The sequence below is a fragment of the Staurois parvus genome, unplaced genomic scaffold (genome assembly GCF_062004578.1).
Source record: "Staurois parvus isolate SC_StPar_1 unplaced genomic scaffold, SC_StPar_1.0 ptg002898l, whole genome shotgun sequence".
In the NCBI taxonomy this organism is placed as follows: Eukaryota; Metazoa; Chordata; class Amphibia; order Anura; family Ranidae; genus Staurois; species Staurois parvus.
In genome coordinates this window covers 1-121,168 of record NW_028320694.1, presented here as the reverse complement: position 1 = coordinate 121,168, position 121,168 = coordinate 1, and the positions used below count along the sequence as shown (strand labels likewise).

At 48.6% G+C, this 121,168-nt stretch overlaps 1 protein-coding gene across 1 annotated transcript; it reads right to left on the bottom strand.

Annotated features, from left to right (window-relative positions):
* Positions 1–24,887: 24,887 nt before the first annotated feature.
* On the bottom strand, positions 24,888–116,818 carry ADGRB1 (adhesion G protein-coupled receptor B1; the record flags this gene model as incomplete). Its single annotated transcript, XM_089666904.1, has 16 exons — positions 24,888–24,966; positions 25,019–25,062; positions 29,292–29,394; positions 42,656–42,734; positions 48,302–48,445; positions 58,841–58,949; positions 66,221–66,289; positions 68,336–68,530; positions 72,892–72,998; positions 77,607–77,708; positions 81,703–81,867; positions 83,070–83,234; positions 84,734–84,898; positions 101,830–101,994; positions 111,477–111,581; positions 116,656–116,818. Coding segments are annotated over 16 exons (1,959 nt in total), but the record flags the coding sequence as incomplete, so codon positions are not given.
* Between the last annotated feature and the right edge of the window lie 4,350 nt (positions 116,819–121,168).

Below are 121,168 nucleotides of genomic sequence, written 5' to 3'. Positions count from 1 at the left end.
ACCAATTTTTAAAAAAATTTAAGAAAGTTTTGGCATTCGATACACTTTACCGAAGACGGCGTTTCCCATTATGTCTATGGAAGGATACAATGTATCAATGGAAGGATACAATGTATCAATGGAAGGATACAATGTATCAATGGAAGTGGGAGGACCACGGCTTGAGGAATTATTATTATTATACAGGATTTATATGGCGGCAGAAGGTGTGCTCAGCGCTGTACATTATAGTGGGGGCAGTACATGAGACAATACAGTAACAATACAATACATGAGGGGGGCGAGGGCCCTGATCCTGGGAGCTTACAATCTAGGAGGGAGGGGGTAGTGGTACAGGAGGAAGTGGCTGTGGGGGATGGAGTGGTAGGAGGAGTGGAGGAGATCGGCTGTTAGGTGAGGGTGGGGTAGGCTTCCCTGAAGAGATGGGTTTTCAGGGTGCGCCTGAAGGTGAGGAGGGTAAGTGACAGTCTGATGGGTTGGGGTAGTGAATTCCAGAGGATGGGGGAAGCTCTGGAGAAGTCCTGCAATCGGGCATGGGAGGTGGAGACCAGGGAGCTGGAGAGTAGGAGGTCTTGTGAGGAGCGGAGGGCACGGGTAGGGTAGTATTTGGGTATCAGGTTGGTTATGTAGTTCGGGGCGGCGTTGTGAATGGCTTTGTAGGTCAGAGTTAGCAGTTTGAATTTGGTACGCTGGGCAATCGGGAGCCAGTGGAGGGATTGGCAGAGAGGGGTGGAGGACACTGAGTGGAGGCCAGTGGAGGGATTGGCAGAGAGGGGTGGAGGACACTGAATGGAGGCCAATGGAGGGACTGGCAGAGAGGGGTGGAGGACACTGAATGGAGGCCAATGGAGGGACTGGCAGAGAGGGGTGGAGGACACTGAATGGAGGCCAATGGAGGGACTGGCAGAGAGGGGTGGAGGACACTGAATGGAGGCCAGTGGAGGGACTGGCAGAGAGGGGTGGAGGACACTGAATGGAGGCCAGTGGAGGGATTGGCAGAGAGGGGTGGAGGACACTGAATGGAGGCCAGTGGAGGGATTGGCAGAGAGGGGTGGAGGGATTGGCAGAGAGGGGTGGAGGACACTGATTGGAGGCCAGTGGAGGGATTGGCAGAGAGGAGTGGAGGACACTGAATGGAGGCCAGTGGAGGGACTGGCAGAGAGGGGTGGAGGACACTGAATGGAGGCCAGTGGAGGGATTGGCAGAGAGGGGTGGAGGGATTGGCAGAGAGGAGTGGAGGACACTGATTGGAGGCCAGTGGAGGGATTGGCAGAGAGGGGTGGAGGACACTGAGTGGAGGCCAGTGGAAGGATTGGCAGAGAGGGGTGGAGGACACTGAATGGAGGCCAGTGGAGGGATTGGCAGAGAGGGGTGGAGGACACTGAATGGAGGCCAGTGGAGGGACTGGCAGAGAGGGGTGGAGGACACTGAATGGAGGCCAGTGGAGGGATTGGCAGAGAGGGGTGGAGGACACTGAATGGAGGCCAGTGGAGGGATTGGCAGAGAGGGGTGGAGGACACTGAATGGAGGCCAATGGAGGGACTGGCAGAGAGGGGTGGAGGACACTGAATGGAGGCCAGTGGAGGGACTGGCAGAGAGGGGTGGAGGACACTGAATGGAGGCCAGTGGAGGGATTGGCAGAGAGGGGTGGAGGGATTGGCAGAGAGGAGTGGAGGACACTGATTGGAGGCCAGTGGAGGGATTGGCAGAGAGGGGTGGAGGACACTGAGTGGAGGCCAGTGGAAGGATTGGCAGAGAGGGGTGGAGGACACTGAATGGAGGCCAGTGGAGGGATTGGCAGAGAGGGGTGGAGGACACTGAATGGAGGCCAGTGGAGGGATTGGCAGAGAGGGGTGGAGGACACTGAATGGAGGCCAATGGAGGGACTGGCAGAGAGGGGTGGAGGACACTGAATGGAGGCCAGTGGAGGGACTGGCAGAGAGGGGTGGAGGACACTGAATGGAGGCCAGTGGAGGGATTGGCAGAGAGGGGTGGAGGGATTGGCAGAGAGGGGTGGAGGACACTGATTGGAGGCCAGTGGAGGGATTGGCAGAGAGGGGTGGAGGACACTGAATGGAGGCCAGTGGAGGGATTGGCAGAGAGGGGTGGAGGACACTGAATGGAGGCCAGTGGAGGGATTGGCAGAGAGGGGAAGGCAGATGTGGAGCGGTTGGTGAGGTGGATGAGTCTGGCCGCTGAGTTCAGGATGGACTGGAGTGGGGAGAGCGTTCGTTTGGGTAGGCCGGTGAGGAGGGAGTTGCAGTAGTCCAGGCGTGAGATGATGAGGGAGTGAACGAGTAGTTTGGTGGTGTCTGGGGTGAACGTGCGTATGTGAGATGTTGAGGTATAAAGGAGAATTTTACCAATTTTCTAAAAAACAAAAAAAATGATTTGGCATTGGATAGACTTTACCGCAGACGGCGTTTCCCATCTATGGGAGGATACAATGTATCAATAGTGACAATAATATCTCCCGACATGTGACTTTGGTTCCGGCTCGCCGTTGATGATCCTCGAGTCCCAGAGAGCGTGAAGTCGCATGGAAGTAGCATGGAAGTCGCATGGAAGTAGCATGGAAGTCGCATGGAAGTAGCATGGAAGTCGCATGGAAGTCGCACTACATGAACACAACGGTCATACTTCTCTATTACCAAACAAACGCAAAACTCATCGAAACGCGTTAAAAACCGCAAATCAGGCTGAGAATGCACTGACCGCCGTCTGCGTGATCCCGGTCACCAATGATGAATTTGCGCAGGTTTTGCCGCAGATGGCGATTCCTATCGCATATCAGTAATGCCGAATATCACCATGGGGTGACTTGGCAGGACTGTGACGGCGACTGCGGTTGATTTTTATCGCGCGAAGGTGAAGGTTTGGCGCAGAATTTTCCGTGTTCATCAGACGAGGTGAAGGACGGCGGCACGTGGGGGGAGAACACGACAGGACGGCGGGGGAAGCAATTTGCGCGCCGAGCGGAAGCCGCTCCATCCTATTAATAATCGCAAATCAATAGCGACGTTTCGTATAATTCCCGCCAATAGAGCGAGCGCACTTTGTGCCGCGGGGACCGAGCGCCGCAGATTGCACTTCAACAAGCTGATGGAATGAAAGGTCTGAGCGCACGCGGCCCGGCGCTGGGACCTCGCCTCCCCCGCCGGTTGTGCGCAGAGACAGGAGATGAGCGCCGCTGAGCCGCGTCCTCCGGGGGGGAGGGGAGAGGCAGATGGCGGCCCTCTTGTAGAAGATCGTTCACAACCAGCGAATGATACGCATGAAGACGCACGCTCTGCTCCCCCATTGGACCGTCTAGTGGCTCATTATTGGCAGCGCGGTGACGTCGCAGTCCCTGGGCCCTCGCTCACATTTCTGCGCTGCGGGAATTTCGCTCCAAATCACGCACTTTCCCAAACGCACAGAAAAGCGTCGGCGTGCCGCGGCACCATTCGTTCCTGATATGGCGTTCCTGTAGATCTGCGAACGCGCACCAACATGCGTGGAGCAGTGCGGCTCAGTTCTCAGATTGAAGGGCAGCGCGCTGAAACGGCGGGAATGGCACCTCGGGCCGCATCCGAAACCTGCGAGTTTCCAAAACGTGCGACAGAACAAAGTGTGGGAAACGCACGGCAATCGCAGGTCACACTCGCGGGGACATTAACCGTTATGGGGCGCAGACGCGTGATTTGCCGTTTGTTGTGCGCCGAAACACGATATGAGGACAAAATGGGCACTGAAAAAAATGGCAGACGCTCTGCGACTGAGAAGGTGGTGGAGCTACTTTGGGGCGCTTTTCACACGTAAGGCGGCTCATTCCAGCACATAGAGCGACACGCGTGTTGTGGGGGCCCCGGGGCTCCTCATCGGTCACACCGCTGCGATTTGTACGCAATTTCAGTGCCATTTCTGAAGACTTTATTGCGACTTGTGAAGATTTTCAGCGATTTCTTGCGATTTTCAGTGCGATTTCCATTGAATTCCATGGATGTGAAATCGCAGAAAAGAACTTCAGAAATCACGCCGCGGAAAATCGCATGTCAGGGCCGTGACATTCACAGTCATTTCAATTCCCAAATCGCAGCGTTAGGACCCGCCCCTTTCCCTGCAGCCCAGACTCTCACATGTGCATTAGAAGCTGCAGCCAGTCAGATAGAGCTCCGCCTCCTTTTCTGGCTGGAGGATGTCCAGCATCATCCAGCACCTTCCTCCCCAGCCTGACAGTCCCTGGCCCCGCCCCTTTCATTCATTGGATATAAACTCCGCTGCAGCCTCTCACCTTGTCACTTACTACAAAGTTACAATGTACAGTCTGATCGCTGGGGGAGGAGACTGAGGAAATGACTCCTCCTCCTTCTACAAAGTTACAATGTACAGTCTGATCACTGGGGGAGGGGAGACTGAGGAAATGACTCCTCCTTCTACAAAGTAACAATGTACAGTCTGATCACTGGGGGAGGGGAGACTGAGGAAATGACTCCTCCTCCTTCTACAAAGTAACAATGTACAGTCTGATCACTGGGGGAGGGGAGACTGAGGAAATGACTCCTCCTCCTTCTACAAAGTTACAATGTACAGTCTGATTGCTGGGGGAGGAGACTGAGGAAATGACTCCTCCTCCTTCTACAAAGTTACAATGTACAGTCTGATCACTGGGGGAGGGGAGACTGAGGAAATGACTCCTCCTCCTTCTACAAAGTTACAATGTACAGTCTGATTGCTGGGGGAGGAGACTGAGGAAATGACTCCTCCTCCTTCTACAAAGTTACAATGTACAGTCTGATCACTGGGGGAGGGGAGACTGAGGAAATGACTCCTCCTTCTACAATGTTACAATGTACAGTCTGATCACTGGGGGAGGGGAGACTGAGGAAATGACTCCTCCTCCTTCTACAATGTTACAATGTACAGTCTGATCACTGGGGGAATTTGGGATCCTTATAGGTAAAATAAGATGAATATGGCGGCAGATAACGCGTTGCGTCGGGGAGATCAGATCTGGTGATATAGGGATGCGATGCGTGGAGCGGCCCCGGGGGGGGAGGGGAGTCGCTGTGATGGTCCTTGGTGGAGGAGACCGGTGAGTGGAGGAGAAATGTCATCCAGCAGGAAGGTGGCGGCGCAGACATGTTATGGCGTCACGGATCAGCGCTTCGCACTTACCACTTCTGTGACTAACATAATGAGCCCCCCCCCCGCTGCCCTCCCCCTCCTCTGCCCCCCCCTCCTCATCCCCCCCCCGCCCTCCCCCTCCTCTGCCCCCCCTCCTCTACCCCCCCCCCCGCTGCCCTCCCCCTCCTCTGCCCCCCCCTCTTCATCCTTCCCCCCCCCCCCCTCCCGCAGACATACCGCAAATCATAACCTTTTCAAGGAACATAAAGCAGGGACAGCGCCCCCTCCCCCCCCCCCCGGCCGCCATTTACAGGGAGCGCTCCAGTAAGCAGGTTAATTGGAGTCGGAGAGCGCGAGATCTGCGCCGAGCGCGTCTTGTACCGCGAGGATCGATCAGGGAATCGGCCAATGAGCCAATAAAACGGCTGGATGAGGCGGACTGTACAGGTGCCGCGCCGCCAGGAGACGCCAGACATTGTCGGCCGAAGAGTTCCTTTAACCCTCACACTGCCTGAGCCGATTCTGCGCAATTTTAAAAAGATCTTTTTAGGCCCGAGGACCAGATCACACTCCATGCGTTTCCTACGCACATCTAGACGATGAGGACCAGATCACACTCCATGCGTTTCCTACGCACATCTAGACGATGAGGACCGCTTCACACTCCATGCGTTTCCTACGCACATCTAGACGATGAGGAGTGGATCACACTCCATGCGTTTCCTACGCACATCTAGACGATGAGGACCAGATCACACTCCATGCGTTTCCTACGCACATCTAGACGATGAGGACCAGATCACACTCCATGCGTTTCCTACGCACATCTAGACGATGAGGACCAGATCACACTCCATGCGTTTCCTACGCACATCTAGACGATGAGGACCAGATCACACTCCATGCGTTTCCTACGCACATCTAGACGATGAGGACCAGATCACACTCCATGCGTTTCCTACGCACATCTAGACGATGAGGACCAGATCACACTCCATGCGTTTCCTACGCACATCTAGACAATGAGGAGCGGATCACACTCCATGCGTTTCCTACGCACATCTAGACGATGAGGAGCGGATCACACTCCATGCGTTTCCTACGCACATCTAGACGATGAGGAGCGGATCACACTCCATGCGTTTCCTACGCACATCTAGTCGATGAGGACCAGATCACACTCCATGCGTTTCCTACGCACAATCTAGTCGATGAGGACAGCTTCACACTCCATGCGTTTCCTACGCACATCTAGACGATGAGGACCGCTTCACACTCCATGCGTTTCCTACGCACATCTAGACGATGAGGACCGGATCACACTCCATGCGTTTCCTACGCACATCTAGACGATGAGGACCAGATCACACTCCATGCGTTTCCTACGCACATCTATACGATGAGGACCAGATCCCACTCCATGCGTTTCCTACGCACATCTAGACGATGAGGAGTGGATCACACTCCATGCATTTCCTACGCACATCTAGACGATGAGAACCGCTTCACACTCCATGCGTTTCCTACGCACATCTAGACGATGAGGACCGGATCACACTCCATGCGTTTCCTACGCACATCTAGTCGATGAGGACCGCTTCACACTCCATGCGTTTCCTACGCACATCTAGATGATGAGGACAGCTTCACACTCCATGCGTTTCCTACGCACATCTAGACGATGAGGACCGGATCACACTCCATGCGTTTCCTACACACATCTAGACGATGAGGACCAGATCACACTCCATGCGTTTCCTACGCACATCTAGACGATGAGAACCAGATCACACTCCATGCGTTTCCTACACACATCTAGACGATGAGGACCGCTTCACACTCCATGCGTTTCCTACGCACATCTAGACGATGAGGAGTGGATCACACTCCATGCGTTTCCTACGCACATCTAGACGATGAGGAGTGGATCACACTCCATGCGTTTCCTACGCACATCTAGACGATGAGGAGCGGATCACACTCCATGCGTTTCCTACGCACATCTAGACGAGGACCGCTTCACACTCCATGCGTTTCCTACGCACATCTAGACGATGAGGAGCGGATCACACTCCATGCGTTTCCTACGCACATCTAGACGATGAGGACAGCTTCACACTCCATGCGTTTCCTACGCAAATCTAGACGATGAGGACTGGATCACACTCCATGCGTTTCCTACGCACATCTAGACGATGAGGACCGGATCACACTCCATGCGTTTCCTACGCACATCTAGACGATGAGGACTGGATCACACTCCATGCGTTTCCTACGCACATCTAGACGAGGACCGCTTCACACTCCATGCGTTTCCTACGCACATCTAGACGATGAGGAGCAGATCACACTCCATGCGTTTCCTACGCACATCTAGACGATGAGGACCAGATCACACTCCATGCGTTTCCTACGCACATCTAGACGATGAGGAGCGGATCACACTCCATGCGTTTCCTACGCACATCTAGACGATGAGGACCGCTTCACACTCCATGCAGTTCAGCTGCTTTTTTTCTGCATCCAAAACGCACAGAAAGTCGGTTACCTGGTTGTCAGTGTCAGAGATCACATCAGCGCTTGCTGTTCCGGTGCGTTCCGGAGGCAGAAAAAAAAGTAGAACATGCGGCATTTTTCCTGCACACAAGTATACTGGAACGCGGTAAAACGCATCAAAAACGCACGGGAACGCACATGTCCCTATTTACATTGAAGAAATATTATGTTCTGTTCTTTTCTATTCCTTTATTTCAAATTTTTTTTTAATTCTATTTGTCGAAATTCGTTTAACTATTTTGGATTTATTTAAACTCATTGCTATTGTACTCCAGAAATTCGGATACATCGGAATCTTCGAATAACGAACAATTCATCCGAATTTCGATTTGGAACGACACAAACCGCACATGCCCGGTCTCACTTGCTCCGCCCCCTCATTAAAGCTATTGGATGACAGATCACGCTTCGTTAGCTCCTTCCCCGGCCAATACCATCTGGGGAAAGGAACACCGGAACCCGGAAGTGAAGTTTTTCATGTCGCTTCAGGAAGGGGAGAGCAGCGATCAGACATTCACCGATCTCCCTCCCCCCTGGCCTGCCGGTCCCGGGTCCACCGACGGGCACAACCCCAACAATGAACTTCTCCCATATGGTCCCTTTACATCTGTCAAATACATCATTTTGTTGCATCTGTTTGATCCCGCCAGAAATCTTGTGAGGCGATCTGCCCGTGATGCACTCTTAATGGTTACATTGTTTCCAGCATATCACAGAGGACTACAGAACTCCTCCCCCTATGTTATGGAGAAGAAAAGACGGGGAGCACTGGGGGTGGTGGGGGGAGGTTTGTGCATGAGGATACAGAATGGTATGACCCCCACGGAGGTAGTGGCTTAAAAACGCTGCACCCCCCTGGGCACAGGGCTCCTGACGGGGCAAAATGCTCAATGGTCCATCAAGGTTGAAGCCAGGAGGACCCCACTCCTTAAAGGACCTGCTAAAGGTGTTCCGCCATGTCCTTGGTGGAGGGTTGTCCCGAAGAAAGCCCCTTCTGAGTACAGAATGGTCTGACCTTCAAAGAGGAGGGATTCAACCCCTACACCACCCTGGACGCAGGGCTCCTGATGGGGCTTAATGGTCTATCAAGGCTGAAGCCAGAGGGACCCCACTCCTTAAAGGACCTGCCAAAGGTGTTCCGCCATGTCCTTGGTGGAGGGTTGTCCCGAAGAAAGCCCCTTCTGAGTACAGAATGGTCTGACCTTCAAAGAGGAGGGATGCAACCCCTACACCACCCTGGACGCAGGGCTCCTGATGGGGCTTAATGGTCTATCAAGGCTGAAGCCAGAGGGACCCCGCTCCTTAAAGGACCTGCCAAAGGCGATCCTCTGTGTCCTTGGTGGAGGGCTCTCCCAAAGAAAGCCCCTTCTGAGTACAGAATGGTCTGACCTTCAAAGAGGAAGATCCTCAATCCCGGAACCCCCATGGCTCCTGACAGGGGCAAAGCACTCTATGGTCTACCTAGGCTGAAGCCAGAGGGACCCCACTCCTTAGGGACATGCCAAAGCCGGTTCTCCAAGTACTTGGTGAAGGACTCTCCCAAAGAAAGCCCCTTCTGAGTACAGAATGGTCTGACCTTCAAAGAGGAGGGATTCAACCCCTACACCACCCTGGACGCAGGGCTCCTGATGGGGCTCAATGGTCTATCAAGGCTGAAGCAAGGGGGACCTGCTCCTTAGGTACATGCCAAAGCCGGTTCTCCAAGTACTTGGTGAAGGACTCTCCTGAAGAAAGACCCTCTCAGCTGGGGAAAGGAAAAAGATTAGAAGGCCACAGTTCCTCCCCCTGAGGTCAGGACAGGCCCCAATAACCTGCACACTCTAGCTTACCTAGCTGAAACCAAGTGGACTCAAATCCTTAGGGACCGGCCAAAGCCAGTCCTCCATATACTTGGTGGAAAGAGAGAGAAAGACCCTCATGGTTGAGGAGATGAAAAAGATTCAAAGGACCCAGATCCTCCCCCCTGATGTCAGGACAGGCCCCCAAAATCTGCACAATCTACTTTACCTAGCCAAAACCAGAGAGACTCCGATCCTTAGGGACCAACCAAGGCCAGTCCTTCAAGTACTAACTGAGGACTCTTCCAAACAGAGATCTCTAGTTGGGGGAGAGGAAAAAAGACCTGTGCAAGCCACAGAGCCTCCTCACAACGTCAAGGCAGGACCTGATAAACCTCATAAGGTCTTCTGGAACTTCTTTATTTTCCTAGATACAGATCACCTCCTTGAACCTTTCATGGCTTAGCTGAGCTCCCCAGTGGGAGGGATAAAAGTCAGAGCTCGGCACTTCTGCTGGAGCCCTAGTCCATTAGGTCTGGAGTATGGAGACTTCTGCCTGACATCTATTCAAATGGTTGTTCTAAAGGTTCTAGTATGGCTGTCTTGGTCAGTATTGTTCTCAGTGGACAGCAGGAGCAAAGCAAAAAGAAAAAGGTAAGATTTGCAAACTTGCTTGAAGAGTAGAAGAGAACCGACAACTGTTTCCCTTTCCTGAAAGACTACATTCTCCACCTTCATTGGGTTTTGTGTCATTTCCGTATTTTGGAAGGTTTTCCTAGATCCTGATCACCTCCTTGTGACTTTTAGGGCCCGGGTAAGTTCTCCAATGGGAGGGAACGTATTCTGAGAATTGCACCTCTGCTGGAGAAGCAGTCTATGGAGCCTGGAATGCAGAGACCACAATTTTTCTCCACCCTTTCTCAGGCTAATGTCCATTCAAGCTCTTGAATGGCCCACCAGGCCATAATTATCCTGCACCCTTGTCTCAGCCCCCACCTTGTCTCAGAAGTTGGCAACAGAAAGGAGGACAGAACTCCTCCTCCAGATCCTGCTCTTTCTGCTTCCAAGCTCTGCCCCCCCCCAGCTTCTTCCCGGCAGCAGAACAAAGTATTGGGAGGTACACTGTGATGTAAGGGATGGTGGAGGACTCTTGACTTCTGATGGCGAGGAGACTCTTGAAATACATTATATTGGCAAAAGTATTGGGCCGCCGGCCTTTCCCCACACATGACCTTTAATGGCCCCCCCGTCTTAATCCGTAGGGTTCAATATTGAGTTGCATGCCTAGGGGCTTGATTGTATACACCTGTGTCCATGGAGGGGATTGGAACATGAATCATATGATATGGAGGGGATTGGAACCTGAATCACATGATATGGAGGGGATTGGAACACCTGAATCAGATGATTGGGAAGGGATTGGAACACCTGAATCACATGATTGGGAGGGGATTGGAACACCTGAATCACATGATATGGAAGGGATTGGAACACCTGAATCACATGATTGGGAGGGGATTGGAGCACCTGAATCACATGATATGGAGGGGATTGGAACACCTGAATCACATGATTGGGAAGGGATTGGAGCACCAGAATCACATGATATGGAGGGGATTGGAACACCAGAATCACATGATATGGAGGGGATTGGAACACCTGAATCACATGATATGGAGGGGATTGGAACACCTGAATCACATGATATGGAGGGGATTGGAACACCTGAATCACATGATATGGAGGGGATTGGAACACCTGAATAACATGATATGGAGGGGATTGGAACACCTGAATCACATGATTGGGAGGGGATTGGAACACCTGAATCACATGATATGGAGGGGATTGGAACACCTGAATCACATGATATGGAGGGGATTGGAACACCTGAATCACATGATATGGAGGGGATTGGAACACCTGAATCACATGATATGGAGGGGATTGGAACACCTGAATCACATGATATGGAGGGGATTGGAACACCTGAATCACATGATATGGAGGGGATTGGAACACCTGAATCACATGATATGGAGGGGATTGGAACACCTGAATCACATGATATGGAGGGGATTGGAACAACTGAATCACATGATATGGAAGGGATTGGAGCACCTGAATCACATGATTGGGAGGGGATTGGAGCACCTGAATCACATGATATGGAGGGGATTGGAACACCTGAATCACATGATTGGGAGGGAATTGGAACACCTGAATCACATGATATGGAGGGGATTGGAACACCTGAATCACATGATTGGGAAGGGATTGGAGCACCTGAATCACATGATTGGGAAGGGATTGGAGCACCAGAATCACATGATATGGAGGGGATTGGAACACCTGAATCACATGATATGGAGGGGATTGGAACACCTGAATCACATGATATGGAGGGGATTGGAACACCTGAATCACATGATATGGAGGGGATTGGAACACCTGAATCACATGATATGGAGGGGATTGGAACACCTGTAGCCATGGAGGTGAGGAGAATAGAAAACGGAGAGAAATGTTCTCGGTCCTAGCTGAGCCTTCTGCATCTGTATTTGGGCCTCGGGGGAGGGGGGGGAGGTGGTCTCAGTGGGAAGGAGGGAATTATGGGATCCACACCAGTATATGAAGCCTGCAGTACACGGACCTTTCCTCACCCCCCCCCCCCACTCTCCTTTCCTATACCCTCCCGGTAATGAGTGGTGGCACCGGGGAGGACACGTGGCACCGCCTGCCTGTAATGAGAAATGAGTAAACTTAATTCACTGATGAATTATTAAGCCGACTGAAATATTTATGGCAGTTTAGAAGAACAAATTTCCGGCTCTCGGGAAGTTGCTGTTTGATGAGATTCTTATCAGTATCACGGCTACAACCACGAGTGACACCAGCAGATAAAACAAGCCGGTAACACGTGTCTGCGTGTAGGACAGCTTGTACACGCCGCCGCCGGCCTGGGCCAATCGGGACTCTCCGCGCTGAGATGGAGTCAGACGCACAGCAGAGCTTTGTTACCCACAGCACTGGGGGCAGAGGAACGTATCAACACTGTGCCACGCTTTGTGGTATCAGCACTGTGCCATGTACTGTAATATCAGCACTCTGCCACACACCATGATATCAGTATTGTACCACGCTTTGTAATATCAGCACTGTACCACGCACCATGGTATCAGCACTGTGCCATATACTGTAATATCAGCACTCTGCCACGCACCATGATATCAGCACTCTGCCACGCACCATGATATCAGCACGCTGCCACGCACCATGGTATCAGCACGCTGCCACGCACCATGGTATCAGCACTGTGCCATGCTTTGTAGTATCAGCACTGTGCCATGCTTTGTAGTATCAGCACTGTGCCATGTACTGTAATATCAGCACTCTGCCACACACCATGATATCAGCATTGTACCACGCACCATGGTATCAGCATTGTACCACGCATCATGATATCAGCATTGTACCACGCACCATGGTATCAGCATTGTACCACGCACCATGGTATCAGCATTGTACCACGCATCATGATATCAGCATTGTACCACGCTCCATGATATCAGCATTGTACCACGCTCCATTATATCAGCATTGTACCACGCTCCACGATATCAGCATTGTACCACGCTTTGTAATATCAGCACTGTACCACGCACCATGATATCAGCATTGTACCACGCACCATGATATCAGCATTGTACCACGCACCATGGTATCAGCATTGTACCACGCACCATGGTATCAGCACTATACCACGCACCATGGTATCAGCATTGTACCACGCACCATGATATCAGCATTGTACCACGCACCATGGTATCAGCATTGTACCACGCACCATGATATCAGCATTATACCACGCACCATGGTATCAGCATTGTACCACGCACCATGATATCAGCACTGTACCACGCACCATGATATCAGCATTGTACCACGCACCATGGTATCAGCATTGTACCACGCACCATGATATCAGCATTGTACCACGCACCATGATATCAGCATTGTACCACGCACCATGATATCAGCATTGTACCACGCACCATGATATCAGCATTGTACCACGCACCATGATATCAGTATTGTACCACGCACCACGATATCAGCATTGTACCACGCACCACGATATCAGCATTGTACCACGCACCATGATATCAGCACTGTACCACGCACCATGATATCAGCACTGTACAACGCACCATGATATCAGCATTGTACCACGCACCATGATATCAGCACTGTACCACGCACCATGATATCAGCATTGTACCACGCACCATGATATCAGCATTGTACCACGCACCATGATATCAGCATTGTACCACGCACCATGATATCAGCATTGTACCACGCACCATGATATCAGCATTGTACCACGCACCATGATATCAGCACTGTACCACGCATCATGATATCAGCACTCTGCCACGCTCTGTGGTATCAGCACCTGTTATGCGACACTGCATTGGAAATGTAGATTTGTGGTCCATTTTTTCAGTTCATCTCGGTGTCTCTGCAGTCCATTCGAAATAAGTGTGCCACCTTATCACAACGCACATATTATTGCCACGCGTGTCCTCATTTATAGTCTGCGACTCCAAACTAGACAGTACAGAAAGACTCGGGGCCCCTGGATCTGAGGGGCCCGCAGGCAGTGGCACCCTGCGATGTAGCAGAATCCGAGGCGACGGGAAGGGGCAGAGACTGAGGCGCTGCACTGCGGGGGATCCATACGGCACGTTCGCTCTATACTGGATGAAGCAGATCGATGGTCCGTTAACCTTTTACTAATGATCATTTCACAGGACCAGGTGCTTTCACTGTGCGCATGACTTCAGTGGCTCAGCCCACTCATAAATCACCTCATTGCGGGGCTGGATTGTGGAGAATGTTGTAGTCCGCCATGTCCGCCACAAATGGGGGCCTACGAGTATATTATCGAGATCTATCACCGGGAACGGGGGAGGGGAGGGACTGTCAGGGAGCGGGGGAGGGGAGGGACTGTCAGGGAACGGGGGAGGGGAGGGACTGTCAGGGAACGGGGGAGGGGAGGGACTGTCAGGGAGCGGGGGAGGGGAGGGACTGTCAGGGAGCGGGGGAGGGGAGGGACTGTCAGGGAACGGGGGAGGGGAGGGACTGTCAGGGAACGGGGGAGGGACTGTCAGGGAACGGGGGAGGGGAGGGACTGTCAGGGAACGGGGGAGGGGAGGGACTGTCAGGGAACGGGGGAGGGACTGTCAGCACCAAATGCCGGATTCTTCTAGGTGAGAAAATAAAAAGGAAGAAAAGTCATTTCTGAGAATTTGTGTCGTTTTCTCCTTCAATTGAATAAAGAAACCGCCGGAGATGAGATTCTGGTGAGACCTTTGAGAGCCGGAGAGAGTCAGCTATACGAGGAACCAACACAGGACAATTATATCTACACTATATGGCCAAAAGTATTACCCCCCCCCCAAATCATGTGATTCTGGTGTTCCAATCCCCTCCCAATCATGTGATTCAGGTGTTCCAATCCCCTCCATATCATGTGATTCAGGTGCTCCAATCCCCTCCCAATCATGTGATTCAGGTGTTCCAATCCCCTCCATATCATGTGATTCTGGTGTTCCAATCCCCTCCCAATCATGTGATTCAGGTGTTCCAATCCCCTCCCAATCATGTGATTCAGGTGTTCCAATCCCCTCCATATCATGTGATTCAGGTGCTCCAATCCCCTCCCAATCATGTGATTCAGGTGTTCCAATCCCCTCCCAATCATGTGATTCAGATGTTCCAATCCCTTCCATATCATGTGTTTCAGGTGTTCCAATCCCCTCCATATCATGTGATTCAGGTATTCCAATCCCCTCCCAATCATGTGATTCAGGTGTTCCAATCCCCTCCATGTCATGTGATTCAGGTGTTCCAATCCCCTCCATATCATGTGATTCAGGTGCTCCAATCCCCTCCCAATCATGTGATTCAGTTGCTCCAATCCCCTCCATATCATGTGATTCAGGTGTTCCAATCCCCTCCCAATCATGTGATTCAGGTGCTCCAATCCCCTCCCAATCATGTGATTCAGATGTTCCAATCCCTTCCATATCATGTGATTCAGGTGTTCCAATCCCCTCCATATCATGTGATTCAGGTGTTCCAATCCCCTCCCAATCATGTGATTCAGGTGTTCCAATCCCCTCCATGTCATGTGATTCAGGTGTTCCAATCCCCTCCATATCATGTGATTCAGGTGCTCCAATCCCCTCCCAATCATGTGATTCAGTTGCTCCAATCCCCTCCATATCATGTGATTCAGGTGTTCCAATCCCCTCCCAATCATGTGATTCAGGTGTTCCAATCCCCTCCATGTCATGTGATTCAGGTGTTCCAATCCCCTCCCAATCATTTGATTCAGGTGTTCCAATCCCCTCCATATCATGTGATTCAGGTGTTCCAATCCCCTCCATATCATGTGATTCAGGTGTTCCAATCCCCTCCATGTCATGTGATTCAGGTGTTCCAATCCCCTCCATGTCATGTGATTCAGGTGTTCCAATCCCCTCCCAATCATGTGATTCAGGTGTCCCCGCCCCCTCCGTATCATGTGATTCAGGTGCTCCAATCCCCTCCATATCATGTGATTCAGGTGTCCCAATCCCCTCCCAATCATGTGATTCAGGTGTCCCAATCCCCTCCATATCATGTGATTCAGGTGTTCCAATCCCCTCCATGAACACAGGTGTATACAATGAAGCCCCCAGGGCGTGGTCAGCGCATGGTGAAGCGCACAGCGCCCAGAAGTCGCCAACTGTCTGCAGAGTCAATAGCTAAAGACCTCCAAACTTGGTGTGGCCTTCAGATGAGCCCAACAACAGTGCGTAGAGAGCTCCATGGAATGGGTTTCCATGGCCGAGCAGCTGCATCCAAGCCTTCCATCACCAAGTGCAATGCAAAGCGTCAGATGGCGTGGTGTAAAGCACGCCGCCACTGGACTCTATAGCAGGGGAGACGTGTTCTCTGGAGTGACCAATCACACTTCTCTGTCTGGCAATCCGATGGACGTGTCTGGGTTTGGCGGTGGCCAGGAGAACGGTACTTGCCTGACTGCATTGTGCCAAGTGTAAAGTTTGGTGGAGGGGGGATTATGGTGTGGGGGTGTTTTTCAGGGGATGGACTTGGCTCCCTAGTTCCAGTGAAGGGAACTCTTAAGGCGACATTTTGGACAATTTCATGCTCCCAACTTTGTGAGAGGAGTTTGGGGATGGCCACTTCCTGTTCCAACATGACTGCCCCCCAGTGCACAAAGCAAGGTCCATAAAGACATGGAGGAGCCAGTTTGGGGTGGAGGAACTTGACTGTCCTGCACAGAGTCCTGACCTCAACCCCATAGAACACCTTTGGGATGAATTAGAGCGGAGACTGCGAGCCAGGCCTCCTCCCCCGACATCAGTGCCTGACCTGACAAATGTGCTTCTGGAAGAATGGTCCAACCTTCCCATAGACACCCTCCTAAACCTTGTGGGGGGCCTTCCCAGAAGAGTTGAAGCTGTTATAGCTGCAAAGGGCGGGGCCAACTCAATATTGAACCCTACGGACTAAGACTGGGGGGCCATTAAAGGTCATGTGTGTAGAAAGGGCGGAGCCAACTCAATATTGAACCCTACGGACTAAGACTGGGGGGCCATTAAAGGTCATGTGTGTGGAAAGGGCGGAGCCAACTCAATATTGAACCCTACGGACTAAGACTGGGGGGTCATTAACCGCTTGCCGCCCTGCCACTGTGTATATACGTGTGCAGGGCGGCAGTGGAGCGCAAAACCACGTTTTAAAACGGGTTCCGCGCTCGTGACACTTTCGCCGGCAGGGGGCGCGCGCGCGCGCTCCCGCCGACCCGCGGGTGACACTATTTGATCCAGGAGGGATCAATCATTAGATTTCAGCCAGTGATTTCTGTGATCGGTCCCTGTCCTATCCTGTCCTGTGTTGACATACACACAGGACAGGATATGATGTCATTCTTCTCTGCCTGGACACATTCCGTTCCAGAGAAGAAGACATCCAAAAAGTGAGTACAAAGCACTACAGTTAGAACACTCTGGGACACATTTAACCCCCTGATCGCCCCCCCCCCCAGTTAACCCTTCACTGCACTGATTTTACTGATCAGTGTCGCTGGCGACTTCCGATAGAGTTAGCGCCCCTCCCAGATAGCGCCAGATTGCCCGCCAGTACACCAGTAATCCCGTTTAACCCCTTGATCGCCCCCCTCCCCCCCCCCCCCAGTTAACCCCTTCACTGCCCTTTCACCAGTGTCATTGATTACAGTGAACAGATTTTTACTGATCACTGTATCAGTGTCGCTGGCGACTTCCGATAGTGTTAGCGCCCCTCCCAGATAGCGCCAGTTTGCCCGCTAATGCACGGGATTTTTTTTTACCAAAAACATGGAGCAGAATACATTTTGGCTTAAATTTATGACTAACTTTGAGTTTATTATATATTTTTTATAGCTGAAAGTAGAAAATATTGTTTTTTTCAAAATTTTTGTGGTTTTTTTGTTTATAGCGCAAAAAATAAAAAGCGCACAGGTGAACAAATACCACCGAAAGAAAGCTCTATTTGTGTGAAAAAAAGGACGTAAATTTTGTTTGGGTGCAGCATTGCATGACCGCGCAATTATCATTTGAATTAGTGCAGCGCCAAACAGCAAAAAAAGGCGTGGTCATTAAGGGGGGTAAATCCTCTGGGGCTCAAGTGGTTAAAGGTCATGTGTGTGGAAAGGGCGGGGCCAACTCAATATTGAACCCTACGGACTAAGACTGGAGGGCCATTAAAGGTCATGTGTGTGGAAAGGGCGGAGCCAACTCAATATTGAACCCTACGGATTAAGACTGGGGGGCCATTAAAGGTCAGGTGTGTGGGAAGGGCGGGGCCAACTCAATATTGAACCCTACGGACTAAGACTGGGGGCCATTAAAGGTCATGTGCGTAGAAAGGGCGGGGCCAACTCAATATTTAACCCTACGGACTAAGACTGGGGGGCCATTAAAGGTCAGGTGTGTGGGAAGGGCGGGGCCAACTCAATATTGAACCCTACGGACTAAGACTGGGGGGCCATTAAAGGTCATGTGTGTGGGAAGGCCGGCGGACCAATACTTGGGGTAATATAGTGTATATATGGGGGGGGGCGGGGACAATACTTGGGGCAATATAGTGTATATATGGGGGGGGCGGGGACAATACTTGGGGCAATATAGTGTATATATGGGGGGGGGCGGGGACAATACTTGGGGCAATATAGTGTATATATGGGGGGGGCGGGGACAATACTTGGGGCAATATAGTGTATATATGGGGGGGGCGGGGACAATACTTGGGGCAATATAGTGTATATATGGGGGGGGGCGGGGACAATACTTGGGGCAATATAGTGTATATATGGGGGGGGGCGGGGACAATACTTGGGGCAATATAGTGTATATATGGGGGGGGCGGGGACAATACTTGGGGCAATATAGTGTATATATGGGGGGGGCGGGGACAATACTTGGGGCAATATAGTGTATATATGGGGGGGCGGGGACAATACTTGGGGCAATATAGTGTATATATGGGGGGGCGGGGACAATACTTGGGGCAATATAGTGTATATACGGGGGGGGGGGGGCGGGGACAATACTTGGGGCAATATAGTGTATATACGGGGGGGGGGCGGGGACAATACTTGGGGCAATATAGTGTATATATGGGGGGGGGCGGGGACAATACTTGGGGCAATATAGTGTATATATGGGGGGGGCGGGGACAATACTTGGGGCAATATAGTGTATATATGGGGGGGGCGGGGACAATACTTGGGGTAATGTCATGCGTCTATCTCTGATCACAGACAGGAGTTTCCCTGAGAACTGAGACTGGATGAATAAAAGGGGCGGAGTCCCGCGAACGCACAGCAGCGCCAAGTGCTGATCACAAGGCCATGTTGAACGCTGAATTATAAATCTTCCACCAAAAATGTGTTCTTCCCTCACAAAGGTGCCTCTCCTGCGTTATCCAGAAAATCCTGAGCCCCGGTCAGGGCAGACTGACAACTCATGGGGCCCCCGGGCAATACAGGATCATGGGGCCCCCAGCTCTGCTAACCCCCCCCCCCAGTAGTAACCACCAGCCAGGGGCGGACTGACAACTCATGGGGCCCCTGGGCAATAGAGGATCATGGGGCCCCCAGCTCTGCTAACCCCCCCCCAGTAGTAACCACCAGCCAGGGGCGGACTGACAACTCATGGGGCCCCCGGGCAATAGGGGATCATGGGGCCCCTGTGTCCTTGCCCAAACTGAAAAAAGCCTATGAAAAAGGTACCAGGGGTATCTCATGGGGCCCCCTACTGACCCCGGGCCCTCGGGCAGCACTCAAGTTTCCAAATGGTCAGTCCGCCTCTGGCCCCGGTTCACACTGCGGCGACATCTGTGACCACGGAAAGCCGCACGACAAGACGCATTGGCGTCAAAGGGCGCCATCTTCATTTATACATTTTATATATTTCAGGTCTTTATAGAGATCCACCAATTTACGCCGCGATTTATATATATATTGTTCCCGCGATACTTTTCCTGCGTCTTCGGTGCGACGCGACGGCAATGCAAAAATCACAAAAGTCGCATGGCGGTTGTATCTCCGTCTGACCGCTGGGGGCGGCTCCGGCTGCCACTTCAGAGGGTTTATATTTGTTTTTCAAAACATCAAAGTCGCATGAATGCTGCACTGAAGTTCCGTCACGTCGCGGTGCACACTGGAAGTCGCATGACTTTGGGGGTGGGGTGGGGGAGGGGAAGGGGGAGGGGTCACACAGGTGAACCGAGCCGAACACTGATATCATCCAATAATATTTCATTATCATAATGAAGGGCCGGTTCACACTCCATGCGGTTCAGTTGCTTTTTTTCTGAAAGTCGGTGAAATGGTTGCCAGTGTCATAGTTCCCATCAGGGCTTGCAGTTCCGGTGCGTTCCGGATGCACGGAACTATTGGAACGCGGTAAAACACATCCAACACACACCGGAACGCACTGAAAACGCATCAAAAACACACTGAATCGAACATGTTCCTATTTAAATGAAATAAAAAGAGAGGGAAAAAGAAGGAACTGGAGTGCATAAAAAAAACGGAACCGGAACGTATCACAAGGACATCAAAATCGCACCGAAACGTGTCAAATATACATCAAAAACGCACCGCAACGTGTCATAAATACATAAAAATCGCACTAAAATGTATCAAAAATACATCAAAACTACACCGGAATGCGTAAAAAAAACAATCAAAACCGCAACGTGTCAAAAATACATCAAAATTGTAGCGAAACGTGTCAAAAATACATCAAAATTGTAGCGAAACGTGTCAAAAATACATCAAAATTGCACTGAAATGCGTCATAAATACATCAAAATCGCACCAAAATGTGTCAAAAGTACATAAAAGTCGCACTAAAATGTATCAACAATACATTAAAATCGCACAGAAACATATAAAAAATATAGCAAAATCGCACCGAAATGTGTCAAAAATACATCAAAATCGCACTGAAATGTGTCAAAAATACATCAAAATCGCACCGAAATGTGTCAAAAATACATCAAAATCGCACTGAAATGTGTCAAAAATACATCAAAATCGCACCGAAATGTGTCAAAAATACATCAAAATCGCACTGAAATGTGTCAAAAATACATAAAAATCGCACCAAATGTGTAAAAAATACATTAAAAAAAGCACCGAAACGCGTAAAAAACACATTAAAATTACACCGAAACGCGTCAAAAGTACATAAAAAACAAACTGAAATGTGTAAAAAAAATACATCAAAACCGCACCGAAACATATCAAAAACGCACATGTGGAAAAGCATCCAAAACGTGTCTGTACTGTCCCCGGTCACACTGGATGCGATTGGCTGACACGTGACTCTCATGCCAAGTCGCAGCCTATTGTCTACAATTAGATCGGTCACATCGGTCACGTCTGGCAGATCGCACCTGAAATCAGCCTGTCACCGTCACTGTAAGTCGCACGATTTCAAAGTCGGGTGTGATGTGACCGGGGGGAGGGGGGGTTGTAAGGCAAGATTCACACCTATGCAGTTTGTGTTTTTGAACGTGTTTTTGACGCATTTTGCGTTTTCTTTTACTTGTTGCTGGCAGATAAAAATGCAAAAAGCATAAAAAAATGCATCAAAAACACACTGCGTGCTTTTCTGCAGCGTCTCCAAGTCTATGGAACCAAAAAAAAAAAAGTTCCCGACCCTTTCCAAAAAATGCAGCGGGGTGAAAACGCAGAGATGTGAACGTGTCCCGTAGGAAATCGTGTTACATGGACTGCTGTGCGTTTATGCAAAATGCAGCGGAAAACGCATGGGTGTGAACCTAGACTAAGGCTACGGTGCAGTACATCGCATGTGATTCACACAGGAACCGCACTGCATTCCCTGCACATCATATGACTTGTGTGCGGTGTGATCGGATCGGCCATTTTGTATCTAATCGCAGCACACCCGCACCAAGAAGGAGCAGGACCCTTTTTTGGTCTACACCAGAATCAGATCGCTTGGGTACTGACACCTATGGGATCTGATTCTGCACATCGCACCACATTTTGCGGACCAATTTCGGGGTGTTGTTAACATACACACCCGCAGCGGTTCGCATGAACGGGGCGCGATTCTGATTCGGTGCGGAATTCAAACAGAAAACGCTGCAAATTCTGCACCTCATCAGTGTGAACCCGGGCTCACGTCATGACGCAGACATCATTGTGAACACAGGCTCACGTCATGACGCAGACATCATTGTGAACACAGGCTCACGTCATGACGCAGACATCATTGTGAACACAGGCTCACGTCATGACGCAGACATCATTGTGATCCCGGGCTGACGTCATGACGCAGACATCATTGTGATCCCGGGCTGAATGACATTTCTTTATTAATAATAACATTTGATATGAATTTGGATACGAAGTATATACAATGTATCGCTGGTATATATAGGAAGAACAATTCTACAATATTTCAACACCAGCAACAACAGAGCGCAAGAATCCGCAGTCTGGCCTGCATGGAGGAGTTCCAGAGAACCTGGGCTCACGTCATGACGCAGACATCAGTGTGATCCCAGGCTCACGTCATGACGGAGACATCATTGTGAACCAGGGCTCACGTCATGACGTAGACATCAGTGTGAACCCGGGCTCAATTCAAGGCGCAGACATCAGTGTAAACACGGGCTCACGTCATGACGCAGACATCAGTGTAAACACGGGCTCACGTCATGACGCAGACATCAGTGTGATCCCAGGCTCACGTCATGACGCAGACATCAGTGTAATCCCGGGCTCATGTCATGACGCAGACATCAGTGTGAACCCGGGCTCAAGTCAAGACGCAGACATCAGTGTAAACACGGGCTCACGTCATGACGCAGACATCAGTGTAAACACGGGCTCACGTCATGACGCAGACATCAGTGTAAACACGGGCTCACGTCATGACGCAGACATCAGTGTAAACACGGGCTCACGTCATGACGCAGACATCAGTGTGATCCCAGGCTCACGTCATGACGCAGACATCAGTGTAAACACGGGCTCACGTCATGACGCAGACATCAGTGTAATCCCGGGCACACGTCATGATGCAGACATCAGTGTAAACACGGGCTCACGTCATGACGCAGGGCTGTATTAATAATAACATTTGATAAGAATATGGATACGAAGTATATACAATGTATCGCTGGTATATACAGGAAGAACGATTCTACAATATTTCAACGCCAGAAACGACAGACCGCAAGAAGCCACAGCAGCCAATCCGCAGTCCAGCCTGCACAGAGGAGCTCCAGAGAACCCAGGCTCACGTCATGACGCAGACATCAGTGTGATCCCAGGCTCACGTCATGACGCAGACATCAGTGTGATCCCGGGCTCACGTCATGACGCAGACATCAGTGTGATCCCGGGTTCACGTCATGATGCAGACATCAGTGTGATCCCAGGCTCACGTCATGACGCAGACATCAGTGTGATCCCAGGCTCACGTCATGACGCAGACATCAGTGTGATCCCGGGCTCACGTCATGACGCAGACATCAGTGTGATCCCGGGCTCACGTCATGACGCAGACATCAGTGTGATCCCGGGTTCACGTCATGACGCAGACATCAGTGTGATCCCGGGCTCACGTCATGACGCAGACATCAGTGTGATCCCGGGTTCACGTCATGACGCAGACATCAGTGTGATCCCGGGCTCACGTCATGACGCAGACATCAGTGTGATCCCGGGCTCACGTCATGACGCAGACATCAGTGTGAACCCGGGCTCACGTCATGACGCAGACATCAGTGTGAACCCGGGCACACGTCATGACGCAGACATCAGTGTGAACCCGGGCACACGTCATGACGCAGACATCAGTGTGAACCCGGGCACACGTCATGACGCAGACATCAGTGTGAACCCGGGCACACGTCATGACGCAGACATCAGTGTGATCCCGGGTTCACGTCATGACGCAGACATCAGTGTGATCCCGGGATCACGTCATGACGCAGACATCAGTGTGATCCCAGGCTTACATCATGACGCAGACATCAGTGTGATCCCGGGCTCACGTCATGACGCAGACATCAGTGTGATCCCAGGCTTACATCATTACGCAGACATCAGTGTGATCCCGGGCTCACGTCATGACGCAGACATCAGTGTGATCCCGGGATCACGTCATGACGTAGACATCAGTGTGATCCCGGGATCACGTCATGACGCAGACATCAGTGTGATCCCGGGCTCACGTCATGACGCAGACATCAGTGTGATCCCGGGCTCACGTCATGACGCAGACATCAGTGTGATCCCGGGCTCACGTCATGACGTAGACATCAGTGTGATCCCGGGATCACGTCATGACGCAGACATCAGTGTGATCCCGGGCTCACGTCATGACGCAGACATCAGTGTGATCCCGGGTTCACGTCATGATGCAGACATCAGTGTGATCCCAGGCTCACGTCATGACGCAGACATCAGTGTGATCCCAAGCTCACGTCATGACGCAGACATCAGTGTGATCCCGGGCTCACGTCATGACGCAGACATCAGTGTGATCCCGGGCTCACGTCATGACGCAGACATCAGTGTGATCCCGGGCTCACGTCATGACGCAGACATCAGTGTGATCCCGGGCTCACGTCATGACGCAGACATCAGTGTGATCCCGGGCTCACGTCATGACGCAGACATCAGTGTGATCCCGGGCTCACGTCATGACGTCATTTCTGTATTAATAATAACATTTGATATGAATTCGGACACAAAGTACATACAATGTATCGCTGGTATATACAGGAAGAACGATTCTACAATATTTCAACGCCAACGACTGAGCGCAAGAATCCGCATCAGCCAATCCGCCTGCGTGGAGGAGCTCCAGAGAGCGATCGGATTGGCTGCTGCGGGCGACTGCGCGCCGCGTCACACCTGGAAAAGAGAAGGGGGCGGATCACAGAGTTCATGCAGGAATCTGACTTACGTGTCGGTCTCGTCCCAGGAGATGCACGTGTGGTTGGTGGTCGCCTGCGGAGAGGGGAGAAAAATGCAGCGTTAAGCGTCGCATGGAAAAGTGGGCGTCGGTCTCCCGGGCCGGCTCACAGCGGTGGGCGGGGCCGGGAGAGGCATTCTGCGCAAACATTAAACGACAATTCGATGAGCTGAACGCGGATTGTGCGCCCGGGGCAAGGTGATCGTCCGCCAGCGCTGGACACGGCTAATGATGGGTATTGATTCCACCACGCCAATGACACGCCGCCAATACCGCGACCTTGGGGGGCTGCGGAGCTGCAGCGACTGTTCATACACGCCATGGTACATGATGTAGACGTGTCATGCCGTTCTAAGGCCTGAAACATGTCACACCAGAACATGGCTGGAATCTGTCGGCCAATCGCCGCCATTCTCATCTACACTGACATGCGGTCACACCGATCCCACGCTGGAATGCTGCGACTTCCTGTGCAGTCACATGACTTCATTCCAACTCGAGGAGCGACTGGATGTCTGGGCAAGTCACACCTGAAGTCACGCGTGTACTGCTATAGAAATCGATGCGGGTCCAGCCGAGTCAGGATGGCACAGATATCAACCCTTTAATCACAGACAATACGGTGCGACTTGGCATGCGATTTCCAACTCGCATGTCATGGCACTATCACACGTCAAGTCGCATGTCATGGCAACATCACATGGCAAGTCACATGTCATGGCAGTATCGCATGGCAAGTCACATGTCATGGTAATATCGCATGGCAAGGCAACATCACACGGCAAGTCGCATGTCATGGCAATATTGCATGGCAAGTGGCATGTCATGGCAACATCGCACGGCAAGTCGCATGTCATGGCAATATCGCATGGCAAGTCGCATGTCATGGCAACATTACACGGCAAGTCGCATGTCATGGCAATATCGCATGGCAAGTCACATGTAATGGCAACATCACACGGCAAGTCGCATGTCATGGCAATATCACACGGCAAGTCGCATGTCATGGCAATATCACACGGCAAGTCGCATGTCATGGCAATATCGCATGGCAAGTCGCATGTCATGGCAGTATCGCATGGCAAGTCGCATGTCATGGCAATATCACACGGCAAGTCGCATGTCATGGCAATATCGCATGGCAAGTCGCATGTCATGGCAGTATCGCACGGCAAGTCGCATAACAAGTGGCCGGAGTCATGAAGGATGAAGACCCTCTGTGAGGATTCCCTGCACTCCGAGGATCACACATTTCCCTGATTGTCACGTCTAATATCGAACGATCACTTTGAGCCCAAATCACACTGATGCCGTGCGGAATTCGGGCACACGTGTGTCCTTCATAGTCTGCATACTGGGCACACGTGTATCCTTCATAGTCTCCATACTGGGCACACGTGTATCCTTCATAGTCTCCATACTGGGCACACGTGTATCCTTCATAGTCTCCATACTGGGCACACGTGTGTCCTTCATAGTCTCCATACTGGGCACACGTGTATCCTTCATAGTCTCCATACTGGGCACACGTGTGTCCTTCATAGTCTCCATACTGGGCACACGTGTATCCTTCATAGTCTCCATACTGGGCACACGTGTATCCTTCATAGTCTCCATACTGGGCACACGTGTGTCCTTCATAGTCTCCATACTGGGCACACGTGTATCCTTCATAGTCTCCATACTGGGCACACGTGTGTCCTTCATAGTCTCCATACTGGGCACACGTGTATCCTTCATAGTCTCCATACTGGGCACACGTGTGTCCTTCATAGTTTCCATACTGGGCACATGTGTGTCCTTCATAGTCTCCAAACTGGGCACACGTGTGTCCTTCATAGTCTCCATACTGGGCACACGTGTGTCATTCATAGTCTCCATACTGGGCACACGTGTATCCTTCATAGTTTCCATACTGGGCACACGTGTGTCCTTCATAGTCTCCATACTGGGCACACGTGTGTCCTTCATAGTCTCCATACTGGGCACACGTGTGTCCTTCATAGTTTCCATACTGGGCACACATGTGTCCTTCATAGTCTCCATACTGGGCACATGTGTGTCCTTCATAGTCTCCAAACTGGGCACACGTGTGTCATTCATAGTCTCCATACTGGGCACACGTGTATCCTTCATAGTCTCCATACTGGGCACACGTGTGTCCTTCATAGTCTCCATACTGGGCACACGTGTGTAGTTTATAGGTGCAATCGAAGGTCCCTCACATACATACATACACATATGAGAGCCAATACACCTCCCAGTGTGTTTTTGGACCCCGAGTACCGAGAGAAATCCCGCACAGTCACAGGGAGAACATGCAGGCGGTGCCGTGGTTGGGACTTGAATCAGCGACCCCAGCGCTGCCTGGATCCTGTTCATGTATGCTGAGTGATGGGTCCGTGTGACCCTTCCATGTACGTATCCCCTCCCCCAGAGATCACACGACTCCCCCAGAGATCACACGACAACCACGGAGATCGCGCGACAACCACGGAGATCGCGCGACAACCACGGAGATCGCGCGACAACCACGGAGATCGCGCGACAACCACGGAGATCGCGCGACAACCACGGAGATCGCGCGACAACCACGGAGATCGCACGACAACCCCGGAGATCGCACGACAACCCCGGAGATCGCACAACAACCCCGGAGATCGCACAACAACCCCGGAGATCACATGACTCCCCCGGAGATCACACGACTCCCCCGGAGATCACACGACAACCCCGGAGATCACACGACAACCCCGGAGATCACACGACAACCCCGGAGATCACACGACAACCCCGGAGATCACACGACTCCCCCGGAGATCACACGACAACCCCGGAGATCACACGACTCCCCCGGAGATCGCACGACAACCCCGGAGATCACACGACAACCCCGGAGATCACACGACAACCCCGGAGATCACACGACAACCCCGGAGATCACACGACTCCCCCGGAGATCACACGACTCCCCCGGAGATCACACGACTCTCCCGGAGATCACACGACTCCCCCGGAGATCACACGACTCCCCCGGAGATCACACGACAACCCCGAAGATCACAAGACAACCCCGGAGATCACAGGACTCCCCCGGAGATCACAGGACTCCCCCGGAGATCACAAGACAACCCCGGAGATCACACGACAACCCCGGAGATCTCACGACAACGCCACCATCTGATCTCCTCCCCAGAAGAAGTACCATCTCTATTCCGGCATCTTCCAGGGACATCATCACTGCCTGGGATGGGATGTCGGCTCAGAGATCACACAATCATGTCAGTCCCGGTGTCTGTGCAGATCCCGGCCGTGTTCACAAATGCCACATTGTGACTTGCTACAAAGTTACACTGTACAGTCTGATCACTGGGGGAGGGGAGACTGAGGAAATGCCTCCTCCTCCTTCTACAAAGTTACAATGTACAACCTGATCACTGGGGGAGGGGAGACTGAGGAAATGCCTCCTCCTCCTCCTTCTACAAAGTTACAATGTACAGTCTGATCACTGGGGGAGGGGAGACTGAGGAAATGCCTCCTCCTCCTTCTACAAAGTTACAATGTACAATCTGATCACTGGGGGAGGGGAGACTGAGGAAACGCCCCCTCCTCCCTCTACAAAGTTACAATGTACAGTCTGATCACTGGGGGAGGGGAGACTGAGGGAACGCCTCCTCCTCCTTCTACAAAGTTACAATGTTCAGTCTGATCACTGGGGGAGGGGAGACTGAGGGAATGCCTCCTCCTGCCTGCAGCAGACTGATGACATCATCCCAGCCTAGGCAAAGTCTCTGAATGGAGCTCCAGGACGGCTTTATAATGACAACATGAGGCGCATTATTTCACTGCATATTGTGAGATTGGGGAATCCCTCCTGCAGAGACAGTTTCGGGGTGACATCCCCAATATCTGCGAAACCCAACATTGATCTCCCGGCAGTGCTGTGCAGCGATCTCCGCCCTCCCATTGGCTGCTCAACCTTTTAATGAAGAAATACATTTATTCCTCATTCCAGGTGGTCAGCCGTGATCCCCGAAATCAAACACCCGAACCCCCCTGATCCCCCCCGAACCCTCCGATCCCCCCCGAACCCCTCGATCCCCCTGAACCCCCCAAACCCCTCGATCCCCCTGAACCCCCGAACGCCTCAATCCCTCCGAACCCCCCAAACCTTCCAATCCCTCCGAACCTCCCGAACATTTCATGACGAAGTTCCCCGGGATGGAAATTCATCAGAAGCAACAAATCAAAGTCGTCTACTTACATTGTACAGGTGGGAGAACTCGATGTCCAGAGGGACGGAGGTGCTGCGGGGGGAGGGCTTCACCGTCACCGAAATCACCCGAGAATTCAGGACCGTCACATTCCTAGAAACCGGAAATATTATAAATGTATCAAACTAAGAAAATAACAAGAAAAAGACTTCCAACCAGATTCCTCCAGAGATCTCCAGGAGTCCCGTAATCTGACCCCCAATGTATCATTATTATACAGGATTTATATTATTATTATTATTATTATTATACAGGATTTATGGCGCCAACAGTGTGCTCAGCACTTTACAATATAACGGGAGACAATACAGATCAATACAAGAGGGATAAGAGGGCCCTGATCCTGGGAGTTTACAATCTAGGAGGGAGGGCCCTGATCCTGGGAGTTTACAATCTAGGAGGGAGGGCTGATCCTGGGAGCTTACAATCTAAGAGGGAGGGGCTGATCCTGGGAGCTTACAATCTAGGAGGGAGAGGCTGATCCTGGGAGCTTACAATCTAGGAGGGAGGAGCTGATCCTGGGAGCTTACAATCTAGGAGGGAGAGGCTGATCCTGGGAGCTTACAATCTAGGAGGGAGGAGCTGATCCTGGGAGCTTACAATCTAGGAGGGAGAGGCTGATCCTGGGAGCTTACAATCTAGGAGGGAGGACCTGATCCTGGGAGTTTACAATCTAGGAGGGAGGGGCTGATCCTGGGAGTTTACAATCTAGGAGGGAGGGGCTGATCCTGGGAGCTTACAATCTAAGAGGGAGGCCCTGATCCTGGGAGTTTACAATCTAAGAGGGAGGCCCTGATCCTGGGAGCTTACAATCTAAGAGGGAGGGGCTGATCCTAGGAGTTTACAATCTAGGAGGGAGGGCCTGATCCTGGGAGCTTACAATCTAAGAGGGAGGCCCTGATCCTGGGAGCTTACAATCTAAGAGGGAGGGGCTGATCCTGGGAGTTTACAATCTAGGAGGGAGAGGCTGATCCTGGGAGCTTACAATCTAGGAGGGAGAGGCTGATCCTGGAAGCTTACAATCTAAGAGGGAGGCCCTGATCTTGGGAGCTTACAATCTAGGAGGGAGGGGCTGATCCTGGGAGTTTACAATCTAGGAGGGAGGGGCTGATCCTGGGAGCTTACAATCTAAGAGGGAGGCCCTGATCCTGGGAGCTTACAATCTAAGAGGGAGGGGCTGATCCTGGGAGTTTACAATCTAGGAGGGAGAGGCTGATCCTGGGAGCTTACAATCTAAGAGGGAGGGGCTGATCCTGGGAGTTTACAATCTAGGAGGGAGGGGCTGATCCTGGGAGTTTACAATCTAGGAGGGTGGGGCTGATCCTGGGAGCTTACAATCTAAGAGGGAGGGTCTGATCCTGGGAGCTTACAATCTAGGAGGGAGGGGCTGATCCTGGGAGCTTACAATCTAGGAGGGAGGCCCTCATCCTGGGAGCTTACAATCTAAGAGGGAGGCCCTGATCCTGGGAGCTTACAATCTAAGAGGGAGGGGCTGATCCTAGGAGTTTACAATCTAAGAGGGAGGGGCTGATCCTGGGAGCTTACAATCTAGGAGGGAGGCCCTGATCCTGGGAGTTTACAATCTAGGAGGGTGGGGCTGATCCTGGGAGCTTACAATCTAAGAGGGAGGGTCTGATCCTGGGAGTTTACAATCTAGGAGGGAGGGGCTGATCCTGGGAGTTTACAATCTAGGAGGGAGGCCCTGATCCTGGGAGTTTACAATCTAGGAGGGAGGGGCTGATCCTGGGAGCTTACAATCTAGGAGGGAGGCCCTGATCCTGGGAGTTTACAATCTAGGAGGGCGGGGTGAGTGGTACAGTAGGTAGTCACTGTGGGGGATGGAGTGGTTGGAAGAGTAGAGGATTCCAGAATTAGCAGAGGGAGGGGTAGGCTTCCCTGAAGAGAGAGGTTTTCAGTGAACGCCGAAAGGCAAGTAGAGTAGGTGATAATCTGATAGATTGGGGTAGGGAGTTCCAGAGGATGGGTGATGCCCTGGAGAAGTCTTGGAGACAAGCATGGGAGGAGGAGACAAGGGAGCTAGAGAGAAAGAGGTCTTGCGAGGTGATATTTAGAGATAAAATCGGTGATGTAATTTGGGGCGGAGTTATAAATGGCTTTATATGTCAATGTTAGTGTTTTGAATTTTATCCGTTGGGCAACTGGGAGCCAGTGGAGGGATTGGCAGAGAGGGGTGGAGGACACTGAATGGAGGCCAGTGGAGGGATTGGCAGAGAGGGGTGGAGGACACTGAATGGAGGCCAGTGGAGGGATTGGCAGAGAGGGGTGGAGGACACTGAATGGAGGCCAGTGGAGGGATTGGCAGAGAGGGGTGGAGGACACTGACTTGAGGCCAGTGGAGGGATTGGCAGAGAGGGGTGGAGGACACTGAATGGAGGCCAGTGGAGGGATTGGCAGAGAGGGGTGGAGGACACTGACTTGAGGCCAGTGGAGGGATTGGCAGAGAGGGGTGGAGGACACTGAGTGGAGGCCAGTGAAGGAATTGACAGAGAGGGGTGGAGGACAATGAGTGGAGGCCAGTGGAGAGATTGGCAGAGAGGGGTGGAGGACACTGAATGGAGGCCAGTGGAGGGATTGGCAGAGAGGGGTGGAGGACACTGAGTGGAGGCCAGTGGAGGGATTGGCAGAGAGGGATGGAGGACACTGAGTGGATGCCAGTGGAGGGATTGGCAGAGAGGGGTGGAGGCCAGTGGAGGGATTGGCAGAGAGGGATGGAGGACACTGAGTGGATGCCAGTGGAGGGATTGGCAGAGAGGGGTGGGATTTACAGAATGGTTAGTAAGGTGGATGAGTCTGGCAGCAGCATTCATGATAGACTGGAGAGGGGATAGCCTGCGATGAGGTCGGCCAATGAGGAGGGAGTTACAGTAGTCGAGGCGAGAGATAACCAGGGAGGGAATAAGTTGCTTAGTATTTTCTGGGGTTAGGAATGGCCATATCTTGCAGATGTTGCGGAGGTTGGAGATGTTGCGGAGGTTGGAGGTGTTGCGGAGGTTGGAGATGTTGTGGCGGTTGGAGATGTGGCGGGGGTTGGAGATGTTGCGGAGGTTAGAGATGTTGCGGAGGTTGGAGGTGTTGCGGAGGTTGGAGGTGTTGCGGAGGTTGGAGGTGTTGCGGTGGTTGGAGATGTTGCGGAGGTTGGAGGTGTTGCGGAGGTTGGAGATGTTGTGGCGGTTGGAGATTTGGCGGAGGTTGGAGATGTTGTGGAGGTTGGAGATGTTGTGGAGGTTAGAGATGTTGCGGAGGTTGGAGGTGTTGTGGAGTTGGAGATGTTGCAGAGGTTGGAGGTGTTGCGGAGGTGGAGATGTTGTGGAGGTCGGAGGTGTTGCGGAGGTTGGAGATGTTGCAGAGGTTGGAGATGTTGTGGAGGTTGGAGGTGTTGCGGAGGTTGGAGGTGTTGCGGAGGTTGGAGGTGTTGCGGAGGTTGGAGGTGTTGCGGAGGTTGGAGATGTTGCAGAGGTTGGAGATGTTGTGGAAGTTGGAGATGTTGCGGAGGTGAAGTCTACAAGATTTTGTCAGCGATTGGATCTGGGGCTGCAAGGACAGATGGAAGTCTAGGATTACACCTCGTACCCTGGCGTGAGGGGAGGGACTGAGGATGGTGTTAGCGATATTTATGGAGAAGTCGGGAAGGGGCGCGGGCTGGGGGGAATACTAGGAGCTCAGTTTTGGAAAGATTGAGTTTGAGGGAGTGGAGTGACATCCATGCTGATATGTCGCTTAGTAGGCTAGCGATGCGGGTGGAGACTGAAGGGGTGAGGGGAGGAGGAGACTGAAGGGGTGAGGTGAGGAGGAGACTGAAGGGGTGAGGTGAGGAGGAGACTGAAGGGGTGAGGTGAGGGGTAGACAGATAGATTTGTGTGTTGTCGGCATAGAGGTGGTAGTTGAAGCCGTGGGAGTTTTATCAAGTGACCTAGGGAGGAGGTGTAGATGGAGAAGAGAAGGGGGTCCAAGGACAGAACCTTGAGGGACCCCTACAGAAAGACAGAGTGAAGAGGAGGTGGCAGCGTTATAGGTAACACTGAAGGAGCTCTGAGATAGATAGGAGGAGAACCAGGAGAGAGCAGAGTCTCTGTGGCCAAGAGAGTGGAGTTTTTTGAAGAGGAGGGGATGGTCAACCGTGTCAAAAGCCGTGGAGAGGTGGAGTAGTAAGAGTACAGAGTAGTGGCCCTTGGTCTTTGCAGTTAGTAGGTCACTAGAGAGCTTTAGTAGGGGGGGGGTGTCAGTGGAGTGTAGGGGGCAGAAGCCAGACTGTAAAGGGTCGAGAAGGTTGTCGGTGAGGTGGGAGGAGCTCAGGCATTGTAGACTAAGCTTTCTAAGAGTTTAGAGGTAAATGGCAGCAGGGAGATGGGTCTGAGGTTGTTCAGGTTGGTGGGGTCCAGGGAGGGTTTCTTAAGTATGGGGGTGATGTGTGCGTGCTTTAGAGGGGAGGGGAAGGTACCTGTAGAGAGGGAGAGATTGAAGATGTGAGGAAAGGAGAATAGGATGGAAGAGGAGGGTGACCAAAGGAGTTGTGAGGGGACAGGATCCAGGGGGCAGGTGGTGAGGCGGGCTTCTGAGAAGACCTTAAGGACCTCTTCGGTGGTAGCGAGGTCAAAGGAGGACAGTGTTGGGGGAGGTATGGTGTGAGGGATGCTAGGTGAGGTGGGTGTCTGTGTGGTGGCGATGTCCCTACGAATTGCGTCAATCTTGTTTTGGAAGTGGTGTGCAATCTCGTGGGCAGTGAGTGAGGTGCTGGGTGGGGGTGGAGGCGGAGAAAGTGGAGAGTTAAAGGAGAAGAGCCGACGAGGACTGAAGGAGAAGGTATTAATGAGGGTGTTAATGTAAGGGACATTCTTCCCACTAACCACCAATGTAAAAGACCTTCTTCCCACTGACCCCCAATGTAAGGGACATTCTTCCCACTGACCCCCAATGTAAGGGACATTCTTCCCACTGACCACCAATGTAAGGGACATTCTTCCCACTGACCCCCAATGTAAGGGACATTCTTCCCACTGACCCCCAATGTAAGGGACATTCTTCCCACTGACCCCCAATGTAAGGGACATTCTTCCCACTGACCCCCAATGTAAGGGACATTCTTCCCACTGACCCCCAATGTAAGGGACATTCTTCCCACTGACCCCCAATGTAAGGGACATTCTTCCCACTGACCCCCAATGTAAGGGACATTCTTCCCCCTGACCCCCAATGTAAGGGACATTCTTCCCACTGACCCCCAATGTAAGGGACATTCTTCCCACTGACCCCCAATGTAAGGGACATTCTTCCCACTGATCACCAATGTAAGGGACATTCTTCCCACTGACCCCCAATGTAAGGGACATTCTTCCCACTGACCCCCAATGTAAGGGACATTCTTCCCACTGACCCCCAATGTAAGGGACATTCTTCCCACTGACCCCCAATGTAAGGGACATTCTTCCCACTGACCACCAATGTAAGGGACATTCTTCCCACTGACCCCCAATGTAAGGGACATTCTTCCCACTGACCCCCAATGTAAGGGACATTCTTCCCACTGACCACCAGCGTAATTGGGTTTCTAGGGTTCCTCTGCCCTTCCCACAGCTCTGCGCTCTCTTTCCTTGTGCAGATTGATTGGTCACCCTGGTCTAGTCTCCGCCCCCTCCCATAGTTTTCTGTAGTGGGTGGGGCCTGCTCAGCCCCTCCCACAGCTCTGCTTTTTGCTCAGGCTATATACAGCCCAGTGATGATGTTACTGCTGCTTTTACAAGGTAATATCTGGGTTTGAAAAGGCATTCGGCCCACTCAAGGTGGATTTATATCCTGTGTGGCAATGGAAGAAAATATTTCAGTGAATGTTTTTTGACTCCGGAGTTCTTCTTTATCGGTCCAGCCTAATGTATTAGCCGACTTGTCTTCGGAATGCTAATAATCCATCTTATTTCTTCACCTGAAATTCCCTTTGAATTGTAATTATCGGCTCTTCAGATGAAGCCGAATTCCCGCCTCGTCCTCCATACAGCACATCTGAAGTCGGTGAAAGACGGTAATAAGGCTTCAGATCTGAGATCCCAATCATCTGATAATCACATGCAGGAAATGAAGACTTCTCCTCCATTACCGAGGAGAATGAGCGCGGAAATTGTGGAAATGCAGAAATTAGAATTTATACAGGATGGGGGGGGTGGAGTTATCTGATTATTTGGGGGAATTTGTAAGGTTCTGACCAAGACCAGTACAAGGCCAAATCAAGACCAGACCTAGACCAGGACCAAAGCAGACCTAGATCAGACCAAGACCACAGCAGATCAAGACCAGACCTAGAATAGACTAGGCCAAGACCAAACCTTGACAGTGATCAAGCAAAAACCTGATCAAGACCAAACCTAGACCAAGACCAAAGCAGACCTAGACCAGACCAAGACCAAAGCAGACCTAGACCAGACCAAGACCACAGCAGACCTAGACCAGTGCAAGACCAAAGCACATCAAGACCAGATCAAGACCAGACCTAGAATAGACTAGGCCAAGACCAAACCTTGACAGTGATCAAGCAAAAACGTGATCAAGACCAAACCTAGATCAGACATAGACCAGACCAAGACCAGGTTTAATTGGATTTGGATTTGGCACCCAAACCTTTGTAAGGTTCTGACCAAGACCAGACCAAGGCCAAATCAAGGCCAGACCTAGCCCAAGACCAAATCAGACCTAGACCAGACCAAGACCACACCAGATCAAGACCAGAGCAAGACCAAGCCTAGAATAGACCAGGATAAGATCAGACCTTGACCATGATCAAGCAAAGACCAGATCAAGACCAAACCTAGATCAGACATAGACCAGACCAAGACCAGGCCTAATTGGATTTGGCACCCAAACCTTTGTAAGGTTCTGACCAAGACCAGACAAGACCACACCAGATCAAGACCAGAGCAAGACCAGACCTAGAATAGACCAGGCCAAGATCAGACCTTGACCGTGATCAAGCAAAGACCAGATCAAGACCAAACCTAGATCAGACATAGACCAGGCCAAGACCAGGCTTAATTGGATCTGGATTTGGCACCCAAAACTTTGTAAGGTTCTGACCAAGACCAGACCAAGGCCAAATCAGGACCAGACCTAGACCAAGACCAAATCAGACCTAGACCAGACCAAGACCACACCAGATCAAGACTAGAGCAAGACCAGGCCTAGAATAGACCAGGCCAAGATTAGACCTTGACCATGATCAAGCAAAGGCCAGATCAAGACCAAACCTAGATCAGACATAGACCAGACCAAGACCAGGCCTAATTGGATTTGGCACCCAAACCTTTGTAAGGTTCTGATCAAGACCAGACCAAGGCCAAACCGAGCCTAGACCTAGACCAGACCAAACGAAGACCACACCAGATCAAGACCAGACCAAGAAGAGACCAGGCCAAGACCAGACCTTGACCGTGATCAAGCAAAGACCAGATCAAGACCAAACCTAGATCAGACATAGACCAGACCAAGACCAGGCCTAATTGGATTTGGATTCGGCACCCAAACCTTTGTAAGGTTCTGACCAAGACAAGACCAAAGCAAAACCAAGCCTAGACCTAGACCAGACCAAACGAAGAACACACCAGATCAAGACCAGACCAAGAAGAGACCAGGCCAAGGCCAGACCTTGACCATGATTAGCCAAGGACCAGACCAAGGCCAAACCTAGATTATCATTAGGATTTATATAGCGCCAACAGTTTGCGCAGCGCTTTACAACATAAGGGCACACAGTACAGTTACAATACAGGAGGATTCAGAAGGCCGGCTTGTTAGAGCTTACAATCTAAGATCAGAAATAGACCAAACTAAGACCAGAACTAATTGGATTTGGATTCAGCCCCCGATCCTTTGTTATGACCAAGGTCAGAACAAGACCAGACTAACTTTCATTAACCCTTTATTTTTGGTCTTGGTTACGGGATATGTCTAAAGGGGACAGTGCAACATTTTTTTTTATTTTTGACGCTTATTTATATTTTGTACTCATACATATTTGTTCTTTGGTATACACTAAATTGGAATAAGCCTGAATTTTACTTCAATTTGAATTTGTTTAAGACCAAATCTAGACCATGATCAAAACAGACCAGACTTAGCCCTGAGAAAACCAAGACCATATAGGACCAGACCAAAACCATACCAGCCTTAGACCAAAACCATGACCAAGACGAGACCATGACCAAGCCGAAACTAGACCAAGATCAGACCTAGACTAGACCTGGTCTAGACCTAGACTAGACCAGACCAAGGCCATGACCAAACCAAAACTAGACCAAGATCAGACCTACACTAGACCAGACCAAGACCAGACCAAAACCAGACCCAGACCAAACCAAGACTAAACCAGATCAGGCCAAACTGAGACCAGACCAAACCAAAAAGCATCCCAAGACAAACTGAACTGGGATATGTCTAAAGGAGACAGTGCAACTTTTTTTTTTTACGCTTATTCATATTTTGCACTCAGATATATTTGTTCTTTGGTATACACTAAATTGCAATAAGCCTGATTTTTTTTTTATTTGAATTTGTTTAAGACCAAACCTAGACCATGACCAAAACAGACCAGACCTAGCCCTGAGAAAACCAAGACCATATAGGACCAGACCAAAACCAGACCTAGACCAAAACTTCCACAAAAACCAGACCAAGACGAGACCATGACCAGACTGAAACTAAACCAATATCAGACCTAGACTAGACAAGACCACTACCAGACCAAAACCAGCCCTAGACCAAACCATACCAGACCTAGACTAAAACCAGACCATGACCAAGATGAGACCATGACCAGACCAAAACTAGACCAAGATCAGACCTAGACTAGACCAGACCAAGACCAGACCAAAACCAGACCTAGACCAAAACCATACCAGACCTAGACTAAAACCAGACCATGTCCAAGATGAGACCATGACCAGACCAAAACTAGACCAAGATCAGACCTAGACTAGACCAGACCAAGACCAGACCTAGACCAAAACCAGACCATGACTAAGACGAAACCATGACCAGACTGAAACTAGACCAAGATCAGACCTAGACTAGACCAGACCAAAACCAGAACCAGACCAAACCAAGACTAAACAAGATCAGGCCATGACCAGTGCAAGACCAGATCGAGAATAAGACCAGATCAGGCCAGACCGAGACCAGACCAAACCAAAAGCATCCCAAGACAAACTGAACTGAACCTAGGTGAATTCGGCTGATCACTAGTTAGAACCTCCGTCAGGTTTTTATTGTAGACTGTGTTCCCATTAGACCAGGGGTGTCAAACTGGTGGCCCTCCAGCTGTTGCCAAACTACAAGTCCCATCATGCCTCTGCCTTTGGGAGTCATGCTTGTAACTGCCAGTCTTTCAGTTCCTCATGGGACTTGTAGTTTGGCAACAGCTGGAGGGCCGCCAGTTTGACACCCGTGCATTAGAGAGATTTCCTCCCTTCAACTGTCCTGATCACCGAGGGATAAAACTGAAGGTAAATCCAGATTTTGCATCATTCCCAGATCAGGAATAAAAGGGAAATCTCCCGGGGGGGACAGCTGCTCCCTTGGCAGGATTTCTCTTCCATTGGAAAGATCTCCTTTCACTTCCTGTTCTCCTAAATAGCCAAAAGCCTTTAAACAGATGCCTCTCTAGGAATAGCCAAACCTATTTTTTTTCTCAGTTTTGGGTGGAGTTCATACAGGAGAGCGATAATTAGCAATGGCCGGGATGACTCTCATTAAAGTGCGCTGCAGTTTTCTTCGCTGCGTTCTTTAGAACTCCAAATAGGTTTAGTTTCCCTCCCTGTAACAAAAACAAACAAGGCAATCATCCTGATCCGCTGCCTTTTATTTGCTCGCCCGCTTTCAGCTAGTGTGTAAAAATAAATAAATAAACCGAAGCAATTTCAGTCGGCTAATTGGCCCGGGCAGAATAAAGGGACGCGTTTGCGTTTTAATAAGACGGCCTTAGAAGGAAAAAAAAAAAAATAGTCACGGCCCGGAGGAGGCTGTAGCGCTGCTAATCAGCGCGGAACAGATTCGGCGTGCTGCCTTGGGATGTTTCTGCCGCTGCCTCCGTCTTAAAGGAAGATGGAGAATCCATTCTCGCAAAACGCACAGCCCAGAGCGCCTCTTGGAAAGCTGCAGGAGCGCGCCTTCCCGTGCACAGCCGCCCAGACCCCGCTTCCCCCCCACACTCATCTCCTGGGTTCTATGGGGTGGGGAGCATTTAATGTCAACCCTTCTGGCCATGTGGAGAACAATGACCCTCCGCTACAATGTCATGAAGATGGACCCCATTCCCTCGTGTTAACCGTTTCTTTGGCCCCCTGCTGGGCTGAGATGGATGGATGTAACCGTGGAGTCAGCGCCGTAGCCTGTGGCCACAGAAGATGCCAATAATAAGATAATATTTCAGCCTGGACATCAACTTAAGTGTGGTCATCTTATTTCAAGGTCCATTTGGTCTGAATGGAGATAAAAGCCCATTATGCTGAGGGCTTCCACACGGTAAAATGTAACACAAGTGTATCGCCCGCTTCGGAGAATGCAGGAAAAATGAGGAAACCTATCCACTGAAGGGATGAAGAGACCACGCTTCTCAGTCAGGCTATAGGAGGCTGTGGAGGATCTTGGTGGCCCAGAGTAGGGGGCTAAGCTGCAGATGCCAATGTAGCCAACGAACCCAAATCTGACCTCTGGCCTTCCCTTCAGTCTTGCACAGCCGAACCGGCTCCTCTACTGTACTGAAATGGCTTGCTTGGATTTCACTGCACACTGTGAGCTTCTATCCCAGGTACTGCCGAGTATGCCAATGCATGTTTTGGGGAAGGATTGTATTTGGGCTTATGGACGCTTTATGGTCCATTCTGAAAACCATGGCTGTTAATATGAGGGGAGGGGCTTCTCTTTTCTTGTGGCTATAACATCCTTCACTCTTCTAGGAAGACTTTCAACAAAAGTTTTCAGAGTATTCGTGGGAATTTATGCCCATTTGTGAGCTCAGATCCTGATGTTGGATGTGGAAGGCTCACCATCAGCATTCCAATTCATCCTAAAGGTGCTCAGTAGGGTTGTGATCAGGGCTCTGTGCAGGACACTGAAGTTCCTCCACACCAAACCATGTCTTTCTGGAGCTAGACATCTCATTCTAAAAACTAGGGCCGTTATAATAGAGTTCCCCAATGGCCATTAATATCATCCTCCACTCTTCAGGGAAGACGTTCTACAAAATCGCAGAGGAATTTGCATCCACTGGTGAGTTCAAGTACTGATGTTGGATGAGAAGACCTGGCTCGCGATCGGCATTTCAATTTATCCTAAAGGTGTTCAGTAGGGTTGAGGACAAGGCTCTGCACAGGACACTCAAGTTCCTCCACACCAAACCATGTCTTTATGGAGCTAGACATCTCATTCTAAAAACTAGGGCCATTATAATAGAGTTCCCCAATGACCATTAATATGGAGTTGACCCCTTTGTGGCTATATCAGCCTCCACTCTTCAGGGAAGACTTTCCACAAGATGGCGGAGGAATTTGCATCCACTGGCGAGTTCAAGTACTGATGTTGGATGAGAAGACCTGGCTTACAATTGGTATTTCAATTCATCCTAAAGGTGCTCAGTAGGGTTGAGGTCAGGGCTCTGTGCAGGACACTGAAGTTCCTCCACACCAAACCATGTCTTTATGGAGCTAGACATCTCATTCTAAAAACTAGGCCATTATAATAAAGTTCCCCAGTGGCCATTTATATCATCCTCCACTCTTCAGGGAAGACTTTCCACAAGACCGCAAAGGAATTTGCATCCACTGGTGAGTTCAAGTACTGATGTTGGATGAGAAGACCTGGCTCGCGATCGGCATTTCAATTTATCCTAAAGGTGTTCAGTAGGGTTGAGGACAAGGCTCTGTGCAGGACACTCAAGTTCCTCTACACCAAACCATGTCTTTATGGAGCTAGACATATTCTAAAAACTAGGGCCATTATAATAGAGTTCCCCAATGACCATTAATATGGAGTTGACCCCTTTGTGGCTATATCAGCCTCCACTCTTCAGGGAAGACTTTCCACAAGATGGCGAAGGAATTTGCATCCACTGGCGAGTTCAAGTACTGATGTTGGATGAGAAGACCTGGCTTACAATTGGTATTTCAATTCATCCTAAAGGTGTTCAGTAGGGTTGAGGTTAGGGCTCTGTGCAGGACACTGAAGTTCCTCCACACCAAACCATGTCTTTTTGGAGCTAGACATCTCATTCTAAAAACTAGGCCATTATAATAAAGTTCCCCAGTGGCCATTTATATCATCCTCCACTCTTCAGGGAAGACTTTCCACAAGACCGCAAAGGAATTTGCATCCACTGGTGAGTTCAAGTACTGATGTTGGAAGAGAAGACCTGGCTCGCGATCGGCATTTCAATTCATCCTAAAGGTGCTCAGTAGGGTTGAGGTCAGGGCTCTGTGCAGGACACTCAAGTTCCTCGACACCAAACCATGTCTTTATGGAACTAGACATCTCATTCTAAAAACTAGGGCCATTATAATAGAGTTCCCCAATGGCCATTAATATGGAGTTGACCCCTTTGTGGCTACAGTATATCAGCTTCCACTCTTCAGGGAAGACTTTCCACAAGATGGCGGAGGAATTTGCATCCACTGGCGAGTTCAAGTACTGATGTTGGATGAGAAGACCTGGCACGCGATCGGCATTTCAATTCATCCTAAAGGCATTCAGTAGAGTTGAGGTCAGGGCTCTGCACAGGACACTTGAGTTCCCCCACAACAAACTGGTCAACCATGTCTTTATGGAGCTGGCTTTGTACATGGGAGCACGTGTCGGCACTGGCATGACGGCCAATGGCTTTGTTATTGGCTTCGATAACCACAATGGTCACAGCTTTGTAGCTATGTTTATAGCTCTGTGCACTCCTCCACTACATGGCCAGGAATTGTGGACACCTGACACCTTGTTGGACATCTCATTCCAAAACCATGAACATTAATATAGAGATAACCCCCCCATGGACAGTAATACAGAGATAACCCCCCCCCCCCATGGATATTAATATAGAGGTACTCCCCCCCCCCCCCCCCGCCTTTGTTGCTATAACATCCTCCACTGGGAAGGCTTTCCAAAAGAGTTGAGTTGGAAGAAGTTGGAATTTTGGAAAACAATTTTTCACCCAACCTGCAAATTTGGAATTCCAGCCATGGTGAATCGTATCCTTTAAATTGCACCATTGTTTTTTTTTGCATGTGTTTAGATCATGAAATTGAAGATTTACCTTAATTTTCAAATGAATTCTATCTATAAGAACATAACTAGGAGAGGTTTGGTATCTCACCTCTGCAGGGTGAGGAATCCTCCCAGGTTCCTGTACAGTACTGTTCCAATCACAAACATGGCGGAATCATCTGCGGAATCTGTAACACAAAAAGAAAAAACTGGTAAGGAGGCGATGCGAGATCCTGGAGCCGCATGGAGGCCCCTAGAGGCTACTAAGTCATTGAGGCCCATAGAGGCCACTAAGTCATTCCGGGGCTAATAAGCTTTTACTTGGATGCGGTAGAATGGGGGGGGATGAATAATTCATAAGGAAAGGTTATCACATGGGGCGCACGTTGTGAATGCAGCTGGTGAGCGGTGCCTTGCAGCGGTGGTGAACGCTTTGGGGCCCCTCTATCTACCGAGGTTAGATATGAAATAGCAGAGTGGACGGTTATCGGAGGGGGAAGGCGAGGAGGACTCTGCGGCTCACTAGGGTGGATTTGACTCTATCGATTTTTTTTTTTGGAGGGGCGATGAATATGTAACTCGCTTGCAGGGGCGGACTGACCATTCGAGCACTCGGGTGCTGACCCGGGGTCAGTAGGGGGCCCCATGCAATGCCCCTGGTACCTTTTATAGGCTTTTTTGGGTGTGCTTTGAGTGTGGGCAAGGACACAGGGGCCCCATGATTCCCTATTGCCCGGGGGCCCCATGAGATGTCAGTCCTCCCCTGCTCGCTTGACTACACCATAGAGAGGCAAAGGGGGAGGAATTTGGGGCTCATTAACTCTTCGGTTCACCTCTATGTGCGTCTGGAACGCACGCGAAATCGTGTGCTTTTCTAGAGTGTGAGGAATAAACCGTCACGATCTGAAGGAGAACCTACCAGCTCCATGACCAGGACCTCAGCGCTGCAAGACCACATTGGGGTAACCACCTGACCAGACGGCCTGCACTACCACTGTTGAGCCTTCAAGGAAATCGTCGGCCGTTTTGCACCAAGCGAGCCTTGCGGTTGCTTCCTTTCGGCATGCGAATTCCCATTTAACCCCTCGCTGGGCGGCCCGTCTTGGACTGCCAGTGCATGGAGCATTAGGCACCAGAACGGGAGACATTATGAGATCAGCGGGTGGGTGCAGCTGGCATTTCGCAGGCAGAAAATCTGATCTAACAGCGGTGAAAGTGGAAGTAATGGCCCGCGACATTGCCTTCCCATCACAGGACTAATGACGACCTTTCCAGTCCCCACCCTTACCCACACAAAATTCGATCTCCCTAAAATCTTCCTAAAAACACGTCTGTCCTGTCAGCGGCGCATGTCGGAGAGCTCTGATTCCGAGGAGTTACCCGCAAATGGAAATGTTCGGCCTTGTCTGGGCGGAGATGGTGCTGGTGTTCTAGGGGAGCACACGTCGAGGTATTATTATAATGTTTAGTTAGAAGTCGTTCTCCGTCCGACTGTCATTATGTCTTATGTGCTTTTATGGCGATTTCAAATGTAACCCTGAAAAGTCTCCCTCTAGAGCAGTGAGCTCCAAATTGTGGCCCAGGGGCCATATGTGGCCCTTGGCTTATCTTTATCTGACCCTCGAAGCACTATTCTTCCCTCCGATAAAAGGACCTATTCTCTTCACTGACACCGATGGTGGGGCATCATTTCTGCCACTGACACCAACGATGGGCCATTATTCCTCCCACTGACACCAATGATGGACCATTATTCCTCCCACTGACACCAATGATGGGGCTCGTCCCCTGCCTGAAAACTGACTATCCTTGCCACCCACTTACTACACCCTTGGCCAAAAATCTGACATCCTTATCTGCCACCTGCCTTGACCCTCGCCTGAAAACTTGACTATCCTTATCTGGTGCCTGCCTTGATCTCTGCCTGAAAACTGACTATCCTTGCCTGACGTCTGCTTCAACCTCTTCATGAGAACTGACTATCCTTGCCTGCTGCCTGCCTCAACCTCATCCTGAGAACTGACTATCCTTGCCTGCTGCCTGCCTCAACTCCTGCCTGAGAACGGGCTATTCTTTCCTGCTGCCTGCCTCGTCCCCTGCCTGAGAACTGACTATCCTTGCCTGCCTCAACCTCTTCCTGAAAACTGACTATCCTTGCCTGCTGCCTACCTCAACCCCTGCCTGAGAACTGACTATCCTTGCCTTCCTCGTCCCCTGCCTGAGAACTGACTATCCTTGCCTGCTGCCTGCCTCGACCTCATCCTGAGAACTGACTATCCTTGCCTGCTGCTTGTCTCGTTCCCTGCCTGAGAACTGACTATCCTTTCCTGCTGCCTGCCTCAACCTCTTCCTGAGAACTGACTATTCTTTCCTTCTGCCTGCCTCGTCCCCTGCCTGAGAATTGACTATCCTTTCCTTCTGTCTGCCTTGTCCCCTGCCTGAGAACGGACTATCCTTTCCTGCTGCCTGCCTCAACCCCTGCCTGAGAACTGACTATCCTTGCCTGCCTCGACCTCTTCCTGAGAACTGACTATCCTTGCCTGCTGCCTACCTCATCCCCTGCCTGAGAACTGACTATCCCTTCCTTCTGCCTGCCTCGTCCCCTGCCTGAGAACTGACTATCCTTTCCTTCTGCCTGCCTGGTCCCCTGCCTGAGAACTGACTATCCTTGCCTGCTGCCTGCCTGGTCCCCTGCCTGAGAACTGACTATCCTTGCCTGCTGCCTGTCTCCTTCCCTGCCTGAGAACTGACTATCCTTTACTTCTGCCTGCCTCGTCCCCTGCCTGAGAACTGACTATCCTTTCCTTCTGCCTGCCTCGACCCCTGCCTGAGAACTGACTATCCTTTCCTTCTGCCTGCCTCGTCCCCTGCCTGAGAACTGACTATCCTTTACTTCTGCCTGCCTCGTCCCCTGCCTGAGAACTGACTATCCTTTCCTTCTGCCTGCCTCGACCCCTGCCTGAGAACTGACTATCCTTTCCTTCTGCCTGCCTCGTCCCCTGCCTGAGAACTGACTATCCTTTCCTTCTGCCTGCCTGGTCCCCTGCCTGAGAACTGACTATCCTTACCTGCTGCCTGCCTCGTCCCCTGCCTGAGAACTGACTATCCTTTCCTGCTGCCTGCCTTGTCCGCTGCCTGAGAACTGACTATCCTTTCCTTCTGCCTGCCTCGTCCCCTGCCTGAGAACTGACTATCCTTTTCTGCTGCCTGCCTTGTCCGCTGCCTGAGAACTGACTATCCTTTCCTGCTGCCTGCCTCGACCTCTGCCTGAGAACTGACTATCCTTGCCTGCTGCCTGCTTTGGCCTTCACCTCAAAGCAACAAACCACAATCAGCTGCTTCAGGCTGGCCATACACATAGCAATTCACGATCGATCTCGGTCCGAGCGACCACTACCAAGCCATTCATCATCGATTCAAATATTGGTGTCGGGACGGCCTGCCTCGAATTGATATCGACAAATATCCCCGTTTGCCACTATAATGATTGCTAAAGCAACCTGTCGATTATAAATATAAAAGATGTTTGATAACGAACGTTTGCAGTGAATCGATCTGTATTCGGATCAATTCTCACAAACACACGTGGATATTGGCAGACATCGAATGTCGGAATTTCTTTATTCGGAGATTCAGATGTATCCGAATTTCAGGATCGCAATAGTAACGAATGGAAAGGATTCCGAAATAATGAAAATTTGAATGGAATCGAACTCAAAAACAAAATCGAATTGGAAAATAAATTGGAAATATAAATATATTGCTGATTATTGCTGATTCCCGTCAAAGGCTGTGTGTGTCAGTGTTAGAATATAGCCGCCCTCCAAAATTCGAAGTTTGAAAAGAATAGAGTAGAATAAAACAGAATAAAATAGAATAGAATAGAAAAAATAGAGTTAGAGTGGAATAGAATAAAAAAATAAAAATATAATTAAAAAGAATAGAAAATATAGGAATAGAATAGAGTAAAATAGAATACAGCTGTATTTGAAAAGAATAGAATAAAACAGAATAGAATAGAAAAGTATAGCGTTAAACAGAACAGAATAATTTTTTTTTTTTAAAATAGAATATAAACTAAAAGGAATACAATAGAAAAGAATAGAATAAAATAGAATTGAAAATAAAGGAATACAATAGAATCAAATAGAGTATAGCCGTCTTCTGACGTTTAAATTTTGAAAAGAATAGAATAGAATAAAACAGAATAGAATAGAAAAGAAGTTAAACAAAACGGATTAGATAAGAATAGAAAAAAATAGAAAATAAAGGAATAGAACAGAAAAGAATAAAATAGAACATAAAATAAAGGAATAGAAAAGAGTAGAATAGGAAAAAGAATAGAATATAATAGAATCAAATAGAATATAGACGTCTTCTGCAGTTCAAATTTAAAGAATAGAAAAGTATAGAACAAATTAGAATAGAAAATAAAGGAATAGAATAGAGTAAAATAGAATAGAAAAGTATAGAGTCAAACAGAACAGAATAGAATAGAATAAAAAAATAAAAAATAGAATAAAATAAAATAGAAAAGAATAGAATAAAATAGAATATAAATTAAAGAAATAAAATAGAAAAGAATATCACAGAATAAAGTAGAATATAAAATAACTGAATACAATAGAAAAGAATAGAATAGAAAAAATAGAATAGAACAGAATAGAATAGAGTATAGCCGTCTTCTGACGTTTACATTTCGAAAAGAATAGAATAAGACAGAATAGAATAAAAAAAGAACAGAATAGAAAAAATAGAGTTAGAGCAGAATAGAATAAAAAATAAAAAGAATAGAATTAAAGAGAATAGAAAATAAAGGAATAGAATAGAGTAAAATAGAATACAGCTGTATTTGAAAAGAATAGAATAAAACCGAATAGAATAGAAAAGTATAGAGTTAAACAGAATAGAATAAAAAATTAAAACATAGAATAGAATAGAATAAAATAGAAAAGAATAAAAAAATAGAAAAAAAAAGGAATGGAACAGAAAAGAGTAGAATAGAAAAAAGAATAGAATATAATAGAATCAAATGGAATATAGATGTCTTCTGAGGTTCAAATTTCAAAAAGAATAGACTAAAATAAAACAGAATAAAATAGAACAGAATGCAAAATAATAGAACAGAACAGAAAAGAATAGAATAGAATAGAAAATAAATATAACAGTCTTCCAGAATTTGAATTTCGAATAAAACCACAATGAATTTGGACCGATTCGATATTTTTGATTCAAATTCGATGCGAATACTTTGAATCCAGTCGAAAAGCTTTAATCCGGTCCAAAACACCGCCCCACTAGCCGCAAAAATCGGCTGGCGCCATCGCCCCACTAACCGCGAAAATCAGCCGGCGCCATCGCCCCACTAACCACGAAAATCGGTCGGCGCCATCGCCCTACTAACAGCGAAGATCAGTCGGCGCCATCGCCCCACTAACCACGAAAATCGGCAGATTATTTTTAGGTCCGATTTTTCGAACAAAAAAACGTTTGGAAATCGGACCTAAGAATAATCGGCTGATTTCCGCTGTGTTGGTGGGGCGATGGCGCCGGCCGATTTTCGTGGCTCCTCCCCATTTTGTGAAAATTCACGATAAACGACCGATTTTTTTAATCATTGGTGGCACCATCGGATTACAAAACGAACGATGTTTTCAATCGAAAAATCGTTCGGAATTCGACCCGCATATAGCCTGCTTAAACCCCAAGCAGACCACGCCTTTCCACGTTGGATGGACCAGCTGGGTGCCGTTACCTGCGTCCTCCATGGACAGGAAGTTCTTGGAGATGGAGACTTTGTCTTCGGCGCTCCTCGCCCACTCCACCAACCCACGCCAACCCTTCATGGGGAAGCTGATGTCGCTGGGATTGGTCGCCTGCCGCTTGTAGATGCTCAGAACTGTATGGAAAGAAAAATGGCCGTCAGGGTCACAGAGCTCCCAGCATGCATCCAGTGTTATCGAACATTAAAAACGCATCGATTTTCATTGACCTTTGATCAAATTTTGGGCTCCTTTCAGTAGGCTTCTCACAGGGCTTCCTGAAGGCCACAGCCTCACCCCGTAAATCACACTGTTGGTGGAGAATTCTGCACAGTGCTGTCAGTCTAACATGTTGCAGGCACTGGGGGCTTTGTGGGAAGCTCACAGGAGACGCGGGGCACAGGGAACACATTCAGCAGTAAGAGAACGATCGTTTATAAACCACAGAGCAGGTAGGTGGCTGAACCAGAACCACGGACAGTAATATGAAGGATTGGCCATATAGGTAGGTGTGATGGGTAGGTGACCTCATACTTTTGGCCATATAGGTAGGTGTGATGGGTAGGTGACCTCACACTTTTGGCCATATAGGTAGGTGTGATGGGTAGGTGACCTCATAATTTTGGCCATATAGGTAGGTGTGATGGGTAGGTGACCTCATACTTTGGCCCTGATAGGCAGGTGGATTGTCAGGTGAACTCAGATTTTTGGGTACATAGGTAGGTGTGATGGGTAGGTGACCTCATACTTTTGGCCGTAATGTGCCTCATTAGTGTTCTCAGCACAGTAGCAGACACTGGCCCCCCGGCATGGAGCCCCCTTGCTTACTCATTAATAACTGTACAGGACCCTTGTACGTGGGACCTTTGTATGTGGGACCTTTGTACGTGAGACCCTTGTACGTGTGACCCTTGTACGTGTGACCCTTGTACGTGGAACCCTTGTACGTGAGACCCTTGTACGTGGGACCCTTGTACGTGTGACCCTTGTACGTGGAACCCTTGTACGTGGGACCCTTGTACGTGGGACCTTTGTACGTGGGACCTTTGTACGTGGGACCCTGGTGATTCCCATTCACACCTGTATCATCGAAGTACATTGGCCGATGTTCAGCACTGCATGACAAGAGGAGAGCCATTCTGTCCCACGGGGCTTGTTCCCTCCCATACAGGAGATTGTTTTGGTGTGATCATAGACTTCAATGGAAGCCTAATGTGACCCCAGCCTGACAATAGCTGCACTGGACCGTTCTACGTGGAATCTTGGTGGTAGGACACAGGACAGATCTCTACATTGAATCTTGGTGGTAGGACATGGGACAGACCTATACCTGGAATCTTGGTGGTAGGACATAGGACAGATTTCTGCGTGGAATCTTGGTGGTAGGACATAGGACAGACCTCTACATGGAATCTTGGAAGGACATAGGACAGACCTCTATGTGGAATCTTGGTGGTAGGACATAGGTCAGACTTCTACGTGGAATCTTGGTGGTAGGACATAGGACAGACCTCTACATGGAATCTTGGAAGGACATAGGACAGACCTCTACATGGAATCTTGGTGGTAGGACATAGGACAGATTTCTGCGTGGAATCTTGGTGGTAGGACATAGGACAGATTTCTGCGTGGAATCTTGGTGGTAGGACATAGGTCAGACTTCTACGTGGAATCTTGGTGGTAGGACACAGGACAGACCTCTGCATGGAATCTTGGTGGTAGGACATAGGTCAGACTTCTAGGTGGAATCTTGGTGGTAGGACATAGGACAGATTTCTGCGTGGAATCTTGGTGGTAGGACATAGGTCAGACTTCTACGTGGAATCTTGGTGGTAGGACATAGGTCAGACTTCTACGTGGAATCTTGGTGGTAGGACACAGGACAGACCTCTGCATGGAATCTTGGTGGTAGGACATAGGTCAGACCTCTGTATGGGACCTTGGTGGTAGGACATAGGACAGACCTCTACGTGGAATCTTGGTGGTAGGACATGGGACAGACCTCTACGTGGAATCTTGGTGGTAGGACAGATGTCAGCCTGGGATTTTCTTACCCGTTTTATTCTCATACAGGAAATAGCGGTGACACCACTGTCACACAATAGCGATGATTGGGACACATCTGTGGAGCAGCAGGAAGAGGTCGGTGGAGATGGAGTATGAATGCAGTCATCTCCATTACACAGAACTGCTGAGCAGGCTGCCGGCATGGGTGGGGGAGGGGGATATCCAGAATACATAAGCAGCCGACAAGCAGCCACTGCAACCTAGTGGCAGAACGGAGGGATGGAGGAGGAACGCTCTGCGGGTGGAGATCACACTCTGTACTGAGATATGGAGGAGAACACCAGATTCTGGGATTGGGAATTCGCCAATAAATGATCTCAGCATTCAAGTCTTCCCTTTCTTCATAATACTTGTAGGACCCAACCCCCTGCTCCTGTAATCATCTCACCAAGGCCGACCACCAGCCACAGCCATCCCCAGCAAGGCCGACCACCAGCCACACAGCCGTCCCCAGCAAGGCCGACCACCAGCCACAGCCATCCCCAGCAAGGCCGACCACCAGCCACAGCCATCCCCAGCAAGGCCGACCACCAGCCACACAGCCGTCCCCAGCGAGGCCGACCACCAGCCACAGCCATCCCCAGCAAAACCGACCATCAGCCACAGCCATCCCCAGCAAAACCGACCATCAGCCACAGCCATCCCCAGCAAAACCGACCACCAGCTACAGCCCTCCCCAGAAAGGCCGACCACCAGCCACAGCCATCCCCAGCAACGCCGACCACCAGCCACACAGCCATCCCCAGCAAGGCCGACCACCAGCCACAGCCCTCCCCAGCAAGGCCGACCACCAGCCACAGCCGTCCCCAGCGAGGCCGACCACCAGCCACAGCCATCCCCAGCAAGGCCGACCACCAGCCACACAGCCGTCCCCAGCGAGGCCGACCACCAGCTACAGCGCTCCCCAGAAAGGCCGACCACCAGCTACAGCCCTCCCCAGAAAGGCCGACCACCAGCCACAGCCATCCCCAGTAATGCCGACCACCAGCCACAGCCATCCCCAGTAACGCCGACCACCAGCTACAGCCGTCCCCAGCAAGGCTGACCACCAGCCACACAGCCGTCCCCAGCAAGGCCGACCACCAGCCACAGCCGTCCCCAGCAAGGCCGACCACCAGCCACAGCCATCCCCAGCAAGGCCGACCATCAGCTACACAGCCATCCCCAGCGAGGCCGACCACCAGCCACAGCCGTCCCCAGCAAGGCCGACCACCAGCTACACAGCCATCCCCAGCGAGGCCGACCACCAGCCACAGCCCTCCCCAGCAAAACCGACCACCAGCTACACAGCCATCCCCAGCAAGGCCAACCACCAGCTACAGCCGTCCCCAGCAAGGTCGTTCGGTTCACTGTACCCATTGTGGTCGATTTACTAAAGGCAAACAGGCTGTTCACTTTGCAAAGGAATGTTCCTCAAAGCTTGACCAATGAGAGGAAGCTCTGCTGACTTCCACCATCCAATCATGTGCAAGCAAAAATAATAATTTTTTTTTCTATGTTTCTTGTATGTGATTGGGTATGCATTGCGAAAGCGAACTTCCCCCACCTTCAGTAAGCTCAGGGAAAAATTCCCATGCAAGTCGAACAACCGATTTGTCTTTAGTAAGTAACCGTGGTGTATCATCTCTGACGTCATACGGGACGCCGCGTGTCTACAGGGAGGCTTGGGGTGCGGCACTCTGGTAGAATCCCCGAACATGGCCTATTACCGGATCTTCAGAACAGAAGCAGGCAAGAATGAAGCTTGGGAAGATCCTTGCCTTGCATTGGATCGTGTGTTGCCGTCCATCAAACCCCGCCATGTTGCCTTGCATTGGATCGTGTGTTGCCACCCACCAAACACCGCCATGTTGCCTTGCATTGGATCGTGTGTTGCCACCCACCAAACACCGCCATGTTGCCTTGCATTGGATCGTGTGTTGCCACCCACCAAACACCGCCATGTTGCCTTGCATTGGATCGTGTGTTGCCGTCCATCAAACTCCACCATGTTACCTTGCATTGGATCGTGTGTTGCCGTCCATCAAACACCGCCATGTTGCCTTGCATTGGATCGTGTGTTGCCGTCCATCAAACACCGCCATGTTGCCTTGCATTGGATCGTGTGTTGCCGTCCATCAAACACCGCCATGTTGCCTTGCATTGGATCGTGTTTGGCCGTCCATCAAACACCGCCATGTTGCCTTGCATTGGATCGTGTTTGGCCGTCCATGAAACACCGCCATGTTGGCTTGTATTGGATCCTGTGTTGCCACCCACCAAAAACCGCCATGTTGCCTTGCATTGGATCGTGTGTTGCTGTCCACCAAACGCCGCCATGTTGCCTTGCATTGGATCGTGTGTTGCCATCCACCAAACACCGCCATGTTTCCTTGCATCGGATCGTGTGTTGCCACCCACCAAAAACCGCCATGTTGCCTTGCATTGGATCGTGTGTTGCCATCCACCAAACACCGCCATGTTGCCTTGCATTGGATCTTGTGTTGCCATCCACCAAACACCGCCATGTTGCCTTGCATTGGATCGTGTGTTGCCATCCACCAAACACCGCCATGTTGTCTTGCATTGGATCTTGTGTTGCCATCCACCAAACGCCGCCATGTTGCCTTGCATTGGATTGTGTGTTGCCGTCCACCAAACACCGCCATGTTACCTTGCATTGGATCGTGTGTTGCCGTCCACCAAACACCGCCATGTTACCTTGCATTGGATCGTGTGTTGCCGTCCACCAAACACCGCCATGTTACCTTGCATTGGATTGTGTGTTGCCGTCCACCAAACACCGCCATGTTGCCTTGCATTGGATCTTGTGTTGCCATCCACCAAACTCCACCATGTTGCCTTGCATTGGATCTTGTGTTGCCGTCCATCAAACACCGCCATGTTACCTTGCATTGGATTGTGTGTTGCCGTCCACCAAACTCCACCATGTTGCCTTGCATTGGATCTTGTGTTGCCATCCACCAAACGCCGCCATGTTACCTTGCATTGGATTGTGTGTTGCCGTCCACCAAACACCGCCATGTTTCCTTGCATGGGATCGTGTGTTGCCGTCCACCAAACACTGCCATGTTGCCTTGCATTGGGGGTGCCATTCACAATCCCACTGCAGCACAGCACGGCATGTTATGTGCTTTATCGCACAGTGCAGTAACGTGCACATTGACCGCAACTCCGAAGTCCAAATGGGCCCTCAGGATTCGGTTGAGGTCAATAATGAAGGACACACGTCTGGTGAGAGTTTTTGGGTCATCTTGGAGGAGATCTGTCCTGAAAGTCATATACGAGGCGGGATCAATACGTTTCAAGTTTTGTAACACGCCAACAGATGTTACCAAGCACCTCCAGGACTGCTGAGGCATCTGTTGTTGCTGGTGATGTATTTTTGCAGGGGGGTCTATGGTTGCTGGTGGGGGATATAGTGTTACTGGGGATGGGGCTTATGTCGCTGGGTGGTCAATTGTTACTTGAAGGGATCTATTGTTGCTGGAGGGTATTTTGTTGGGGGGGGGTCCATTGTTGGTGAGAAGGGGGAACCCAGTTCTGGCACCTCCAGCACTAGATCTATGTAGTGGCAAGAGTTGCTGGGGTGAGCTGGAGAGGCTATTGATGCTGACTGCTGAGGCATCTGTTGTTGCTGGTGATGTATTTTTGCAGGGGGAGGTCTATGGTTGCTGGTGGGGGATCTAGTGTTGCTGGGGATGGGTCTTATTCTGCTGGGTGGTCAAATGTTACTTGAAGGGATCTATTGTTGCTGGAGATCTATTTTTGCAGGGGGAGGTCTATGGTTGCTGGTGGGGGATCTAGTGTTGCTGGAGATGGGTCTTATTCTGCTGGGTGGTCAAATGTTACTTGAAGGGATCTATTGTTGCTGGAGATCTATTTTTGCAGGTGGGGGGTGTCTATGGTTGCTGGAGGGCGATCTAGTGTTGCTGTAGATGGGTCTTATGTTACTGGGTGGGATCTATTGTTGCTGTAGATCTATTTTTTCAGGTGGGGGTGTCTATGGTTGCTGGGGAGGTTTCTGGTTGCTGGAGGGCAATCTAGTGTTGCTGGGGATGGGTCTTATGTTGCTGAGTGCTCAATTGTTACTGGGTGGGATCTATTGTTGCTGGAGGGGTGTTTTGTTGTGGGGGGAAGGTCTACTGTTGCTGCGGGGACCTCTTGTCACTGGCTGCAGGGGATCCATTTTACTGATTTTCCAAATTCCATACAAATTACTTGGCACCACAAAATAATAGCCGGGTCTGTAGTCTATAAAAGGGGCGGTACTGGGAGGCGGGTAGGGGGTGGAACCAAAGGGTGGTGCACAGAGGTGGGTAGGGGGCGGAGACAAGAGGTGATTTGGAAGGGGGGGGGGGGGGAGTTCCTGCATCTGTCCACATATACAGTCAGGTCCATAAATATTGGGACATGGACACAATTCTAACATTTTTGGCTCTATACTCCACAATGGATTTGAAATGAAACGAACAAGATGTGCTTTAACTGCAGACTGTCAGCTTTAATTTGAGGGTATTTACACCCAAATCAGGTGAACGGTGTAGGAATGACAACAGTTTGCATATGTGCCTCCCACTTATTAAGGGACCAAAAGTAATGGGACAATTGGCTTCTCAGCTGTTCCATGGCCAGGTGTGTGTTATTCCCTCATTATCCCAATTACAATGAGCAGATAAAAGGTCCAGAGTTCATTTCAAGTGTGCTATTTGCATTTGGAATCTGTTGCTGTCAACTCTCAAGATGAGACCCAAAGAGCTGTCACTATCAGTGAAGCCATCATTAGGCTGAAACAACAAAACAAACCCATCAGAGAGATAGCAAAAACATTAGGCGTGGCCAAAACAACTGTTTGGAACATTCTTAAAAAGAAGGAACGCACCGGTGAGCTCAGCAACACCAAAAGACCCGGAAGACCACGGAAAACAACTGTGGTGGATGAGCGAAGAATTCTTTCCCTGGTGAAGAAAACACCCTTCACAACAGTTGGCCAGATCAAGAACACCCTCCAGGAGGTAGGTGTATGTGTGTCAAAGTCACCAATCAGGAGAAGACTTCACCAGAGTGAATACAGAGGGTTCACCACAAGATGGAAACCATTGGTGAGCCTCAAACACAGGAAGGCCAGATTAGAGTTTGCCAAACGACATGTAAAAAAGCCTTCACAGTTCTGGAACAACATCCTATGGACAGATGAGACCGACATCAACTTGTACCAGAGTGATGGGAAGAGAAGAGGATGGAGAAGGAACTGCTCATGGTCCTCAGCATACCACCTCATCAGTGATCATGGTGGTGGTAGTGTCATGGCGTGGGCATGTATGGCTGCCAATGGAACTGCTTCTCTTGTATTTATTGATGATGTGACGGCTGACAGAAGCAGCCGGATGAATTGTGAAGTGTTTCGGGAATATTATCGGCTCATATTCAGCCAAATGCTTCACAACTCATTGGACGCTTCACAGTGCAGATGGACAATGACCCAAAGCAGACTGCAAAAGACACCAAAGAAGTGGAATGTTCTGCAATGGCCAATCACCTGACCTGAATCCGATGGAGCATTTCACTTGCTGAAGACAAAACTGAAGGGAAAATGCCCCAAGAACAAGCAGGAACTGAAGACAGTTGCAGTAGAGGCCTGGCAGAGCATCACCAGGGATGACACCCAGCGTCTGGTGATGTCTATGTGTTCCACACTTCAGGCTGTCATTGACTGCAAAGGATTTGCAACCAAGTATTAAAAAGTGAAAATTTGATTTATGATTATTATTCTGTCCCATTACTTTTGGTCCTTTAACAAGTGGGAGGCACCTATGCAAACTGTTGTCATTCCTACACCGTTCACCTGATTTGGATGTAAATACCCTCAAATTAAAGCTGACAGTCTGCAGTTAAAGCACATCTTGTTTGTTTCATTTCAGATCCATTGTGGTGTATAGAGCCAAAAATGTTAGAATTGTGTCCATGTCCCAATATTTATGGACCTGACTGTATACATTGTATCTACATGCAGTCCAGTCTGTATACATTGTTTCCTCTCTTCCAGCCTTGATGGACGAAACGCGTCAGGACTTCTCTAGAGCCTCCCGCCTGATCTGTCATGTGAACGATGAACATTCCGAACTCGGATCGACTTCCTGGCCTGCGGACTAAGCTGGGAATAAATAATCGTCCGAACCCCTTATGATCGCTTAACACACGTGTGTGGCAGGAAAAGGGGCGGGCTCTACTGCCCTCGTGCTGCTGGGCAGCCAATGTCTATTGGCTGGGGGCGTGTCCACTGCGCACTCCGGGCACAAAGGTCGATCTGTCATAGACGGCTCTCAGGGGCGGTTCACACTGCAACGTTTTTTGCGCGTTCCGGTTTTGGTTCATTTCAATCGGCTGCCAAACGCGTTTTTTTACAGATGACGGCGCGCCCAACCGCAGGGTACTATGCGTCCCGGAGGCGGGGAATGCACGTCGTTTGCTGCATGCGTTTGGGGTGCGACTAACAATGAGTGTCTAGCAAGGGCGGTGCGTTCGCACACCGCACCTTCTCCCGGGCCGCGCCCCGCACCTTCCCCCGCATCTTTCCCCGCACCACGCCCGAGTGTGAACCACCCCTAAAGATCGAATTCAAGTCATGTGAGCGGTCATATGATCCTTCACACCCCCTGAGCATTCGGGACCTCGGGGTGGGTGGGAAGGGATTAAACCGCTCCCCCCTTCTGAGTCCCCCATTGTCTCCTCCCCTTCTGAGCACTGCCCCTTAACTCCGCCCCCTACCCAACTCCCAGCCCCGCCCCATGTGGTGCTAAATAATTTGGATGAAATTTGTTAATAACAAGGAAAGCAGTAAAAAAAAACCTCCAGCCAGCAACAATAGATCTCCTACACAAAAATAGATTCCCCACACATTATATCCCCCACAGAACAATAGATCCACACACAACAATAGATCTCCCGCACGCAACAATAGAGATTCCCCCATGCAACAATAGACTACCCCATCAACAAGAACCCTACCCCAGCAACAATAGATCCACCACACACACACACACACCAACTCATCCCCCAGCAACAATAGATCCCCACACAACAATAGATCCCCTGCACAACAATAGACTCCCCCATCAACAAGAACCCCACCCCAGCAACAATAGATCCACCACACACACCAACATATCCCCCAGCAACAATAGATCACCACACAACAATAGATCCCTTACACAACAATAGACTTCCCCATCAACAAGAACCCCACCCCAGCAACAATAGATCCACCACACACACACCAACTCATCCCCCAGCAACAATAGATCCCCACACAACAATAGATCCCTTGCACAACAATAGACTTCCCCATCAACAAGAACCCCACCCCAGCAACAATAGATCCACCACACACACCAACATATCCCCCAGCAACAATAGATCACCACACAACAATAGGTCCCTTACACAACAATAGACTTCCCCATCAACAAGAACCCCACCCCAGCAACAATAGATCCACCACACACCAACTTATCCCCCAGCAACAATGGATCCACCACACAACAATAACCCCCCCCCACTAACAATATATCCTCACACTAACAATAGACTACCCCATCAACAAGCACCCCACCCCAGCAACAATAGATCCACCACACACACACACCAATACATACCCCAGCAACCATAGATCCTCCACACAACAATAGATCCCCACACAACAATAGACTACCCCATCAACAAGTACTCCACCCCAGCAAAAATAGATCCCTCTTCACCATCAGAATATTCCCTGCAGCAACAATAGACTCCTCACACAGCAACGATGGACCACCCGCAACAAAATACCATCCCCAACAACAATAGATCCCCCACACAACAATAGACTACCCCATCAACAAGGATCCCATCCCAGCAAAAATACACCCCTCTCCAGCAACAATAGATCCCCCACACAACAATAGACTACCCCATCAATGAGGACCCCATACCAGCAACAATAGACCCCTCTCCAGCAACAATAGACCCCACCAGAGCAACAATTGACCACCCACAACAAAATACCATCCCCAGCAACATTAGACCCCCAGCAGCAACAACAGAACTCCCAGCAGCCAGCATCAATAGACCCTCCAGCAGCCAGCAAGCTCCCCCTCAACACTAGATCCCTAAAGCAGCAATAGATCCCCTCACCGGAACACGAAGGACTCTCTCTGTTCCCTCCTTCTCCTGTAAGCTGCCAAAACACTGTCCTTCCCATCCCCCAGGGTATGAAACATGTCAGGATCACAGCGACTGGCGCACAGTGCATCGCTCTATCGCTCTTGTCCCACGCAGGACCACGCGAACGATTCTATCCACATATTGTATTCAGTAGCAGCGTATGGAATCCACGGAACGCCCTCCGAATAAATACACAACAAAGGTGATGGAGATCTCTCCGGGGTTCCGGAACGGAGCCTCTCATTCTGCGCCACGTCACTTACCCACGTTGTCTGTCACTTGGTACGAGTCTTTAAAATCTTTCATTCTGAATCCGATGACATCGATGAAATCTTCAATGAGCCTAAAAAGGTCTTTGACACTCAGACCGGCCTGCAGAAAAAAAAACAAATAATATATAAATATATCAATACTGAATGATAATAATAATAATAATAATAATAATAGAGAAACTCAGTTTTATAATAAAGTTAACACACGATAATATTTATTAATTCATTATTGAAGCCTAATTGTGAACTCATGTTTTATTATTATTATTTATGGTATTATTAATAATAACAGCAATAACAACATAAAAGGTCAGTTTAAAAATTAAACTTTAACAAATAAAAAGGCTTATTAATAGTAGTAAAATAATAATAATAAAAGAACAGTTTAAAACTTAGGCTGCAATAATTAACAACTATTTTGATGTTAAAAAAAAAAGTTAACTGTACTTTTATATATTGTTATTATTATTATTGCTACTACTATTATTAATAATAATAGTAATAATAATATAATAATAATAATAGTAATAATAATATAATAATAATAATAGTAGTAATAATAATAAAATAATAATAATAATAGTAATAATAATATAATAATAATAATAGTAGTAATAATAATAAAATAATAATAATAATAGTAATAATAATATAATAATAATAATAGTAGTAATAATAATATAATAATATAATAATAATAATAATAGTAATAATAATATAATAATAATAATAGTAGTAATAATAATATAATAATAATAATAGTAGTAATAATAATATAATAATATAATAATAATAATAATAGTAATAATAATATAATAATAATAATATAATAATAATAATAGTAATAATAATATAATAATAATAATAGTAGTAGTAATAATAACTCTTATTTTTATTTGTTACATTTTTAAACTTTTATATTATTACTATTCTTCTTCTTCATTATTATTATTATTATTATTATGATAAAGAAGAAGAAAAATAGTAATAATATAAAAGTTTAAAAATGTAACAAATAAAAATAAGAGTTATTATTACTACTACTATTATTATTATTATATTATTATTACTATTATTATTAATAATAGTAGTAGCAATAATAATAATAACAATATATAAAAGCACAGTTAAAAAAAGGTAACTTAAACACATAAAAATAGTTGTTAATTATTGCAGCCTAAGTTTTAAACTGTCATATTATTATTATTATTATTATTATTATTATTATTAATAATAATAACAGCAATAACAACATAAAAGGTCAGTTTAAAAATTAAACTTTAACAAATAAAAAGGCTTATTAATAGTAGTAAAATAATAATAATAATAATAATAATATGACAGTTTAAAAACTTAGGCTGCAATAATTAACAACCAATTTGATGTTAACGATTTTAAACTGTGCTTTTATATATTGTTATTATTATTATTACTACTACTATTATTAATAATAATAATAGTAATAATAATATAATAATAATAATAGTAGTAATAATAACTTTTATTTTTATTTGTTACATTTTTAAACAGACCTTTTATATTGTTACTATTCTTCTTCTTCTTCATTATTATTATTATTATTAATATTATGATTATGAAGAAGAATATTAATAATATAAAAGTTTAAAAATGTAACAAATAAAAATAAGAGTTATTATTACTACTATTATTATTATTGCTATTATTATTATTACTATTATTACTATTATTCTAATAATAATAATGAACAATTTCAAAATGAGTCTTCAATAATGAATAACTAATGTTAGGTGTTAAAGTTAACTTTTTTTTAAACTTTGTTTCAGTGTTTTTATATTATTGCTATTATTATTAATAACAATAATTATATATATATATATATATATATATGTATATCTATATAAAAATAATAATATAAAAACACTGAAACACATTTTAAAAAAAAGTTAACTTTAACACCTAACATTAGTTATTCATTATTTATTTATTTATTTCAGGTACTTATACTGCGCTGTCAATTTACGCCGCGCTATTGAAGACTAATTTTGAAACTGTTTATTATTATTATTATTATTATTATTATTATTATTCTTAGAATAATAGTAATAACAAAGAAGGTTTGTAATAATAACTAACAAATAAAATCAGAATTACAATTTATCTTAGTTTCAGTATTATTGAAGTGCGTACGCCGCGTTCTGCCCCCTCTTCCCCTCCCCAACGGATGGGTCGTCATCGGGGTCTTCCAGCCCAACGCTTTGCGCCCCCCGCCGCGCTCAGTATTTCAGGTAAGTGCAGTCCTGCCATTAAAAGCCTCTTGAAATAAGATGTTTCCGGAGAGGCCTCATTCCGGGGCGGTAATAATAAGCAGATAGGCAGAAAGCCTCAAATTAGTCTTTATCTTTCTGATATTCTTTCCCAATGTCCTGTTGTCTTGACAACCCGGCGGAGACGCTGCGATTCAGATGTTGGTAAGGATCCTGACAATGATAATAATGTGGTGGTGGGGTGGTGGTGTTGGGGGGGGGGGAGGGGAGGTGGTGGTGTTGGGATGGGGGGGGGGGGCGGTAGCGCGGGGCGGCTGTACTGCAGCAAATTTCAATGTATTCACCTTGAGATGACTGTTGGTTTTCCACATCTATAATGTGTTGGGTTTTACATCAAAACAAGGTCACATGACACAACTGATCCCTTCACAATGATACATTGTAGCAGCCTGCAGATATTCAGATCAGAAGAAGACGATTCCCAACCCGATGTGACCTGACGTTCGATGTACTGAGATGGTAAAGCCGATGGAATCTGTGATCACCGCTCTGCTCAGAGCCAGACGCCGGCCACAAGAACTTTTATTTATATATATTTGCCTCGCCAGCCACAAAAAATTCAATGACACCTTGTCTGATCCTTGCAATCCTAGATATTACCCTGTAAAGGTATGTACATGGCAGAGCTGTGGGAGGGTCCAGCACACCCCATCCAATACTGGCTGCCTGAAGAAAACTATTGGAGCTCCCACAATGTACCCCGTGGGCTATGGGGGGGACCTTCTCATAGGATGCAGAGCTCAGGCCTGAGCCAATCACCAGACCAAGACACCGTCACATGACATCATCAAGCCCCAACATCAATCCAACGCGGAAGCACCAACATCAATCCAACGCGGAAGCGCCAACATCAATCCAACGCGGAAGCGCCAACATCAATCCAACGCGGAAGCGCCAACGTCAATCCAACACGGAAGCGCCAACGTCAATCCAACACGGAAGCGCCAACGTCAATCCAACACGGAAGCGCCAACGTCAATCCAACACGGAAGCGCCAACGTCAATCCAACACGGAAGCGCCAACGTCAATCCAACACAGAAGCGCCAACGTCAATCCAACACGGAAACACCAACGTCAATCCAACACGGAAATGCCAACATCAATCCAATGCAGAAATGCCAACGTCAATCCAACACGGAAGCACCAATGTCAATCCAACGCGGAAGCGCCAACGTCAATCCAACACGGAAACGCCAACGTCAATCCAACGCGGAAATGCCAACGTCAATCCAACATGGAAACGCCAACGTCAATCCAACGCGGAAGCGCCAACGTCAATCCAACATGGAAACGCCAACGTCAAACCAACGCGGAAGCGCCAACATCAATCCAACGCGCAAGCGCCAACGTCAATCCAACACAGAAACGCCAACGTCAATCCAACATGGAAACGCCAATGTCACACCAACGCGGAAGTGCCAACATCAATCCAACACAAAAACGCCAAAGTCAATCCAACACGGAAGCGCCAACGTCAATCCAACACGGAAGCGCCAACGTCAATCCAACACGGAAGCGCCAACGTCAATCCAACACGGAAGCGCCAACGTCAATCCAACGCGGAAACGCCAACGTCAATCCAACGCGGAAATGCCAACGTCAATCCAACATGGAAACGCCAACGTCAATCCAACGCGGAAGCGCCAACGTCAATCCAACATGGAAACGCCAACGTCAAACCAACGCGGAAGCGCCAACATCAATCTAAAGCGCAAGCGCCAACGTCAATCCAGCACAGAAACGCCAACGTCAATCCAACATGGAAACGCCAACGTCAATCCAACACGGAAGCGCCAATGTCACACCAACGCGGAAGTGCCAACATCAATCCAACACAGAAACGCCAAAGTCAATCCAACACGGAAGCGCCAACGTCAATCCAACACGGAAGCGCCAACGTCAATCCAACACGGAAGCGCCAACGTCAATCCAACACGGAAGCGCCAACGTCAATCCAACACAGAAGCGCCAACATCAATCCAACACAGAAACGCCAACGTCAATCCAACACGGAACAAATCTTGAACCCAACAAGAACGAGAGGGTAGCCAAGGTGGTGAGTAGCAGATCAATGCAAAAAGGGGAGGACCTGCAACCTATGCTGCTGGCTATATCTGACCAATGATATCACCACTATCCCCGCCCCTTCCATTTCATAGCCAATGGCAGCTCAGGGAGCTGTCATTGGTTTCGTGTTGCCACCAGGGATTGGCAGTGTGCACCGGGTCATCGGGGGGGTTTTATCCCGTGAGTCGGCGCCGAGCATCGTGATTAAAGATGGATTTACGAGGGATTTCTTTTTTTTTTCAGATAAAGGGTTGAGGTTGTCTTCATTTCTGGCTACAACCAGGGGCGGACTGACCATTCGGGCACCCGGGCACTTCCCGAGGGCCCGGGGTAAGTAGGGGGCCCCATGAGATGCCCCTGGTACCTTTCATAGGCTTTTTTGGGTGTGGTTTGAGTGTGGGTGAGGACATGGGCCTCATGATTTCCTATTGCCCGGGGGCCCCATGAGTTGTCAGTCCGCCCCTGGCTACAACTCTTTTTTTTTTGGTGGATTATTAAAGGGTCTTCCAGATTCTGATAAGCCCATGGGCCCCACAGACCCCCCACGACCACTGGGCCACGGTCGTGGGGAAGAGGTCCTCATCAACACAGGGACAAGGTCCTTTGTATGACTTCTTAAAATGTTTTTTCTTTGTAAATATCAGTGATAAAAAACATCCCGGCTCCTGGCTCAATGGAACTACAAAAGAATCCCGGGTACCCGTTCCTCAGGGCAGGGCCCACCTCCCCCGCTAGGATATTTTTTGACATCCCCCTTGCATATCAGCCTAGAAAATGATTTAAGTATGGAGGAGATCCAGGTAACAGATGGTCGGCTCATTGGTGGTCGTGTAGACGACTGTGCTGGACTGGTGAACCACCTAGGGCAGTGGTCTCCAAACTGTGGCCCTGGGGCTGGATGTGGCCCTTTGTTTGCCTTTATCCGGCCCTTGGGGAACTATTCCTCCCACTGATACAAGATTCTATTCTGCTAACTGACACCTACACTGGGGCACCATGTCTACCACTGACACCAATAATGGTGGACCATTCCTTGAAATGATACCGACGTTGGGGCACTATTCCTCCTCCTAATACCAAATCCCACCGATGCCAGGAAAATCTCCGCTCCCCCTGGGACCAGTCCAGCCCCTCTAAAGTCTGAAGGACAATAAACTGGCCCTTTGTTTAGAAAGCTTGAAGACCCCTGATTTAGGGGATTGTTGGTGGACTTATGTGATCCCTATGGTACTCTACGGGGTGGGGGGGGTCCCTAAAGGGGGACAGTGCTGGTGGATCCAATTAAAGTTCTGTAGCCGCCATCTTCCTGTTATGACATTGAATGCCGTTTCAGTTGAAGTGACTTGAGTCAGTATGGAGGAGCGCCAGGTAACAGATGGTCATCTCGCTTGGTGGTCATGGTGACGACCACGGGGTATTTTGTTGTGTGTGTGTATGTGGGGGGGGGGGGGGGGGTCTATAGTTGCTGGGGGTGGGGGGGTATCTTGATTTTTTTTTTATGTCGGAAAAAATAAAAACCGCACAGGCGATCAAATACCACCAAAAGAAATCTCAATTCGTGGGGAAAAAAGTATGTAAATGTAATTTGTGTGCAGCGTTGCATGACCGCGCAATTGTCAGCTAAAGTGACGCAGCGCCGTATCGCAAAAGATGGCCGGGTCAGGAAGGGGAAACCCTCTGGAGGGGGAGGAGTTAAAGTGGAACTTCCCCTTTTGGGTGGAGCCCCGCTTTAAATTTGTTTTTGAATTTCGTTTCGTTATTCCGGATTCGTTTAAATTAGTTATTTTTGTCCTTCGTTAGTCGGGTGCGTCTGAATCTCCGAATAACGAACACATTTGTCTGAATCTCCGAATAACGAACACATTTGTCTGAATCTCAGAATAACGAACACATTTGTCTGAATCTCCGAATATCGAACACATTTGTCTGAATCTCAGAATAACGAACACATTTGTCTGAATCTCAGAATAACGAACACATTTGTCTGAATCTCCGAATATCGAACACATTTGTCTGAATCTCCGAATAACGAACACATTTGTCTGAATCTCAGAATAACGAACACATTTGTCTGAATCTCCGAATAACGAACACATTTGTCTGAATCTCAGAATATCGAACACATTTGTCCGAATCTCCGAATAACGAACACATTTGTCTGAATCTCCGAATAACGAACACATTTGTCCGAATCTCCGAATATCGAACACATTTGTCTGAATCTCCGAATAACGAACACATTTGTCTGAATCTCCGAATAACGAACACATTTGTCTGAATCTCCGAATAATGAACACATTTGTCTGAATCTCAGAATATCGAACACATTTGTCTGAATCTCCGAATAACGAACACATTTGTCTGAATCTCCGAATAACGAACACATTTGTCTGAATCTCCGAATAATGAACACATTTGTCTGAATCTCCGAATAACGAACACATTTGTCTGAATCTCCGAATAACGAACACATTTGTCTGAATCTCCGAATAACGAACACATTTGTCTGAATCTCCGAATAATGAACACATTTGTCTGAATCTCCGAATAACGAACACATTTGTCTGAATCTCCGAATATCGAACACATTTGTCTGAATCTCAGAATATCGAACACATTTGTCTGAATCTCCGAATAACGAACACATTTGTCTGAATCTCCGAATATCGAACACATTTGTCTGAATCTCCGAATAACGAACACATTTGTCTGAATCTCCGAATAACGAACACATTTGTCTGAATCTCCGAATAATGAACACATTTGTCTGAATCTCCGAATATCGAACACATTTGTCTGAATCTCCGAATATCGAACACATTTGTCTGAATCTCCGAATATCGAACACATTTGTCTGAATCTCCGAATAATGAACACATTTGTCTGAATCTCCGAATATCGAACACATTTGTCTGAAATTCGATTCGGAACGTCACGAGCCGCACGTGTCTAGCCAATCCTGACCACAGAGAAAACGTGAGAAATATCGTCTCTTACCGTCTGCGCCTCCTCCCACTTGTCCCGGTTCTCGTCGGATAGAAGGTTGCTGATGACTTGCACAAAGTTCTGGAGGGAGTGAAGAAGCAGAGAAGATTCGATCAGTGTTGGAGGAGAACGAACAAACAGACAGATTGGGAGAACAGATTGATATTCACTAGATGCAATGTCAGGTGTGATCTCAATTCGCAAATCGCATCTGAAATCGCAGCGGTATGACCGGGCACTGAATGTATTGGTCACCAGTCACCCCGCTGCGATTTGAAATCTCACGATTTGTGTGCAATTTCAGGTGCGACTTCTGGAAACAGGTTCTCTTTAAGGGGGGATATCAGGTCCCAGACACCCTCCATGCAGATTGTCTTCTATTACATTCTCTTTTCATTACGTCAGGCACTTCCCCAGACAAATGTCCACACGTCACATTCACAACTACCAGACATTGATCGCTCCGGTCTCCTCCATTCATTGATCTGTGAGCTCCCTGCCTCCTACTTCAAGGGTCACAATGTCTCATCACTGAGCCTTTCATAGGGATGAAAGAGATGGAAGGAAGGAAAGATGGAAGGAAGGAAAGATGGAAGGATGGAAGGAAGGAAAGATGGAAAGATGGAAGGATGGAAGGAAGAAAAGATGGAAGGATGGAAAGATGGAAGGATGGAAAGATGGAAGGATGGAAAGATGGAAGGATGGAAGGAAGGAAAGATGGAAGGATGGAAGGAAGGAAAGATGGAAAGATGGAAGGATGGAAGGAAGAAAAGATGGAAGGATGGAAAGATGGAAGGATGGAAAGATGGAAGGATGGAAAGATGGAAGGATGGAAGGAAGGAAAGATGGAAGGATGGAAGGAAGGAAAGATGGAAGGATGGAGGGGATGGAAGGAAGGAAAGATGGAAGGATGGAGGGGATGGAAGGAAGGAAAGATGGAAGGATGGAGGGGATGGAAGGAAGGAAAGATGGAAGGATGGAGGGACAGGAAGGAAGGAAGGAAAGATGGAGAGGATGGAAGGAAGGGAAGATGGAAAGATGGAAGGAAAGGAAGGAAGGAAAGATGGAAGGATGGAAGGAAAGGAAGAAAGGAAAGATGGAGAGGATGGAAGGATGGAGGGGATGGAAGGAAGGAAGTTATGATGGAAGGAAGGAAGGATGGAGAGGATGGAAGGAAGGAAAGATGGAAGGATGTAGGGGATGAATGGATGGAAGGAAAGATGGATAGATGGAGGGGATGGAAGGAAGGAAAGATGGAAGGATGGAGGGGATGGATGGAAGGAAGGATGGAGGGGAAGGAAGGAAGGAAGGAAGGAAGGAAGGAAGGAAGGATGGAGGGGATGGAAGGAAGGAAAGATGGATAAATGGAAGGATGGAGGGGAAGGAAGGAAGGATAAGAAGGGAAGGAAGGAAGGAAGGAACAAAGGATAAGAAAAGGAAGGAAGGATGGAAGGATGGAAGGAAGGAAGGAAGGAAGGATAAGGAAGGAAGGAAGGAAGGAAGGAAGGATAAGAAAAGAAGGAAGGATGGAAGGAAGGATGGAAGGATGGAAGGAAGGAGGGAGGGAGGGAGGATGGATAAGAAGAGAAGGAAACATAAAAGAAAAAGACTAAAGACTTTGAGAGGTAAAACAAGGAAACAGATATAGTAAATGAAGGAAGGAGGGATTAGGATTTTCCATTTCGGTGAGATACTCTCAAAGAGTGAAGAACTTTGTAAAGGGATGCAGACCCTGCACCTTTCCTCATTAGAAAACTGCAAGTCCGTCAGCCGATTCATAATGAAGAAGTCGCCTCCATTCAGATTTACTCTGAACATTGACATTACGCAACAAACATTTTTTCAGAGCAGAAACTTGAAGGAATCTGCAACAAAGTTTGTTCAAATCCCTGCAATGTGCGTTGATCACCCGGGGGGGGGGGGGGGGGGGGGGATTGTTTTTTATCGCCACTTTCATTTCATTGCTGCCAGATTACAGATACGTCTCGGTATCATTTTTCTTGGTACTCTAGGAGGTCATTAAGTTCTGAGAAGGTCTCTGAGAATTAGTGACCGTTAGCTGCTATGCTCCATGGATGGAGGTCCACATGCCTTACAAAATAAATGTTGGCGTTCCTCTCCACCTACCTGGATGTCATTGGAGGTGGGGCTGTGGTATGGCCGGCGGAAAATCTCCGTCATATTTCTCAGACAGTCCACAGTGGATAGAATATCTCCGCTGTAACTGGCTCCTTCCTGAGTGATGTCTACGAGATTCTGCAACACTGCCGAGACTCCTTCTCCTTTCTGCCCCCTCTGAGCTTTAGTCAGGTGATCCCGAATCTGGAACAGTCAGCACATAAAATAAACCCAAACTGAGCTTTTCAATATAGCCGAAAAAACAATAATATTCAGCCTGTGGTAAGTGATGGACCTCTGGACCACCTCATCATGTTTGGATCTCTCAGAGAGAAGTGGTGAGACCTCTGTGCATGAGTTTTCAGGTCAGTACATCTGTTGTGGCCAACACAAGAGGTTCCCACTCTCCTTTATGGAATTTTTATTCATTTTTCATCTTCCAGAATTCAAGAATAGCCGGAACATTGCAAGGTGGCCAACAACTCCCAACATTTCAACATGGACCAAACCAAAACCAAGGTCAATGACAGGGGAACTCATTTCTGAAATCCAAAAGAAATGTAATAATCCAACAGGCAACTAAGCTCACCAGACCCCACCAATAACTACAAATTACAGTAACAATTTGGGTGTATTGATCCTTTACAGGACACAGTTTGAAGGATCGGTCCAATCCCAAACCGATCTATTAGCTGTAGGAAAACATTGGTGGTTTAAATAATCCTCCGGCTTATTATTTCTTTCAGGAACTCTAGGAAATAGGTCTACCACCTGTCCTACCTGCCCTACCAATCCTACCTGTCCTACCCTTCCTACCTGTCCTACCTGCCCTACCAATCCTACCTGTCCTACCTATCCTACCTGCCCTACCTATCATACCTATCCTACCTGTCCTACCTATCCTACCTGCCCTACCTATCATACCTATCCTACCTGTCCTACTTATCCTACCTGCCCTACCTATCATACCTGTCCTACCTATCCTACCTGTCCTACTTATCCTACCTGTCCTACCTGCCCTACCTATCATACCTATCCTACCTATCCTACCTGTCCTACCTGCCCTACCTATCATACCTATCCTACCTGTCCTACCTATCCTACCTATCCTACTTATCCTACCTGTCCTACCTGCCCTACCTATCATACCTATCCTACCTGTCCTACCTATCCTACCTCTCCTACCTCTCCTACCTGCCCTACCTACCCTACCTGTCCTACCTATCCTACCTGTCCTACCTGTCCTACTTATCCTACCTGTCCTACCTGTCCTACCTATCCTACCTGTCCTATGTATCCTAGCTGCCCTACCTGTCCTACCACATCATCAATGTACAAAAATAGCTTCATTGAGAGGTGACTTGAAAACACCATTTTGAACATTTCATCCTTTCTCCAGAAGTCTCTCCAGCGGTGATCTGAGTTTCCAGCCCCACCTACCAGGTAAAATAAGGCAATAAAGCCTGAAGAAAAAAATGGAAACTAAAGCAGCCACCACATCTAGGGACTAGAAGGATTACCTACATACAAAGCCATCCACAATTCTGGCCTCCCCTTCCCTTTTCTGCCAATTCCACCCCACGAGGTTCCAGTTGCCCAGCAATTCAAAACACTAACAAAAGCATACTGTTCCATCCGCAAGTCTGCCGATCCTTCCACTAGCTTCCACTCAGTGTCCGTTCATTGTCCTTCACCCCTCCCTGTCAATCCCTCCACTGGCCTTCACTTAGTGTCCTCCTCTGCTCCCTACCAATTCCTCCACTGACCTCCACTCTGTGTCCTCCACCCCTCTATGCCAACCCCTCCACTGGCCTCCACCCCTCTCTGCCAACCCCTCCACTGACCTCCATTTATTGTCCTCCACCCCTCTCTGCCAATCCTTCCACTGACCTCCATTCAGTGTTCTCCACCCCTCTCTGCTATCCCTTTCACTGGTCTCCACTTAGTGTCCTCCTCCACTCTCTACCAATCCCTCCACTGGCTTACACACTGTGTCCTCCACCCTTCTCTGCCATGCCCTGAACTAGCCTACACTCAGTGTCCTCCACCCCTTTCTGCCAATCCCTCCACTGGCCTCCATTCAGTGTCCCTCACCCCTCTCTGCCTGTCCATCCACTGGCTTCCAATCACCCAAAAAGTCTAAAACACAACAACATACAAAGCCATCCACAACTTTGCCCCGAGCTACATCACCAAGCACATCTACAAACATCACACAAACCGTCCACTTTGCTCCACCCAAGGCCTCCTGCTATCTAGACCCCCTCCTCTCCTCCTCCCATGGTCACCTCCAGTGCTTCTCCAGAGCCTATCCCATTCTCTGGAACTCCCAACCCTAATCTGTCCAGCTACCCACATGGAAGAAAAATATATTTGAAATATACAGTTGCAAAAAAAAGTATGTGAATCCCTTGGGATTACGTGGAGTTTTGCATGAATTGGGCATAAAATGTGCTCTGAACGTCATCTAAGTCACAACAATAGAAGAACACAGTCTGCTGAACATAATACTACACAAACATTAGATGTTGCCATGGTTTAATTGCACATAACATGTAAACATTCACAGCGCAGGGAGGAAAAAGTATGTGAGGCCCTAGCTTAATGACTTCTCCCAGAGCTAATTGGAGCCAGGAGTGAGCCAACCTTGACTCCAATCAGTGTGATGATATTGGATGTGTTGCTGACACCTGTTTTGGGTTTACTGGTTTCAAGAAGCACTGTCTGATGTGAACCATGCCTCGCAGAAAAGAGCTCTCAGAAGACCTACCATCAAGAATTGTTGACTTGCATGAAGCTGGAAAGGGTTACAAAAGTATCTCCTTGAGCCTTGATGTTCCTGTGTCCACGGTAAGACAGACTGTCTACAAATGGAGAAAGTTTAGCACTGTTGCTACTCTCCCTAGGCGTGGTCGTCCTGTAAAAATGACTGCAAGAGCACAGCGCAGAATGCTGCATGAGGTAAAGAAGAATCCCAGAGTGTCAGCTAAAGACCTACAGAAATCTCTGGCACATGCTAACATTTTTGTTGACACATCTACAATAAGGAAAACATTAAACAAGAATTGAGTACATGGGAGGACACCACGGAGGAAGCCATTGCTGTCCAAAAAGAATATTGCAGCGCGTTTGAAGTTTGCAAAAGAGCACCTGGATGTTCCACAGCACTACTGGCAGAATATACTGTGGACAGATGAAACCAAGATTGAGTTGTTTGGGAAGAACACACAACACTATGTGTGGAGAAAAAAAGGCCCAGCACACCAACATCAAAACCTCATCCCCACTGTGAAACATGGCGGAGGGAGCATCATGGTTTGGGGCTGCTTTTCTGCCTCAGGGCTGGACGGATTGTTGTCATTGATGGGAAAATGAATTCCAGAGTTTATCAAGACATTTTGCAGGAAAACGTACGACCATCTGTCCTCCAACTGAAGCTCCGCAGAGGATGGGTGATGCAACAGGACAATGACCCAAAGCATACAAGTCATTCAACAAAACAATGGCTGCAACAGCACAGAATACGCCTTCTGGAGTGGCCCAGTCAGAGTCCTGACCTCAACCCCATTGAAATGCTGTGGCATGACCTTAAGAGAGCGATTCACACCAGACATCCCAAGAATATTGCTACACTGAAACAGTTTTGTGAAGAGGAGTGGTCCAAAATGACTCCAGATCGTTGTGCAGGTCTGATCTGCAACTACAGGAAACGTTTGGTTGGGGTTATTGCTGCCAAAGGAGGGTCAACCAGTTGCCTCTTCGTGAAGTCTAAAAGGCTGAAGTGTTACTTTCTCCATCAACTCATCCCTCGGGGTTATTACGTTTATACCACTTGCCCCTCCCTATCAGATTGTAAGCTCTCACAGTGAGTAGAGCCCACCTAAGGCTGGCCATACACGATACAATTTTCTGCCCTATTTCCTTTAGATTTACCTTCAACTATGTAGTGCACGGGCCGGCCTAATTGGATACAATTGAAAGTGTTGCTCGGTTTGACCTCATATTATATGATTTTTGGTAAATCTAAATCAAAAATCTCAAGAAAATTGTATAGTGTATGGCCGGTCTTACCCTGTTGACCTGATTGGTAACACAAGGGTTGCGGCTCAATAACTCCTGTATAATAATAATAGTCAGGTGCAATATATAACAATTTTGTCTTTGCGTTTCGATATAATGAGGCCCTCCGCCCAATCAGGCGATGTTTTTTTGCATAGCTCTGGCAGACAATAGTATTGCGTGGAATGCGGCTGACGCGCTCTCGCCGTAATGCCATTTCCTTTGAGCTCGGAATTGTTTCAGCGCAGGAAAACCTTTGCACAGCCGGAATAATGAGCTCACAAAGGTGCCTATAATTTAGAAGGAATTACAGTGGCCTGCTGGGCACATTACACATCCCAGCCGAGGCTCCGAGGATCCGCAAAGAGGCTTTAAGACTCCACAACGTGTGTTATTACTGTGTGCAAAGTGCTTCGGATTACAGAGGAAACCTGGAGGAACAAATTGAATTAAATGAGAAATAACAAGACTGCGGTGAAATGCCAGAGACTTTATTTGTTTCTTACCATCTGCTGAATATTCCGGTAGTCAAGGGAGACACATTTGATGTATGTTGGAATCTCCCAGTACGCCTCTCCCACCTCATCCAGAACGCACTTCCGCAGAATGAGACCTGAAAAGGGAGAAAATGCACTTCGTCTAGAATTACTGCTTTAAAGGGCACCTGTCTTGTATCGCATCACTGAGAAGGCAGCCTATCCATTCGATAGAGAGCGGTGACATCACTGAGAATGCAGCCTATCCGTTCACTAGAGAGCAGTGACATCACTGAGAATGCAGCCTATCCATTCACTAGAGAGCGGTGACATCACTGAGAATGCAGCCTATCCGTCCACTAGAGAGCGGTGACATCACTGAGAAGGCAGCCTATCCGTCCACTAGAGAGCGATGACATCACTGAGAATGCAGCCTATCCATTCACTAGAGAGCGGTGACATCACTGAGCATGCAGCCTATCCATTCACTAGAGAGCGGTGACATCACCGAGAATGCAGCCTATCCATTCACTAGAGAGCGATGACATCACCGAGAATGCAGCCTATCCATCCAATAGAGAGCAAAGACATCACCAAGAACGCAGCCTATCCATTCACTAGAGAGCAGTGACATCACCAAGAATGCAGCCTATCCATTCACTAGAGAGCGATGACATCACCGAGAACGCAGCCTATCCATTCACTAGAGAGCGGTGACATCACAGAGAATGCAGCCTATCCATTCACTAGAGAACGGTGACATCACTGAGAATGCAGCCTATCTAATCACTAGAGAGCGGTGACATCACTGAGAATGAAGTCTATCCATTCACTAGAGAGCGGTGACATCACTGAGAATGCAGCCTATCCATTCACTAGAGAGCGGTGACATCACTGAGAATGAGCCTATCCATTCACTAGAGCCTATCCATTCACTAGAGAGCGGTGATATCACCGAGAACGCAGCCTATCCATTCACTAGAGAGCGGTGACATCACCGAGAACGCAGCCTATCCATTCACTAGAGAGCGATGACATCACCGAGAACGCAGCCTATCCATTCACTAGAAAGCGATGACATCACCGAGAATGCAGCCTATCCATTCACTAGAGAGCGGTGACATCACCGAGAACGCAGCCTATCCATTCACTAGAGAGCGGTGACATCACCGAGAACGCAGCCTATCCATTCACTAGAGAGCGGTGACATCACCGAGAATGGAGCCTATCCATTCACTAGAGAGCGATGACATCACTGAGAATGCAGCCTATCCATTCACTAGAGAGCGATGACATCACTGAGAATGCAGCCTATCCATTCACTAGAGACCGGTGACATCACCGAAAATGCAGCCTATCCATTCACTGGAGAGCGATGACATCACCGAGAATGCAGCCTATCCATTCACTAGAGAGCAGTGACATCACTGGGAATGCAGCCTATCCATTCACTAGAGAGCGATGACATCACTGAGAATGCAGCCTATCCATTCACTAGAGAGCAGTGACATCACTGAGAATGCAGCCTATCCATCCACTAGAGAGCAATGACATCACCGAGAATGCAGCCTATCCATCCACTAGAGAGCGGTGACATCACCGAGAACGCAGCCTATCCATTCACTAGAGAGCGATGACATCACCGAGAATGCAGCCTATCCATTCACTAGAAAGCGATGACATCACCGAGGATGCAGTCTATCCATTCACTAGAGAGCGGTGACATCACCGAGAACGCAGCCTATCCATTCACTAGAGAGCGGTGACATCACCGAGAATGCAGCCTATCCATTCACTAGAGAGCGATGACATCACCGAGAATGCAGCCTATCCATTCACTAGAGAGCGATGACATCACTAAGAATGCAGCCTATCCATTCACTAGAGAGCGATGACATCACTGAGAATGCAGCCTATCCATTCACTAGAGACCGGTGACATCACCGAGAATGCAGCCTATCCATTCACTGGAGAGCGATGACATCACCGAGAATGCAGCCTATCCATTCACTAGAGAGCGATGACATCACTGAGAATGCAGCCTATCCATTCACTAGAGAGCGGTGACATCACCGAGAATGCAGCCTATCCATTCACTAGAGAGCGGTGACATCACTGGGAATGCAGCCTATCCATTCACTAGAGAGCGATGACATCACTGTTCCTCGTATTTATCTAAATTGTATTTTCTCATAATGATTCCATAATATCAGCACTACCACCTTGTGACAATGGAAGGGGAAGGGTCTCAGGAAGGACAATGGAAGGGGAAGGGTCTCAGGAAGGACAATGGAAGGGGAAGGGTCTCAGGAAGGACAATGGAAGGGGAAGGGTCTCAGGAAGGACAATGGAAGGGGAAGGGTCTCAGGAAGGACAATGGAAGGGGAAGGGTCTCAGGAAGGACAATGGAAGGGGAAGGGTCTCAGGTAGGACAATGGAAAGGGAAGGGTCTCAGGAAGGATAATAGAAGGGGAAGGGTCTCAGGAAGGATAATAGAAGGGGAAGGGTCTCAGGAAGGATAATAGAAGGGGAAGGGTCTCAGGAAAGATAATAGAAGGGGAAGGGTCTCGGGAAGGATAATAGAAGGGGAAGGGTCTCAGGTAGGACAATGGAAGGGGAAGGGTCTCAGGAAGGATAATAGAAGGGGAAGGGTCTCGGGAAGGATAATAGAAGGGGAAGGGTCTCGGGAAGGATAATAGAAGGGGAAGGGTCTCGGGAAGGATAATAGAAGGGGAAGGGTCTCAGGAAGGACAATGGAAGGGGAAGGGTCTCAGGAAGGACAATGGAAGGGGAAGGGTCTCAGGTAGGACAATGGAAGGGGAAGGGTCTCAGGAAGGACAATGGAAGGGGAAGGGTCTCAGGTAGGACAATGGAAGGGGAAGGGTCTCAGGAAGGATAATAGAAGGGGAAGGGTCTCGGGAAGGATAATAGAAGGGGAAGGGTCTCAGGAAGGATAATAGAAGGGGAAGGGTCTCAGGAGGGATAATAGAAGGGGAAGGGTCTCGGGAAGGATAATAGAAGGGGAAGGGTCTCAGGAAGGATAATAGAAGGGGAAGGGTCTCAGGAAGGATAATAGAAGGGGAAGGGTCTCAGGAAGGATAATAGAAGGGGAAGGGTCTCAGGAAGGACAATGGAAGGGGAAGGGTCTCAGGAAGGATAATAGAAGGGGAAGGGTCTCGGGAAGGATAATAGAAGGGGAAGGGTCTCGGGAAGGATAATAGAAGGGGAAGGGTCTCGGGAAGGATAATAGAAGGGGAAGGGTCTCAGGAAGGATAATAGAAGGGGAAGGGTCTCGGGAAGGATAATAGAAGGGGAAGGGTCTCGGGAAGGATAATAGAAGGGGAAGGGTCTCGGGAAGGATAATAGAAGGGGAAGGGTCTCAGGTAGGACAATGGAAGGAGAAGGGTCTCAGGAAGGACAATGGAAGGGGAAGGGTCTCAGGTAGGACAATGGAAGGGGAAGGGTCTCAGGAAGGATAATAGAAGGGGAAGGGTCTCGGGAAGGATAATAGAAGGGGAAGGGTCTCAGGAAGGATAATAGAAGGGGAAGGGTCTCAGGAAGGATAATAGAAGGGGAAGGGTCTCAGGAAGGATAATAGAAGGGGAAGGGTCTCAGGAAGGACAATGGAAGGGGAAGGGTCTCAGGTAGGACAATGGAAGGGGAAGGGTCTCAGGAAGGATAATAGAAGGGGAAGGGTCTCGGGAAAGATAATAGAAGGGGAAGGGTCTCGGGAAGGATAATAGAAGGGGAAGGGTCTCAGGTAGGACAATGGAAGGGGAAGGGTCTCAGGAAGGATAATAGAAGGGGAAGGGTCTCGGGAAGGATAATAGAAGGGGAAGGGTCTCGGGAAGGATAATAGAAGGGGAAGGGTCTCGGGAAGGATAATAGAAGGGGAAGGGTCTCAGGAAGGATAATGGAAGGGGAAGGGTCTCAGGAAGGACAATGGAAGGGGAAGGGTCTCAGGTAGGACAATGGAAGGGGAAGGGTCTCAGGAAGGACAATGGAAGGGGAAGGGTCTCAGGTAGGACAATGGAAGGGGAAGGGTCTCAGGAAGGATAATAGAAGGGGAAGGGTCTCGGGAAGGATAATAGAAGGGGAAGGGTCTCAGGAAGGATAATAGAAGGGGAAGGGTCTCAGGAAGGATAATAGAAGGGGAAGGGTCTCAGGAGGGATAATAGAAGGGGAAGGGTCTCGGGAAGGATAATAGAAGGGGAAGGGTCTCAGGAAGGATAATAGAAGGGGAAGGGTCTCAGGAAGGACAATGGAAGGGGAAGGGTCTCAGGAAGGATAATAGAAGGGGAAGGGTCTCGGGAAGGATAATAGAAGGGGAAGGGTCTCAGGAAGGATAATAGAAGGGGAAGGGTCTCGGGAAGGATAATAGAAGGGGAAGGGTCTCGGGAAGGATAATAGAAGGGGAAGGGTCTCGGGAAGGATAATAGAAGGGGAAGGGTCTCAGGTAGGACAATGGAAGGAGAAGGGTCTCAGGAAGGACAATGGAAGGGGAAGGGTCTCAGGAAGGACAATGGAAGGGGAAGGGTCTCAGGAAGGGTAATGGAAGGGGAAGGGTCTCAGGAAGGATAATAGAAGGAGAAGGGTCTCAGGAAGGGTAATGGAAGGGGAAGGGTCTCAGGCAGTACAATGGAAGGAGAGGGGTCTCAGGAAGGATAATAGAAGGAGAAGGGTCTCAGGAAGGATAATGGAGGGGGAAGGGGCCCAGGCAGGACAGAGAGCCCTGCCGCCTTTACCTGTGGCGTTCCGTGGGCACCGCACCTCGGCCATCTCTCCCGCCGGAGTCTCTTGCCAAACAAGGGAAGCAAAATTTTCCTCCGGACAAATCTCATGAGGCTCTGAAAAGACAGAGAGATCTCCAGTTAAAGGTCACGTCTGTTGGCCGGGCCCCGCCTCAGGCTTCCAGCTCCTCACTCTCGTCTAGCGGTAATGTCGGAGCGATGAGGAACTTTTTACTGGCAGAAGGCCGTGCCGGGAGAGAGACGAACATTACAAATATCCAAAGATGGTGAGAACGTTCCAGATGGTGTCATCTGCTGCTGATTAAATACGCTGAACTAAAGGAGTTGTCATTAACGTTTTCCTGGAGTCACTTATGATAATTAGAGACGAGAGAACTAATGGACCCGAACCGCAAACTCAACCAAACCGGGTCAATTCATAAATATCGATCGATCTGACTGACGATCGGCCAACAATGGGAGAGCAAGGGGTTTTTTTTTTTGAAGACCTTTAATGTCTCGCATTATAAATGCGTGTTGTGTCTCCAGCCGCAGATCAAAGCCCAGCGCACCAGACGCACCGGCCGGCACACTTGAATACTGGATTCATCTATTTTGTCCCCTCCCCCCATGGAACCTGCAGATATACCGACTGCACAACATGGAGATGAAATGACCACAACAGCCACAGACCACAAAGAAACAATGAAACATTGATAAAGTACCCAACTCCATAACCGATACATAACATGACAACTCTTGGGTTCTAGGAGAGGGTCTTTGGTGTCCACCAGCCTAAAAGATTGACCATGAGCCAACCCTACCCCCAGCTTCCCCCCACCGGCTCAAGGCCAGCTCTAAGCTGACCATTTTCTGCCTTTCCAAGGGATCCAACCTCAAGAAAAAACAACTGATATCAAAAGCAGAAGCACCATCCCGCCAGATGGGCCCCACATTTTGTGTCCATCCCTATAGTCCACGGATCCCCGAAGACCCCCAACCTGCCAAGCTGCCCATGAGTTGATATATAAGAAATGAGAGAGGGCCACACTTCTGGAGCGATCTATAAATCACCACAGTGCCTACTTCTGTGGCTCCTCCTAACCAGAGCGTCCTCCACCCCTCTCTGCCATTTGCTCCATTGCCTCCACTCAGTGTCCTCCACCTCTCTCTGCCAATCTCTCCACTGCCCTCCATTCAGTGTCCTCCACCCCTCTCTGCCAATCCCTCCACTGACCTCCATTCAGTGTCCTCCACCCCTCTCTGCCAATCCCTCCACTGACCTCCATTCAGTGTCCTCCACCCCTCTCTGCCAATCTCTCCACTAGCCTCCACCAATTGTCCTCCACCCTTCTCTACCACTCCCTCATATTGCCTCTGCTTAGTGTCCTCCACCCCTCTCTGCCAATACCTTGACAAGTTTCTGCTCAGTGTCAGGTCCTCCGCCCTTCTCTGCCAATCTCTCCACTGACCTCCACCAAGTGTCCTCCCCCTTCTCTACCCACTTCCTCAAATTGCCTCTTCTTAGTGTCCCCCGGCCCTCCCTGCCAATCCCTCCACTTGCCTCCACTCAGTGTCCTCCACCCCTCTGCCAATCCTTTGACATGCTTCTGCTCAGTGTCCTCCACCTCAGTCTGCCAATCCCTCCACTGACCTCTATTCAGTGTCTTCCACCCCTCTCTGCCAATCCCTCCACTGGCCTCCATTCAGTGTCCTCCACCCCTCTGCCAATCCCTTCACTCAGTGTCCTCCACCCCTCTCTGCCAATCCCTCCACTGACCTCCATTCAGTGTCCTCCATCCCTCTCTGCCAATCCCTCCACTGGCCTCTATTCAGTGTCCTCCACCCCTCTCTGCCATTCTCTCCGTTGCCTCCGCACAGTGTCCTCCACCCCTCTATGCCATTTGCTCCATTGCCTCCGCTCAGTGTCCCCCAACCCTCCCTGCCAATCCCTCCACTTGCCTCCACTCAGTGTCCTCCACCCCTCTCTGCCAATCCTTTGACATGCTTCTGCTCAGTGTCCTCCACCTCAGTCTGCCAATCACTCCACTGGCCTCCATTCAGTGTCCTCCACCTCAGTCTGCCAATCCCTCCACTGGCCTCCATTCAGTGTCCTCCACCCCTCTCTGCCAATCTCTCCACTAGCCTCCACCAATTGTCCTCCACCCTTCTCTACCACTCCCTCATATTGCCTCTGCTTAGTGTCCCCCTGGCCCTCCCTGCAAATCTCTCCACATGCCTCCACTCAGTGTCCTCCACCCCTCTGCCAATCCTTTGACATGCTTCTGCTCAGTGTCAGGTCCTCCATCTCAGTCTGCCAATCCCTCCACTGGCCTCCATTCAGTGTCCTCCACTCTTCTCTGCCAACCCCTCCACTGACTTCCATTCAGTATCCTCCACCCCTCCCTGCCAATCCCTCCACTGACCTCCACCCAGTGTCCTCCCCCCCCCCCCCTCTGCCAATCCCTTGACCGTCTTCTGCTCAGTGTCAGGCCCTGCCATGTTTCGTCTCGTATTATAACTGTACCGTCTCCCTGTATATTGTGAATCGGCGTGCAAACTGTTGGCGTTCTATAAATAATGATAATAATAACTCTTTGGCGGTTGTAAAATGGCGGCACATCTTATAGCACGGTGACAGCTTCCTCCGTAGAACAAGGGATCCCTGTCGTCTGTCAGTCCGTACCTTCCAATCTGCCGATGATGGTGTCACATCGAACGTTTGGAGGAATGACAGAGGAGACAGGTGATCCCGGGTAGGTGGGAGTTCTCTCTCTATACCGTCTGATTCGTCACGCAGATTATGGAGAGATTATTATATATAACAAGGATGTGTTCCTGGAGGCTACGACTGGGGGAGACGCTTGAGGGGCCCTCGGGGCCGGTTCTGAAGGGCTCACGGAGAGCAGCTCATTATGCGCTGACATGCCAGACAGCGATCTCTCCGGGGAGATGATCCGAATGATATTATTAGCACACAAACTGCGCAGAGATGGAGGATGTGAGAGCGCAAAGCCTGGCACCGGAACCACCGGAATCACCGGAACCATCGGGACCACCGGAACCACTGAAACCAACGGAACCACCAGAACCACCGGGACCACCGGGATCAACGAAACCAACGGAACCACCAGAACCACCGGTAACACCGGAACCACTGAAACCAACGGAACCACCAGAACCACCGGGATCACCGAAACCAACAGAACGACCGGAATCACTGGAGCCACCAGAATCACCGGAACCACCGGAACCAACGGAACCACCGGGATAACCGAAACTAACAGAACCACCGGAGCCACCTAAACCACCGGAACCACCGGAATCACCAGAACCAACGGAACCACCGGGAATACAGGGGGGAAGATGGAGAGAAGAACCTACACAGCACACATCTATCATGCTCTGCGAGGGGGCGGAGCTTCTCATATACTTCACCCCAATGGCGTGCTTCACTGGGTGCAAATGTGACCCCCCCCTCCGAGATCACACGACTCCCCCTCACAATGCCACCATCATTTCTCCTCTACAGAAGGATGGCGCTATTGTTCAGGCATCATCCAGGGTCACCGTCTACTTCCTGGTGTCAGAGATGAAGCAGTCATGTACAGTAAATCCTGGTGTCTGCAGTTCCTGGCTGTGTCCACAAATATCTGACACAGATCAGCCCCTCACCGTGTGACTTGCTACAAAGTTACAATGTACAGTCTGATCACTGGGGGAGGGGAGACTGAGGAAATGACTCCTTCTACAAAGTTACAATGTACAGTCTGATCACTGGGGGAGGAGACTGAGGAAATGCCTCCTCCTCCTTCTACAAAGTTACAATGTACAGTCTGATCACTGGGGGAGGGGAGACTAAGGAAATGACTCCTCCTCCTTCTACAAAGTTACAATGTACAGTCTGATCACTGGGGGAGGGGAGACTAAGGAAATGACTCCTCCTCCTTCTACAAAGTTACAATGTACAGTCTGATCACTGGGGGAGGGGAGACTGAGGAAATGCCTCCTCCTCCTTCTACTGTTCTGGATCTGCAGGGAAACGTTGGTCCTTCTCCCCGACACACACAGTACATTGTACCGTTCCCATCGATGTGCAGGACGATCGTACCTGGGCACTTCTTCTCATTGCATGGCTTGTTTTCCTCGGATGGGCCGGGACAATCTTGTCCACCATAAAACGGGCCGTAGCAAGACCGCTCCCTCTTCTGGGACCCTCCATCGCATGTTGTGCTGCAGGTTCCCCAGGATCCCCATTCCTGCCACTTCCCCTCCACTGCAAGGAAAGAAGAACAAGAGATCTGGAGGGTCAGGATGGTAGATGTAGGGATCGGTCTACTAGGGGTGTCATCGTCCCGGGACCCCAATTATTCAATACCCCCCGAGTGTCAGGGTGTCAGTGTTCTGGGACCCCCAAGTGTCAGGGTGTCGTTCTGGGACCCCCAGGTGTCAGTGTGTCATTGTTCTGGGACCCCCAAGTGTCAGGGTGTCATTGTTCTGGGACCCCCAAGTGTCAGGGTGTCATTGTTCTGGGACCCCCAGGTGTCAGTGTGTCATTGTTCTGGGACCCCCAAGTGTCAGGGTGTCATTGTTCTGGGACCCCCAAGTGTCAGGGTGTCATTGTTCTGGGACCCCCAGGTGTCAGTGTGTCATTGTTCTGGGACCCCCAGGTGTCAGTGTGTCATTGTTCTAGGACCCCCAAGTGTCAGGGTGTCATTGTTCTGGGACCCCCAGGTGTCAGTGTGTCATTGTTCTGGGACCCCCAAGTGTCAGGGTGTCATTGTTCTGGGACCCCCAAGTGTCAGTGTGTCATTGTTCTGGGACCCCCAGGTGTCAGTGTGTCATTGTTCTAGGACCCCCAGGTGTCAGTGTGTCATTGTTCTGGGTCCCCCAGGTGTCAGTGTGTCATTGTTCTGGGACCCCCAAGTGTCAGGGTGTCATTGTTCTGGGACCCCCAGGTGTCAGTGTGTCATTGTTCTGGGACCCCCAGGTGTCAGTGTGTCATTGTTCTAGGACCCCCAGGTGTCAGTGTGTCATTGTTCTGGGACCCCCAGATGTCAGTGTGTCATTGTTCTGGGACCCCCAGATGTCAGTGTGTCATTGTTCTGGGACCCCCAGATGTCAGTGTGTCATTGTTCTGGACCCCCAAGTGTCAGTGTGTCATTGTTCTGGGACCCCCAAGTGTCAGTGTGTCATTGTTCTGGGACCCCCAAGTGTCAGTGTGTCATTGTTCTGGGACCCCCAGGTGTCAGTGTGTCATTGTACTGGGACCCCCAGGTGTCAGTGTGTCATTGTACTGGGACCCCCAGGTGTCAGTGTGTCATTGTTCTGGGACCCCCAGGTGTCAGTGTGTCATTGTTCTGGGACCCCCAGGTGTCAGTGTGTCATTGTTCTGGGACCCCCAGGTGTCAGTGTGTCTAGCTCTGTGATTCAGGACTTGTCTATATACAAAGTAGCAGATTTCGGTGGATCTCTCACCTGGACATTGCATTAGGAAGCAGTCCTTGGTGTCGGACCATTGGCCGTGACACTCCGATCCCCCATAGGACGGTCCGTTACACTCGCGGATCCTCTTCTGGGTACCATTGGAGCAGGTGGCAGAACAGGCACTCCAGCTGGACCAATCATTCCAGTTCCCATCAACTGCCAGACAAAGTAGAGAGAGATGAAGACACAAGAATGTTATCCAACCAATCCGAACCGAACCGAGAGCCGGCTCTCCGAGAGATCTATGAGATCGATGAGGGAGAAATACAGAGAAAGAATGAGACGATCGATGAGCAGAAACAGAACGACTCCCTGCTTTATTCATTGCAATCCGTGTGGAATTGGGGAAAATCGGGCGAATTTGGCTTTGAGATGTCTTTATGAGTAAAAATTATTGTCCCACCGATCACCTCTCCTGGGATCCAGCACTGGGACCTTCTGAGGAGGAGGAGGGGGAGGAGGCCCCAATACTTCGAGGCTTCATCTGAACATCAGTGCCAAGACCAATCTGGGTCACCCAATCAGTGCTGCCTTAAATTGTGAGGTGACCTGTGGCCCCCCAGCTGCAGTACCTGCCTCCGGGTCTGCCAGAAGCTTCTTGTATTTTCTGTCTCCAAGCTTGGCCCTGTACGCCCCATGTCTCCAAGTGTGCCCCTGTACGCCCCATGTCTCCAAGTGTGCCCCTGTACGCCCCATGTCTCCAAGCTTGGCCCTGTACGCCCCATGACTCCAAGCTTGGCCCTGTACGCCCCATGTCTCCAAGCTTGGCCCTGTACGCCCCATGACTCCAAGCTTGGCCCTGTATGCCCCATGTCTCCAAGCTTGGCCCTGTACGCCCCATGACTCCAAGCTTGGCCCTGTATGCCCCATGTCTCCAAGTTTGGCCCTGTACGCCCCATGTCTCCAAGCTTGGCCCTGTACGCCCCATGTCTCCAAGTTTGGCCCTGTACGCCCCATGTCTCCAAGTTTGGCCCTGTACGCCCCATGTCTCCAAACTTGGCCCTCCTACATCCTTCAATGTCCTCCAACATCCTTCAATATCTATCCTCCAGTATCCTCCTATATCCTCCAGTATCCCCCAATACCCTCCAGTATCCCCCAATACCTCCCAGTGTCCCCCAATACCCCCCAGTGTCCCCCAATACCCCCCAGTATCCTCCTATAAACTCCAGTATCCGCCGATACCCCCCAGTATCCCCCGATACCCTCCAGTATCCATCAATACCCTCCAGTATCCCCCCAGTATCCATCAATACCCTCCAGTATCCTCCTATAAACTCCAGTATCTGCCGATACCCCCCAGTATACCCCAATACCCCCCGATACCCCCTGATACCCCCTGATACCCTCCAGTATCCCCTAATACCCTCCAGTATCCTCCTATATTCTTCAGTATCCCCCGACACCCTCCAGTGTCCCCAATACCCCCCAATGTCCCTCAATACCCTCCAGTGTCCCCCAATACCCTCCATTATCCCCCAGTATCCCCCATTAGCCTCCAGTATCCCCCATTAGCCTCCAGCATCCCCCAGTATCCCCCCATACCCCCCAATATCTCCAATACCCCCCAGTATCCCCCCATGCCCCCCAGTATCCCCCTGCATTATTAAACTCTTCCTGTGGGCGGGGCTCTGCAGGAAGATGTCTGCACTGACCTGGACATAAGGCGATGTTACAGAACTTGGTCTGCTTCTCGGGTCCTTTACACTGATCCCCCCCATACTGAGGGGGGCTACAGGTGCGCGTCCTCTCCCGGAACCCCCGACCACACGTGGACGAGCACAGACTCCAGGGTGACCACTCATCCCAGGAACCGTGTACTGTGACAACAGAGAGACAACAAAGAGTCACACGCTCATTATCATCACATTTCTGTACATAAATAATAAAACATCCTTATTTATAGATAACATTGGAATAGAAGAAAAATACATTCAAAATAGAAAAAAAAAAATAAAAAAAAAACGTAAAAAAACCCCAAAACCTTAAAGATTATTATCTTTTATTTAGGATTTTTTTTATAATAAAAGCACAAATTTTTTTTAGCTTTCAGAATTTGGAAAAAAACAAAAAAACAAAAACATGCAAAGTATACAAACGTTCAATACAAATGATACAAAGTTTCAGTGTAACCACTTGATAGAAAAGCCTGTATTTCACAGAACCTTTTATTACAACTCATCAAAATTTCACTCCTATGCCTCACAGATTAAAAAAAAAAAAAAATGATATAAATAAAAAAAATAAATAAAACCATTTTTTTGGAAAAAGAAAAAAAAAATTATACAAAGTTTCAATGTCATCAATAGGCCTCTGTTTCACTGAACCTTCAAATATGCTCGGGACAAGCATAGAGCTATACTCAGACAAAAAAGTAAACAAAGAAACAAAAAAAAAAAAAACTAACAATCCCCCCCTCCCCCCCAAAAAAAAAACTAAAACAAAAAAACCCTCAAGAAATAAAAAAAACCACACAAAAAAAAAGGGTAGACTCGATGGACCCCTTGGTCTTTTTCTGGCGTCACTTTTCTATGTTTCTACTTTTTTTATATTATAAGTCATCAGAATTTTACTCCATAGAATTGAAAAAAAAAATAATCAAGCATCCCCATTTACAGCCATCAAAATTAGAACAGGAGTAAAAAAAAAGGATTCTCTTAGAAAAAAAAAAATCAAAAAAAAAAAAAATCATAAAAAAATCCAAAGATAATGAAACCACTATTTTATAGCTTGCTGAACTGGAAAAAGGAAAAAAAAAATACAAAGTACACAAAGATAAGTCATCAAAATATCACTCGTATGCCTCATAGAATTAAAAAAAAATATATAAAAAAATAAAACATCCTTATTTATAGCTATCAAATTTGGAACAGAAGAAAAAAAAAAAAAACATTCAAAATATATGCCTCTTAAATAAAATCCTAAAAAAATAAAGAAAAATAATACAACCACTATTTTTTAGCTATTGAAACTGGAACAGGAGAAAAAAAAATATGCAAAGTTCACAAGGTTTCATTGTCATCACTTGATCAATAAGTCTCCAATTCACAGAACATTTTTCAAGTCATCAAAATTTCACTCCTATGCCTAAAAAATAATAAATAAATCCTAAAAAAATTAATAAAACATCCTCGTTTATAGCTATCAAAATTGGAACAAAAGATAAGCACACTCAAAATATATGCCTCTTAAAAATATCCCCCCCCAAAAAAATCCTAAAAAATTCAAATAAATCCTTATTTTTAGCTAACAAAATTGGAACAAAAATCTAAATCTAAATAAAAAATCCTAAAATAAAAAATCCTAAAGAAATAATAAAAAACATCCTTATTTATAGCTATCAAAATTGGAACAAAAGAAAAGCACACTCAAAATATATGCCTTTTAGAAAAAATCCCCCCCCCCCCCAAAAAAAATCCTAAAAAAAAAGAAAATCCTAAAAAAATATAAAAAAAATCCTTATTTTTAGCTATCAAAATTGGAGTAAAAGAAGAAAACATTCAACATATATGCCTCTTAAAAAAAAATCCTAAAAAAAAATCTAAACACTAAAAAAAATCATAAAACATCCATATTTATAGCTATCAAAATTGGAACAAAAGACAAAACACATTCAAAATATATGCATCTTAAAAGAAATCGTAAAAAAAAATCCTAAAAATAAAAAAATCCTAAAAGAAAAAATCCTAAAAAAATAATAAAACATCCTTATTTTTAGCTATCAAAATTGGAACAAAAGATAAGCACACTCAAAATATATGCCTCTTAAAAAACAATCTCCCCCAAAAAAATCCTAAAAAAATTCAAATAAATCCTTATTTTTAGCTAACAAAATTGGAACAAAAAAAAATCTAAACAATAAAAAATCCTAAAAAAAATAATAAAACATCCTTATTTATAGCTATCAAAATTAGAACAACAGAAAAGCACACTCAAAATATATGCCTCTTAGAAAAAATCCCCCCCCAATCTTAAAAAAATAAAAAAAATCCTAAAAAAATATAAAAAAATCCTTATTTTTAGCTATCAAAATTGGAACAAAAGATAAGCACACTCAAAATATATATCTCTTTAAATAAATCCTAAAAAAAATAAATCTAAACAATAAAAAAATTCTAAAAAAATAAAACATCCTTATTTATAGCTAGCAAATTGGAAAAGAAAAAGATCATTTGATCAATAAGCCTCCATTTCACAGAACATTTTTCATTAGAAGTCATCAAAATTCACTCATATGCCTAAAGGGAAAAAAAATCCTAACAAAAAATTCACAAACATCCTTATTTTTAGCTATCAAAATTATAGCAAAAGAAAAACACATTCAAAATATATGCCTCTTAAAAAAAATCCTAAAAAATAAAATCCTAAAAAAATAATAAAACCACTATTTTTTTAGCTATCAGAATTGGAAGAGGAGAAAAAAAAACATACGAAGTATAACAAAGTTTAAGTGTCATCACTTGATAAATAAGCCTCCATTTTACAGAACATTTTTTTTATTATAAGTCATCAAAATTTCAATCATATGCCCAAAGAAAATAAAATTAGAAAAAATCCTAAAACAATAATAAAACATCCTTATTTATAGCTATACAAATTGGAGTAAAAGAAGAAAACATTCAACATATATGCCTCTTAAAAAAAAATCCTAAAAAAAATCTAAACAATAAAAAAATCCTAAAAAAATAATAATAAATCCTTATTTATAGCTATCAAAATTGGAACAAAAGACAAAACACATTCAAAATATATGCATCTTAAAAGAAATCCTAAAAGAAAAAATCCTAAAAAAATAATAAAACATCCTTATTTTTAGCTATCAAAATTGGAACAAAAGATAAGCACGCTCAAAATATATGCCTCTTAAAAAAAATCCCCCCCCAAAAAAATCCTAAAAAAATGCAAATAAATCCTTATTTTTAGCTAACAATATTGGAACAAAAAAAAATCTAAACAATAAAAAATCCTAAAAAAATAATAAAACATCCTTATTTATAGCTATCAAAATTGGAACAAAAGATAAGCACACTCAAAATATATGCCTCTTAAAAAAAAATCCCCCCCCAAAAAAATCCTAAAAAAATGCAAATAAATCCTTATTTTTAGCTAACAATATTGGAACAAAAAAAAAATCTAAACAATAAAAAATCCTAAAAAAATAATAAAACATCCTTATTTTTAGCTATCAAAATTGGAACAAAAGATAAGCACACTCAAAATATATGCCTCTTAAAAAAAATCCCCCCAAAAAAATCCTAAAAAAATGCAAATAAATCCTTATTTTTAGCTAACAATATTGGAACAAAAAAAAATCTAAACAATAAAAAATCCTAAAAAAATAATAAAACATCCTTATTTATAGCTATCAAAATTGGAACAAAAGATAAGCACGCTCAAAATATATGCCTCTTAAAAAAAAATCCCCCCCCAAAAAAATCCTAAAAAAATGCAAATAAATCCTTATTTTTAGCTAACAATATTGGAACAAAAAAAAATCTAAACAATAAAAAATCCTAAAAAAATAATAAAACATCCTTATTTATAGCTATCAAAATTGGAACAAAAGAAAAGCACACTCAAAATATATGCATCTTTAAATAAATCCTAAAAAAAATAAATCTAAACAATAAAAAAAATTCTAAAAAAATAAAACATCCTTATTTATAGCTAGCAAAATTGGAACAAAGAAAAAGATATTCAAAATATATGCCTCTCAAAAAAATCCTAAAAAATGAAACAAAATCCTAAAAATTAATAAAACCATTATTTTTTTAGCTATCGGAATTGGAAAAAAGATACGAAGTATACAAAGTTTCAGTGTCATCACTTGATCAATAAGCCTCCATTTCACAAAACATTTTTCATTATAAGTCATCAAAATGCCTAAAGGGAAAAAAAAATCCTAACAAAAAATTCACAAACATCCTTATTTTTAGCTATCAAAATTATAGCAAAAGAAAAACACATTCAAAATATATGCCTCTTAAAAAAAATCCTAAAAAATAAAATAAAATCCTAAAAAATAATAAAACCACTATTTTTTTAGCTATCAGAATTGGAAGAGGAGAAAAAAAAAACATACGAAGTATACAAAGTTTCAGTGTCATCACTTGATAAATAAGCCTCCATTTTACAGAACATTTTTTTATTATAAGTCATCAAAATTTCACTCATATGCCCAAAGAAAAAAAATTTAAAAAAATCCTAAAACAATAATAAAACATCCTTATTTATAGCTATCAAAATTGGAACAAAAGACAAAACACATTCAAAATATATGCATCTTAAAAGAAATCCTAAAAAAAAATCCTAAAAGAAAAAATCCTAAAAAAATAATAAAACATCCTTATTTATAGCTATCAAAATTGGAACAAAAGATAAGCACACTCAAAATATAAACCTCTTTAAATAAATCCTAAAAAAAATAAATCTAAACAATAAAAAAATTCTAAAAAAATAAAACATCCTTATTTATAGCTAGCAAATTGGAAAAGAAAAAGATCATTTGATCAATAAGCCTCCATTTCACAGAACATTTTTCATTAGAAGTCATCAAAATTCACTCATATGCCTAAAGGGAAAAAAAATCCTAACAAAAAATTCACAAACATCCTTATTTTTAGCTATCAAAATTATAACAAAAGAAAAACACATTCAAAATATATGCCTCTTAAAAAAAATCCTAAAAAATAAAATCCTAAAAAAATAATAAAACCACTATTTTTTTTAGCTATCAGAATTGGAAGAGGAGAAAAAAAAACATACGAAGTATAACAAAGTTTAAGTGTCATCACTTGATAAATAAGCCTCCATTTTACAGAACATTTTTTTTATTATAAGTCATCAAAATTTCAATCATATGCCCAAAGAAAATAAAATTAGAAAAAATCCTAAAACAATAATAAAACATCCTTATTTATAGCTATACAAATTGGAGTAAAAGAAGAAAACATTCAACATATATGCCTCTTAAAAAAAATCCTAAAAAAAAATCCTAAAAGAAAAAATCCTAAAAAAATAATAAAACATCCTTATTTATAGCTATCAAAATTGGAGTAAAAGAAGAAAACATTCAACATATATGCCTCTTAAAAAAAATCCTAAAAAAAAATCTAAACAATAAAAAAATCCTAAACAAATAATAAAACATCCTTATTTTTAGCTATCAAAATTGGAACAAAAGATAAGCACACTCAAAATATATGCCTCTTAAACCCCCCTACCCCCCCAAAAAAAAAATCCTAAACAAATTCAAATAAATCCTTATTTTTAGCTAACAAATTTGGAACAAAAAAAAATCTAAACAATAAAAAATCCTAAAAAAATAATAAAACATCCTTATTTATAGCTATCAAAATTGGAACAAAAGATAAGCACACTCAAAATATATACCTCTTTAAATAAATCCTAAAAAAAAAATCTAAACAATAAAAAAATCCTAAAAAAATTCAAATAAATCCTTATTTTTTAGCTAACAAAATTGGAACAACAAAAATCTAAACAATACAAAATCCTAAAATAAAAAATCCTAAATAAATAATAAAAAACATATTTATTTATAGCTATCAAAATTGGAACAAAAGAAAAGCACACTCAAAATATATGCCTCTTAGAAAAAATCCCCCCCAAAAAAAATCCTAAAAAAAAAAAAAAATCCTAAAAAAATATTAAAAAAATGCTTATTTTTAGCTATCAAAATTGGAACAAAAGATAAGCACACTCAAAATATATACCTCTTTAAATATATCCTAAAAAAAATAAATCTAAACAATAAAAAAATTCTAAAAAAAAAAAACATCCTTATTTATAGCTAGCAAAATTGGAAAAGAAAAAGATATTCAAAATATATTCCTCTTAAAAAAAATCCTAAAAAATAAAATAAAATCCTAAAAAATAATAAAACCGCGGAGCGGATCTTTTCCCCTTTTCCTTGTGCAGGACATATGTGATGGACATAATATTTGCCGTTAATTCGGAAGATGAGAACGTCGATCTTTAGATCCCAGGAAGGTGGAAATCATCGATAAGAAGGAGGAACGAATCTGAATGGAGGATGAGGATGGCCGGCAGCCGGGGACTGAGGGGGGCCGGACTGAGCTGGGAACTCATAAGGCAGACTGGACAAGCCTAGATCATTAAAGGTGGCCATAGATTTCCGATTTTCTTGCCGAATTATCGGCCGATAAAAAAAATCGTCCGATATCTGTACCGTTATTGGGGAAAATGTCGGCCATTTTTCTTAATTTTAAGAGATTTTGAAAGTCGTCCAAGGTGGAAAATCCTGAGACGATTTGTTAGATCGGGCGATTTTCGCGGTAATTTATGGTCAAATCAGCCGTTCTTCTGGCCGATTTGACAATAAATTGACTATGAAGAAAAAGAAGTAATAGATTTTTCAGGAGAAGAAGAAATAGAATATCAAGTAGAAGAATAGAAGAAAAGAGGAGAAGATGAAATAGATTTTGCAGAAGAAGACGAGAAGGAAAAAGCTGCAACAATGTATCTATTTGTGTGCATTTCGGATACAGATGTTTCTATTCGGATACAAATAGATACAATGTTGTTCCTCTTCTTCTTCTTCTGTCAGATATAATAGATGATCTCTCTGCAGGGACTCCGCTATTATATTAATTGACGGCCGCAGACGGGACTAAAACCCGACGACTTTTTTTTTAAATTCGTGGCAACGTCAGCCGTCTGAACGACCGATTTACGACTTTTAAAAAAAAAAAACGTCTGTGGGCTGCTTAAGAATCCATCTGACACAATGGACAACCAAAGCCGGCCAGCCGGGGCCAACAGGGCGGACGGGAAAGACAAGGAGGACCCGGGATAATGACCTTATCATGGCAGCCGTCATAAAAATCAATAGAAGAATTCTCTGGGGGACGTCTTAGGCAAGCTGCAGTCCTAGACTGATGTCCTGCTGTGCACACGGGGCCCGACTGCTCCTCGCTCTGAGGATCGGCTGGTGGGACCACAAACACCAGAGCGGGGGTGTAATTACCACAAAGCATTTGCCTAGGGAGGCATTTTTCAGGGGGGGCAGCACTGCCCCTTGGAAGAAGGGATGGAAGAAGGGACACACGTGGCATGGGGACCTGTTAGGTTCTAAGAGAGGCTGCGGGTTTCATGACATTTAGGAACAGCCCAACTCTCCTTCCCGGGGTGAAGATTAGTGTCTCTCTCTCACCATGGGGATGGTGGCTGGTGTATGGGGGGACAGTGGTAGTGGAAGGCTCTCTTGGGTGGGGGGCTGGGGTATTGTTGGTCAATGTCAGTCTCTCTCTGCGGGGGGGGGGGGCAATTTGTGTGTTGCCTAGGGCAGCACAAAACCTAAATACACCCCTGCCCCAGAGACTCACCCAGCTAGAAATCTGGTAAGGAGGTGATGAGGAGTTCTAGAAGAAAATTGCTGGTGCCACCTATCTTAGGGAACCAGCAATGATCAGATCCACTATCCAATCATATGTGCCCGGCCCCTGACCTAGAACATTGCATAGTATATACTACAAGAACACCCCATAGTATCAAGAACACCCCATAATAAAAAGAACACCCCATGATAACAAGAACACCCCATGATAACAACAAACTTGTCCCATGAACTTCAGTTGGACCAATTGAATTATAGAATGGTAAAAGTATCACGGTTTGGAGACCAGCAGAGAGGCTCCCATTGACCAGCAAGAGAAGCACACAAGCAGGTCACCCTGGTGGATGACGTGGAGAAGGGTCTAAATGCTAACCAGTATTCACCAGAGCTGATGGTGGGGATGGGTTTTGCTCCGTGTTAGTACCAGACTGTGGTCCTCACGATTGCCCCACCAGGAGATGAGCAAGCCGGGGTCCAGTAGCAGATATAGCAGGTAGGGTTCAAGCAGAAGTGTAGTCAGTAAACAAGGCAAAGGTCGGTAACAAGTGGTCACAGGTTGGGTTCAAGCAGAAGCTCAGTCAAGGAACAAGCCAAAGGTCGGTAACAAGTGGTCACACGTTGGGTTCAAGCAGAAGCTCAGTCAAGGAACAAGCCAAAGGTCGGTAACAAGTGGTCACACGTTGGGTTCAAGCAGAAGCTCAGTCAAGGAACAAGCCAAAGGTCGGTAACAAGTGGTCACAGGTTGGGTTCAAGCAGAAGCTCAGTCAAGGAACAAGCCAAAGGTCGGTAACAAGTGGTCACAGGTTGGGTTCAAGCAGAAGCTCAGTCAAGGAACAAGCCAAAGGTCGGTAACAAGTGGTCACAGGTTGGGTTCAAGCAGAAGCTCAGTCAAGGAACAAGCCAAAGGTCGGTAACAAGTGGTCACAGGTTGGGTTCAAGCAGAAGCTCAGTCAAGGAACAAGCCAAAGGTCGGTAACAAGTGGTCACAGGTTGGGTTCAAGCAGAAGCTCAGTCAAGGAACAAGCCAAAGGTCGGTAACAAGTGGTCACAGGTTGGGTTCAAGCAGAAGCTCAGTCAAGGAACAAGCCAAAGGTCGGTAACAAGTGGTCACAGGTTGGGTTCAAGCAGAAGCTCAGTCAAGGAACAAGCCAAAGGTCGGTAACAAGTTTTACAAACAATAAAAATGTATTGGCGTGTTCATCCGGCTTTGGTCTGGCGCTACTTTACTTCCACTTCAAACTTTCTGCACCTCAATGTTACAAAAATGTGGACCTAAAAGATCAGCGAGGTCAGTGAGGACCCCCCCATCTTCCCCCATCTGAGGCCGGCTCCTGTATCTGGATAATACGGAAGGTCAATATACCAAAGGTCGGTAACAAGTGGTTGCAGGTTGGGATCAAGCTGAAGCTCAGTCGAGGAACAAGCCAAAGTTCAGTAAAAAGTGGTTGTGGGTTGGGATCAAGTAGCTCAGTCAAGGAACAAGACAAAGGTCGGTAAAAAGTGGTTGTGGGTTGGGATCAAGCAGAAGCAAAGTTGAGGAACAAGACAAAGGTCGGTAATGAGTGGTAGCAGAGATACGGATGGCAGCAGGAGTGACAAGATCAAGAATTTGGCTGGAGAGATCACAATAATCTGGCAAACAGGAAGTGGCTTAAATAGTTCATGGGAGGAGCAAAGGGTTCAAGGGAAACAAAAGTTCAAGGCAAGAACATTCAAGGAATTGTCTTGGTAGCTGTCCAGTGGCTCAGCAAGAAGTGATGCCACCAGACACAGCAGAGGTCGCAGGTTCAGACACGGGTCCTGACAAAAAGATACAAACAATATACATTTCTATCGGATGTCTTACTATGTATTGCGCTTCTTTTACCATTCCATAATTCCAATGCGACAGCTGAAGCTCCTGTGTATATCTACTCATCATTTTTCATCGTTAGGACCGTGTTTCATGATGAAGGGGGATGTTGCCCCCCGAAACGCATTTTTTTTTTTTACAAACAATTACAATGATCTAGGCGTGTTCACCCGGCTTTGGTCTGGCGCTCCTTTACTTCCACTTCAAACCTTCCGCACTTCAATCTTACAAATATCTGGACCTAAAAGATCAGTGAGGTCAGTGAGGACCCCCCCACCCCCATCTTCCCCCATCTGAGGCTGGATCCTGTATCTGGATATTACGGAAGGTCAGTATACATCGAGAGATGCAGACTTGATGGATCGCCGACAGAACTAACTTCATTTTAAAAGTCTCTTGTGAGATGTGACGTCGTTGAGGGCCCAACGTGGAAAGGGGACGCCGGGGACACATCAAGGACATTGCTGGGCTGCAGGATCTGGTGTCTTAGTTCACCCGTTATGAGCAAAAAGATCTCCACATAATCAGTGCGAGAGATACAAGAAAACGCCAAAACCCGTCTACACTCATAACCGAGAGCCACAGATCTGTACATCTATTACCGAGTCACGTCATCCCGCAGACGGCTTCCCATCATTTATAATTATCATTCTACACAACAAATGTCCCACTTCTAATATTATTCCACAAATTCATAGATCCGCTCCTAACATGTATCAAAAATACCCTACATTGCCAAAAGTATTACCACCCCCCCAATCATGTGATTCATGTGTTCTAATCCCCTCCCAATCACGTGATTCAGGTGTTCCAATCCCCTCCATATCATGTGATTCAGGTGTTCCAATCCCCTCCCAGTCATGTGATTCAGGTGTTCCAATCCCCTCCATATCATGTGATTCAGGTGTTCCAATCCCCTCCCAATCATGTGATTCAGGTGTTCCAATCCCCTCCCAATCATGTGATTCAGGTGTCCCAATCCCCTCCATATCATGTGATTCAGGTGTTCCAATCCCCTCCATATCATGTGATTCAGGTGTTCCAATCCCCTCCATGGACACAGGTGTATACAATCAAGCCCCTAGACATGCAGACGGCTTCTACAAACATTGGTGAAAGAATGGGTCGCTCTCAGGAGCTCAGTGACTCCAAGCGTGGTCCCGTGATAGGTGGTCACCTGGGCAATAAGTCCATCCGTGACATTTCCTGGCCACTAAATATTCCACGCTCAACTGTTAGTGGGATTATAACAAAGTGGAAGCAACTGGGAACAACAGCCACTCAGCCACCAAGTGGTAGGCCACGTCACATGACAGGGCGGGGTCAGTGCATGCTGAAGCGCACAGGGCGCAGAAGTCGCCAACTGTCTGCAGAGTCAATAGCTAAAGACCTCCAAACTTGGTGTGGCCTTCAGATGAGCCCAACAACAGTGCGTAGAGAGCTTCATGGAATGGGTTTCCATGGCCGAGCAGCTGCATCCCAGACTTCCATCACCAAGTGCAATGCAAAGCGTCGGATGGTGTAAAGCACGCCGCCACTGGACTCTATAGCAGAGGAGGCGTGTTCTCTGGAGTGACCAATCACGCTTCTCTGGTAATCTGATGGACGTGTCTGGGTTTGGCGGTGGCCAGGAGAACGGTACTTGCCTGACTGCATTGTGCCAAGTGTAAAGTTTGGTGGAGGGGGGATTATGGTGCGGGGGTGTTTTTCAGGGGTTGGGCTTGGCCCACTAGTTCCAGTGAAGGAAACTCTTAAGGCGACATTTTGGACAATTTCATGCTCCCAACTTTGTGGGAGGAGTTTGGGGATGGCCCCTTCCTGTTCCAACATGACTGCCCCCCAGTGCACAAAGCAAGGTCCATAAAGACATGGAGGAGCCAGTTTGGGGTGGAGGAACTTGACTGTCCTGCACAGAGTCCTGACCTCAACCCCATAGAACACCTTTGGGATGAATTAGAGTGGAGACTGCGAGCCAGGCCTCCTCCCCCGACATCAGTGCCTGACCTGACAAATGTGCTTCTGGAAGAATGGTCCAACCTTCCCATAGACACCCTCCTAAACCTTGTGGACGGCCTTCCCAGAAGAGTTGAAGCTGTTATAGGTGCAAAGGGCGGGGCCAACTCAATATTGAACCCTACGGACTAAGACTGGGGGGCCATTAAAGGTCATGTGCGTGGAAAGGGCGGAGCCAACTCAATATTGAACCCTACGGACTAAAACTGGGAGGACATTAAAGGTCATGTGTGTGGAAAGGGCGGGGCCAACTCAATATTGAACCCTACGGACTATGACTTGGGGGCCATTAAAGGTCATGTGTGTGGAAAGGGTGGGGCCAACTCAATATTGAACCCTATGGGCTAAGACTGGGGGGCCATTAAAGGTCATGTGTGTGGAAAGGGTGGGGCCAACTCAATATTGAACCCTATGGGCTAAGACTGGGGGCCCATTAAAGGTCATGTGTGTGGAAAGGGCAGGGCCAACTCAACATTGAACCCTACGGACTAAGACTGAGGGGCCATTAAAGGTCATGTGTGTGGAAAGGGCAGCGGCCCGATACTTGGGGCAATATAGTGTATTTTACTTTATACTGCAGATATAACGTGATGGTGACAATGGTGGTGACGATGGTGGTGACCATGGTGGTGACAATGGTGGTGACAATGGTGGTGACAATGGTGGTGATGATGGTGGTGACGATGGTGACAATGGTGGTGACAATGGTGGTGATGATGGTGGTGACGATGGTGGTGACGATGGTGGTGACAATGGTGGTGACCATGATGGTGATGATGGTGGTGACAATGGTGGTGACGATGGTGGTGACGATGGTGACAATGGTGGTGATGATGGTGGTGACGATGGTGGTGACAATGGTGGTGACGATGATGGTGATGATGGTGGTGACAATGGTGGTGACGATGGTGGTGACGATGGTGGTGACGATGGTGGTGACGATGATGGTGATGATGATGGTGACAATGGTGGTGACGATGGTGGTGACAATGGTGACAATGGTGGTGACGATGATGGTGACGATGATGGTGACGATGATGGTGATGATGATGGTGACGATGGTGGTGACGATGGTGGTGACGATGGTGATGTCCTGCAGTCTAGGGTTGATCATAAACTAGTAGTATGTAGTTGGAAAATGTGAAGACGTTAGGTATGCCTATTCACCAGGATAACATACTGGGGGGAGGGGGGAGGGTTACTGGCTGTAGAAAAAAATGCCATAACCAGCATCTGTAAAGGCGCCCGGTGTGTATGAGGCCTTCTCACGTTGAGGTTGCTCAGGTGACCGCAGGTGACTGCAGTGAAGGAACATCCTCCTATCGGTTTGAGGAAGACAGCAGAGAAAGGCAGAAACCTGCAACTTTGCCGAAATCTTTGCACCGTCAATACGTCACCGACAGAGGATCGAACATTTTCTGACAAATCTGGATCCCCACATTCAATGTCAATCGATGACATTTTTAGGAGGTCTTCATACCCCCCCATGATGACTATGATGGTGAGGCGTGTTGTTCATCACTCTCGTCACGTCAGGATCACATTGTGGGCCCATCAATACCCGGACAATCACGCCCCCCCCCCCCCCCCCCCCCGTGTGTGATAGCAGCTGTCAGGAGACGATTTGCTTGGCAGTGGGGGGGCGCCGGCGACCTCTCACCTGAACCCATGACCTGCCATGGGGGGGCGTCATTCCAGGATTCAAAGAGCAGCAAGACAGACAGATGAGAACAAACCTCACTTCTGTGGGGAGGAGTGCAGAATCCGCCGGAAAAGAGCCGAAAAACCTGAACCTCGGGACTGACGAGGAAAATATCGATTGCAAAAATCGACTTCTATCGACGAGAATAGGAGAAAAGCGCACTTACCACCCGGGGGGGGGGGGCAGGGGGGGCGGTATGCTAAATAGATACCCCATTATTCCAGTATCAGCATTTTCTATCAATCCATGAACGCCTGGAACGCATCAGCCTACCTCGCCTATTAGGCATCACGTGCGCCGGCCGATTTTACAGCAGCGGTTTTCGGCGTTAGGCGTTTTTTTCTACAGCCAGTAACCCCGCCCCCCCCCCCCCCCCCAGCATGTTATCCTAGCTGTCCGTGCGCACATAGGCTTTAATCAGCATTTTTTGGCTAGAAAAAAAAAAAAGAACTGGAGGGTTTCAAGAGGAGGGTTTTTTTTTTAGCTATAAAAACGCTCTAATGCTGGTAAAAAAAAAAAACAAAACACTGAAAACCTGACTTTTTTAGCCCAAATTTTATTTTCTTTTCTAAAAAAAAAAGAACATGGAAAACCTGTATTTTTGAGCCACAATTTGAAATTTAATTTTCTTTTGTAAAAAAAAAAAAAAAAATGTTTATTTTCTTTTGTAGGAAAATAAAACCGCAGAAAACCTGCGTTTTTGAGCCAAAATTTTAATTTTAATTTTCTTTTGTTAAAAAAAAAAAACGGCAAACCTGTGTTTTTGAGCCAAAATTTTAATTTTCTTTTGTTAAAAAAAAAAAAACGTGGCAAACCTGCGTTTTTTACTAACATTTATTTACTTATGAATTTATACTATTTATTTACTTATTGCTTAGCGTATTATTAATAATTTATATATTATATGAATAAATAATAATATTATATAAATTGCTAATAATATGTTGAGCAATTAACTCCTTTAGCAATAGTGTAATTCTTGATATAACCTGCGGCCACCGATAATTTAAATATTACATTTAATATTAATAATTAATTATTTTCCCCACCCACTGGGGCGGGGCTTAGTCATAGAGGGCAGTCATGGGGCGAAACGCGTCAGGGCTATGGGGAGGAGCTGAGGTCACACTTTACTTTCCGTAGAGTCGGAGTGGATCGTCGTGTGGCGGTGACTTATTATTGGATTATGGCGCATCCTGGATGGGTGCCTTTCTACCAACCCCCTTCTTAGTGGGATATTTGGGTGACGGCGCCGGGCGCTTGCTGCAGCGCTCCATCAAGTCTCCCGATTGTGTTACCCCCCACTGACAGCCAATCCCAGAGGTCACGCGAAACAGAAGCCACGCCCCGGGCATAAAACCATTACTTTTATAATTATTTAAATAAAATTTAAAAAAATATATAAACATAATGAATACTCGCCGGCGGGTTTTGTTTCTGTAGATATATTGATACATTTGTGTACATTCTTGTTTTCCTGTTTGGTTAATGTCACTGTAACCCCCGGGGGGGGGGGAGGGAGGGAGGGATCGTTTCTGCTGCACAACTGCCACTCGGCATGATGGGATAAACATGACAAATGTAATAAACAGGAAAGAAATACGACAACCAACACAATCCACCAATACGACAACCACCACATTCCACCAATACGACAACCAACACATTCCACCAATACGACAACCAACACATTCCACCAATACGACAACCAACACATTCCACTAATACGACAACCATCACATTCCACCACAATCCACCAATACGACAACCAACACATTCCACCAATACGACAACCATCACATTCCACCACAATCCACCAATACGACAACCAACACAATCCACCAATACGACAACCACCACATTCCACCAATACGACAACCACCACATTCCACCAATACGACAACCAACACATTCCACCAATACGACAACCACCACATTCCACCACAATCCACCAATACGACAACCACCACATTCCACCAATACGACAACCACCACATTCCACCAATACGACAACCACCACATTCCACCAATACGACAACCACCACATTCCACCAATACGACAACCACCACCTTCCACCAATACGAGAACCAACACATTCCACTAATACGACAACCACCACCTTCCACCAATACGAGAACCAACACATTCCACTAATACGACAACCAACACATTCCACCAATACGACAACCACCACCTTCCACCAATACGAGAACCAACACATTCCACTAATACGACAACCATCACATTCCACCAATACGACAACCACCACATTCCGCCAATACGACAACCACCACATTCCGCCAATACGACAACCACCACAATCCACCAATACGACAACCACCACATTCCACCAACAGGACAACCACCACATTCCACCACAATCCACCAATACGACAACCACCACATTCCACCACAATCCACCAATACGACAACCACCACATTCCACCACAATCCACCAATACGACAACCACCACAATCCACCAATACGACAACCACCACATTCCACCAATACGACAACCACCACATTCCACCAATACGACAACCACCACATTCCACCACAATCCACCAATACGACAACCACCACATTCCACCATTACGACAAACATCACATTCCACCAATACGACAACCGCCACATTCCACCAATACGACAACCACCACATTCCACCAATACGACAACCACCACCTTCCGCCAATACGACAACCACCACCTTCCACCAATACGACAACCAACACATTCCACTAATACGACAACCATCACATTCCACCAATACGACAACCACCACATTCCACCAACACGACAACCACCACATTCCACCAATACGACAACCACCACCTTCCACCAACACGACAACCACCACCTTCCGCCAATACGACAACCACCACCTTCCACCAATACGACAACCAACACATTCCACTAATACGACAACCAACACATTCCACCAATACGACAACCGCCACATTCCTGCAATAAGCCAACCGCCAAATTCCACCAATACGACAACCATCACATTCCACCAATACGACAACCACCACATTCCACCAATACGACAACCACCACCTTCCACCAACACGACAACCACCACATTCCACCAACATGACAACCAACACATTCCATGTCCTTCCCATGGTCAGTACGTCAGGGGAGATCATGAAATGATGGACCAGGAATCCAGGCGGCCCAGACTCCACCCAGAACCGAACTGACAATCTTTGGCGTTCAATCTTCTTGCATTTCACTGTTGGAAGCGATTATTAAACCTTTTTATAAAACAAAATAAATTCCTGATGTGCCATGTGATGTGGGAGGGGCATCACCCTGAAGAAGGAGGGGCTTCACCCTGACCAAGGAGGGGCGTCACCCTGAATAGTGAGGGGCCTCACCCTGAACAAGCAGAGGCGTCACCCTGACCAAGGAGGGGCATCACCCTGAACAAGCAGAGGCGTCACCTTGACCAAGGAGGAGCATCACCCTGACCAAGGAGGGGCTTCACCCTGTACAAGGAGGGGCGTCACCCTGAACAAGGAGGGGCATCACCCTGAACAAGGAGGGGCGTCACCCTGACCAAGGAGGGGCGTCACCCTGACCAAGGAGGGGCGTCACCCTGACCAAGGAGGGGCGTCACCCTGTACAAGGAGAGGCGTCACCCTGAACAAGGAGGGGCGTCACCCTGACCAAGGATGGGCTTCACCCTGTACAAGGAGAGGCGCTACCCTGTACAAAAAGGGGCGTCACCCTGACCAAGGAGGGGCGTCACCCTTAACAAGGAGGGGCATCACCCTGAAGAAGGAGGGGCTTATCGCCTTACCTGGACACACGGCGGAGTTGTTGCATTGCTTGTGTTCTTTCAGAGGTCCGCTGCAATGGGTGCTGTAGGAGGAGGAGACGCAGAACCGCGTCCGGGACTTCAGCCCCTCCCCGCAGGTGGTGGAACATACGCTCCAGGGAGACCACTCCTCCGCCGCCGGGTCCCCTGCAGGAAAAATGACAGTTTTATGTGTTTATAAATCGTATAAAATGTTTATTTCTTGTAAAATGTCCCAAAATTACTATTATCGACCTGAAGAGAAATGGAAGATCCAGAGAAAAACCGCAACAGATATCATCTCCTCTGATAGGTACACAACCTGATGGTCTCCTATAGCTCTGTGCCTGCTGTGCCCATTATGAGGGGTTCCCACCATCCCTGTGCTGAGTTCCTGGGTCTGTACGCCCGCTGTGCCCATTATGAGGGGTTCCCACCATCCCTGTGCCGAGTTCCTGAGTCTGTACACCCGCTGTGAACATTATGAGTGTGACGAGAGTCACTTTGGATGGGGGGCCCATGGAACACAGCTCACTTTGGAGAGGTGGGGAGACCCCTGTCTCAGCTCCCCATATCCCTCTTATGTGTAAGTCACCCTGTGCCTGTTAGGGGTACAGGGTGATCTGTCCTAATATTGGGGTGGGGGGTTGTGGATTGTTTGGTGTCATGTGGCTGCATCCCATTGTTCTATTGTGTGTCTGGCTTGGAAGCAAACTATTATGGGATGTATGTGTCTCCAGCAGCCCTCCCTCCTTATGGGACTGTCTGCTGGTGTGTCTCTTGTTACTAAATGTAGATTGGCCCGCCCTGTGTCATTATGCAGGGAGGGGGATTGCCCCGCCCTGTGTCATTATGCAGGGAGGGGGGATTTCCCCGCCCTGTGTCATTATGCAGGGAGGGGGATTGCCCCGCCCTGTGTCATTATGCAGGGAGGGGGGATTGCCCATCCCTGTGTCATTATGCAGGGAGGGGGGATTGCCCCGCCCTGTGTCATTATGCAGGGAGGGGGGATTGCCCCGCCCTGTGTCATTATGCAGGGAGGGGGGATTGCCCCGCCCTGTGTCCTTATGCAGGGAGGGGGGATTGTCCCGCCCTGTGTCATTATGCAGGGAGGGGGGATTGCCCCGCCCTGTGTCATTATGCAGGGAGGGGGGATTGCCCCGCCCTGTGTCATTATGCAGGGAGGGGGGATTGTCCCGCCCTGTGTCATTATGCAGGGAGGGGGGATTGCCCCGCACCTGTGTCATTATGCAGGGAGGGGGGATTGCCCCACCCTGTGTCATTATGCAGGGAGGGGGGATTGTCCCGTCCTGTGTCATTATGCAGGGAGTGGGGATTGCCCCACCCTGTGTCATTATGCAGGGAGGGGGGATTGTCCCGTCCTGTGTCATTATGCAGGGAGGGGGGATTGCCCCCTGAGTGTATATATCTTGTATCTGTGTTCAAATAAACTTCTTCCTGGATTACTCCAAGATTGGTGTGGTCTACTCCTGTATGGTCAGCGGTGGTGTCAGTGGTCGGTGTTCGGACGGGGAAGTGGGAGCCTAACGGAAGTACCCTAGCGCAGTCAGGGTCGGTTCCGTTACATTGGTGCAGTCGGGGTCGGTTCCGTTACATTGGTGCAGTCGGGTTCCGGTTCCGTTACATTGGTGGCAGCGGTGGGATTGTGCTTCCAAGCTGTGAACACGTCCAAACCACCACCGGGATCCAAGATCAGGAAAGGAGACGTCGGTCACCCCAGTGGAGATATGGACCTGACATCAGAGTTCCCGGAGCTGCTGCGGATCATTCTTGCACCATACCCCAGGACTGTGTCTGCGGATGAGTACCTGGAGCTCAGGCAGTGGATTTGGGAGGTGCTTTGGAGTGGAGCCCTCCAGGTTGCTGGTATGGACAAGGACAAGTGCTATCCAACCCCAGGGGAACGGGCCAGGGACCATCGGAAGTTACAGATGCCATTCCTGGGAGAGCGACCCAGGAGCAATGGGTGACTGAGTTGGACAGGCTGGTCCAGCAGGAGATAGAGCTGGACGACCGATATCAGGCTCTGCAATGGTACGCAGAGCAGGAATATTTAGGGGTGACAACAGAATGCTCTCCGGAGGGATATGACTTTGGTGGCCCTGGATTGCTGTGGGAGAGCCTTACAGATCATCGTGTGTTTGGTGATGAAGGAGAACCCACCCTGGAGGAGCTGCGAGAAGACAGAGAGGCTATGTTCGGTCTCACAGGGGTCTCAGAGCTTGAACCAGATCTGGAATACCTGCTGATGAAAGAACAGGATCTGGAAAGGACATACAGGCAACTGCTAAAACAAGTTCAGCAGCATGCCCAAGAATCGGCAGTGGAAAATCCAGAGACTGGAGATTTGATAGACTTCTCTGCTGAGGAAAAACAACCTGGTGAGCCTCCAGCAGAAGAGCCGGCAACAGACCCAAACATTGCTGACCTCTGCCCAGCACTGGTAACATCTTCTGGGTTCCACAGACAGGAGATGGTGAACCCCTATCCCCAGACACCAGTTCCAGAGACTGGGGATTTGATTGACTTTTCTGCTGAGGAGGAACCAGCCGGCGAGCCTCCAGCAGAAGAGCTGGCCTCAGGTCATGGCGTGGTTGACCTCTGCCCACAACAATCAGCACCGCAGGAGCTACAGGAAGAGGATGCAATCGGCACCTCACAACGGCAGCTTGAGCTGATGTCCATGGATGGGACTTCGGTCTCCACTGACACAACCCCAGAAGAGGGTCCGACATTGGGACAGGAGGAGGTCAGCCGTACTTTGCAAACACTGGGGGGTGTCCATCAAGTCAAAGTGGAGGAGACTACAGTCACCACCTGGGTACCCCAGGGATGGTGGGCAGTCGGCCCAGATCCCCCACCACATGATGGAGTCGGCCCAGATCCCCCACCGCATGATGGAGTCGGCCCAGATCCCCCACCACATGATGGAGTCGGCCCAGATCCCCCACCGCATGATGGAGTCGGCCCAGATCCCCCACCGCATGATGGAGTCGGCCCAGATCCCCCACAACATGATGGAGTCGGCCCAGATCCCCCACAACATAATGGAGTCGGCCCAGATCCCCCACCACATGATGGAGTCGACCCAGATCCCCCACCACATGATGGAGTCGGCCCAGATCCCCCACCACATGATGGAGTCGGCCCAGATCCCCCACCACATGATGGAGTCGGCCCAGATCCCCCACCACATGATGGAGTCGGCCCAGATCCCCCACAACATGATGGAGTCGGCCCAGATCCCCCACCACATGATGGAGTCGGCCCAGATCCCCCACCACATGATGGAGTCGGCCCAGATCCCCCACCACATGATGGAGTCGGCCCAGATCCCCCACCACATGATGGAGTCGGCCCAGATCCCCCACCACATGATGGAGTCGGCCCAGATCCCCCACCGCATGATGGAGTCGGCCCAGATCCCCCACCGCATGATGGAGTCGGCCCAGATCCCCCACCGCATGATGGAGTTGGCCCAGATCCCCCACAACATGATGGAGTCGGCCCAGATCCCCCACAACATGATGGAGTCGGCCCAGATCCCCCACCACATGATGGAGTCGGCCCAGATCCCCCACCACATGATGGAGTCGGCCCAGATCCCCCACCACATGATGGAGTCGGCCCAGATCCCCCACCGCATGATGGAGTCGGCCCAGATCCCCCACCGCATGATGGAGTCGGCCCAGATCCCCCACAACATGATGGAGTCGGCCCAGATCCCCCACAACATGATGGAGTCGGCCCAGATCCCCCACCACATGATGGAGTCGGCCCAGATCCCCCACCACATGATGGAGTCGGCCCAGATCCCCCACAACATGATGGAGTCGGCCCAGATCCCCCACAACATGATGGAGTCGGCCCAGATCCCCCACAACATGATGGAGTCGGCCCAGATCCCCCACCACATGATGGAGTCGGCCCAGCCACCCTGTCTTCTCTCCAGTGGCTGAGAGCACTTCATGGAGAAGGACCAGTCCGTACTTCTCCCCAGCGGTGGGTATGTTCTACAGGAGAGGCAGAGGTTGGCTGGGTGAGGAATGCTTTGTGTGGGACCATTTGTTTGGGGTACTGTGTGGGTGCTGGCATTGGGGGACTGGAAGTACAGACTAACCTCAGAGTCCACCCGTCTGGGGATTCCTCCTGCATTAGTCTCCTGCTGAAAGAGGAGATATGTGATAGGAGTCACTTTGGGTGGGGGGCCCATGGAACACGGCTCACTTTGAAGAGGTGGGGAGACCCCTGTCTCAGCTCCCCATATCCCTCTTATGTGTAAGTCCCCCTGTGCTGTTAGGGGTACAGGGTGATCTGTCCTAATATTGGGGTGGGGGGTTGTGGATTGTTTGGTGTCATGTGGCTGCATCCCATTGTTCTAGCGTCTTGCTTGGGAGCAAACTATTATGGGATGTATGTGTTTGTGTATTGGCTTGGTGGGGGGGGTCTCCAGCAGCCCTCCCTCCTGATGGGACTGGCTGTTGGTGTGTCTCTTGTTACTAAATGTAGATTGCCCCGCCCTGTGTCATTATGTAGGGAGGGGGGATTGCCCCGCCCTGTGTCATTATGCAGGGAGGGGGGATTGCCCTGCCCTGTGTCATTATGCAGGGAGGGGGGATTGCCCCGCCCTGTGTCATTATGCAGGGAGGGGGGATTGCCCCACCCTGTGTCATTATGCAGGGAGGGGGGATTGCCCCGCCCTGTGTCATTATGCAGGGAGGGGGGATTGCCCCGCCCTGTGTCATTATGCAGGGAGGGGGGATTGCCCCGCCCTGTGTCATTATGCAGGAAGGGGGATTGCCCCGCCCTGTGTCATTATGCAGGGAGGGGGGATTGCCCCGCCCTGTGTCATTATGCAGGGAGGGGGGATTGCCCCGCCCTGTGTCATTATGCAGGGGGGGGGGGGGTTGTCCCCTGAGTGTATATATCTTGTATCTGTGGTAAAATAAACTAGTCTACTTCCTGGATTACTCCAAGATTGGTGTGGTCTAGTCTTGTATGGTCGGCTGTGGTGTCAGTGGTCGGTGTTCGGACGGGGAAGCGATAGTTTAATGGAAGTACCCAGCGCAGTCTGGGGTCGGTTCCATTACAATGAAGGGTTCCAAGCATCCCTGTTCTGGTTCCCGTGTCTGAACACCCGCTGTGCCCATTATGAGGGGTTCCCATCTCCCCTGTGCTGAGTTCCCGGGTCTGCACAGGGATGGTGGGAACCCCTCATAATGGGCACAGCAGGCGTGCAGACCTGAAAACTCAGCACAGGGATGGTGGGAGCTCCTCATAATGGGCACAGCGGGTGTACAGACCCGGGTACTCAGCACAGGGATGGTGGGAACCCCTCATAATGGACACAGCAGCCATGAAGACCCGAGAACTCAGCACAGGGATGGTGGGAACCCCTCATAATGGACACAGCAGCCATGAAGACCCGGAAGCTCAGCACAGCGATGGTGAGAACCCCTCATAATGGGCACAGCAGGCGTACAGACAGGGAACTCAGCACAGGGACGGTGGGAACCCCTCATAATGGGCACAGCAGGCATACAGACAGGGAACTCAGCACAGGGACGGTGGGAACCCCTCATAATGGGCACAGCGGGTGTACAGACCCGGGAACACCTTCATTACTCCATGCACAGTGAAGGATGTCCTCTGGCTTCAGGTAGACATTGATCATTCTCGATGACGTTGGCTGGTAATGAGGTTTCGGTGAATTGCGGTCCCTCGGAAGGTTCCGTGGCCTTTCTCAGATTGCCGCGTTCCTCAGCTCCCGGCGGCGTGGCTCCTCCCAGTAACTCATCCTGAGTGCAGAGACGTCTTGCCGGTCAGATAACTGCCAGCGCAGCTGTTTTCAGGAGTCATTTTCTCGGCGCTCTGCTCCTCGCAGCTGGGAACTTGTCGGTGAAATATCGGACGTGCTTAGGGACCCGCTGCGAAGATGGAGAGGAATTTGCTGCAAAAAGGCCAACAGCAGGTGGCAGCTCGGAAAATATAGAAATAACCAGGAGAGGGGGATGGATGGCTCCCGGAAGGTTCTTTGTCATGTTATTCCTCAGATACAGCGCGGCCTTCTCCCACCGGTGACTTTAGAGCCCCGCGCCACACGCCACACGCCACACGCCAGACACCACACGCCACGCGCCACACACCACACACCACACGCCACGCGCCACACACCACACGCCACGCGCCACACACCACACGCCACGCACCACGCGCCACACGCCACACACCACACGCCACACGCCACGCGCCACACACCACGCGCCACGCGCCACACGCCACACGCCACACGCCACGCGCCACACGCCACGCGCCACACGCCACGCGCCACGCCCTGATATTATTCTAAATTTAACTTTACAGATGCGGAGAAATAATTTATTGCCGGAAGATTCAACATCTGCAAAATATCGATGTATCGTGAGCTGCTGGACTGCCAGAGAAAACCAACCGGATCCAGAAACCTTCTCAGACATGAGATTTAAGGAGGATCTCCGATCAGGAGGGGAAAGAGACGAGTCTATTGGTTATAAAGGTCACCCTCCACCTCTAGAACCGCCTCCCGAAACCCGGCTTCACATGGAACTCCAGGCTCCCTCCAGAGGTGGCCAGACGTTCCTTGAGCTGTGGTTGACTGACCTTCCACTGGATGGTGCCTCCAAGACCAAAGATACTTGGTACAGACCCAGGAACCCATTACAGGGATGGTGGGAACCCCTCATAATGGGCACAGCGGGCGTACAGACCCAGGAACTCAGCACAGGGATGGTGGGAACCCCTCATAATGGGCACAGCGGGCGTACAGACCCGGGAACTCAGCACAGGGATGGTGGGAACCCCTCATAATGGGCACAGCGGGTGTACAGACCCGGGAACTCAGCACAGGGATGGTGGGAACCCCTCATAATGGGCTCAGGGCTGTACTGTGTGGCAGAGATGTGTAATCTCAGCACTGGATGGGCAGACACACACATCATTTGTCAGGTAGCACAGCTCCCTTGTTTTTTATCTGTACATTCGGATGATTTTCCCGGAGTTCGGCTCTCCTGGTGTCAGGGCCGTCCCCTCCGTTCTGAGTGACACCTTCCCATGCGGCAGGGTGAAGCGCTCTCCTGGTGTCAGGGCCGTCCCCTCCGTTCTGAGTGACACCTTCCCATGCGGCGGGATGAAGCGCTCTCCTGGTGTCAGGGCCGTCCCCTCCGTTCTGAGTGACACCTTCCCATGCGGCGGGGTGAAGCGCTCTCCTGGTGTCAGGGCCGTCCCCTCCGTTCTGAGTGACACCTTTCCATGCGGCGGGGTGAAGCGCTCTCCTGGTGTCAGGGCCGTCCCCTCCGTTCTGAGTGACACCTTCCCATGCGGCGGGGTGAAGCGCTCTCCTCATTACTGAGCGTCTCTCCGGAGAAGATGAAGTCTTTATTGGTTCTGTGATGGCAGCACTGAGAGCCGCCCGGCCCGACCTCACCCCGATCTATTCCGAGACGTCGGATCCCTAAATTATTGAGTCTGTGCTTTTCGCAGCGCTGTACATCATCCGCGCCGTCCTGAAATAGCGGCTATAACAGGGACAGCGCCATAAATCCTGCATGACACCAAATATTACGGAACGATCCTCAGAGGAACGATCGGCCAGGATGAGATGAGACAGTTAAAGGGGGGCTCCACAGGGGATGCATGAACCCTCTGTACAGATTCTGGGGTTCTGATCCGCCTGATTCCTCCTCGGACAGCTTGGCTTCTCCTGATGACTATGCAGAGCCAGGGGACCGTATATAGAGCCCGAGGGCCCGTTCACACTCCATGCGTTTCAGGTGCTTTTTTTCTGCATCCAAAATGCACAGAAAGTCGGTGTCATCGTTCCCATCAGTGCTGGCAGTTCCGGTGCGTTCCGGATGTAGAAAAAAAAAAAGTAGAACAGGCTGCATCTTTCCTACACAGAACTGCACTGGAACGCGGTAAAACACATAAAAAATGCACCGGAATGCACCAAAATGCATCACAAATTAACCAAAATGCACCAAATCACATGAAAAATGCACCGGAATGCATCAAAATGCATCAAAAATGAACCGGAATGCACCAAATCACATAAAAAATGCACCAGAATGCACCAAAATGCATCAAAAATGCACCAAGTTGACTAAAAATGCACCGGAATGCACCAAATCGCATAAAAATGCACCAAAGCGCACCTAAAACGCACCGGAATGCACATTTCTCTATTTATGAAGAAATTAAGAAAAAAAGGAGAGGAAACAATGTACCAGAACACATCAAAAACACATAAAAAACGCAGCAAACGTGCATCCGGAACACATCCAGACTGGGCTTCTATGGCTTCCATGTGGTGAACCGACCCTTATACATCCCTCACCCTTTACCCAGTAATATGATCACTGGGTCTCTGTGCTTCTCTATGGAATGCAAGCAGATCATGGATGGTGGGAGGGGCTGTGATGTGTTCAGGAAGCTGTGTACAGCACCCTGCCGGCCCCTCCCACCATCCATGCCTCAGCGCTCCTCTCAAGAGCCCTCAACCCTGCTGCAAACAGTGGGAGGAGTTATGCAAATATCAAAATATGATGGGCGGGTGTCAATGTGGAAGAGTGGGCGTGTCCTAGGCAAGCTTCATTTACATAATAAAGCCTAGAGGTGGTGCTGAACCTCCATCATCATTAGCGGGTGTACAGAACTCGGCACAGGGATGGTGGGAACCCCTCATAATGGGCACAGCAGGTGTACAGACCCGGGGACTCAGCACAGGGATGGTGCGAACCCCTCATAATGGTCACAACGGATGTACAGACCCGGGAACTTAGCACAGGGATGGTGGGAACCCCTCATAATGGGCACTGCTGGGGTACAGACCCGGGAACTCAGGACAGGGATGGTGGGAACCCGTCATAATGGGCACAGCGGGCGTACAGACCTGGGAACTTAGCACAGGGATGGTGGGAACCCCTCATAATGGGCACTGCTGGGGTACAGACCCGGGAACTCAGAACAGGGATGGTGGGAACCCCTAATAATGGGCACAGGGATGGTGGGAACCCCTCATAATGGGCACAGGGATGGTGGGAACCCCTCATAATGGTCACAACGGGTGTACAGACCCGGGAACTCAGCACAGGGATGGTGGGAACCCCTCATAATGGGCACAGCGGGCGTACAGACCCGGGAACTCGGCACAGGGATGGTGGGAACCCCTCATAATGGGCACAGCGGGGGTATAGACCCGGGAAATGGCACAGGGATGGTGGGAACCCCTCATCCTGGGCACAGCGGGTGTACAGACCTGGGAACTCTGCACAGAGATGGTGGGAACCCCTCATAATGGGCACAGGGATGGTGGGAACCCCTCATAATGGGCACAGAGATGGTGGGAACCCCTCATAATGGGCACAGGGATGGTGGGAACCCCTCATAATGGGCACCGGGATGGTGGGAACCCCTCATAATGGGCACAGGGATGGTGGGAACCCCTCATCATGGGCACAGCGGGGGTACAGACCAGCGCTCCTCTCAGGAGCCCCCCACCCTGCTGCAAGCTGATCATGTCGGCAGGAGAAGCCCACACAGGCCCCCCGTTATCAGGCAGTATATATATATATACAGGTGGGTGGTGATCTCACCTATCTGGGGTGCCGGGTAACCCAACTGATATTCTTCCCCGTCGTCCTTCTTCTTGTTGTCGATCGACCTGAGAGACTGACTGCGGGAATCGTACCTCCCATTGGCTGCAAGAAAACCAGAGAGACGATCTCAGCAACTCGGATGGATGAATGCAGATAAAAGACAATAACAAGATACAATGTAATCCTCCTCCACATGGGGGCGCTGCAGGCGGGATCTACTCAGCACTTTTACTGGAAAGAATCTACTAGTATGACACAGTGATAGAAAATGTGACAGAGAAAGTGACATGGCAGCACAGAGGCTGAGTGGTCAGCACTTCCCCCCGGCAGCACTTGGGTCATCGGTTCAATTCCCAACCACGGCACCACCTGCCTGGAGTTTGCATGTTCTCCCTGTGCCTGGTGGGTTTCCTCCGGGTACTCCGGTTTACTCTCCCTAGTATATGAATGTGAGTTAGGGACATTAGATTGTACGCTCCTCGGGGGCGGGGACTAATACTGATCACAAAAATGTCATTTTTTGTTTTGAATTCTTATGTTTTTATCTAGGAATCAATTTTTAAAGACAATATAAACAGAAAAACCTGAATTTGTCCATAAAAAAGAAAAAGAAAGAAAATCATTTTTTGAAATTTGAAATAATGACGAGAGTTGGGCTCGGTCTTCACTGTGATTGGCACCCTGTCAGGTGCAATGCTTTGGCCAATCATAGCACACGATGACGTCACACAGGGGGTGGGGTTGACATCACCAGGTGGCCCCGCCCCCTTAGATATTCAAGAACTGTCAGGCCGGCACCAGGGGCCGACTGACAACTCATGGGGCCCCCGGGCAATAGGGGATCATGGGGCCCCTGTGTACTCAAAAAAGCCTATAAAAAAGGTACCAGGGGCATCTCATGGGGCCCCCTACTGACTCCGGGCCCTCGGGCAGTGTCCAAGTTTCCAAATGGTCAGTCCGCCCCCCTGGCCGGCACAGCTGATGGACGGCGGGAGTGCAGCATTTTTTCCCCTTTTTCGGGTTGGCGGGGGGCGGTGGGATTGGCGTTGGATCTACTTCAGGGGACATTGTTTTGTATTTTTGTTTTTTAAAAAAGGACTCGTCACGGACCGTCTCCTGTCATCTGTGTGTGAATGGGAAGCGGTACCGTGTACCTCATACTCAGTCACATGGGGGGGCGGGGGTCTGGGCACCCCCTTCTTAACCGCTTGCCGCCCTGCCACTGTGTATATACGTGTGCAGGGCGGCAGTGGAGCACAAAACCACGTTTAAAAACGGGTTCCGCGCTCCCGACACTTTCGCCGGCAGGGGGCGCGCGCGCGCTCCCGCCGACCCGCGGGTGACACTATTCGATCCAGGAGGGATCGATCATTAGATTTCAGCCAGTGATTTCTGGCTGAAATCACATGATCGGTCCCTGTCCTATCCTGTCCTGTGTTGACATATACACAGGACAGGATATGATGTCATTCTTCTCTGCCTGGACACATTCCGTTCCAGAGAAGAAGACATCCAAAAAGTGAGTACAAAGCACTACAGTTAGAACACTCTAGGACACATTTAACCCCCTGATCGCCCCCCCCTCCAGTTAACCCTTCACTGCCACTGATTTTACTGATCAGTGTCGCTGGCGACTTCCGATAGAGTTAGCGCCCCTCCCAGATAGCGCCAGATTGCCCGCCAGTACACCAGTAATCCCATTTAACCCCTTGATCGCCCCCCTCCCCCCCCCCCCAGTTAACCCCTTCACTGCCCTGTCACCAGTGTCACTGATCAGTGAACCGATTTTTACTGATCACTGTATTAGTGTCGCTGGCGACTTCCGATAGAGTTAGCGCCCCTCCCAGATAGCGCCAGATTGCCCGCCAGTACACCAGTAATCCCATTTAACCCCTTGATCGCCCCCCCTCCCCCCCCCCAGTTAACCCCTTCACTGCCCTGTCACCAGTGTCATTGATTACAGTGAACCGATTTTTACTGATCACTGTATCAGTGTCGCTGGCGACTTCCGATAGTGTTAGCGCCCCTCCCAGATAGCGCCAGTTTGCCCGCTAATGCACGGGATTTTTTTTTACCAAAAACATGGAGCAGAATACATTTTGGCTTAAATTTATGACTAACTTTGAGTTTACGATATATTTTTTATAGCTGAAAGTAGAAAATATTGTTTTTTTTCAAAATTTTTGTGGTTTTTTTGTTTATAGCGCAAAAAATAAAAAGCGCACAGGTGATCAAATACCACCGAAAGAAAGCTCTATTTGTGTGAAAAAAAGGACGTAAATTTTGTTTGGGTGCAGCGTTGCATGACCGCGCAATTATCATTTGAATTAGTGCAGCGCCAAACAGCAAAAAAAGGCGTGGTCATTAAGGGGGCGTGGTCATTAAGGGGGGTAAATCCTCTGGGGCTCAAGTGGTTAAAGGGGGCTTCCAGATTCCGATAGGCGCCCCCCCCCCCCCCCCCGTGCAGACCCCCACAACCGAGGTTGCGAAGAAAAGGCCCCATCAAGGTGTTTTTTTGGGGGGAGCCCCCCTGCCACAGTGCACCCCCCCCCCCGTTGAGGGCATGTGGCCTGCTATTGTTCAGGAGAGGGGAGGGGGGGGTGCTCGCTCGTCCCCCCCCCCCCTTTTCTGACCTGCTGGGCTGCATGCTCATAGAAGGGTCTGGTATGGATTTGGGGGGGGACCCCCGCGCCATTTTTTTGCTGCGTTTTTAGCGAAAAAAAATGTAATTTCCAGCAATTCCTTTTCCATTCGCCCGAATAACGATAAGTTCGACTGAATTGTGATTGGTAACAAAACAAATGGCGCGTGTCCAATCATCTGTACCCCCCCGGGGGGTCCTCCCCTCCCCCAGGGGGTCCTCCCCTCCCCTCCACACTGGGAGTCACCGATGTACAAACTTTAATATCTTCACCCCGATGATCAAAAAAAAAAAAAGAGAAAATCGTCATTTGAAATTCCCGAGACGTAAATCTCTCTTTCCTGAGATATAAATTCGATGACGTCCCGTCTGCTCGATGGTTCCGTGCCGGCCCAGCCGTACCGCTAATTACAAAATCATTTCTAATGATGGAAGAGCTAAAAAATGCATGAAGTCATTTCATCCGATACCCGCCCCCCCCCCCCCCCCACGCCAACCCCTCCCCCGCCCAGCGCGATCATTAATCCTTCACCCCGCGGGACGCTTTGTTTTCCAGATCTTGACTTTAAAGTCGGGCGCCGGATGTGACCCCCCCTCGTCTGACACGCCTCATTCTACACCTCCAAACAAAGGAGGGGGGTTTTGGGGGGGAAGTTTAGGATTTTTTATTTTGAGTGGTTAGGGTTTTTTTGGGGGGGTTTAGGAAATTTTTTTGAGGGGGGAGGTTTAGGGGGGGATTAGGTGTTATTTTTTGGGGGGGGTTTGGGCGTCTTTTTGGGGGGGAAGTTTAGTGTTATTTTTTGGGGGGTTTATGGAGTTTTTTGGGGGGGGAAGTTTAGGCTTTTTTTGGGGGGGTTTAGGGTTATTTTTTTGGGGAGGGGTTAGGGAGTTTTTTTGGGGGGGGAGTTTAGGATTTTTTTTGGGGGTTATAGTTTTTTTGGGGGGCTTACGGAGTTTTTTTGGGGGGGAGTTTAGGATTTTATGGGGGGTTAGGGTTTTTTTGGGGGGGGGGTTTAGGGAGTTTTTTTTGAGGGGGGAGGTTTAGGCTTTTTTTGGGGGGGGGGTTTAGGGTTATTTTTTTGTGGAGGGTTAGGGAGTTTTTTTTGGGGGGGGAGTTTAGGATTTTTTTGGGGGGTTAGGAAGGTTTTTTTGAGGGGGGAGGTTTAGGCTTTTTTGGGGGGGAGGTTTAGTGGGGGTTAGGTGTTATTTTTTGTGGGGGAGGTTTGGGCGTCTTTTTTGGGGGGAAGTTTAGTGTTATTTTTTGGGGGGGTTAGGGAGTTTTTTTGGGGGGGAGGTTTAGGATTTTTTTGGGGGTTAGGGTGTTTGGGGGGGTTTAGGGAGGTTTTTTCTGAGGGGGGAGGTTTAGACGTGTTTTTTTGGGGGGGGAGGTTTAAGCTTTTTTTGGGGGGGGTTTAGGGTTATTTTTTTGGGGAGGGTTAGGGAATTTTTTTGGAGGGGAGTTTAGGATTTTTTTGGGGGGTTAGGGAGGTTTTTTTTGAGGGGGGAGGTTTAGGCTTTTTTGGGGGGGAGGTTTAGTGGGGGTTAGGTGTTTTTTTTTGTGGGGGAGGTTTGGGCGTCTTTTTTGGGGGGAAGTTTAGTGTTAATTTTTGGGGGGGTTAGGGAGTTTTTTTGGGGGGGAGGTTTAGGATTTTTTTGGGGGGTTAGGGTGTTTGGGGGGGGTTTAGGGAGGTTTTTTTTGAGGGGGGAGGTTTAGACGTGTTTTTTTGGGGGGGGGAGGTTTAAGCTTTTTTTTGGGGGGGGGGTTTAGGGTTATTTTTTTGGGGAGGATTAGGGAATTTTTTTTGGAGGGGGAGTTTAGGATTTTTGCGGTGGGGTTAGGGAGTTTTTTTTGGGGGGAAGGTTTAGGCATTATTTGGGGGGGGCAGCAGCTGGCAGCAGAGAAGAGGACAGAACTCCTCCACCAGATCCTACGCCTGTCTGCACAGCCACGGAGAGACTCATCTCTGCCTCCCCCCACCTTGTCTCAGCAGTCTGGGAGGAGGGCAGATCTCAGCGCCTCCTCCCAGAACGAGTGGCCTGTGACCAGGGGACCTGACAGGGGGTGTGGCCCCGCGACATGATGACGTGCTTCCGAGGCTGCCATCGATCGGTCTCTTGCTGTAGCCCAGTGTTTCTCAACTCCAGTCCTCATGGACCCCCAACAGGTCATGTTTTCAGGATTTCCATTATTTTGCACAGGTGATTTGATCAGTTTCACTGCCTTAGTAATTACCACAGCTGGTTCATCTGAGGGAAATCCTGAAAACATGACCTGTTGGGGGTCCATGAGGACTGGAGTTGAGAAACACTGCTGTAGACCAACATACTCTCGGTTGGAAGGAGGCGGAGCCAGCCGCTGGCTCCGACTATAAGGAACGCACTTTGGGATGGATCAGCCTTCCTTTGAACCCAGCAGTGCCGAGACGACCTCTGACCTCTGACCTTCCCACACAAGCCACGCCCACGAGTATAATAAGTAACGATAATGGATCATTAGTAACATTTCTAGGACTCGTTGATGCCGGGAGCACTTACCACTGCAGGCTTTCCTGTTGCAGAGACGGCCCTCCTCTAGGACCCCTTCACAGATGTGGCCCTCATCAGGAACAGACTGGCACGACCTCGTTCTTGTCTGGAGCCCGCCCCCGCAGTCCCTGTTACAGTCCCCCCAGGAGCTCCATGCAGTCCAGCCACCTTGGGAAACAAAAGAACAGAAGAAGAAATGTCGTTAGATTCATCCCTGAGCAAAGGATCGCTGTGATGTCACCAAACATGGAGGGAATTTATGTACAGCACCCTACTGGCTGTCCTGCCAGCCATGATCTCCCTGCATTCCATAGAGAAGCACAGAGACCCAGTGATGACATCAGGAAAGAAAATGTTGTTGTCAGGTTGATGGAGGGGGGGGGGGGGGGGGCAGGAAAGGAAAAACACACTTGTTGCTGTCAGAACTAATAGCTGATTATAGGAGGACTGTAGCCCTGACTCAGCAGGGGGTGTGCTGGAGAGACCACTGCTTCCACACCGGGGGAGGGGTCCTTCTCTGCAGGCAGACCACTGCTTCCACACCGGGGGAGGGGTCCTTCTCTGCAGACAGACCACTGCTTCCACACCGGGGGAGGGGTCCTTCTCTGCAGGCAGACCACTGCTTCCACACCGGGGGAAGGGTCCTTCTCTGCAGACAGACCACTGCTTCCACACCGGGGGAGGGGTCCTTCTCTGCAGGCAGACCACTGCTTCCACACCGGGGGAGGGGTCCTTCTCTGCAGACAGACCACTGCTTCCACACCGGGGGAGGGGTCCTTCTCTGCAGACAGACCACTGCTTCCACACCGGGGGAGGGGTCCTTCTCTGCAGACAGACCACTGCTTCCACACCGGGGGAGGGGTCCTTCTCTGCAGCATGCTGGCAAGGGACAGACTTTACTATTCAGGCTGAAGCTGCTTTATAACTTTTATACACATTTTGGGTTTTTTTTGCCGCCATAACGTATTTAGTTGATTTAAAGTGAAATTTCAGTTGGTTTTTCCTGATCCCCGCCTGGCCAATAGCAGATGGAGGGCTGGCCGGGCCTTTCATCCCACACGTGGACGTCATATATGTGCCCCTCAGACACGGCTCATCACCGATCAGGGTACAGGCCAACGGCGCTGGCTTTGTACCATGTGATCAGCTGTGTCCAATCACAAAACAAATGATGGGTGTCGGCATTTCCTTTCCTGTGACAGGGAGAGTGTACCCTGATTATCAGTGCAGCCCCATCATTGCAGCATATCAGTGCCCATCAGTGCAGCCCCATCATTGCAGCATATCAGTGCCCATCAGTGCAGCCCCATCATTGCAGCATATCAGTGCCCATCAGTGCAGCCCCATCATTGCAGCATATCAGTGCCCATCAGTGCAGCCCCATCATTGCAGCATATCAGTGCCCATCAGTGCAGCCCCATCATTGCAGCATATCAGTGCCCATCAGTGCCAATCCATGTCCATTAGTGCAACATATCAGTGCAACCCCATCAGTGCAGCCCCATCATTGCAGCATATCAGTGCCCATCAGTGCAGCCCCATCAGTGCCAATCCATGTCCATTAGTGCAACATATCAGTGCCGCCTCATCAGTGGCCATCAGTAATGGCCTCATCAAAGCAGCCTCAGCATTGCAGCCTCATCAGTGCCTATCAGTGTCACGTCATCAGTACCCATCAATGCAGCCTATCAGTGCAACCTCATCAGTGGCCATTAGTGCCGCTTCATCAGTTGATATCAGTATTGCCTCATCAAAGCAGCCTCAGCATTGCAGCCTCATCAGTGCCGATCAATGCAGCCTATCAGTGCAGCCTCATCAGTGGCCATTAGTGCCGCCTCATCAGTGGTCATTAGTGCCACCTCATCAGTACCCATCAATGCAGCCTCATCAGTGGCCATCAGTGCACATTAATTCAGCTTATCAGTGTCCATCAGTGGCCATTAGTGCAGCCTCATCAGTGACCATCAGTATTGCCTCAGCATTGCAGACTCATCAGTGCCCATCAATTCAGCCTATCATTTTTTTTTAATTTTAGCAAAAGCTCCCCCCCCCCCCCCCCCCGTGGTGATTAATTACCACCAAAAGAAAGCTCTATTGGTCTGAAAAGTGCGACATTGCTGAAAGCTGAGAATTGGCCGGGGCAGGAAGGGGGTGACAGTGCCTGGTGGGCAGGAAGGGGGTGACAGTGCCTGGTGGGCAGGAAGGGGGTGACAGTGCCCGGTACTGAAGGGGTGACAGTGCCCGGTGGGCAGGAAGGGGTGACAGTGCCCGGTGGGCAGGAAGGGGGTGACAGTGCCTGGGCAGGAAGGGGTGACAGTGCCCAGTGGGCAGGAAGGGGGTGACAGTGCCCGGTGGGCAGGAAGGGGTGACAGTGCCCGGTGGGCAGGAAGGGGTGACAGTGCCCGGTGGGCAGGAAGGGGGTCACAGTGCCTGGTGGGCAGGAAGGGGGTGACAGTGCCTGGTCCTGAAGGGGTTCATGCGTTCAGCTTTGAGGAACCCCCCCCCCCCCATCTCTGCGGCTCCTGAGGATCGGGGGATCGGCACACAATAGAAGAGACTTCTTTTCTCCACCTCTGCAGCTCCATTGTGATCTGAGCTCCAACATCTGCAGCGGCTCATCCGGAGCTCACAAGCCGCCATAAAATATTCATAATTTATACCGTGGCGATGCCGCAGAATTTACAAGTCCAATAAATCTGAGCCAGAACCTGCCTGGTGCCGCCGTGCCGAGCCCTTCACTTCATAGAGCCACAATAATAAAACGGGAAGCTCGCCGGAATTAAAAAGTTCCAATAAATCTGCGGCGCAGAATAAGCCGAGATTCGTTTTATTACCTCTCCGGGGTGAAGTGGATACAGAATACGCGGCGGAATTAGCCGGCTCCGCCCCCATGAGGAGTCTGCGGCTTTATAATGCGATCGCTAATGGCGCAGATACACGTTACAACCCGACCGCAAGATCTTATCGGTCTGATTGGTTTGTAATCAATCGAATTTTTGTTGAACGACTTCATCTCATTCAGTGATTGGAGGGAAAAAGAAAAAGACGCAACTGCGCAGAAATATAGTGACCTGGGAGAGGACAGTACAAAAGGGGGGGGGGGGACAGTCAGTACTGGGGGGAATATGCCAAACCCCCCCCCCCAAATTTAGGAGCATTATGTGTCAGCAAAAATCCCCCCCAAAAAATTCAATTACTAATCTTCAAACTTACCCCCTGAGCACAAATTCCCTTTGCAAGACAAAATTCTCCGCGAATACAAATCCCCCCTCCCAGCTAAAGTCCCCCCTCCCAGCTAAAATCCCCTTCTTCCCCAAATCCCACCTCCTATGCCCCTCAAATTTCCCCTCTGAGCATCTCCCCAACCCAAAACACCCCTCTCCCAGCACAAATCCCCCCCAATTCCCGCTCCCAGTACAAATGATCCCCCCCTCAAATCCCCTCTCCCAGCACAACCCCCCCAATCCCTTCTCCCAGCACAAATCCCCCCCCAATCCCCTCTCCCACCACAAATTCCGCCCCAAGTCCCCTCTCCCAGCACAAATCCCCCCCCCCAAATCCCCTCTCCAAGCACAAATCCCCCCCCAATTCCTGCTCCCAGCACAAATGATCCCCCCCAATCCCCTCTCCCAGCACAAACAACCCCCCCCCCCAATCCCCTCTCCCAGCACAAATCCTCCCAAATCCTCTCTCTCAGCACAAATCCCCCCCAATTCCCGCTCCCAGTACAAATGATCCCCCCTCAAATCCCCTCTCCCAGCACAACCCCCCCAATCCCTTCTCCCAGCACAAATCCCCCCCCAATCCCCTCTCCCACCACAAATTCCGCCCCAAGTCCCCTCTCCCAGCACAAAATTCCCCCCCCCCAATCCCCTTCCCAAGCACAAATCCCCCCCCCAATTTCTGCTCCCAGCACAAATGATCCCCCCCAATCCCCTCTCCCAGCACAAACAACCCCCCCCAGTCCCCTCTCCCAGCACAAATCCTCCCAAATCCTCTCTCTCAGCACAAATCCCCCCAATTTCCGCTCCCAGCACAAATGATCCCCCCCTCAAATCCACTCTCCCAACACAACCCCCCCAATCCCTTCTCCTAGCACAAATCCCCCCCCATCCCCTCTCCCAGGACAAATCCCCCCCCCCAAGTCCCCTCTCCTAGCACAAATCCCCCCCCAAATCCCCTCTCCAGCACTCACCCCCAATCCCCTCTCCTAGCACAAATCCCCCCCAAATCTCCTCTACTAGCTCTAATTTCCACTCCTCCAAATTTCCCCTACTAGCATAAATCCTCCCACCGAATCCCTCTACCTAACATAAATCCCCCCTCCTAGTACAAATCCCTCCCCTCTAAATTCCCCTTTCTAGCACAACCCCCCAAATCCTAACCACGCCCAGTGCATCCGCCCCTCCCTCCCCACCCCTTGTCCCAGCCCTGATCGGTGCTCCAAAGATTAGAGTCATACTGAACATTTCATGGAGACGGTACGTGGCTTCCTCATACTCCGGTCACCTGACCATCTACC